Genomic DNA, 144,179 nt, shown 5'->3' on the forward strand with positions numbered 1-144,179 from the left:
AAAAGATCTTGTTCAGGATCTTATTGATAGAGGAGAAATTGAAATTGAGGGAAATGACCCAAAAACATCCAATGATGATCACTTAATGTTCAATAATCAACTTCCATCACATGATCAAAGGGGTCCTTCCACCTCAGGGAGAAACACAAATACCACAACCATTTACACACAAGCCGCATACAATTATATTGTGAATCACCTTTATGATGCGGATGAAAAAGTTGCAACTCTTACCATAAAAGATCAAAATCCTACATGCAACGTTGTTACGCATCATAGCAAGATTACTATTCGAGCAGCACCACAAGGAACGACACCCCTCCCCAAACACTATAATCTTGTAGAGCAATTGGATAAGACACCAGCCCTCATCTCCATATTAGATCTTTTACACTTATCCCCCTCACATAAAACAATCTTGGACCAAGCTCTCCAAGAAGCGTTCGTCCCCACCAACCTCAACACAAATCAGTTTCAAGCCATGGTTGGTAGCCTAAAGTCATCACCATGTCTCACTTTTACCGAAAGTGACAACACATCCTTCCAACAACCCCATAATGCCTCCCTCCATATTGAAGGATTCGTAAACCAACATAGAATCAAGTGGGTCTTGATTGACAATGGAGTCGGATTAAACATATGCACCTTGCAATTAGTCGCAACATTGGGTTATGCAGTAGAATCAGTGGATGTCAGCAAGAAAATAACCATCAAAGCATATGATGATGCAGAACATTCTTCCAGAGGAGCTATTATATTACCCATCGGGTTGGGCCAGTGGTGAAGCATTAGTTTGCCCAAGTTCTAGACCTTCCTTTGCCATACAAACTCTTATTAGGGAGACCTCGGATACATGCCATGCAAGTCGTTCCATCTACCTATCACCATTGTATCAAGTTTCCAAATAATGGGGTAGAAATTACAATCCTGGGTGATGCTAATCCATTTGCATATTGTAATAATATTCACCATCAACCAGAGATCACCGTACCTAACAAAAGGGAAGCTATCTCTTCCTTATCATATGTTAATCCAACCTCTCTTTCCAGCTTAACAACCCCTACACCAAAGCAAGAGAAATTGAAAATGGAAATGGCTGAGCAAGGTCTCGGTGAATATAATCTTAGCCAACTCTTTTGCATTGAGTAGTTACTCACATCCCCTAGAACTCATGGCAAACCCCAAGGTTTACCTCAAACACCATTGGCCAAAATAACTTGCACTTTGGAACAATTCACCCCTAGTAAAAGTCAAGAGGAGGAAACCATGGATGAAGACCTAGCAGAATGGATCTACACAGAGCCTCCCAATAAAGAAACCCCGAAGGCTAAGCTCCCCACTGACAAATATGGCAAAGGCTTCACTATAGTGCAAAGAATGGGCTATGATGGCCATAGTGCTTTGGGACATTGCAAGTAAGGATGACAAGAGCCCTTACAACCTGAGTTTAAACCAAGAGATAAAACTGGAGTAGGTTTTCAAAGATTAACTCTTCCTAAGCTTTGATTCAAAGGAAAACCCAGCAAACCCGTGTATCAGCCAATTACTCCAAGGATGCAATCCTTGACTATATCTGTAGCACCAGCAGCACCAACAACCCCACCACCAACATCATCTGCACCAACAACACCAGCAATACCAACAACCCCATCTCCAAAAGTACATAAGCCAATAACTAATGCATTATTCAATACAAAAGACATCCCATCTTGGTACAGTAATCGGATGCTAGAGAGTGATTATGAGACAGACTCACATGAGTGGGAGTGGGATTCAATGCATTTAAATACTCCAGACGAGGAAGAAACATCACCCCCTCCACCTCGTAAGGATATACCAGTTTATGGAGAAGCATGGATTAAAACTTTTTGGGTTCCTGAGCTAGAAGCAACTTCCACAAGCCCTACATCAAATCCTACGTTTGAATCTGACAAGGAGAGTACCATCAAGGAACTTCACACCTCCATATTAACCCTCACTGATGGCTCCCACAAACTCAACTTAATCGATGAAGTAATGCCTATTATTTATCCCGAACTCATTGAATGGAACCAGCCAAATCCCCCATGCCTTGACCATTTCCAAAACGATGAGGCACTCATAGGCTTTCCAGAATTACGGGATAACATACCAAGTGTGGATCATAAAGATGGGTTTTCCATTGAACTTAACAGCGCAACATACTTTGGGGCAGATGCCAAACCTTTCAACTGCAAAAATATTACAATAAAACATGGATCTTCTAGTGAAAACCACATAGTGACACTTTTTGATCCCAAAAGAGAAAAACAAAGAGCGTATCCAAAGGTGAAAACCTCTCCGAGGTGCCTGAGGATGAAAGGTTTGACATCCTCCCCTTTAGTATGAATCAGGAGAGATCGACCATCCTAATAGAAGAAACAAAATAATTCAATGTGGGAACTCCTAAGACTCCTCACAAGATACATTTGGCATCTCTATTAACTTCTGAAGAACAGCCAAATCAACTTTGCGTGGTCCTATGTAGACATGCCCAGCTTAGATCCAGATTTGGTCATGCATCACCTAACTATAGTAGAAGGAGCTAAACCTGTCAAACAAAATCTCAGAAAGATGCACCCACAAATTGTCATTCTTGTCAAGGCTGAACTTAAAAAGCTCTTGGATGTTGGTTTCATCAAACCAATTGATTATGCAGAGTGGATCTCTAATATTGTACCTGTTGGTAAACCTAATGGAGGCATCTGTATCTGTACTGACTTCAAAGATTTAAATAAGGCATGTCCTAAAGATGACTTTCCATTACCAAACATCGACATGATTGTTGATCTAACAGCAAGTCATGCAATGCTTCCCCTTATGGATGGCTTTTCAGAGGATACAACCTGATTAAAATTGCTCCAGAGGATCAACACAAAACTGCTTTCACATGTCTATGGGGAACATACTGTTGGAATGTAATGCCATTTGGTCTAAAGAATGTAGGGGCAACATACCAAAGAGCCATGACTACCATCTTCCACAACATGATGCACACAATAATGGAAGATTATGTGGATGATTTACTAGCTAAATCATTAACAAGAGAGAGTCATCTTGCAGTACTAGATAAAATCTTCAACATATTAAAATAATATCACGTCCGTCTCAATCCAAAGAAATTTGTCTTTGGAGTAACTTTCAGGAAGCTCTTAGGATACATTGTCTCAAGTAAAGGCATTGAGGTAGATCCTGCAAAAGTCAAGGCAATCAAGGACATGCCACCTCCAAAGAATATCAGTCAATTGAGGATATTATAAGGGCGGCTACAATCCATTCGGCGGTTCATTGCACAATTGGCTAATAAATGTCATCCCTTCACCCATCTGTTACACAAAAAATATCCGCTTTCAATGGGATGCAAAATGCTAGCAAACATTCCAAATGCTTAAAGACTACCTAATGAATACACCATTGTTGATTCCACAAGATCCAAGCAAACCTCTATTGTTATACATTTCAGCTACAACCACGGCATTAGGAGTACTGCTGGCACAACATAATGTGGAAGGAAAATAATGTGTTGTCTACTACATCTCTCAAACACCTGTAGGCTATGAACTCAATTACACACCTATTGAGCGAGCTTGCCTAGCAGTTATCTTGGCAGCCACCAAATTAAGGCACTACCTGCTAACGCACAAAGTACAACTTATTACCAAGATAGATCCACTCAAGTACCTACTCAACAAGGCAGCATTGACAGGCGGCTTGGCCAAATGGGTTATGATCTTGAGTGAATTTTATATCGAGTATGTGGACCACAAAGCTATCAAGGGCCAGGTTATTGCAGATTAGTTGGCCGATGCACCACTCAAAGGTGACCATCCCCTTATTTCTAACTTTCTGGATGAGGAAATCTTCATGATCACAGCTACACAACCCTGGAAGCTATATTTTGATGGCTCATACACCAGACATGGCTCGGGGGCAAGTATTCTTTTTATCACACCTCAAGGTGACAACATCCTGAAGTCATACATGCTCACTTTTCCATGCACAAATAATATAGCCGAATATGAGGCCTTGATCACAGGACTCAAATTGGCCATACAATGGAATTTGAAAGAGCTACAAGTATATGGAGATTCCGAGATGGTCATCCGACAAGTCACTGATGAATACCAAACAAAGGATGATAAGCTCATGTCGTACAAAAGGATGGTGGATAGTTTCAAAGAATAATTTACAACTATCACATTTGAGCAAGTACCAAGAGATCAGAATCAAGTTGCCAACGCAATGGCTACAATTGGATCTCTCCTAGATCTTCCAAAAAATTCAACACGCTATGAGTTCTTGGTAGAACAGCTTTGGATGCCCGCTTATGATATCCCTAAATCTGAAATGATATGTCGCCTTGTCGGTTCCGATTCCCCATGGTACGGTGAGTTTTTCACTTACCTACGTGATCACACACTTCCCCCTAACCAATCAAACAAACAACGAAAAACCTTTATCCACCAAACCGCTAGATACACCATCATTGTTGAAACCCTATACAGACAAAGTCTTGATGGTACTCTCCTTCGATGTTTGGAACAAGATGAGATAACGAAAGCCTTGGAAGAGGTACATGAAGGAATTTGTGGGGCTCACTCAAGCGGTCCTTCACTAGCAAAGAAAATCATGTGAGCCCGATACTATTGGTCCTCCATGGAAAAGACTCCTACTACTTTGTTAGAAAGTGCAAGAAGTGCCAATTTCATGGAGACCTGATACATGCCCCAACATAGGAATTACAACCTATCACAACACCTGGCCCTTTTGTCAATGGGGACTTGACCTTGTGGGTAAAATCCATCCATCTTCATCCAATGGTCATAAATTTATCAGTACCGCCACAGAATACTTCACAAAGTGGATCGAAATCATTCCACTCACCCAAGTCACTGACAAGCAGATTGCCTCATTCATCCTCAATTACATCATCTGCCGATATGGTGTACCCATGTCCATCATCACAGGTAATGGGCTCCCTTTCAAAAATCAAGATGTATGTGAACTCTGTGAGAAGTTTCATATCCAACACTGTTTTTCCAACCCATATTACCCACAAGGCAATGGTCAGGCCGAAGCATCCAATAAGAATATATTAAGGATCCTCAAAAAGACAGTCAATGATGTTGGTCGTGATTGGCACATTCGTTTGAATCTAGCACTATGGGCCTATAGAACTAGCATTTGAACCCCTACATGCACAACCCCCTACTCACTGGTTTATGGAGAAGAAGCCATCTTGCCTATTGAGGTTGAAATACCATCTCTATGGGTCTCCTTGCACAATCTAATAAATGATGAAGAATATCGAGTCTCGCATCTTCAGGACTTGGAACTGCTTGATGAAAAGTGACAAGCTGCCTACAGTCACCTAAAAGCCTATCAACAGTGCATGAGCATAAGCTACAATCATAGGGTCAAACCTCGCACATTTGAAGTAGGAGATATGGTTCTCAAGGAGAATCCTCGCAATCAACCGAACAGAGAACACCAAGGCAAATTTGAATCCAATTGGTTGGGTCCATATGTCATCACTGTCGTCTTCGCGTCTAGGGCATATCAATTAGCAACTTTAGAAGGAGAACCACTGGCAGATCAAATCAACAGCATGCATCTCAAAAGGTTTCATACATAAGCTGTGCAGAGCATCAAGCTCATTCAATATCAGAAAATACCAAAAACATTCAAAAAATAGTCCTGAACAAAATACAAAAATACAAAAAAGCCAAGAAAATAGTAAAGAAAAATCATTCATCCAAACGGTGAAAACCACTCCAGTGATGCCTTGGGTAAGTACGGTGGTGAAAACCTGGCAAACAGGCGCCATTCGTAAAGGTTATGGCTCCATTGTCTTTCAGACTTGTTGCGATCACATCCATTGCATCCATTCACCCATCATTTATACCATGTCTTGTTATTGATCTGTAATCAAGGTTGTTACTTCATGTGTCTCGCGTCACGCTTTCATAGTGACATCTAATTGGGGGCAAATGTGCTTAAACCTACTGATGGGAGTGGATTATCCATTGCTTGTGATTCATTGAGTTTCTCATTCAAAAATATCTTGAATTAATACCAAAAACATTCATAAGAACTCAGAAAATCCCCAAAAAAATTGCAAATGTCCTAAAGAAAATACCAAAAACATTTACAAACATTCACAAAATCCAAAAACATGACAAAAACATCAAAAATCAATCAAAAACATTACAACGTATATCATTCCTTGTACATACACATCGCAAAAAGACACAAAACAACATTTTTTACCTACTCAAATGATGCCCACCTATCAAATCAACCAACCAATCAAAACATCTACACACAAACCGTCTTCACAAGGATGCATCCTTCCCCACAAACAAGACATGGTAACATTTTCTTTGACAAGAAAATTTTGTTTGGCTGATAAGTACTTGGTCGATTTGTTATTTGTTTATTTATATCAGGTTCCTATGCTACTCCAGGATATCCATAAGTGATTAGGGTAGACAGGATGGTTCCTGATATCTTTTTTTTTGTTTGTTGTCTATGGATTGCTCCAATGAAGTCTTGGGGCATATACTAATAGAGTCTACATGGGAAGTTCACTAAGCTACGTGATCCTATGCAAAAATACAATCATGAATCACTATGGCTTACTGACTACAATGTAACCTCGATCATTTGTACATGAACCAGAATGGATGGGAAACTTTCCTTGTCTGCAATGTTTGTTTATAGGTGAAACATTCCACCTTGGTTTCTGCTACCTCGGCCAAGATCGATACTACCATGTTCAAGGATGAAAATTAAGCACTGTGAATAAGCTATGGATCGCCATTTCATCTCATCTATATATATTGCATTTCGTTGCATTCCATTCATCCATAAATTCATATCGTTGCATATCATTCATACATATTCATGACAATGGATACTCTATTTTGTTCCTCTTATATAGGAATGGGTCCTAGGTCCTTCATACCTTTTATCTAACATTGAATCCCCCCTCACCCTCCCCATCTCGGTCATCAGCATCACATACCCTACATTGTCCCATCAAACCAATCAAGCCACGTTCATCACCGTCCATCTCTAATAGGAGGGGTTGTGTTTCCCATCCTTAAGTCATTCTATAAGCAAAGCAAGTTACTCTGTCTACACAGGTATGTCGACTCACGCACACCTAGACTATCAACAAATACTTTTTGATCAAGTATCTACAGGTCTCATCAGGTAATCAATTATGGTAATCCTAGACTACAACATGCATTTACATCAATTGCCTAATCTCCATAGGTATGCAAACTCCACAAACAACCTACAATGCAAACATTATCAATTGATCAACCAATCAAACACAATCAAAACAAACAATTACATCAATTATCTAAGTCTCAACAAGTATTTTGCTTCAGATACCTTGACTTCATCAGACAATTACATCAATTGTCTAAGTCACAACAGGTCACTTTGACTCACTTACTCAGAATTTAGCATGTCCAAGCGAACAACTGACATCAATTGTCATGCTTTGACTCAACCGAGAAAATTCAACCAATTGCACCAGATTGTCCAACCAATTTTGATCAATTGTACATCATCAATCACAAGCACAAACACTACATGTGCACCGTGACCCCCGTGTACTTTCGAGGCTTGTCGTTTCTCCGTATCCACTCCGTCTTCTCTCATTATTTCACTATTATTTCTAATTTCTTTTATTCTACCTCCCCCCAACTTCTTTCTCTTTTTCGAGAGATCGCCCGATTTTTTGAAATTTTTCGGCTCATCTCTTGAGGGGGCATACCACCCACTAAATTAACATTTATGGGGCATATTTTTCATACCTATCTTTCTTTCTTTGAAATGACACGGTAAACCGCACCGTCTCAAAGAGGGGCAAATGTAGACACATAAATTTGTCCACTTAATTAAATGAATATTTAGTATTTATTTGATTATTTAAACCATTAATCAATAATTCATCTTGAACCTCTTCTCCTATTAAGTAAATTTATTATTCAATTTATTTAAATTAATTCATTAAACCATATTCCAACAATTAATTAAATGAATAAAGCATATTTGTTTAATTAACCCCTCTCCACATTGAAAATAAATAAATATTTATTTAAAATCTCTAAACTTACCCCCCCCCCCCCCCCCACTTGCATTCTCCTACAAATGCAAGTTGCGCCAATAAATAGATTTTATTTCTAAATAAAATCCTATTTTCTCTCGCCCACCAAACCCACTTGCCTCTTAAACCCCTTCTAGATTCTTCTAATCCATTCCAAATTAGCCTAATCCCCCTCCCTAATTATTGTCACATTCCTAAGAAAAGAGAAGTCACTTCTCAAAGCCTCCAAAGTCTTTGAAATGCATTAAAGGCTTTTTATCCTTCAACAAGTTAACCCCCAAAGTCTTACAAACCATTTATGGCTCTTACATAACCATTAATGGTTAACTCAACTCACCCACATGGTTAGAGGTTTTCCCTCTAACTCAACCCTCATTTAACTCATGGGTCTCTTCAAGCATTCATTGCTTTGACCATGGTTATCTCCATTAACTCTTGCACAAGAATTTATCCATTGGATAAAAGCACTATTCATTGAATAAAAGCTTTATTCACTAACTCAAGCCTAACCAAACCCTCCTAGGGTAACCTTCATGTCATCTCAAGCATTTAATGCTTCTTCCCTCTCCTCTCAAGCCATCTCATGTTGACATTTGTCATCATGGGATTGGGTTGAAAGCAATCACATGGATCACAAACCCCTCAATCCTAGCCCTTGCTAAGATTATTCAATCATGACCATCCATTGGCCTATTTCCCCTATAAATAGAGCTCTTATTCTTCATTTTCATAATCAAAAGTCTTTGTGCATCAAACTTATAGTCATTTTAAAGAGAGCATTTAGAAGCATTTGCATTGTTATTATATTAATATTTGCATAGAATAATTAGGTGCTTTCTCATAGTAACTTATTTACACTTGGATGAGCATTTGTTCTCATTTTCACAACCATCTTGAACCTTCATATGGCATCCATGAATAGTGCAAAAGGTTGAGAGTTACACTCATGTGGGACTTGGAGAGGAGAGAAACAAGGGAGGAGCATCTATGAACATTTTGGGGAGCATCTATGAGGGTTTTGTTTCCCTTTTTTGTTTATGTAAGCTTCTTGTTGTTTGCTTTATATCTCTCTTGATGTGCATGTTAAGGTTTTTATTCATTCGTATTTGGTTTTGGTTGTGACTAACATATTAACGCTTGAACTGTACCTTGTGCCCCTTTTAGCGTGCATCAGTAGTAATTATAGGTCAATTTCAATAATTTAATAGGTACTTTAGGTGTACATCTCGAGGTTTGTTAATCTTGCTATTAACTCTTTCTACTGGGAAATAACTCCTTGTCAAATAGAGTAACTTGAATTAAATGCATAAGTGATTCACAACCTTTTAATCGTACTTCATCTTACAATATAAATTTGATTTACATATCTAATCATCATCAATCAAAGATAGAAAAAATTTGATACTGCAAAATAAAACCTTAATGCTATAATCTATTATTTATTTATAAATTTTGAGTAGCCATAATTTTCTAGTCATCATACTATAACATAAGCAATAAATGCCCATTATTTGCTAATGAAGAGTCCTATCATGAATTCTTGACATTGAAAAATTAAACCCACTCAGCACAACCAAGTTTTAAGTAGCCATAATTTCCCGATCATTATAGTATAACATTAGCAGCAAATGCCCATCCACCACTAACAAATGGTATTTTCCTAAATTCTTAGGCATGTTGGATTAAATCTTTATATACACCAAAAGCTTGCCATGTGAACAATTTCTTTTTTCTGGGAGTTTGCATAATAGCACGTGTATGGATAAGTATCTTAAGCATGGATCAACATGGATCTATATTATATATGTCTATAATTTATATTAAAAAAATTCTAGGGGTGGTAGTGCCCAAGATTAGAAGAGGTCCTCCAAAAACAACCTCTACGACTTAGACCACACTAAAAAAATTGAGTCAACAAATAAATCAAAAAAATCCTTTAAATTCTGGTTAATATTTTTTTTGTGTTCATTTTACATTAATTTCATGAAATTATTACAATTTTTTACAACATCAAGTTCAATAATAAGTTTATTAAAATCTATACAACAATTTTAATAGTAATTATCAATTGTGCAAATAAATGTAATGTTTCAACTTGTATATAATCTAATTATTATTGATGATTTCCATAAGATAAAATATCATTTTTCATTACATCAACCATAAACATGGTGTCAAGAAATGAAGAGCATGCTCCTTAGAAAATGAAAGTATAATATGAGAGTTCATATACTCTCCAAATATAGTTATTGGTAAAATATCAAAAATAATTTATCAATACTATTGTCTTTAATTATAAGAATGGGGCCAACAATATGAGATAGTCACTCTCCAATGGTTGGTAGTCATGACACTCTCCCCTGTTACAACAAAATAAATTTCAAATAGCATACTTGGGTTTTGTTGCCTCTCTCTATTGTGGTCACAACTAAACTTGTGAAAGAATTGTTGCCCTTTAGTTTTGTCATCCTACCCTCTATTGTTGTCACAACTAAGCTTGCCAAAGAATTCCTATGTCTCACATGGCTCGCAATGCCTCTATTTAAGATGTATTTAGGGGGTAGCTCAATGACCATTTGCCCTGATGCCACTCTCACACAACCCTACTCGTCTTTGTCCTCTATTGACTTAGGTCATCCATTTGACCTCTTGGTACTAGCTAAGTGCTTGCATGTCACTAATTTAGGTGCCTTGCCCTTTGCTCATGTACTTGAAAATGAAGATTTCTATCTATGTAGGGGTCTAGTTTGCAAACTCAACAGTTTTTCACCTTCTCTTCCCAATCTTCAAAAGTATGTTTTGGATTACTAAAAGCCTATCATTAAGGCAAGATTGAGCTCTTTCTTTATGTCAAGGATTTCTTCATTGTGTCTTTTGATTCTCCAAAGGATAGGGTTTTGGTGTTGATTGTGGATGTGGGGTGAGCATTCTCTCTTGGTCAAGCCTTGGACTTCTTTTAATCCTCTTTTTAAACCTCTCAATGTCAAACCTATGTTTGTTTGCCTACTAACCTCTTCAATTGTGGGAAGATTATTGCTATGAGGATATTGACAACTCTACCAGTTGTTTCCTACGGGTGAACTCTACCACTTCCTACACAGGTGCTCTACTTTTACTTGTATTCTAGTAGACATTGATATCTCCAAGTGTCTTAATGGGCACATGTTTTAATGGTGAAGGATAGGCCTTGGACTCAAGAACTTGTCTATTGAAGTCAGCCCTTTAAATGTAGATGATGCTTTGGTATCGACTATCTAATTGTTGATTGTCTACTTTTTGTCGCAAGGGCACAATGATATGGTGCAAGAATGCCTACTAAAACCACTTGACTACTCATGTTGTTGACTCTCAAATTGATGGCTCCTCTCAAGATGTTGGGTCTCATGCAATTGGTGCACCTCTAGTAAGCCCTACCCTAGTGCCTCATAGGCTCTCATTGCTAAATCCCAACCACTTTTTGTTTCGATCACTGGTCTAATATCCCATCAACTTTAGATCCACTTCAACCTACTCATGTGTTGGTTCTTAGATATTTGATTGCTCCACCCTAAAATACTAGTGTTTCTAACGCACACATAAATAGGACCTCTAGGAAGGAACTCCCTCTAGGTACTCTATGTTCTAAGGACTTGAATGATAGCATTTCATGGATTGAGTGAAGGGTGTGAGATTGAATAGGATTAGGTGTGGCATTGTTTAAGTTGTACCAAAAGGTACCCTATAGTTTCTTGCTTTTTTATTGTTGTATATGGCAACTTTGTCATAATTGTATCTCTTTTTATTTGCTTTGATGGGTTGTTTGGTTTGCCCCATATCTCACAATACTTGTTTTAATTGTCAAATGGTTGATCTATTCCAGTTGAAGGTTTGGGCTCTTTCAAAACTTGCTTTTATCACTATCAAAAACAATATGAGAATGTCACTTAAGAGTACAACAAATCAAGATGTGAGCTCAAATACAATCCTATTATATTTGTTGACATTTTATAATGAGTGGTAACTTATCATTCTTATTGTAAATTATTATAAGGATTGGGCCAACAATGAAAAGAATGCTCACTTTAAGAAAACACAAATCAATTGAGCTCAAACTCGCTCCAAATTTATTTGTTGATATTTTACAAAGGTGATTTACTATTCTTATTGTATATTTTTTTAAATGACAACAATGAAGGCTATATAAACCTATGAAAAATGATATACAATTTCAATAATCAAGGACATGATGTTTCCCCAATCCATTATAATTGTAAAACAAGTTTCTCATAGAAAACTATGTTCAAGCTTTCTACCAGATGCTTGAAGACAGTTTTCTACCAAAAGCTCATTTTACAATGGCAATAATATATTTTAATGGTTTGTAAAGGTGAATAATCATTCAAGATTGCATTTAATGATAAAGATGGTGCCAAATATGAACAGAGTGCCAATCCAAGGAAAATGAAATGCAATGTAACAGTTTGTGCACAGATCTCAACAATATTTGTCGTTGACTTAGGTGGGAGAGGAGGGAGTAGTGCGGATGGCCAATTCATCATCTTATTAACTTCAATGATGAACATGGTGCCCAAAATTAACATAATTATAACCCAAGGAACTATATGATCTCCAGCTTCCGTAAGCCTCATAAAAAGGGGAGTTTGTTCCCAAAAAACCAAATCCAAACATTCACAACATAACAAGGTTAAGATTTGATCACTTGTCCATCTAAGCCAGCAGCCTTAACAAAACCATCTACTCCCTAAAGATCAATGCTCAATGGCAGTTTGATAAATTTATTTCTTAAATATAAAAAGAGAGAATTTCCAAGCATTGCCTCTCTCCAAAAAGGAAAAACATATAAAACCACAATCATGTCATGGATACTGTAAATGCGAAACCAAGAAAGAAAAACGAAAAACCCCTCAATTAAATCAACTGCACACCTTGTGAACTTTAAACATGTGATATACACACAAACATAGAAAAATTCAGGTCACCAACAAGTAAAATGGAATGCCATAGTTTTCTTCATATTTTCATACATAATGAACACTATATATTCTATTACATTATCCTCTGTACACTGAGCTGTGAAGGTAAATCATCGTGTATGTTTGTACTGCATATATTGCTGTATCCAGCCATATCCAGATAAGGTCTCAAAAAGAATCCGTACCCATATTGGATACTGTATCCATATCCATGTCCATGTAACTTCGATTTTTACACATTTATATATGCTTCTTTAAAGTTAAAAATACAGGGCAGAAAGATCAAGCAGGGTTAAAATCATTTAACCTATGAAGATTTTGACATCTTTATATATGATGTTTATATATAAGCAGGGTTAAAATCACTTGAGCTATGAAGGTTTTTGCATTTTGATTGCTTGAAATGCTCAAATTTTCAACTTGGTAATAAAAATAATGTAAAAGATCCATTAATTAGAAAATGAAAAACCATATTCGATTTCAGCCATGCATAGGAGTCTAAACTCAAGAATATAAAGGAACTGCATAATGCGAAATTAGCTACTTACAATCACTGCAATCTAACATCTTGAAGTAAAGGATCTCAAAAGCTAACTTTCAAACAATACTGATAGCCTATCCTCTCAACACCAAAATAAAACTTTATCCGAGAAAAAACTCAACAATGTTGCATGGCACAACTGCAATATATCTGCCGAACATAGTTACAATGGTTGAAAAAATAAGTTCATTTGGAAGGCCAAAAAATTTGGAAATGTTGAATTTTCCAATAAATTAGTCAAAATTTTATAGGAACTGAAAATTCCGGACCACATCAAACAAATCCTACCAGTCCAAACAAGCCGGATCTGGCTGGATTTGGTAATAATGCTGCCACTTACATTCTTCCCCCATAAGATCTCTTATAAATTCTTTAAGGTTCGAGTTGGGCGCTTTGGAGTTAGTTTTGCAAGCAAAGCCTTATTTGGGAATCGGTCAGCATCAATGAAGTAGTAATTTCCTTTTGCTTCGAATGTCACATATGGTCTATTTGTCTCTGCAGGTTTAACATCAGAAAATTGAATTGTCCTTGGTACGTATGTTGCTAACCATGATAACATTTCAACCTCAAAGCTGTCAGAGCCAGGTTGCCATTTGAGCTTGTGAACATAAGGACTAGCGAACCAGTGCAGGGTACCAGTGGTGGATGCACTGATAAAAATAACACTAGAAGCAATAGCCCCCTTTAAAATTACATTCATGTCAGGTGACGTAAGAAAAGTAACAGCAGGACCAAGTGACACAGACAAGCAGCACGTAGAAAGTGATAGAAGTTTAACCCTTCTAATTGTTTCAGAGATAGGACCATAATATACAACATGATTATCCCTCTCAGTCTCGGCAGATTTCTGTGGCCCTATAGTTATTTTATTTTCATCTGTGTCAACCACATTCACACCGGTTTTTGAAGAATAGCTTCTCTGAAAATTAGGGATCCAGACAGACATCAGGCTCCCATTTGGAAAAGGAAATTTCTGTGACAGGTGAGAACTGAAGCTTGAGCATTGATTTTGCACATCACAAACAGGAGAGACATAACCTGATCAAGAAGCATTCAAAACAACTATTAAAAACTCAAGAAATATACACCATATATGACTCGAGCATCTAAAGTAACAACCATATAAAACCACTGAGCATCTAATTTTTTAGTTACAATGCTTAAATTGTAGGTATGGAAACAGGAGAATTAAAAAAAATAGTCCAGCTAGTTCATGTTCTCCTAACGAACATATAGTCATTACTATATTAGATGATAAGTAGTTGCTAATCCGAGTGATAATGCAATTTTTTATAAGAAGCGAATGAATTACTATTTTCAGACACTGAACAGTTTAAGCTTGGTTTTAGACTTTTGTTGGTTTTCACTTCAGTTGCAATTGGACAGTTGTGACAATTAGCTCTTTAGTGCCCCTAGTAAGTTGAGTTTTTTCTTAAAATTTATCAATATTAAAAACTAAAGATTAAAAAATTAAAAGAAAACACAAAATTTTGGGATGGGGTTACTTCTTTCAAAAGTAAAGTTGAAACCGGAACTGTCAAATCCTGGGAAGTGCTATAACTACTGCCATTGACATGTATAAAATGGCTAACTTTTTATCGGCTGCTTTACATTCTGGAAACCACCACATACGAAGCAATTTTTTCAGCAGTACAAATTTTCTGAGCATGCTTACTTTTTGCAGTTTAGCTGCTAAAACATCCTCAATTGCTGCAATATTCATGAACTTTGTAAAATTTCTATTGCCAAAAAAGAAATATTTTGAATACTAGGGATGAAAAAAATTCCAGTTGTGGAAAAATATGTAATGTCCCCTTATTAGGATGTTGCTATATTTTAATTTTACCCTAGAACACCAAATGGGGTATGAATTATATAAAGGAAGTGTAACTTACCACTTTAAGTCTTTATTTAGACCCTGCAAACAGGTTAGTTATCATTATAAAAGATGAAAAAACATATAACCAGCAATATTATAAGAGATCCTAATCATCATTGTAAATTACATAATGGGCATGTGGGATTCAATAATACTTTCCCTAAGAATCTATCCTCGTTACGGAGTCCCCTAGAACATCATATAAGGCACCTCGAGCTTATTCTTTTCCATCAAGCACAAGAGCACGGAATGACACCCGCCATTCGACCTCCTGACCCCACCCAGGGTTGCTCTACTTGACTGGGACCTTGTGCTACTTGCATCCCTTAAATGTATTCTACTCTACCTTCCATAATGAGATAGTTGTTGGATGAAATGTTAAGGAATCTACTATATGTTAATATGCCCAATATCATAATAGCAATGACAGAAATATATAAAAATATATTAACAATAATATGTTAATTACATCCATTCCTACATGCAAGCAAATTGGTAAGATCATGGTCTATGCAATATGCATCATACCCAATACTTGTAAACATATGAATCTGCCGAATATTATTATTAAATCTGAAGCTACTTGCTTCCTCTTGATCAATTGCTCTTCTTCTTCTGTTCGATGCCCTTCCTCCAAATGAAATCCTACCTTATATAGCCCTCAAAGAGGACGTAAAGTCACAACCTTTGCATAAGAGTATCTCTTCCACAAAAGGGGTGTCCTTTCCAAAATAAATCACTGGCCCTTCACCAATTGTTCCTTAACCAAAGTTAATAACACACATGTATGTGTTTTATCCTATTGTATGGTGATCGCTTCAGGAATGCCCAGCGCTGAAGCACGACATGAACAACCAATAGTTCCCTGATTTAACATACAAGTTGGTGCTCAGAGAAAAGAAAACTGCAAACTGAAAGGTGAGTGCTTAGGAATGAAGACCAGTGTTAAAGATTGGAGGAGTCACCCAAGAATAGACCCACACCAAGAACAGTCCACACTATATTTGGAATGTGCATCCTAACTCAAAACTGCTTCCATAAAGGAATCTCCTCACCATAATTTAGAGAAATCGCATCATATGAGTCTTCAACAGATCGCACCATATGAATTATGACTTTAATCAATATTGTACTTTAGAATAATGTGACCTTTGACTAGCATATGATTTTGTTTGCATCTCTGATTATTATCTTCTGAACTGCTTCTATCATAATCTTCAGATTACCGATTTCTTTTTATCACTCTTGCAAACAATTGTGGCCTTATCTTAATCGCCATTTAAGTTATGTTAATCGCTGCTTACTACTAATTAACCTTTTAATGACACCATCACGAATGGAAGACGGCAGCCTACAGAAAATCATCTTAGACATAAAACTTTACAATTTTCTAATGAATTTGTGGATCGATGCATTCTCTAGCTTATTTATGTTCTTGTTTGAATGAATTCGATTAAGAAAATAGTGAATAAAATTTTAGGCAACCACATCAATATGAATGTCACGACTGGCAACAAAATTTCAATGGATTAAAAAGTTAACTGGCACTACAAAACATTTGCTGAAGCATGCACATAATTTTTCTGTAATTGTGCTAGAAGTGCCATATATAGTTTGCAGGTATAGCACTTCCAGAATAGCGCAGTTCTCACCTGTCACTGGCTCTATTTATATCATTATGTTGTTTTACATGAACACGAGCTCCAAAATTTGTGATTTGGTATAGTTTTAGTAAAGGCATTAGCAGGTAAACGTTTTAGGAGCCACATTCAAGACATTTTCAAGTAATTACATGAACTCTGCAGCATATCAAAGCATATATACAGAGAATTTTGTAGTCAAACATTCCATACATAGTGCAATCTTACAAGTAACTTACTTCACAACAGTTGAAATAAGAAAGTTTTATTAATATTAGAAAAAACAACCTTTACAGAAATCTCTGGTTATATGCAAACAATTAGAACTATATTGCTGGTTTGGGTTTGGATTTTTTATTCTTAGCGAGGTCAAAGCAACATCAAAAGACCCTGTAAGAACAAAATAATAAGTTACCATATTCTTTCCCCCTCTCATAGATGTGCATTTCTGTGTATCCAATAAATATCAAATCAGATAGTTCCCTGATGTATTTTATTTTTTAAATATGCATCTTACTGGTATCCATATCCAATTGCTTCCTAAAGTTGCAAACTGTATTGGCTATGGCCAGAACATCTTAGCTGTGTCAAAAGTTACAAAAGAAAAATTCAAAAACTAAAAAAAACATAGAAAATTCATAAGCATTATACTGTGAGTGAAAACATCTTCCCTTTCACACATAGCAGTCATCCTTGAGCTTATATATGGATGGTTTCCAGGGCTTTATAAAGATAAAGGATTCATTTTTGAGCTTATATCTAACAATGTAGCAGATTGATATGTAATATGAGTTGAATGGAATAATGAAACACTCATTTTGTGTAAGAGTCACCAATGGACTCAAGCCTCTAGGATCACCTGCAAAACCAAAAGATGCCTTCCATAAAGAGCAGAAAGAGAAAAATAATGCTTGATTATGGGCACAATGGATTAGATTGAATTGGATACTACACCACAAAATGTACATAAGATGCCATGCTTGTATAAGCAAGGTTAAGAGATAGGATTACACAAGAATTCGACAAGTGTATTAATCTTATGACATGAGACAACTAAAGATAAGAAAAGATTAGATGACAACTAAGACCTTCTAGAAAGATTCCAAGATCCCAAGTAAATTTAACATGTGAACATGTGTGAAAAGGGCTTATATTAGTCTAGTTAGTTAATGTACCTTGTTCATACTACAAAGGGGAAAACCAGTTAGGAAACACCCTTGTCCACACCAACACGAGTCAACCTAGGGAGAACGTAAACAAAAAATGATGCAAAACATGATTACAATTATGGGTCTTGGCTACTAGGCCATGTTAGGTACCCATTTATAGTGCAATCCCTCACATCCGGAGAAAAGTAGATAACCAATAGGACAAAGTCACAAAACTCCTCTAAAAAAGAGATAAAAGATACAAACAACATGAACAAGTGATGGATGGAGAACACAAGACCACCCCATGAATGAGATTCATCACAAGTATACAATCAATTATCCCTCCATAGAAAGGAAAGAGAGAGAATATGTAGCCCCATCACAATGTGTAAACATTAATGTCCTTCAAAAATGGTGAATGCTTGAAGACAAAACATAATCTAATGCCTACAAACAACATTTCTCCCTTTGGGAAGCAGATAGACCAAGTACAAGTGTTCCGAATAAGAATTAAGAGGGAGAATGATCCAAATGTATGAAAATTGTGTCTCTAAGATTTATCACGTATCACCAAGTCCTTGGTAGATGATGATACCACAATCAAATCAAGTACATGCCCAATCAATGTAGAAGTACAAACCAAGATCAAGTGCTAACTGATGTTGAACTAGATCCAAAGACAAAGATGATGTAACAACAATTGCACCATGACTTTCACCAAACAGAAGAGATAACCCCTCAAATTGACCTCCAAATCAGATAAGTGAGATTTTAAAAACAAGTCTGTAATATCTGTCAAGTAATCATCCCACAAAGATGAATCTGAAAGACTATGATTTATCTGCTGTAAAGAAACACTAGAAGCTCTCAATGAAGCATCTCTAGAATCTAATGAAGCAACAGAAGATGGATGTGATCTGAATTGAAGAAGTGGGAGCTATAGGAGAGGTCTCTTGATCATCAAGACGCTCAAATACTGCATCATATTCAAGATCCTCTAATGCATCATCATCAAAGGGTTGATTATCAACATTGTCAAGTTAAAGGAGGCAATTTGATGCAGGATCATCTAGGAATGAAGCATTATGTGGATCTTCATAGGTACCTCAAATCCTGGTGCAAGTTGTGTGTGGGCACCTAATTCTAGAGATATGATAATATGTCTCCCCAAAGATGCTTGTACTAATGGTTGTACCAATCAATCCTATGATGTGATCATTTTTATTACCCTAGACTAATTTCTTGTCTCTGGCTCATGGATGAGTCCATAAAGATGAGGCAAACGATTGAGCCACCTGCAATGTGTCAAGAAGCCTTTTTGCCAATACTCATAATTGTTCTTAGTAATAATGATTCATAAGGACAAGTTGCATAACCCATGATTACTACAATGATTACGATAATTGTTCTTAGTAATAATGATTCATAAGGACAAGTTGCATAACCCATGAAAAATGGCCCAATTTCAAGCTTTAGGGGGCAAAAAAAATAAGCCCTTGGGCACTAGCACACAATCGCTGAGATAAACAACGTTGTTGGTTTTAAAAACGGGTTGCTTGAGCGTTGCTGGTGGAGTGGAGATGTTGCACTAGTATGGTGGATTGGTGGCGGTTAGAGCCGCACTGCCTACTGGAAATTAGACCAACGTTAATCAATGTGACCAAGCACTCAAAACCAATCACTAATTGTTTAAATAAACCAATGAAAAATAAATAATATAAAAATCAAAATTTTAATTAAAATTTTGATCATCATACCTCTATCAACAGACACACCGAGTGAGGCAAAACTTGCACAATGACAATGAAAGCAATAGAATATGCCACAATTGATGCCAATAATAACCGTTGTTGATGCCAACTAATGCGTACGACCCGTGCAATATGGACAATTATACAATTGTATAGACAAAAAGACATCAAGAGGCCAAAAACCCTCTAGAGGCCAGGGGCAAAAGTGTCTGATTTTACGATTTGACAATTGATCTTAAGGTTTTTGGTCCATCTAGACACAATGGCAAGGTCTGTTGTGGCCATTGTTCCATGGGGATGCGTCACCCCTCCCCCCCCGCCTTGAAATCTGGGAATTTCGAGGAAGAGGGTGTCTCCAAGGCACAGGGACACAAGGGGCATCCCACCACCTCCGCCAAAACCATTGGGATGCCAACGAGACAGCAGGGATGCTTGGATGTCTTTGAGACATCTTGGGGACACCTAGAAGAACGTCGCATCCAATCATGCCAAAAATTAAAAAAATATATTAATTTTTTTCGGTAGCAAAGCCTAGGGCTGAACCATAATGGCCAATGAGCCCCACTAATGCCTCCTAAACCCTTTTTTAAAATCCACATCCCTCATTTTTACTCACAAATTCATTTCAACAGCTAGATTGAAGAGGAGCAAAAGAGTGAGTAAAGGAGTGAAAAAGTGTGATTAGATTGTTGCAAGTGTAAGAGGGATGAGAAGGAGCAAGAGGAAGAGGAAGGAGAGGGATTTGACAACAAGTTGGAACGATTTCCCAAGCATAAGGTAGGATTCTATGACTATTTTTTTGAATTGTTTTGTTTTCTTTATTAGTTTTATTTTCAAAATTTAAATTTATTCATAATTTCATAGATATGGATACAAGTGCTATTCAGTAATTCATTGCAATGTTCATTGTTCATATTGTCATCAAGATTCAACATTGAAATTTAATATTTATTTTCAAGTTCGTCAAACTAGGCTGAAACTTGTGTATCCTTTGCTTTTGCGCTTCATGTGACCTGAAGTAAGTAAAACAAAAAGAAAATCTTTATGTCTTAATCCTTTGCATTATGTTGCAACTTGCATGCATAGTTTGAATTTTAATTTTCAAATTATAAACTTATAAATTTTATATTCTTTATTGCAGTGTCACAATGAGTTCTCATGACATGAGTGAGGATGAGGTTGAGGTTCGCAGTGAAAGTACCGAATCCAATTATGCACCTAAGGCTGATACTGAGAGGGACGACCATGACAATGAAATCCAAACCACTAGTTCCATGGCAAGTGCAGTTGTAAGTACTATTGATTGCCCCTCCACATTATTGGCAAAGTATGCTGAGGGTCATGTTGATCATAAGTCTCCTTTGAAGCAATACGCAACATATGCAACAAAATTATCTAGCAAACTTGGGACATCTAAGGGCACAAGGTTGTGGAAGTGCCACTTATGTGCCCTTGAAATTTTTGGCAGCATGACCAAAGTTAATGCCCACCTCCTTCATATCCGAGGAAAAGGTGTGGAAGCATGTACATTTTTGGAGAGACTCGTAAACCTGAAATATAGAGCCAAGACATATAACCTATAGGGTGTCAATCAAGACAATGCAGCTGGACCTATATCTGCTTCTTTGTCGGATAGATCGTAGTGTCACCAAGGCCAGCTACATGGTTCTCCTTCTACTTTGTAGAGGCAAGTTGCACGTACGCCAAGTTCTTTAGGGGCCCATGCAATAGAAGCTAGGGGAAAACGCAAATTGACAAGTTCAATTGCTAACCCAATAGTTGAATTATTCAATGTGCAATTGAAGGATGATATAGATGATGTCGTTGGCAAATTCTTCTTTGCTAATGGCATTCCATTCTATTGTGACATTTTCACACATCGCCCCATTGCAAATGGGGACCCCCACTTTTTCACTTTAGGCTTAGGGTTTTAGTGTTGTTGTCTTAGCCTAGTGTCAATCCCTTAGTCGTTAACCTTTGCTTGTGAGGAGGTTAGTTCTATCGGATTAAGACTTGCATGATTAAGTTGTATGAGGTGATCAAGTCATCGAGATCTCATTTGCAAACATGAATAGGTCTTAGGGTTTTTGGATGTCAAAGGCTAGGTTTGATGGATGGTAATTAGAATTGCTTCCAATGATGAAAAATATCCAAAAGACGAAATGTGAAGGCATTGGGCTTATCTAAATTTTGGGGATGAAAATTTGACTAAGGCAAAATCTTGTTCAAGGCATGCTCTTGGCAGTGGCTTGCTCATCAAGCGGTATTTGTGGGAATGGACCCTAGAAATGCGCCCATGCTAGATAGGCAAGAACCATGAAACGATCAAAGGACAATGCTAGTAGGTGATCAAAATTGATGAATTTGGGTGGATATGAAAATTTTGACTAAGTTAAATTTTTGCCCAAGGCATGCCTCCTTTGAGCGCTTGCAATTTAACCTCAAAATTCCGCCAAGCTAGAGATTGTGCAAATGAATTCATGATATTTTCGCCCTGACTTTGTGCAATCAAACATGAAATCTTCGCCCTTGTGCAAATGAAGGTCAAAATACTGCCTTAGCATGTGTTTGTGCAAATGGAGCTCAAAATGCCGCCTAGCAAGGAAGATTTGTGCAATTGCATGATGAAATGCCAACCAAGGGAATTCAATTTGTGCAATTGAAAAGGAAAATGCCGACCAAACAAGATACATTTTGTGCAAATGGAAGGCAAAATGCCGCCAACCTTGTGCAATCCAATCACCAAAAGCCACCTAAGCAAGAATGTCTTATACAAATGACACCTAAAAAGCCGCTGAGCTCAATGCAAATGAACATCAAGAATGCATCCAGCATCAGGTTTGTGCAAATGAACACAAGATTTGCGCCAAGGTTGTGCAATCAAGAGGGCAAAATGCGCCCTATCTTGTGCAAATAAGAGTAGAAAATCTGATCAAGCAAGGCACTCCTAATTCACGTTGCAAGTAGTCAAGTCGGCCACACAGGAGAAGAAACATTTAAAGAAGATGAAACATTTTGTTTACTAAGTCAGCCTTCAAGATGAAGGATCACCACCTTTGATGATCAAACGCCTATATATGAATGGATTGAGCATTTCATTTGCTCAACCATTTAAGGCATTCTATCCAATTCAATCAAAATCAGATCTGAAAGCATGAAAATCAGACCTCTAGGACTTTAATCAGACCTGAAACATCACATAACCAAGTCTGCAAATCAAAATCAGAGCACATAGGGATGAAAGATAGGTGAAATTAGTATGTGTTATATGTGTATGATTCGCTTTGCAGGTGACTAAGGAAAAAATCAGGAGCACGTCTGATTGTGGGAGGATCAGAACAGCACTTCAAGGAAAGACTTCACCACAAGGAAGAGGGTTCAAGACATTGCAACATAAGAGGTACCTTTTAACATGAAAGATGTATTCCACATTTTTAGAAGATCAAGGAGAATCAAAAAGAGATGTAGCTGAAGAAATCCAAACATCATCACGACTTCACAAGAACAAGTTAACAGCAACATCAGAACATTCAAGGCAAAGGTGTAAAAGAGGCTAGTACAAGGAATCAGATCAGAACAAAGGTGAATACCAACTGAGATGAATGCAAATTCAGGACAGGGGAAATCATATTTCCAAGTCAAATGATAAATGAAAAGGATGAAGAGCTCTACAACAATGCTGGAGAAAGTCAATACTCAGCAAAGTCAAGGGAGGGCAAGCTCAAAGAGGGTACGTCAGAAAGGAACTTACAACCTCAATATTCAAGAACAACATGAGAAGCAGAAGGCATTCCAAGCTCTCATCACATCATGGCAACATGAGGAAATCAAGGCTTTATGGCATGAAGGAGAGAAAACATACAAGATGAGACGATGTTTTACAATCTTGAATTTCCTCCGAAAATCCAAGAATCATTGCTAGTACACCGAAGGGGGAACCTCAATGAGGGACGTCAAGATGAGAGAATCTAAGATCGAGGATAGAAATATCACGAAGAAGAAAATTCCCAAGTTAGGAGGCGAAATTGTGTTAGGGGATCAAGGAGATAGTTCCAGAAAAGTTGATCAAAGTTAGAAAAATTGACCCCATGGATGTTGCGATTTGGGAATATGATCATCATCACACCACGCCAAGCTTGAGATGTTGAATATCAAGAAATATTGCCCAAGGCATCAAACTTGCTTGTGATGAGGTATCATGTCTATAAGAGCAAGTTGAGGTGGCATCCTTGTCATCACTCACCCAATTGAGAAGTTCCACATCAACATGTCCAGATGCAATGTACCTGACTATATCAAAGTAGGCACAAAATTCAAGATACCTAACCTCATTTTCTATTGGTTCACATGCAATGTGGAACATATGTCAAATCAAATGCAATTTTCTCATTGGCCGAAAAGGAGTTTGTTGTAACAAACCCTAATTAGGGTTTTATCTTGTAATCTCGGCCATTGATTCTAAATCAATCTGAGCCACTCATTGTAAAAAGTTATCTATATAAGGCTTAGTTTTCTCATTTGTAAAGGGTTAATGGGAGAAGAATAGAAAACAGATATCAGCCAGACAATTAAAAATTAGAAGTTAAAATAGACGTTAGAATAGGAGAAGGCAAAGATTGTTGTTAGGATCTTGTTGCAAGAGATATGTTGTTTTCATTGAAGTTATGGTGAATTCTATATGTTAATTCAACATGTTGCATGGTCTCTACTTCTCATTTGCTTTAAAGTTGGTTATATGAATCGAAGATATCATTGTTGATGAATGGTGTACCTAATGTTCAACTTCATACTACTTGTAATTTGTTGATTTCAAATTGCACTGCGTAGTTGACTGAACTTGTGAGACAGCTTATCTTTTATTACTTCATGCTCATTGTTCATGTGGTTGATGTGCATTGGTGATATGAAAATCATTCATTTATCCTTAGGAGATTGCACTAGTTTTGTGTAATTGTTGCTTGATGGCGAAACAGAGCTTGGTTTGGTCACACCTAATCAACAATCAATTCCTACATTCTTAGAATTGGATTAGCTTTCACAACCTTTTAACTTTTTGCTCTTTTTTTTAATTAAGTGAATTTCCACGTTCAGCAACATTCAACATTCATGTTCAACGTAAGTCCCCTTGGATTACCAGCAATCACATCAACCATTGAACTATCTAAAAGTCAAGACCTGACAATAGAAACCTTGAAGTCATCTCGGTTGATCACATAGTTTAGCATCCAAGGAGATTTTGATTAAAAGAGGATAGAGTGCATTTGGCATTTTATTATGTGTTGAATAGTGCATAAAAACACATTAACTACATTAGAAGCTAGGGGGAAACGCAAATTGACAAGTTCAACTGCTAACCCAATAGTTGAATTACTCGATGTGCAATTGAAGAATGATATAGATGATGGCACTGGCAAATTCTTCTTTGCCAATGGCATTCCATTCCATGTGGCTCGATCTCCTTATTATAAAGAGATGACGATGATGGTAGCAAGGGGAGGACCAACATATGTGCCAGTAGGGGAGATAAAATTGAGGACCAAAATCTTGGATTAGAACTATTCCAAGATAAATGTGTTAATGGAGAAAATGAAAGAAAATTGGGTGCAAAGCGGATGTAGTATAGTCATGGATGGGTGGACGAACATTAGGCATCATGCACTAATCAATATCATGGTAACATGTACAAAGGGCCCATATTTTCTTAAGGTAATTGATTGTTCAAGGTATCGCAAAGATGCCGAATTTCAGTTTTAGATCCTTAAGGCTGCTAAAGGTTGGAACACAAAATATGGTCCTGTTGTGACCATTTCACACATCGCCCCATTAAAATGGGGACCCCCTCTTTTTTGCTCGGTTTCGCCTGTTTCTCTCTCTGCTTTTAGGGTTTTTGAGTCGTCTGGATTAGGGTCAAGCCTTAGGGTTTCCGTTTTGATGATTTTAAGCCAGAGTCCAGTCCAATTTTGAGAGATTGTTGAGCTTCCTCTCGTAGGATGCAATTTTGAAGTGGGGTAAATTCGTCAGAGGTCAAATGAGTTTGTCTAGGTTCAGTCAGATTTTGAATGTAAGTCCAAATTTTGCCTAAAAGTGTTAATGATGGAATTTTGAGATTTTGTTTGAGTGATTTGGACCAAATTTTGGAAATTTTGATAATTGATCCCAGGCATTGGAAAAGTCTTATTGTTGCCTTGTCAAGTGATTAAAACTCTAAAATCATGATATTTTGGCCTAGGGAAGCAAAATCGCTCCTATCCCTCAGTCAGGGACCAGGGCGAAAATGATATTTTAGGCATCCTGGTTATTAATTTGTTTCATTTGTCTTGTGCAGGGTCGCCAGGAGATGCAGTTGAACGCAAATTGGAGGCTTTGAAGATTTTGAGATTTGAAAATGGCGAATTTTTTGGAGTTTTAGGACAAATCGCTCCTGTCCCTCAGTCAGGGACCAGGGCGAAATGTCTTGTCTGGACCATTCTGACTTCATTTGGATCAAGCTAAAACGTCAAGGACGTGATGAAAGATGGAATAAACATGATGGAACGCCAGGACTTAGCCATTTGCAACAAAAGTTGAACGTTTGCCCTCAGGGACAAAAATCGCTCCTGTCCCTCACTGAAAGACCGGAGCTTGTTTCTCAAAATTTTACTGTCCTTGCAGGATCAAGATGAATTTTGGATTGGAAGAGATAAGGGGAGGCATGTTCTTTCCAGTGAATATAATTTGAGGAAATTTGCAAACATGGAAATGTGCCAGGAGCAAAAATCACTCCTGTCCCTCACTGAAGGACCGGAGCTTAAAATCCAAAATTGCCTTGCCCTTGCAACATTTGAACGATTTCGCGATTTGAGAGGAACAAAGGAGATACATCTTATCAGTTGAATATAACTTGAAAATGTCATCATGAGGAAAATGGACCGTAGAAGCAAAATCGCTCCTGTTCCCCAGCCAGGGACCAGGGCGAATTTTAGTGGTAGCTCCCGTCCCTCTCTCAGGGACCAGAGCGAATTTCCTTATAAGGCAAGATTTAGGCGAAGATCAAGTAATTTTTAACTTTGAGGCAAGCAAAGGAGGCATAACGAACCCGTTGAAGATAATTTGAAGATTGTAAAACGCCAAGTGAGGCCTATGTTGTCCTAGGCGCTCCTGTCCCCCAGCCAGGGACCAGAGCGATTTCTTACTAAGGAGGATTTCTCACCAAGTTGAAATGAATTCCATCCTAAAAATGAATGAAAGGGAGCATGACGAGTCCGTTGAAGATATTTTTAAACATTGGCAAAGTGTGATTGAGCTTACAAATGCAAATTCGCTCTTGTCCCTCAGCCAGGGACCAGGGCGAAATATTAGTTATGTTGCCTTCCTTACAAGTTTAAAATCACTCCAGACCAAGGTACGAGGAGGCAATGATGTTTTGAAGGTGCTTCAAGAGAAACGAAGTTGCAAAGATCGCCAAATATGATGGAATGCCTAAGTTCGCTCCTGTCCCTCTCCTAGGGACCAGAGCGAAATCTCTAGGTGTGCTTAAATTTTGAATATCAATCCCATTTCATACGTTCAAGAAGGATCAAGGGACCTCATTTTACACTATGAAGGCAATTGCGAGTTGATAGGAACAAGAATGAGCCCAAGACACCAAAGATCGCTCCTGTCCTTCAGGCAAGGACCAGGGTGATATCCACTAAGTTGGTCATTTCCTTCAAAAAACAATAGCAAGGCGAAGTTACACAAGGTTGAAATCGTCATTTGAAAGGTAACAAACAAGGAGTGAATATTTAAAAATCGCAAATTTGAGCTAGGAAATGAAGTTCGCTCCTGTCCCTCAGTCAGGGACCAGAGCGATATGGTTTGTACCCTTACCTCTCTCATGTTTTGGCGCCAATGAAGTTTGAATTATATTAAATGCTAAAAATCGATGAAGTTTGAAATATCCAATTAAAATTAGCATTTAAAAAATTGCGCAAAACATTTAATTAATTATTTTTGCCTTTAAAAGATCGAATTAATTAATTACGAAGGCATTTTTAATTAATTATTAATTTTAAATAAAAAATAAATTGGAGCGCTTGGGTTTTGTTTTCTATATTTTGTAAAAGTCGGCCTCCTCTTTTTATTTAAAATTTATTTATTTGCAAAAGTCGGCCTATGGGGATTGAGGAGGTAAGCGCCTATAAAAGGGGGTGTGATATCTCATTTTAAATCATCATTTTATCATCCTTTCATATGCGATTTGGAAGACAAGGAGAAGTGCGAAATTCCATCCAAGGAGAGTGCGCATTTGGTTTGAAGTGAAGCGAATTTGCCATCAAGACGTTGAAGATCCCTAAGGTTGGCGAAGTTACTAAGGAAGGTGTTTGCTTGAGGAAGATCACGTTGAAATCTTCAAAACTCCAATTTTTGTCTAGACAATCGCCTTATTTTGCATTTTTAGAGTTAGCTCGCAGAGAGGTACGGCGAAGGTCCCTTGTCTTAATTTTGAATGTTGATCGTCATAGTTTAAATTTTGAATTTTGAAATTCCATTAGCTTAATCGTTTTTAGGAAATGATAACTCAAAGACTTATCATGAAGTTTCCTAAATTTAATCTCTAATATATGTTTATACATTGCAAAATCTATTGCTTATTATGAAATGTTGTGTAGGTGTTACGATGGCAACCCCGAAGGCGGGAGCATCCACCAGTCGTCCAGCTCTTATGAAAGAAGATCAAAAGAACGAAGAACTGGAGACCAAGATCGTGTCTAAGTGGAGCAACATTGGAGATACCAACTTGGGCAACTTCAGTACGAAGAAGTTTCGAGAGGTCCCTTATATTGGCAAGCCATCACCTGTCGCCAGGAGGATAATTGAAAGTGGCATCATTAAGGCAGCCGGCTTCCCTCCAGCGGTCCAGTGCCATGAGTTGATGATCGAGTGTGCTCGCCATTATGATCATCAGTACCAGATGCAATCATGTTGAGGAGGTTATCCACCCGATCCAGGACAGAGTGTTTGAGGTACTACGTACTATCCTTGGCAGGAGGATCGAAGTTGAGACAGATGTGGATTTGCAGGAATTGGAAGATAGAGTCAAGGTCATCTTTTGCAAAGATGAAAATGTTATTACAAATGAGCAACGAGATCCGATGTTTGCCACCATGCTCTTGATTGAGAAGACCAAGGAACTTGAACCTGGTTGGGACGCTGCTCTTCTCAAGGCATTTGATCAGGTCATCCACTTAGAAGAACGAATGAAGAATCTTCCCGAGATTCCAATTGCTAAGATCGAAGGAATCGTGTCTAGATTCATTGCATATGCTAAAAAGGAGCATTGGAAAGGGAATAAGATTCTAGATGAGAGGTTGTTATAGATGATGTGGCACCTTAATTGTCATTGGTCTATGTCTCCTAGATTTTCGTGCCAAAATTAATATTTGGCTATGCATTTAATGTTGTGCAATAAAAGGGGAACTTTTGTAATAAAACCCTAATTAGGGTTTAGGTGTCATAATCTTGGCCATTGATCTTCTTTCGATCTGGACCGTTCATTGTAATTGAGGATGCTATATATACCCTCATTTCTTTTCATTTTTGTAACTAGAACTAGAAAAATTAGAGATTAAGGAGAAATTAGAAAGATTAGAAGCAAGTTGTTTTTGTAGCAAGATTGAGCTTTGAGGGAGGAATTTCAAACAATTGTTGTACATGATGGCTTTGAGATCAATAAAATATTGAAGTTATGGTGTTTTATTGCAATTCTCGTGGTTATCTTCATGGTTGTTCATTTTCTTGAATCATTCTCAATCAAAGTAGTGTGTTAATTCGAAGGACAAAGTGTTGGACTTGATCTTTGGTAGGATTCGCTTTCCAAACCACTAGCTTCTTGCTGATTGTAGGAACGCCTTGCGTGGTCGACTGGAGATATTTGAATCGCTTAAACCTTCAATCACTGTTGTATCTTGGATATGTACCTTCGTGGTAGTGTCCTTGATACTTGATGTATTGAAAAAATCATTTGTTACCTTAGAAGATCGCATCAATTTCAATTGAGTTGTTAATTTATGGCAATATTGAAGTTGGTAGAATCTTGCCAAGTCTCGTCTACATGGAGTCATTCTTAGGGTTAGACTAGATTAGATCTCTTGCAAACCCTGCCCTTTGATATTTTTGAGAGCTTGTTTAGTTTAGAAAATTCTTCGGAAACGTAAGGCCCCTTGATGACACAGCAATCACAACGACCACTGGTGCTTATCCACACGTAGAGACCCTACTTACAAGAACATTGGAGTCACCCTAACTGATCCTTCTTGCGATATCTTCAGCAGTTAGAGACTTTATTCAAGAGAGGATAAGGTACCCTTGGGTATTTTATTCTGTGTATGATTGTGTACAAAATACACGTCAACAGGTCCAAATAGTGATAGATGTGGCCCATGTATGCAAAGCTGCAAAGAAATTGATTGAGGCAATTTAAAGACATATTTGGTGGACTCCTTGTGTGCATGCCATGAATAATGCACTCAAGGACATGGTAAAGATTTATTGGATCAAAGTAGTGGTCAATGATACTAGAGATGTGCAGATGTTTATCTACAAGGACCACACTTCACATACACTCTTTAGGAGCTTCTTTAAGGAGTTCTTGAAACATGTCAAGACTAGATATGCATCCTACTTCATTCTCTTGGAGAGAATGCTTGAGTTGCAAAAGGCATTGCAACTAATGCTTATGACAATATAATGGAATTGGTAGCCTAAGTCTAGAACAAAGCAGGGCAAGAGGTGAAGGATGTAGTGAAGAGTGATGTTTTTTGAGGTGGTGCAAAATATAGTCTCCATCATTACTCCATTTTTCCAAGTCATTAGCTATCGGGATGTCAATGCACCTAACCTTGGAGATGTGTATGACTGCATTGACAGTATGCTTGACCAAATGAGGGTTATCATGCAAAAGGACCCCACATTAGCATTCTACAATGAGAACATTCAGCCAATCATTCATTGGAGATGGGAGAAGCTCAACACTCCCTTGCACATGGTTGCCTATGCATTGAACCCCAACTGGTACAAGCATTGGCCTAGGAGAGTTACACCCATACAAGATGCTGAGGTGAAGTCAAGGTTCTTTAGGGCAATTGAAAAAATGTATGATCCTACAGAGGCTAGCATCATTCATACTAAGTGGACAAAATTTGCCACTCTTAGGGGTTATTTTGAGGCAGCCAAGATGGATATGGCAACTATTGCATAAGAGGACCCAATTTTGTGGTGGAATTGTCATGGACCAATTTCTTTTACTACCACTCTAGCCATTTCATTGCTATCACAGGTTTCTATTTCTTTAACTTCTAAGAACTGGTCTACTTATAGCTTCATCCACTCTCTTAAGACAAACAACCTTACTTCTAGGAGAGCAGATAAGCTTGTGGATGTACATAGTGCTTTGCATCTCATTGATCGCAACACACTTGTGTACAAAGAGAGTCCAGTAGCACAATGGAATGTAGAGCCAAAGGAGCCAGCACAGATTGATGATGATGCTACAATTACATAGACATGACTGGTTAGTATTAGTTTGGCAAAGCTTGACCATGTGTCCACTTCTAGCAGTTTTAGTGATGAGGAGTTTGGAAGAGGCCTCACTTCACTCCATTTTGTTATTTCAACATCATTGTACTCAATAATCTCACAAATTCTGGATTAGATTGTGTATTAGTTTTTTGCACCAACATTTCAGATCACACTCCGTAATCCATCATCAAGATGATACTAGAGAGTTGAGAATATGAAAATGATTTGAAACGTTGATGCAAAACACTAATACACAATCTAATCCAGAAATTGTGAGCTGTATTAAGCAATGGATTGTGGAAAACTCATTTCATAATCATTGTAATCATTAATTGAATAGAAATTTTGAATTCAACATTTTCATTGTTCAAACTTCAATGTCAATTGCTAAGTAATATTTAAATTTGCTAGTAAGTAATATAATAGTATTTAAGTATTTTAGTTTTTACTAATTTGCCAAGGTTTCACTCGTAAATTCAACATTATAATTCTTATACATCTCTTTATAACTATTTTTTCGAGATCTGAGTTGAGATGTCAGATTTGGACAAAACAAAAGTTAAAACTGACTTTCTCAAATGCCCTGAATTCAATGCTAAGGTCTAACTGACACCAAAGTGCACCCAGCAATAAACTCAAGCTTGATTACCTCTCATAATTGAGAAGGGACTTGCAGATTTGAAGCTCTGATACCATCTTAAAGTCACCAATGGACTCAAACCTCCAAGATCACCTACAAAACCAAAAGACCCCTTCCACAAAAGAGCAGCAAGAGAAAAATTAAACTTGATTATGGGCACAATGGATTAGATTGAATTGGATACTACATCACTAAATGTGCATATGATGCCTTGTTTATATTGGAAAGGTCAACAGATGGGATTAGACAAGATTTGGACAAGCATCTTAATCCTATGACATGAGACAACTAAAGATAAGATTAGATGACAAGTAAGACTTTCTAGAAAGATACCTATGCCCCTAAGCAAAATTAACATGTGAACATGTGTGAAAAGAGCCTAACTAACGTCTAGTTAGATAATGTACCTTGTTCACACTACAAAGGGGAAATCCTATTAGGAAACAGCCTTGTTCACACCAACATTTTGTACATAGATTGATCATTGATGATGCATTTTCTATCTATCATCTATTTTTGATATCCGAATAGTAAATCAAATTCCCTCTTTTGAACTGTATCTCATAATTGATCAAATGAATTGTTAACAAATATGTTTTATGAGGTTTTCAAAATATATGCTGGAATCGTCAACAAAATATATTTTATGAGGTTTTCGATATATGCTGAATAGCCAGTGTTTCTCCAAGTTTTTGGAACCGGGGATGCAAGAACATGGGGGCAAGGTTTTAGGGATGTCAAAAAAAATTCCCAAGTTTTAGGGAGCATGGGAGAATGGCTATTAAAATAACATTAAAAAATTAAGGACAGCTGGAAATTTCTAAGGTGCAAGTTTATATATATATATATATATAAAGCCTAAAAATGAGAATTAAGTTCAAAATACCACACTGCATGCAACGAAACCACCATAAAAATTTAAAAAACTACTATGATGTGAATTTGTCAAACTCAAATGTCACAATAGATATTCGTTGTTCAATATTAAATAATAAAATCAATAATCAACATCATATGGATCTTCATAAACATAATCATCCTTATCATCATCATCATTGACATTAAATGATGTAGATAGATTAGAAGAACCACAAGGAGTGTTGCTAACACTTGAACCAAAAGCATGTTGGACCTCAGCTATTTGACTCATCAAAAATGAAGATTGTTGGACATTAAAAGCATCCAAGTCAATATGATCTACCTTTACATCCCACAACTTTGTTGCCCATTCCTTGTAGTCATTTTGTTTGCACAAAAGAAGGGGCGAGACAAAATGCACATAAACGAACTCATCTATCTTTTTTTATGCCAATTATGTGTGCTTTATTCAGTGAATGAAGCAATGTGTACTCCAATTTGTCTCAGATGATGACAAATTGGCATCCCATTGAAACAAAGTTAAGAGAGGTGAGAGTTACAAAATTATAAACCAAGATTCAAACTTGAAAATATTTCAAAAATGAAAAGAAATTCAAATTTATGCGAGTTTTAAATTTAAAAAACTAAAAAAGTTGTGATAGAACTTCTATAACAAGAGATTGTAGGTGTTGGAATGTTTGGCCATGGGAGTACTACCAATTGTGAGCATCCTTCTTATACATGTCACAGAGAAGAAATGCTTTGACCATTAGACTGTACCAAATCAAAAAACTCATTTGTGACTACATCCTTAAAATCAAGATCACAAAAGGGTCTAGCAAATGCTAGCTTGTATCGCAGCCCTACTCAACAAAGAAAGGATCAATGTTATAATTTTTAGAAGTCAATGAAAAGCGAAGAAGATGTAGTGAAGTGGTCATTTTGTTCCTTTGCTCAACATAAATTGTTTGCACTTGTTTGAAGCAAGTTTCTTCTAGATTTTCCTCTTTCTCATTCATGATGATCTTCATCTTCTCAATCATTGAGTTGATGCCATCATATACCTCTCCTAAGCAGGGCTTTATCATGCCAATATAATTGATCATACCCAATGATGGGCTCGATGAAACTAAAAAAATATTCCACAAGATCCCATCAAGTGTCATCTAGAACCATCTACTTAATATTATTTGCCCTCTCATGATTGGATTGCCTCCATATAAACCAAAGTTGGTCGATTACCCTGCTAGAAAGTGTCTTTCGCACTTTTAGAAGTCATCTCAATACAATTGTGTTCGAGGCAAATCGGGTTTCATCAACCTATTCAAAATAAAAAATAAAAAACAAATTAAAACGCACTTAAATTTTAAAAAGTAAATTACAAATTTGAAATGCAAAGATTTATTGTTTTGCTTACCTTCAACAAATTCAATTTTGAAAATTATTTAAATATGCCTTGAAACATGTGGTGGTTGGTGATGAATGTTTTAATCTCTTTGGTTTCAGCCTACATATTTTGATCCAATCAATTTTGTTGCAATTTTTTGTAGAATAAGATTGGGCAAGTGGATAGCACAAGTTGTCAAGAAAATGTGTGAATAATGTTCCTCAACCATCAAATTAGTTACTCTACAATTTTTTGTTGTTTAATATGACTTGGACAACATTACTATGCCCCACTTCCTTAAGGACTCCTATGAGGATGTTAAAAATATATTTTGCACCCTTTATCTGCCCCTCACAATCCATAGCTTCCAAAAGCAATGCTCCTTTAGAGGACACTACAATCACATTGATCAAAAATCTACTTTTGGTATCCTTTCATGTTTCATCCATTGGAAACAATGGACAAATCCTTAATAGGCTTCAATGAATCTTTACAAGTTTCATCTCCTTTGTCAATAAGGTACCGTGGACCTTCTTGAAATTGGTGCCCTTGTACCCTTTGGAGCACCATTAATTTTTCTTACCATTTCTTGCCAATATGATGAGTGAACGACATTGAAAGCCGAACCATTTGCATAATGCATCTTGCAATGTATTGGTAAGCAATCTCTTGGGATTCATTTTCACTTGACTTCTCCAATAGTCCCTTCATTCTCTTGTGTAGCAAGCTCCTCTTGACACATGGCAAGAAATGGATGGCTCTTTCCCACAAATTTAGAAATAGATGAGGAAGAAGGGGACTCGTTGCTTGAGTTTTTCTCCCTACCAAAGGATGATTTATTCTATGACCAATTGCTTCTTCCACTTGCTCCTACTCTCTCAAATTATTTCAACACTTTAAATCTATGTTACCAGTTTTTGTTGAGGTTCACCGATTCAGTTCGTGCATCTAGCAAAAAACACTTGAGGTTTGGGTTCATTTTGGCTGCTTCCATACCAAAAAAAAAATTGTGTGTGTTGGGGGAGCAGCCTAAAAGCATGAATTAAGTTTAGAATACCACGTATCATCATATAATCAACAAAACCACCATATTCAAAATATAAATGCTAAATATTATAAAATATTCATTGCTCAAACTTCAAGTTCACTATTCAAATCATAATATCAAGTTCAACAACAGGGTCATATGGATTTTCTAAATCATCAACATCATTATCATCGTCATTGGCATTGGATAATGTAGGAACATTTAATGAAATACAAGCAATACAACAAAAACTCACACTAAAAGTGTGCTCACTTTCGAACTTCTCAAGTGCAACATGCTGGGAGGTGGAAGCATACAAGTTAGTATGCTCTAGCTCCATATCCCACAACTTTGCAAGGACCTGGGAGTAGTGCTCCTGTAGGATCAGGGAGCAATGCCCCTCATGACGATCTGGAGCAGCAAACCTAGTGGGATCAAGAGGCAATACCCCTTGCAGAGTTCAAGAACAGCACCCTTGGCAAAGGGTAAAAGGGCAAAACCCCCACTATAAAGCCTAAATGAATAGCTTCAAAACCACACAAACATTCATGATGCACACCACTTTCATAATTTTTTAAAAGGCAAAGTCAAAGTTCCAAAAAACAATTTTAAATTTAAAAAACATAAGAAAATCAACAAGTTCACCCTAACTTGGGCTGGGTCCACCTAGATCCTCCTCGAGTTCACTCAACTTTGTCCTTGACAAACCCACTTCCTCAAACTTGCATCCTATCTCTGCAACATACCAGACCAATCATGGATCAAATTCAAATCAGACTTGGATCTAGCTGATTCCCTAGTAGATCCAATAATATAGCTTTAAATGATCACACAACTACATCCTTCTCACTTAGGCAAGCTTTAATACCCATTCGAGGGATACCAAACAATTGGTTTTTCACCCAACTATATGAACTTGTATATTTCTTATCACACCCAATGCAAACTCAAGCATATACTCCACCACCCGAAACCTACTATATAATGTAAACATACTTTGATAATGATGCCTTTGGTTTTGTCTTGAAGTAGGGTTGGCCCACTCAAAGATGGAATCAATTGTCATTGTAATCCCTAATGGCAACATATTTGAAAAACAACACATTCCAAACAAATGAAACAATATGTGTGTGTATGTATGTATGTGTGTATGTATGTATGTGTGTGCGTGTGAGTATGTATGTATGTATGTATGTGTGTATGTGTGTGTGTATGTCTGTATGTGTGTGTGTGTATGTATGTGTGTATGTATGTATGTATGTATCTATGTATGTGTGTGTGTATATATGTATGTGTGTGTGTGTGTGTGTGTGTGTGTGTGTACACACACACAGAGCTTAGGAAATTTTTTAAAGTAAACACAATGTGCTAAATTTGCAAATGACAATTCTCCCCCTTTAGGTTTTCAGCATTTTATACTTAAAAGTCAACTTTATTATTTTATGCACCAAATGGAGCACGTTGTCCAGTCCTAAAAGTCGGGACATTCCCTCCAAGTCCCAAGTCCTTGGGATGTTAAGATTGTCACGAGGACTCTAGGGACATATCTACATGGAACTCTATAAATAACATTCTTGTATCCTAAGTCACAGAATACGGCGAACTTCAAGGTTGAAGTTCGAATTTTTTCGAATTTCAAATTTTTTTCAAATATATGTTCAAATTGGGCCATAAATTTGTACGGCCACGACGTCATTTTTTTTATTAAAGCTAAAATTTAAAAAGCGTTTTTTTAGGGTTTTTGAAAAGCGTTTAGGTTTTTTCGTAGATTTTCGGCGGATTTTTTTATAAAACCTACTCTCCACCTCTGTAAACACACGACTCTTGTGAAGAGATGATCTTGTAGATTTTCAGCAGATTTTGAAGTTGGAGTGCGTGAAGAGGTGATCTTGTGTCTGTTGGGTCGCGGGTATCGACTGCCGGGTATTCACTCCCGTGGCTGCAAAGGCTGGAAATCGTGTAAGGGTCGTCGGATTTATAATAGACTGGAATTCATGGCTGCAAAGGCCTTCACAAGGGTCGTCGTTGTTAATACATAATAGCTTCGGTAAGATAAATGATTGAATGAGAGATAAATGAAGTCTCTCATTCAATCATTTATCATATCGTTAACTATGATAAAATCATCAAGCAATTAATTCATCCTTGATAGCGATTCTATATTTGCATATGAGCAATCTATGGATAATCACATATTCATCTATATAATGAAATTTGTATTTAGGTGAATAACAATAATGATCACACCGATTAATATATACCGAATTGAATATATATTATCGGATTGCATATATATTATATCGGATTGCATATATATTATATCGGGTTGCATATAGAGTATATCGCAATATATTGGGTGGCAATGAATTAACCACCGATAGTTATCGGTGTGTTAGTCTACACCGATAGTTATCGATTGTCAAGGCTAACACACCGATAACTATCGGCTGTTAGCATTGACAGCCACCAATATGCTATCGGTCAATTAGCATTGGGTTAAATACACCGATAACTACAGTTGTGATCACCAATTTGCATTTACCGTAACATGCCTTTGTTAGTATTAACAAAAAGGTACGATCAAGTAATGTCTTGATCGGTCATGACCGATCAAGGCATTGCTTGATCGTGCCTCCTTTGTCATATACTTATAGTAAGTGGCATTCTTGAGATAGGACATAGAAAATATAAAATGCTCCTCTCATCTGCCACAAGCAAGAAGATAGTTAGACATATACAATAAAGAACGTAATAATACATATCAGATAAATAGAAATATAACTTGTATATTGAATGTAAATTGAACATCTTTTACAGTCGTCACTGCCATCATAGATTGGAGTTGCCATCATTGTCATTGCATCGCTGCTTGTTCAGGTAGGCGCCCAATTTCAATTTTTTTCAGATTGCCTTTATTTCTTTTGTGTGCATTCGATATTCATATAGTCATGTTGATATAGTTTTATAATTTATTTTGTAGTGCAATAAAAAAAATTTAAGATATATTTTTGTGCTTTTGTATATATTTTATTATTACTAGATATATTACTGTATATTTTATTTACTGTATTCTATTTTACTTTATTTGCTGTATGATTTTATTTACTGTATATTTTTAATGTATTACTGTATTATTTTATTTGTTGTATTCTATTTCAATATTCTATTTACAAGTGTGAATGTCATCACTAGCTTTATTACAATGCTTTTATTATATATTTTGCTTTTTAGAGTTAAATATAACAAATATTATATTTAAATAAAGTTTTAAACTTATTGAATTAACATATTATATATTTTTTGTTTTAATGTTTTTAAATAAAATTTAGTCCATTTTATAAATATTAACAATCATTTTTCTTCTAAATTGTACAGATTGTAATGGCTCCCAACAAATCAACTTCAGAGGGATGGAAACATGTGACCCGCAAATGGTACTTATCTTCATTGTAACTTGTGCCTGAAAATTTATATCAGAACTTTAACAAGGATAAAGGACCACTTGCTTGGTATTTCAAGGGGTAAAGGTGGAGGTGTTACTACATGTCCAAATGTGTCCAAAGAAATTAGAGCTATTTTAGAGAAAGAGCAAGCCTCTTCGATTGCAGAAAAGATGCAGGTGGCACAAAAGAAACAGAGAATTGAAGAGGATGTGTCTAGATCCACATCTATTATGTCTTCCTCTTCAAGTCTACCCAAGGCCACAGGGGCATCCAAAGAGAGTGGAACTTTAAAGAGTCTTTGGAAACCAGTAGGGGCATCCAAAGAGAGTGGAACTTTGAAGAGTCTTTGGAAACCAGTAGAGAAACAACAGGTGGATGATGCACTAGCAGATTTGTTTTACACAAGTGCTATTCCATTCAATGTAGCTACAAATTCGCATTTTCGCAATGCAATTCAAAAAAGTTGCAGAGTTTGGCAAAGGGTACACACCTCCCACTTCTGAGGCTTTCAGGACAAGTCTTTTGGAGAGGTCAAAAGAAAAAGTGACTGAGAAACTAGTTGAGGTCAAAGCCTCTTGGAAGGCAACAGGTTGCACCATATTGAGTGATGGATGGTCAGATATATGTCAAAGGCCATTGATCAATGTTTTGGTGGCTTGTCCTAAAGGTGTTGCATTCTTGAAAGTGATTGACACCATAAACCACAAGAAAACTTTTGAATACATATTTCAAATATTAGAGGAAGCCATTCTTGAAGTAGGGGTGCAAAATGTGGTTCAAGTGGTAACTGATAGTGCAGCAAATTGTGTGGGAGCTAGAAAACTGATTGTTGAGAAATACCCACAAATATATTGGAGTTCATGTACAGCACATTGTTTGGATTTGTTGTTTCATGATTTGGCTAAGTTTCCATGGATACATGAAGCAATTCATATAGGAGGAGCAATTGCAAACTTCATAAGAAATCATCGTCTCACATTGAGTCTTTACAGGCAGTATGCATCTAGGGAGTTGTTGAGGCCTTGTGACACAAGATTTGTTTCTTTTATATCACTTCGAAAAGAGTTGTTGAAGAGAAAGCAGCTTTGAGATCTATTGTTTGTTCCAATGAGTGGGAAAATTCAGCTCTTTCTAAAAGTGCTAGGGGCAAGAACATAGAGCAAATTGTTTTAAATAGTAGCTTTTGGGAAAGTGGAACAAAGGTTTTGAGTATATGCGAGCCAATTGTTGATGTGCTTCGTATGGTTGATGGTGACAAACCTTGCCTTGGCATACTTTATGAAAGCATGGATCATTGTAAGGAAGCTATTCAGAGAGCACTAAATAATGTAGATGCAGAGTACATGGAAATATGGGCAGCAGTTGATTCCAGATGGAAAATGATGCACACATCTTTACATGCAGCAGCTTGCTATTTGGAGCCTAAGCTATTTCATATTGATAGACAAGCTGATTTTGAAATTATGGCAAGGTTTCATGCAGCCATCAACAAATTTCAACTAGATCCAGCAATTGCATCTCTAATCAGACAACAAAGTTGGCTATACAAGAGAGCAGAAGGGTTGTTTGGAGTAGCAAGGGCCAAATATGATATGACACGAGATGCGGTACTTGGTTATAGATGGTGGTGTTGGCAATTGACACACATCCGGGATCATGGTGTTGTCATTGATGGCAACACACATCATTTTGGGTTGGATACTTATCCGGTATTCAAGGATTAACATCCGGCATTCAAGGAAACCGGCAAGCGAGGGAAACCGGCAAACTAGGAACCGGTATTTGGAGGCCGACATAGAAGATTGATCCAGCAAAGGTTTTAGCGGCAACGGTCACGAAGATTGATGTTTATATTTTTGTCTAGGCTGACATGTATTTATCTTTTGTAATATGATTGTAAGCCGACATAAGGCATTCATGTTTATGTATGTAAAGGGTATATAAGTCAGTCCGGCTAGGTCTTTATAGTATATAGATGTGATAGGTTATGTGATATTATGCGACTGAGATATTGATCGACAAAATGTGAATGTAATGATCTGTTGTCGGTCTTGGTTATTTGTCAAGAGGATTGGGAAGCGAACAAGGTTACCGGTAAGGAAGGAGACAGTGATAACCGGTACAGTCAGTACTTAAACCGGAACTCATCCAGCATAACAGATGCACACTCAGAGTTCAAAATTTTGTTTGTAATTCAATACTTTATATCTGTAGTCAGTGAAGCTCCTTTGTGATGAGCAATGTGCTCTAGGCAGTGTGCCTTCCTGCATGTGCAACCCCCTTCTTATGTAATATTTATTCAACTGGCTAGTGGATAGATATTGTAGGTCACAAATCCCACCGTGGTTTTTCCTCTTTGAGGATTTCCACGTATAAATCTGTGGTGTTATGGTGTTGATCTTTGTGGTTGCTTTGTTCTTTATTATATCTTGTTTATATGCTTACCCGTTGTTAATTGGAAAAGTATGTAAAGGAATTAAATTCTTAATTCCGGCAGAACACTGATTAAACCCCCCCCTCCCCCCCTCTCAGTGTTCTTGAATTCCAAAAATTGGTATCAGAGCCTAGTGCCTCAAAATAAGTCTAACAACTTGAGCAAAATCCTGCATCTGGAACCAATGGAGATGAGTTTGAGGAAAGAACTTGAAGTGGCACTTGAAGACTATGATTCTGAAAGATTGAAGAACATGAAGCTGGAAGATGAGCTGAATTCTACTAAAGATGAGTTGAGATTTGCAAAAGAATTCATCCTTACTCTGCAAAAGAGGTTGTCATCTGCACAAGCGTAAAGGAAAGAACTATGTGATCAATTACAAAATCAGGATGATGAAGAGAAGAATGCTTTAAAGGAACTATGTCAAAAGCTGAGTCAGGATAATGGTGTCATGAAGAATGAGATGCAAGCCCTAACCATGAGGATGTCCAAAGAGATTGAAGACCGGAAGAAGAATGAAGAAAATCTTGCCAAATCTTTGAAAGATAGATCTGATGAATGCATTAGGTTGGCGCATGAGAATGATGTGTTGAGAACTGAATTGGTGCAATCACAAAACAATGAGCAGGAGTTGGAGAGAATGATAAAAGTCCTAAGAAGTGATCTGGATGCTGCAAAAGAATACAAAAAAAAGTTTAGGGTTAGTTATGCAAAGCTTGATGAATTATTGAAGAATCAAAGGGACTCTAAAGACACTAGAGGTCTTGGATTTGAGCATGGAGAAAGCCCCGGAAATGCAAATCAAGAGAATCCACCAGACAACCAGAATCAGAGATCATCGGTAAGGCAACCCAATGCACATAAATTTAATGGTCAATGTTTTGTTTGCAATAAGTTTGTTCATAGAGCAAGTCAATGCAGAAATAGAGCAAATTAGAATAATAATTCAATATGGTCATAGGACAGCAGATTGTAGAATGAATGTGAAATGTCATGCATGTGGAAAGTTTGGCCATATGGCTAATCAATGTAGGTCAAGAAATGATCAAGGTTATAACAAGGCGATTCAGAAGAACAATGTCACTTGTTATGCATGCAACAAAGTAGGACATATTGCTAAATTTTACAGAAGCAAGAACCCACCAGCAGGAGATGATGAGAAGGGAAAACAAAAGGTTGATGATATCTGGAAGGAGCATGAGAAAAAATGGATTAGAAAGTCTGAGGATCAATCGGCTGAAGCTAATACCTTGGTTACTCAACCGGCAAAGCAGAATGCTACTGCACTGGCAGGAGACTCATCCGGTAACTAAGGCATTAGCCTTAGGGGGAGGCAAATTGATGACAGATCTTGCATTACCCCCTGTAGTAGTTTGAAAGCTTGTTGCATTACCGGTGCAGATTTGATGGATCTTGGATCCAATATGATATGCCGGCAAGCATTTATATCAATGAGGAATTAGGGTTCCACAGGTTAAAAGGCAAAAGTGATTCATTTTTCATCACCAAACATTCAGAGCGAAGCTGAGCGAGTTGAAGGCAATTTAGAGTGATCTTGAGCATTTCCAAGCGAATTTTAGTACATTCAGAGCGAATTTTCCAAGGCTTTTCACCGGCGAAGATTCTAAGGTATTTCTCAGTTTTCAAGCTATCTTTTTTGAAATTGCAATGGCTTCTGGATCTGCCCCCGCTTCGGCAGAAGTTGCTACTCTTGTTGTGGTTGATATTAAGGATCGTCCACGCCCGGTATTCAAGAAACACCCTCAGATTGCGAAGGTTGATGATCCAGTTAGCGCATTTTCTAAGGTTCCCGATGGCATTCTTTATGTCGAGGATGTCAAAGCTTACATTCACTGCACTTTGGAGGATTTGGGCACATTAGAGATGAAAACCATGTATATGACAGCCTTGTTGGATAAGAATGGTGTGATCAAACCGGAATTCAGACATTTGAAGGATCTAGGGTTTACCGACATTTTGGAGATGCCTGAGTTTAATGATGAGATCATTTGGTATGTGCTGAGCCATGTTCATGGTGAGTTTATGTGGCTTGACCGGCCTCATAAAATCACTAAGGATGCCATTCGAGCAATTACCAGTTTGCCCCAGGTTGTAGTTAGAGACCGCATAAGAAGAAAATCTCGAACAGTGAAGCCAACAAGCTCACTGGTGCTACATTCGACAATCGATCTATGAGGATTAGTACAATCAGAGATAAGGACGTGCAATTTGCCAGCATGGTTATTGAGTATAAGGTAACTCAATCTAATCAGTTGAATTCTGTTTCTAGTTCTTGTATCTACTGTGCACATAAGATGATCAAAGAAAATGAAAAATATGATCTTTGCCAGTGGATGTGTGATGAGTTAATTTTGAATCTTGGGAATATTAAGGGTGAAAAGAAAGGTGCATTCCGGTATGGAAATCTTGTTGTGTGTCTGATGCTATTCTTTCTTAATGAGACCCCGGGATCCGGTAAAAGGCAATGGGCCTTTGACATTCCAATAGGGAAGTAAATCAAAGATGCCTTAAGAAGCATAGGTTAGGACAGAGACTCCACCTTATGGGTATATTTCAAGGCTTTTCAGAAGGCAATGAAACAAAGGGAAAGAGTGCCTAAGCACATTGTTGATAAATACTCTACTGAGATCTGCTTTATGGTTAAGAAAGATGAAACTTTAATGGAAACAGTGCAGCCAAGAAAGGTATGGATAACTGAGATGGGCTATGAAGTTGATGCAAAGATCTTGGATCTATATGCCAAGACACTTATAGTTGCCCCGGTAGATGAGTCAAAGAAGACTTTTGGGACAGCTAAACAGAAGGAATTGGAGGTGCAAATAGGGTTCAGTAAGAAGAAGAGGGAAGGTCAAATAAAGAAGGTAGGACCGGTTGTTGAGAAGATGTCTACTTAGATCAAACAAATTATTGGACTAGCATAGTCATCCTCTCCGGCAGCAGTTCAGGCCTCACCGGTAGCAGCAACCGGCAAAGGTGTGATGAAAAGGAAGAAACCAGAAACCTTTATTGCCCCTATTACTTCTGGATCTGAGACTAAAGATGAACCTCTTAAGATACCCAAAATTTACATGAGAATTCAAAGGAAGAAGCCTGAGGAAGGAAAGCAGCAAAAAACAAAGGTCACCCCTCCAACAGTTCATAAGCAACCTATGAAGGAAAGGAAGCCTACAGAGAAGAGGAAACCAATAAAAGAGACAGCTCCCACTCCCGGTAAGAAGAAGAAATCTGATTTAGATATGGCTCTTGAATCTAGTAAAAGTGTTAAAGTTATCCCTCCTTTATCTGTAGATGAATTGGTAGAACAAATTACTAAGGATGGAATTTTGAGTAATATACAATATTACTATAAAAATATGGATGATGTTGAGCAAAAGGAAATTGAGGAAGCAGTTTTGTTATATTTAGATATATATAAGAAGGCCTTACTTGAGATAGAAAAGAAAATTCTGACAAAGTTGTATAACAAATTAGATGCTAGGAGATTATCAGCTATTGAGGAAGATAGGCATATAAAGATTCAGGAACTGTTAACTGTATGTGGTGCTATAACTGAAGAAGAGATGCAGCAGTGTCTTGAATTTGCTAATAAAACAATTTTCCGGAGTAAACACAAGCATATTAGCTTAATGGTAGGAAGAGTGAATGAAATAGTTAAGGAGACACATGAGGCATGGGTAAAATTCTTTGTTGATAATCCAAGATTCTTTACATCACCGGAAGTTCCTCCTAAGTCTGTGTTAGGGGTAAATAACGTATGTTGGTAAGAACAATATTTATAAGTGTGTTGTGTTTGTCAACGAGAGGTTCCTGTCAGTAAGTTGGGAGTTGGTGACGGTTGGCAACTTGACCAGTCGTCGGGTCTATATATTGTTTGGTTGCAACCTCGGCAAGGGGGATTATGTATGGACAATTCTGCACACTGGAATAAAGATATAACTTTTCTGGTCTAAATATTATCATTGTCATTTATGTTATGATGTACAATTGTTCTGTTTCATGAATACTTGGTACTTGCGAGAAATACTATTTATCTTATTATTCACCAACTATACATTTAGGACTAAACATTTTGGCGTCGTTGCCTGAACAGACCTGGAGATAACTATGGCGGCTGGTGGAAGCAATTAATGGGCCAACCATTTAACCAGCAATTAATTGTCGTGGACAACGACACGCACGAAGAGAGTACCACGGAAGAGGAACGAGAGGATCAATTGACGACAGACTTGGTGGAGTTGTGGGACGTGTCGGCCATGCAATACGTGCAGCGAGAGGCTCAGGAGAGAGTCGTCTCGGAAGGCACGGTACGTGGTGAACTCACCATCAGCACCCCTGTCTTTGACCTACTCGGGAGTATTCCAAGGTTACTCGCCAGAAATTTGATTGCACTCCAAGACCAAAGGGAGGAAACAGCAAAGGAACTTCGGCAGCAACAAGTTCTCCGACGGTATGAGGAACGGAGTCGTAGGGAGGAAGAGGAGAGGGAGGCTAGTCGGCGCCGTACCTCTGGCACTTGATGCCCCTACGGCCAAACAAAGACAGACGTACCACTGGTACCGAAGGAGAAAACGAGGGAACTGTACAGAGATCTCTCCGCATAAAAGAACAGGCCGACAGGAGACGGCGACTAAGGGAGGTTGCCGGCTCGAGGAGTCCGGAGAAACACAACAGAAGTCGGAGTGTGAGTCGAAGTCATAGTTGGGAGAGGAAAAAACCATGTCCGTGTATGTGGAAGGAATTGGCCGAAGTCGGCAGGAACCTACCACTTCCAGACGTAGTGGAGGAAGATCTCGCCGACTAAGCCCCACACTCGACATCAAGTGAAGAAGACTCCAGAGCCGAACCACAAAGCACCCAATCGAAATTTTCCGAAAAAGGAGAGGAGGCGGTATGAGACCTGCACGAGGAAATCGCCACTATTTTTGAAGCAACGTTGTCTGGCATGAAAAATTTGTCCTTGTCAGAGGGCATCAAAATAGGAAGGTCAGATCTGGAAACCCCGGGAAGGAGGGACCATAGAAGTGAAGGTGACCAAAGCCCGATTGATAGGGGCCCGATCAGACCAGGAGCGTACGGTACCTCCCAGACACATAGTACCTTCCCGGCATATAGCCATTTCCAGGCACTGCATAAAACCGTACAAAAAAGAACAATGGCACACACTCCGGAGAAGCAGAAACTCCTGAAGTTCATGGGCGACGGGTCAGAGGACCCTGTACGGCATTGCAAGACATGCGTCACCATCTGGGAAGCAAATGGCCAGGACGACCGACTACTGGGTGAAGGCATTCTCGGCCACTCTGCGAGGAATAGCTATTGATTGGTACACAGACCTCGATGCTCAACATAAAACGTCTTGGAGCAATCTGAAGAAGGCCTTCGAGGAAGAATTCAAACTCTTACCGGATGACAACGAAATTGTGGTGGAAATTTACAACACCAAACAAGGAAAAAACGAAAGTGTGCGCGCATATAACAGAAGGCTGAGGGAACTACTTAACAAAATGGAGAACCAATCGGCGGATGGCCTCAAGAAGCAGTGGTTCGTGGAAGGATTGGTACCATCCCTGAGAAGGATGATGAAAGTGGTCCCTCCGCCATCGTACGATGAAGCATACAACCGCGCCATGGATATTGAAAGTGAAAACAAGACATCCCGAGGGAAGTGACGGGCGAGCAATGGTGACAGCACGGACGAAGATAGCGATAGGGGATCCAAAACCGTGCAAGCACTACGGAATGATATGATGAGGATGATGAAGGAGTTAAAAGGTGATAAGGAAAGTGGTAAGGAAGGAAAAGAACTATGGTGTACTGACTGCAAGACTGAAGGACACACTAAAGGAAGTTGTCCCCACAGTTTTTTGTGACATCTGCCAAGTAATGGGACATTCCACTAAGGAATGCATGTACAACTTGAAAGCACAGAGCACACAAGTGCTCTACGCCCAACCGGACCAAGCCACACCGTCGGCGACACCTTCGAAGCCAACAGCAAACTCTGACGCCTTCCCTGGAGGGTACAGAAACAATCGGCGGGGTAACAATAGATCCAATAATAACACACCAAGGAGCAGAATTCAATACGACGGGAAGGGGCGACCCATGATTCAATGCATGAAGTGCAACGAATGGGGTCACTTTGCCCGAGAATGCCAAAACGGAGGTGATGCAGGAAGTTTGTTGTGCAGATGGTGCGGTCTAGGAAATCACGAGGACATAGATTGTCCAAAGCAAAAAGGGGTGAACATGCTCGACGTGGAGGGATCAGGAGAAGACGTACTGGCAATCACAAGGTTGCAAAACAAGAAAGCCATGTACCTGGACCCTCGCACAAAAAAGGAAAGGCTCCAGGAGGCGAGGGCGGATATCGAGCAGGCGATGGCTGGAGAGCGGAGGGCCTCGCACCTGGCTGCCGATACACCAGTCCGATCGGAACCAGAGAAAACTATCATCAAGCAGATGTTACAAACCACAATACCCGTACAGGTGTCTAACCTTCTACAGACCATGCCATAGTTAAGGATGGCTCTGACAAATGTAACCGGGGACACTACCCTCGGTCAGGAACACCAAACGATGGCGAAATCTGGTACGGACCCGGTCAAGGAATCTGGTACGGATGCCATGAATCCTATGCTACTCGCAATGGGTGTTGGACGGAAACCCGCGATAGTAGAGATGGATATAATGGGACAAAAGCTTACGAACACCATTGTTGATGGTGGGTCCGGAGTCAACGTACTACCAGAGGAAACTTGGCGAAGCCTCGGTAAACCTACACTCTGGCCACCAACCTTCTACTTGGTCGGTGCGGATCAACACGGTATCAAACCCCTCGGTACCCTCATGGCACAAAAGGTGGTAATTGGGACGCAGCAATTCCTTCTGGATTTTGTAGTTATTCCACTGGAAAGGAAAGCGTACAACGCTCTTCTAGGAAGGGGGTGGCTGATCATGGCCAAAGCTAATCACAACTGGAAAAGGAATACGCTCTCAATTGAGAGTGACAGTCATAAGTATGTAATTGATCTAAGGAACCAGTCCGTTAGCGAAGAGCTTGCGTCATCGGACTTCGACTCAGAAGATTCAAATAGATGGAAGTGGGGTTCTGAAGGAGACAGAGGAGGGAAAGAACCCGACGAGGAAGGAGTGTTGGAACTGGATGGATATTCCGAGGATGGAACCAGTTCACTGGCGAGACTTTTTCATTGGCAAATGGAGGACTATGAGGTCTTCCACCTGGAGTGTCACATGCTTCAAATATGTGAGATAGGAGAATCAAGCGGCGGGATGGAAGAACAATCCTTTTCCCCAGAGTACGGTAGATACCAAGAGGGAATGGCACGAATGAACAACACGCCAACCCACCACTTTGAACGGGATAAACCCATCAAGTACGAGGAACGGGGTGTGGAGAAGGCTAATCTGGGCAATGAGGCAGAACCACAGGTGATACTGGTAGGAGATGACTGAAACCCTATGCTAAAGGCAGCAGCCTTCAAGATATTTCTGGTATATAAAGACATCTTTGCCTGGACCTACAAGGACTTGAAGGGGGTACCGTCGGAGCTATGCGTGCATCGCATAACCCTCGTACCAGGAGCCCAACCGATACGAAGGAGGCCGTACAGGATGAACAAAAATTACGCAGCCAAAGTAAATGAGGAGATCAATAAAATGTTAGAAGCAGGGATTGTATTCAAAGTGGAAACTAGTGACTGGGTTTCTCCAATAGTCATCTCTCTTCAAAAAGAGGGTAACCAGATAAGGATATGTGTGGATTTCAAGTATCTAAATGCAGTAACCATCAAGGACCCATTCCCGATTCCATTCACTGACAGCATTCTCGAAGAAGTCGTCGGGCATGAAATATACACATTTCTGGATGGATTCTCCGAGTACAATCAGATAAGTATTGCAGAAGAAGATAAGCTGAAGACCAAATTCGTGGTGGAGGAAGGAGTGTATGCCTATAATCGCATGCCCTTCGGGCTATGCAATGTGCCCGCGACCTTCCAGAGAATAATTTTGCACATTTTTTACAAGATGTCAGTAGGGAATTTCAGGGCATTCCTAGATGCTGGTCAATTTTTAGCAATCAAGACACCCATTTGAAGGCTTTGGGGGAATGCATGGAAAGATGTCGGAAGGCTAGGTTAGCCCTAAATCCAAAGAAATGCAGGTTTATGGTACCACAAGGGAAACTCTTGGGCCACATCGTCTGTAAGGAAGGATTGAAGACAGACCCAGACAAGATAGGAGTAATTGTCAACATGGAGAGCCCAACGAACGTAACAGGGGTGAAATCATTCCTCGGCCATGTCGACTACTACCGGAGATTCATCAAAGGCTTTGCACAGGTGTCCTGGCCCTTAGATAAGTTGACAAGGAAGGGAGAGTCGTTCGTGTGGGGTATGGAGCAAGAAGAAGCCTTCAAAGAATTGAAAGACCGACTAGCGAGTGCACCGATATTGATATACCCGGACTGGAACAAAGAATTTCACGTACACGTCGACGCCTCCAACTTTGCAATTGGTGCTACCCTTGCCCAGGTAGGGGCGCAAGGACTAGACCATTTTGTCTTCTTTGCAAGCCGACTCCTGTCAAAGGCCGAACATAACTATAGCACAACGGAACGAGAGGCACTAGGGATGGTGTACACAATACAGAAGTTCTGGCACTACTTGTTGGCTACACCGTTCACATTTTATGTGGACCATCAGGCACTAATGTACCTGGTGAATAAACCAATCATCCAAGTGAGGGTAAGTCGGTGGCTACTGCTCTTACAAGAATTCACCTTCACCATTGTCGTACAGCCAAGGAAGTCCCATGTAATAGCCGAGCAACTATCAAGGATCAGATCAAGGGAACCGGCCGAGGGAGTAAACGAAGACTTTCCATATGCACACTTGTTCCAAATTGCAATACTACCAACCTGGTATGAAAAGATAGGCCAGTACCTATCTACCTCCACATTTCCAAGCGAAATGCCTTCAGGGGAACGAAGGAAGTTGGCACTGAAGAGCAAAACCTTCCAACTAATTAATGGGCTTTTATATAAGACGGGTCCCGACCAAATCTTGAGGTGTGTCATGGAGGAGGAAATTCGCGGTGTATTAAAGGAGGCATACGACGGATTAGCAAGCGGACATATGGGACCAAATGCAACCGCCAGGAAAGTGCTTCTGGCAGGTCTATGGTGGCCAACTCTACACACCGACACTCGAGAGTGGGTGATCGGATGCGACACTTGCCAACGAGCGGGAAAACCTCTCAAGAGGGACTTCATGCCTCTCTTTCCTTCGCAGCCACAGGAGCTATTCGAACGATGGGGTTTGGACTTTGTGGGACCTTTGAAGCCAAGTAACCTACACCGGTGCAAATAAATTGTAGTTGCCATGGAATATCTCACCAAGTGGGGAGAAGCTAGGGCCTTGCCGGATAACACGACTCTGAGTACGGCACGGTTCTTGTACGAACAGATTGTCACCAGGTACGGGATACCACTCCGAATCACCAGTGACAGAGGAGTGCACTTTGTCAATCAAGTCATCCGTACCATGACCGTGGAATTTAAAATATTCCATAACCTATCTAGTTGGTACTATCCCCGCGCTAATGGACAGGCAGAAGCAACCAACAAGGTGTTGGTATCAATAATCTACAAATCATGTGGGGTGGAACAAGAAGACTGGGAGGAAAGACTACCAGCCGTGCTATGGGCCTACTGTACAACATACAAAGTCACTACCGGGCATACCCCGTTTCAGCTCATGTATGGGCAGGAGGCAATGGCACCAGCTGAGTACATCGTGACGAGCCTTCTGGTGGTCGTGGAAAATAGACTTGGGGACCAAGAAAGCTTGAATGCAAGGCTTGATGGTTTGATAAAGTTGGATGAACAAAGACTGATGGCACAATGGGCAACAGAGGTGGCACAACGCCGACGAAAGCATTGGCACGACCAGCATCTGCCGAAGGCCAACTTCCGGCCGGGGCAGTTAGTTTTGAAGTATAACGGTCGGAATGAACTTCGACCAGGGAAGTTCAAGGTCCGTTGGCTCGGACCCTATAAGATCAGAGAGGTCGGTAGGAACGGAGCAGTAAAGCCCTAGACTCTGGACAACAATCCAATCAGAGACCCGATGAATGGTTCCAAGTTGAAAATCTACAGGGAAAGGAATAGACCTGTGATTGGGATCAACAAGCTAGGATACGCCACGAGAGGGCATTGGACCATGGGTCGAAGCAAGGAGGTCGAAGAGGACTTGGTGGTAAAAGGAGAACCCTATCGGAGGGATGATGACTGGGCGAAGCCTTTGGCGGCCATGGAAGAACGACTTGTACCAAAAAGGGTGGAAGGTGTGGCGGTTCCCAGGATCCACAAACATCTCACGAATGCGTATTTCGGGGACCCAGCTGTGTGGGTGCGAGTTTTAGGATACTGGAAGAAGCGGGCCCCATACGAAGGATCTCAAGAGGGATACATAGCATATGACATTGATGAAGAAGTGGAAGCCCGGAGGAGAGCTGAGAACATAAATAAAGAGGAGCCGGTGGACCTGGAGGAAGAGCTCGACTTGGAAGTATATGGGGCAACCCTAGGCCCATGTTTAAAAATGGTGCTGAAAACAGAAGACCTATTCGTCATCGCTTCCAAAGCAGGCGAGGTAGAAGCCGGACCTAACTCATTGTACCGAGTGATTCCTAACCCGGCTGGGCCACCAGAGATTGACGAAGAGAGAGTAAAATGGTACCAACTGTACGAGGATCGCTACATTGACAGTCGCTACAAGGGTGTGGGACCCGCCCCATTGGTGGACAAGATATGGGATCTGGAGTACGTGGGGACGTGTTGTGCACAAGAATGCTACAAAAGACTACCACATGTATGTACATGGCTACACGACTTAGAAATAAGAATGAAGACGCCCAACAATGCCTTAGGGGTAAAAAGGAACAACAACGGGGATGAAGACTCCGAACAGGAACCAAGCAAGAAATGGAAGGAAGACAGGGCGAGGAACAAAGAAACACGAAAGAAATTGAAAAAGAAGCAAGGTAGGGGGCCAGCGAGAAGGAAACAGAGGAGACAGGGAAACTCTCCAGCTGCAAGAACAAACACAATAAACTGGCCAGTGGATTACAGAAGGCCAACTAGAAGGCACAATTAGGCAAAGGGATACCTAGGTAAATTAAAGGCAAGGAGACTAATATTGAAAAAGTCGTGTTAGATAAAGGAAGTAAGACGACTACAAAAAAAAGGGGTCTTAAAGGGTGAAGAGGAAAAATACAGGAAAAAAGCAAATAAGTCCAAGTCGGCAGGTATTAAAAAATTGAAAGATCAGGCAAGTACAAGCAAAAACAGTAGGGAAAAATTAAGACTGCTGAAAAGACAATTATTTTATGTTAAGTTAATAAAACATTTATACCTAACCCTAACCCTGGCCAAGAAAAGTGCTTATAAAAGCCTCCACAAGACCCCATTAGGCACAGCGCAAGGAAGACAGCAAGGTGAACCTAGCAGCCAGGCGGAATTGAGCAGACGGAAGCAAAGCAACACACCGTACAAACCAATTGTACGTGCCAATTGTACGGACGCAATACACCATATGGACCAATTGTACGGACACAAGGGCAAACCTGGAGGAGTTGATAAATCCGTACGGTGTACGGATTGCACAAGCAGGAAAGCACGAGTGCCAGGAAGCTTCACCGTACGGCATACAGATTGCAGAGAGGTGCCAAGAAGCTTCACCGTACGACATACGGATTGTAGAGAGGTGTCAGCAAGGTGTACCGTACGGCGTACGGTCTCCTTGTACAGACAAGCCAGAGAACAGAAGTCGACGTACTGAGCAAGACGGGTGGAAGCAATTTTCTACCATACGTGTACGGCGTACAGAGTTCGGGAGAGTGCCAACGAGGATAACCGTACAGCGTTCTGTCCACACCTACCGTACGTGTACGACATACGGAGTTCGGAGTTCAGAAGCACGAGGAGGGGAAGCACGTTTTTTGTTGTACGTGTACGGCATATGGAGTTCGGGAGAGTGCCAGCGAGGATCACCGTACGGCATACGGTATTGCCATACGAACGGATTCAGAAGAAGGAACATACTTTCACCGTACGGTGTACGGTCCACACCTATCAACACGTGCAGGGGAATTCACCTGAGGAAGAAACCGTACGGTGTATGGTATAAGGAGGGCAGACAGAGAAGCGTACGGCATACGGCGGCAGTACCTTGTCCGGACGGTGGGTACTCAACAATCCATTTAAGCAGGCAGCACGCAAGAATAAGAAGCAAGGGGGTTGTCTGGCAGAACACGATAAGGAAGTTGTACGGCAAGGAAACTGTGAGTGATACAATGGGCCGTACAAACTAGCGAGACAATCTTTCCAACAGTTATAATAACGACCAAGGAAGGAGTAAGGGAAGAAGAACGGAAAAAGGCAGTTGCAGTGCAGCCATGACTGCCACAGAGCCTGCCAGCAACAAGAAAACCAAGAGCAGACCAAAGACACCGAAGGACTCAGAGGGACTCACGGCGGCGAATGTAGCATTTGAGAGTGTGACCGGCAGTGAATGTCATACCTGGTGGGAAGAAAACCCTCCAGACCATGTGACGAAGGAATCTCTCAGGAGGGCACAGGTCGATCATGCCATCCAAATGCCCACATTCAACATTAAGGAGTTCGAGCCAGTCCTGCGAACCATGGTATCGGGCTATAATCCACAGGAAAGAGCTTCAGTCATTCAGTTCCAAGGGTGCACAGTGCGAGTTTCGTTCAAACCTGAGGATTTCAGGTGGGTATTTGGTATACTCGAGAAAGGAGCATCTAGGGCCAAACTAACCAAAAAACTCACCGGGGAAAAGAAGTGGTTGATGTATTTGGTGTGCAGAGACGACCTCACGGAGGAGCAGTGGAAAAGTGCCTGGGCCGACAGCAGAGGAATGAAGCGTGCGTTTATCCCACCTGGTGAATGGAGGATGTTAATGGACCTGGTCAAAAGCCGCCTTACGGGAGCCAGCAGTGCATCTAACATAGCTATATGGATGATAGGATTAATGAATGGGATCAGATGCGGGAAGGTGTACAATTGGGGGCAACTCCTAGCAGAACGAATCCACGACTTCCTGAGACTGGAACACAAAACATTCTACATGTGCCATCATGCTATCAGCTTGTTCCTGGATGTCGTACGCTTGCAGGTACCACCAGAAGTATGGGGGACATTTGAACCACGCGGAAGGGTAGAACCAAATAAACCCACCATGTACTACTATATCCACCTGGACACCCTAGGTGACACAGCGCAGCCGACAAGGAAAAGGAGGAAACTGGACACATCCATGGAGATTGAAGAGGTTAGCAGCACAGAGGATTCGAAGGAGGTGGAAGAGATGGAAGAGCAGGAAAGCGGTGATGAGGGGTTCCATCTATCAGGACACACAGCTGTGGAGGAGGAAGAGGAAACAGAGTCATGGCAACAAGAAGAAGAGGAAGAGGAGGAGCAACAGGGAGGATTGCGGGCTCAATGGAAAAGTACGAGGGTAAAATTCACACCCTCGAAACTATCCTCGGCACACCTGGTACCTCAGGAGGCACTTGCAGTAGCCAGCCCAGTGGGAGATGTACGACCAATTGGGGTGTTGTTCCAGAAAATTGGAGAAGGGGAGCCGCCAGTACAGCGACGGGTATCCCTGCCGCAAATCAGCTTGGCCGTACTTGCAGCAAGAACCGGTACAGTGCCAGCAGAAACTGGTACAGGTGACTTGGAGGCAGCGGTAGCTTTGGATACTCTGACAGGCGAAGATATAGACGCCTCGCTGGATGGATGGCTAGGGCAGTTCGCACTCACCCCACACCTTCCCCCTCCCCTGCACCGCATAACATGGCCATTGGGCCAGGCATGACCACAGATAGAGATATTACTATCCCAGACCTAGACAGAGAGAGATACGCTGATCAAGAACAACAGGGAAGGGACAAGCAGAGCAGTGGACAGGAGGGAGCTCTCGCAGGGCTCCACATCACACCACCCGATCCGAATGATCCAGCAGGCTCACTCAGACGATTCCTAGAGGAGCTACAGGGGCTCTCTGATGTTGCACGCAGCATGGCTCAGCGTACGGGACAGATGGAGGCAGGCAATTCAGCCGACGCTACACAATTGTGTCACTTCATGACCGAGGGGTGCAAGGAGGAGTTCACGCACCACTTTGAGCAGCAGGGGTGGCCGGACCACAGTACACCTGAGATGATTCAGAACTAGACCCACAAGCACCTAGTAGGGGGCACAGGCACCTTGGGCACCACCTTCCGCTGCATGGAGGTCTTCCGGGAGGTGTACTTACAGATGCAGAAGCACCAGGTGGAAAAAGCGGCTCAACGGATGTACATAACAACACTGGAAAAGGAAGGTGAGAAGCAGGCACAGTTGGCCACAGTTGAGAGGAGCTTGAGGAAGGAGATGGAAATGAAGATGACTACCTATGAGGCCCGTTGCAGCATGTAGGAGAAGGAGGCACAGGCATTAGCAGCCCAGGTGGCAGAGCTCACTTTATAGTTGGAACAGAAAGATAAAAAGCTATTGGAAGTTGCTCACATGGTAAAGAAAGCACGGGAACGACAGTTGATGGCAGAAAAGAACCTGAAACTTCAGGCTCGACAGCAACCTCCTACTGCGGCCACTACAGGGACGCCTCCTCCCTCTTCTCGGTCTTAGCTATGTTTTTATAATTTAGTTTCTCTTGTCTGAGTCGTCTGGAAGACGACTACGTTTTTGGGGGGGCTAATGTTAGCGGTAAATAACGTATGTTAGTAAGAATAATATTTATAAGTGCGTTATGTTGTGTTTGTCGTCGAGAGGTTCCCGTCGGGAAGTTGGGAGTTGGTGACGGTTGGCAACTTGACCAACCGTCTGGTCTATATATTGTTTGGTTGGAACCTCAGCAGGAAGGATTATGTATGGACAATTCTGGACACTAGAATAAAGATATAACTTTTCTGGTCTAAATATTATCATTGTCATTTATGTTATGATGTACAATTGTTTTGTTTCATGAAAACTTGGTACGTGCGGGAAATACTGTGTTATCTGATTATCCACCAACTATACATTTAGGACTAAACAGTCTGACATTCCAAACATCCTGGTTGATGCTAGAGGAAAAGGTATATTAGGTGAAGACCCACCGGTTTTGGATAAGAAAATAACAGAGGATATTCCTTTGGCAGTCACAGATGTACATGACATAGAGGAAAATAAACCGACAGATAATATTGAGGACAATTCTCCTCCGATTATTGATGTAGTGGCAGAACAAATATTTGCACCAAGTGGCGAAGCCACCGGTGCTATGGAGAAGGTACAGGATAAAGAGGATCAGAAGGTAGAGGAGAAGCAGAAAGGACAAGAACAGATTGAAATCAAGGTACTGGCACCCTCACCGGTTGTTGGTCCCTCATTGTTGGCACTTGACTCATCCAGTCAAGTAGATTTTAGTCATTTTGAGAAGAAGAATATTGAGCAGTTGAGCAGTTTCGAATTGATGATGGTTGCAGCTCAGAAGCTCATGAAGGAAGGATCAGAGGACAAGCAAGTGATTGAGCAAGCCATTCCTGTTTTGCAGCAGCTTGCACTGGAATATAAGATCGGTTAGGTAGCTAGCCCTTCCGGCAAGTTTAAGGGTTTGATAGAACATATTGCCAAGGAGTTTCAAACTCTACGGCAAGTATCAAACCAACAGTTGGTAGAAAGGTACAATGCAGCTAGGAAGGTCACTTGTGACAACATGATCACATTAGACAAGGCAAAGTTGACAGAAGAATTGACAAGTATTGATGAAGCCCTTCATCAATGCAGCAGTATATATCGTTCTTGCACTAACACAACCAAATTAACAACAAACCTGGATGTTAAAATAAAGGCGGCTAAGGTCTAGTTGGAGCATCTTGCAAATAATTTTGATGGTACTCAGTCATTGACCAGCTCTATTGATGGTCAAATTTTGCTTTTTGAATCGGAAATTTCTGTTTTGGAGAAGGATATGGATAGGTTAAACCGGCGAGCCAGAGAATTGAGAGGTTTGGTCAGTCCCCGGCTTAACACTTTGTTGCTTCACAAAAGGGAATGTATAGAACGGATGAGTAAGCCCACACCGGCAGCATTAACAGAAGAAGAATTACATGCATACATTCTTAATGGGTTTGTATCAATTTTGAGGACATTGAAATCCGGCTAGGACACTTATTTGGGATTTTTTAAGAGTGCTTACCCTAATATATTCAAGTACATCTAGATCCGGTAAACACATTTTTTATTCTTTCATTTATTTGCCTCGGCTTTGGCATTGTTGTCAAAGGGGGAGAGGTTGGATGTGAAAAATGTTAAGGGACATAAGAAGTAATGTATAGCTCGGGGGGAGTAGCTTTCTGAGATCAGTTTTTGGGAAGTTTTTGGATAGGAACCGGAACAGAACTCTAATGATCCATTTTTCACATGAGTGTTGCCATCAATGCCAAAGGGGGAGATTGTTGGCAATTGACACTCATCCGAGATCATGGTGTTGTCATTGATGGCAACACACATCATTTTGGGTTGGATACTTATCTGGTATCCTCCGGTATTCAAGGTTTAATATCCGACATTCAAGGAAACCAGCAAGCAAGGGAAACCAGCAAACTAGGAACCGGCATTTAGAGGCCGACATAGAAGATTGATCCGGCAAAGGTTTTAGCAGCAACGATCACGAAGATTGATGTTTATATTTTTGTCTAGGCCGACATGTATTTATCTTTTGTAATACAATTTTAAGCCGACATAAGGCATTCATGTTTATGCATGTAAAGGGTATATAAGTTAGTTCGGCTAGGTGTTTTTGGGATATAGATGTGATAGGTTATGTCATATTATGCGACCGAGATATTGATCGACAAAATGCGAATGTAATGATCTGTTGTCGGTCTAGGTTATTTGTCAAGAGGATTGGGAAGCGAAGAAGGTTACCAGTAAGGAATGAGACAGTGATAACTGGTACAGTCAGTACTTAAACCGGAACTCATCCAACATTACAGATGCACACTCAGAGTTCAAAATTTTGTTTGTAATTCAGTACTTTATATCTGTAGTCAGTGAGGCTCCTTTGTGATGAGCAGTGCGCTCTAGGCAGTGTGCCTTCCTGCATGTATAGGCCCCCTTCTTATGTAATATTTATTCAACTGGCCAGTGGATAGATATTGTGGATCACAAATCCCACCGTGGTTTTTCCTCTTTGAGGTTTTCCACGTATAAATTTGTGGTGTTATGGTGTTGATCCTTGTGGTTGCTTTGTTTTTTATTATATCTTGTTTATATGCTTACCAGTTGTTAATTGGAAAAGTATCTAAAGGAATTAAATTCTTAATTACCAGTAAAACACTGATTCACCCCCCCCCCTCTCAGTGTTCTTGGATTCCAACAGGTGGATGAGCTATGGAGCACAAACTCCTGAACTTCAGCGCTTTGCCATTAGAATACTGAGTAGGGAACAAGTTCATCAACTTGTGAGAGGAATTGAAGTTGCTTTGACCAAATCCATTCCAAGAAGAGGAACAAATTGTTGTCTGGAAAGTTGGGAGATCTTGTCTACATTCGCAGCAATTTGAAATTGTTCATGAACAAATCAGCAAGCGTCTCCACATCTTCACAACAATGCATTCCACAAGGCATAGAAGTGTCAGTTGCAAATGAGCCCGACTTTCTTGATGAGGAATTGTATAGTGATACAGATGATGATGCTACACCATCTGAGCCAAGTGCTCTTGATGACTTAGAGCTTTTTTGAAGTTCTAAAGTCTTAACTTTTTATTGTAACTTTTTTGAAAAGAAAACATCTTCACAATTGTGATTTCACATGTTTCTTATGGTTTATATTTTATAAATGTGCCATCTTTTTATAATGACTTTAAATCTATTTAGCAATGTTAAGCTATTTTGATAATTTATTAGAAGTATACATATATTTAAAAATATTATATAAGGTGAATTTTATACGAATTTTTTTTTTCAAAATTTTCCCTTGTCAAATTTCATCCGAATTTCATGGTTGTCGAATTCGAATTCTGACCTTGTGACTTAGCTTGTATCAATATTAAAGTTCTTCAAGTTAAAAATTAAGGTAGAAAAGAAATGATTGTTTCCGTTCACAAACAAGATTGTCATTGTAGCATCCAATAAAAGATTGAGAAGGTGATTGGAACTCATGAAAGTAGCACCAATTATAGGTTTGAACTCTATAGGAGAGGGATTGGGTGAGTTTGTTGATGGTGTTTTTATGCACTATACAACTCAGAATAAAATACCAAAGGTACTCTATCCTCTCTTGATAAAAAGACTCTCAAATGCTGAAGATTTGCAAAGGATCACTTGAGATGACTCCAAGGTTCTCTAATGTTAGGTCTTAACGTGTTGGATAGCTTCAATGGTATTGATGTGATTTGTTATACTTGCGAGGGGACTTATGTACTTTCTTGCTTCAATTTCAATGGCTATGACGTTCTTCAAATGATATTGCAATATTGCTCCTTTTCCTATCTCTACTGATTGTTGATTAAAAAAAGTGAAAAGGATCAAGGTTTAGGAATGCTATTCTAAACTAAAAAGTGCAGGACAATGGCAATCTTAAGTGAGCTCAACTAAGCTTTGCTTCAACATCTTTGAACATCTTCGCAAGGCTAGTGCAATCTTCTAAGGAGTTCTTAATGATTTTCAAATCACTAACTTCAAACATAAACACCTTCGAGATGAAGCATATTAATGATGAAATAGCAATTGAAGTTAAGTATAGGCTTAATGATTCCGGTTGACCACGTAAGGCAAGTATGCAATCAACACACTGCTAGTAGTATGGATAATGGAGTTTCACTTTTAATCACACATGCATCTTTCACTCATCTAAAACTTTGAAAACAAATTCTATTCTAATTTTTTTTGTTTTTTTATGAATAGTAAGCTCTCACAAAAGATATGAAGAAACAAGCAAATGCTTCAAAATCGAATAAATCACCAACACTTCAATGATTTCATTAATTTTGAAAAACATCAAACAACAATTCTTCAAAGTCTCTTGATCGATCTTCTAATGCTGAATTTCTGCTGCAAATCTAATCTCAAATCTCCTTCTAATTTCTAATCTCTAATAATGCAAATGAAATGAGCTTGGGCTTATATAGAGCTCCTTATTACAATGGATGGCCAAGATTAAAATAGAATCAAGGGCCAAGATCTTGCCACCTGAACCCTAATTAGGGTTTGTTATTACAAAGTACCTAATTTATTGCAAAGCATTAAATGCCTAACAAATGGGAATGTGACATCCATTTGGTACAAAATAAGAGGAAAATCCTCCAATAGGAAAATTAATGCCACATAGGATCATAACAAACTTTCTTCTAGAATCAAGTTGCCCTTATCCTTTTCGCTTCTTGCAAATTCAATGAATCTGGATGTTACTGAATCTATCTCTGTAATAGGTATTGCTGGTAGATTTTCCAATTGATGCTCCAAGTAATTGATCTCGTTGACATTGGTAGCAAAGATGGCATCCCATTCCTGTTTGTCATCTTTTGTCTTGTTAGCAAGTAACGCAAATGAAAGGATGGAATCTAGCTACTGCTCTGAAGGTGACCCAAAGAAGATAGCTCTTACTTTCTCAAGTACAATGTCAACTCCTTCATTCTTCTTTTCTTTAAGAATAATCTCTGCTACTTCTAGGATCTTGTCATGTATAGCGTTGATAGCTTGATCCACTTGTGTACATCCAACATTGATGTCTTCAAATATGAGTCTCCTCATGTGCAGCAAGTTATACCACATCTGAAAATTAGGTGATTGTGCCTCTTCGTGTACTCCTTCATCTATCAATGTCCACTTCAGTGTAGCCATCACTACTTGCAATATGGGCATGGTGAAATCTCGTGTAAATAAAATCATCATATGCTACCTTGAGTCGTTGCATCCTTTCAAGGATTTCCATCACATTGTCAAATGTTCTCACCAATTCTCTAATGAATGCCTTCACCTTCCTGTATGTCTTGGTGATCCATTCTTCCATCAATTGTGTTGATGCCTTTATCCTCTCAAAATCTTCAACTGTATCTGGAGGCGGTAGCAAAGGAGCTGTTGGATTGCATTCCCTCAATGGAACCCTAAGTTGCTTAAGGTGTTCTCTCAATATGCTATTCTCTTTCTCCAATTTATTGTTCTTCTCAACTTCCAGCTTGAGCATGTCATTAACTATTTTAAATGTATCATTCATGTCTTCTAATGCTTGATTAGTGGTGGGAGGACCTAGATTGATGGTCTGCACATCAAACTATTCCGCTGTGATTTCATCTTCCGATTTATCAACTCTTGGAATTGCAACCTGTATGATCTTGGATCCTTCTATATCCCGTGTCATCTTTGACATCCTAGTAGCATTCCTTACTTCATGTTCTTCACTCCTATCCAAGTAGCTTCCTAGATCGAATGGATCTTGCTCTTCTATGATCACCTTCTTTGATAATCTCTCTCAGCCAAACAGGTATAGTTGATCATTCTTCTTCAACCTGCATTTCTTCCATTTGTTGTTCCTCTCGCGGAGGAGATGTCACTTCTTGCTCATCATCATCTCCAATGTTCACATATGTGTCACTACCTGCTTTGTCATTGACTGGCTTGGGTGACGCTACATTGTCTTGTACAACTTGTTGCTTTCCTTTAGTTGAGGCTGCCTAATTTGTTTCCATCTGAAGCACGGATGAAGTACTAGAAGAAAGTCGTGGTGCTGAGCTTGGTTTGTGCTTCTTCTTCGGTTATTCTTTTGCATCAATCTTCTTTTGCCTAGATTCTCTGGCACGAGATGATTGAGCTGCATTTTCACTTTGACCTTCATCTTCTGTATCGTCATCAGTTGATTCCTTTTTTCCCATCATTTGAAATGTCGATTGTATGCCATCATTCTGCCACATACATATATGTCCTTCCACCCATCGCTTGGTATTGAGTAACACTGGCCTCATGAGTTCCCTTAAATATGTGACTTCAATTTCCTACCAATTGACCTTAATTTCCTTGTTTTTCTCCTTTTCATAAGATGGCAAGAGGCGTATTTCACTTCCTTGTGCTTGATCAGGAAGATCAAAGACCTTAGTGGCTCTAATAACTTCAACAGATAGTAGGGAATGCATCTTCACTCTTATTTCGGAATCATCCGGTGCATTCATAAAATGATCTTCTAGATGCAAGAGATGTGCGTGCTTCCTTCTAGTTGTCTTTCGGATATTACCTTAGGGATCAAAGTTGTTCCTCAAAATGTAGGGTTGAAGGTGGAACGTCATCAATTCTTCATCTATCTTCTCTGTCGCTTGCAAGGATGTACACACTTCTAGAGAGTTTCCCAATGTGAGAGGGAAAGTGATCTTTGCTTTCATCTTGTTCTTTTGCACTTTGTCGTATGTCATCAATTGTCTCACCAATTCAAGCAATACCAACTTATCTGTAGGATACCTCGGTAGCATGAGAGGTGGGCATGAGCAACCTTGAACTCTTATATAGGTGACTTTAGGGAACTATATGAACCATGCGCCCAACTTCTTAATCAATGCTTGCACATCTTCAGATAGCCTATGATGAACGTCACCCTGCAAAGTCCTTGTGATGTGCATAGTGAATGCATCATTTGGTCTCCTATGGTGTGTTTGACTGAGGTAATATGGCTGTGTATGAATCGCATGCTCTGAACTACCCTGGCTGGGTGCCAACTCGTCCTCTATACATGAGTCCTACATACTGATAAGCCCAAGTAAGTGAATATATGATGTATGGGCTCATATAGAATGTCTCTGTGTTCTCAAGTCTTCTGAGTTGCGAATCAATGTTGTTGCTAATGATCTTCGCCCAATCGATTCTTTCTTTTCCCAATGACAGGATGTCCATGAAGTAGAACATCCAAGGTTCGAATTGAAAAGCCTGTGGGATGCCAAAGACTTGACTAAGGAGTGTAAGCAAATCGCCAAATTCTTCCTTGAAGTCGATCCTATGAAGCTTTGGGAGCCTAGATACGCCTTGCCTGCTTTTTGATAACCAATACTTGTTGACTATCCCAAGACATTTATCTGGATTGTTGTCATAGACCGCTGTCGCGCTTTTATAGCTCTTGTATATCATGTTTGTGAATTGACGTCTATGAAATGCTTCACGAATCACTTCCTCAAAGAGATAAGCTATCTCTTTCCCATCTAGTGCAGTAATGACTCTTCTATCAGGATCATAATGTCTTGTGCACTCGACGATGAGTTCGTTGCACTACACTGCTAAAGGGAAGTCAGCTGCCTTGACGATACCACTTTCAATCATCCCTCCTGTAGGTCCTGTTGGCCTAGTGGTGTAAAGCGTGCCTTGAAATTTTTTCATGTCAATGCGTCCAAGATTGGTGTCACCTATATTGCCCCAATATGATGTGATCTTTGACTCTACGATGACACTCTTTGAGTCCTCCTTGATAAGCGCCTGTCGCGATCCAGCCATCCTACATCTATAAGAGTTGGCTAAGTTAGTATTTTAATATGGCAAATAGGTGATTAAAAACTGAAAAAAAAACCTTAATAATAACCCTGTCCTTAATAATATAGCCAACCGCAACAAAACCAAAGCAATGAAGACCTCCTTGCAAGTAACTAATATGAAATCTGATCCTTCACAAGACAAAAAAACTCGTCTCGGATCAGCCTTGTAACTTCAGGGAAAATGATAAATTTGCTGATCATATTCAAACCTTTAGAATGGACAAACCAACTCCTTCGAAATTCGTTACTCAGCTGAATGCATGGGACTATCTTAACCTCTGTCACTGTCAAAATATTTATAAAATCAGTCCCATCCTATAATCATTTAAGTATATTAACTCTGACAATGAAAATTAAATCGACAGATGAGATGGTTGCTTGACACTTTAACACTTTTCAATGCACAAAATTGTTACGAAAGAGATCACTCTGATCAAATTTGATAATCACTGAGACAATCAAGCCTCAGATCGGAACTCTATATTGCCAACTTGGAGGTCCACTCGTTGTATGACGACAAATTCACTGTCAACTTGATTCTTTCTTTGAGTTACTTCAAGGAAATCGCTATGTATGCTGATCACAATGTTCACAGAGAATATCCAATCAGATCGAACCCTTGCATCAAAGCATATTCGCTAGTGATGAAGACAATATAACTCAAGTTGCTGATGTTATTGATGAAGTCGCCCAGGTAATGTCGTCAAGTTCTGAAACAAACTTGCTGGTAGTCTGATATGCAATCACACAGTGTGCATCAAACCTCAATCACTTGACTTCAAAAGGTGAATTCGTTGATATTTAATCAGACTTTAATCGCTGATCTCCCAAGATGAATTTGCTGATATAGAAGACCATAATCGCTGCCACCAGATGATCAAAATTTGATCAAAATTCAAATCGCTGTTGTATGTACTAGCTGTATGTAATTCGATCATAGGCAGATAAGAACAAATCGCTCTCAAATTGATCAAATGGAGTGATCAATTTGAAATTAATGGCAATTGATAACTCGTCATATCTTTGTGCGATTGTATTAAATGAAGTTGAATCGGGATAATGAGCAGTTCGAGCACCTTCATTTAATATTCATTCACAAAATTTAAATGACATTCTTAGCTTTCAAAATCGTTGGGCATCTCTACTTAATGTCATTCGACCAAGTTGTAATGCTCTTAAAAAATCGATTAATTAAATTTCAATCTGCAATCATCAAATATTAAATGTGATTGAATTATAATTATATCGCCACCTTTCTTGTTGCATTCGTTGAATGTCACCCATCGTATCGATCAAGGCATCGCCACCTTCATTTAATAATTCAAACTTGAATCCTTGATTGCCCAGCTTGAAATTTGTAAACTTTAATGGTAATATGCTGGCCGCCTTGGACTTTGTGAGTCTTATCGAACTTAAACACTAAATGCCTCTTATTGAATGCACCCTCATCGACCTCTTAAATTGATTTTGATTTCCAAAATTCCACATTGAATGTGTTGTGGAAGATACGTCGTGCAATGCAAAGGTGAAGCTTGCTAAGTGTATGCAAGGCATTATCAATTCTTGATTCATCATGTTGACTCTATGACTCGCATTGTGTGCCACCTCATTGCGTGATGCTCATAACTCTTATGCTTCTTCATTCTACATTCGCTGTGCACCTTCTTATTCGTTGATTAATTAGGTCCCCAATGCGTGACGTGTGCGAGTAAGACGTGACAAGCGCAAAGCTATCACGTAGGCACAAAGGCTTCGCACAACGTATGTAAAAATCAATGATAAGCGTGAGAGCTCCGCACGACGAGTGCGAAAGCAATGCGCGAAGGCAATGTGCGATGAGCGCGTGAAAGCAATGCTCTTCCATGCCTTAGTCAAAATTTTGAATTTTTTTTGAATTTTTTTATTTTTTGGGGGTTTTGAAATTTTTCAAATTTTTCTGTATTTTTGAATTTTTATATTTTTTGGAATTTTTTATTTTAAAAGAAAAGACCCCTTTCTATACTATGCTAAACAATACTATGACACCTAAACTAACGATATTTACAAAGCAAAGAAGGGTCCCCAATTGCAACGGGGCGATGTGTGATTTGGTCCCAACAGAGTTCTACTTCAAACCACTTCTTGTATTGATGACAAAAAATTGTCAACAAAAGATTCTAAGTGCACCTAGAAGTCACAACAGCTTTTATCAATATTTGTTGTTTTCAATTGCAACATTTTGGTAACATGATTATTCCCTAACACTATTTTGTCCCAAATTACGAAGCAATTAAAAAGAATTTTGAGAAAAAGGAGATTAGACAGAAATTAGAGGTAAAAGAAAAAGGAAAAATATTGACATGAAGAGAAATAGAAAAAGAGATAAGATTCTGTCCAAACGCAGAAGCCTACTGTTTAGCAGAGTGCACGTTTTAATGGAATGATATAAATGAAAGGAACATATGTTTTTATTTGTACTTAACAAAGGGAGAACTGAGAAGCATCTCCCATCTCTTGGGACACAGTTTTAGGTCTAGCATCTCCAACACTAAAGACGACTACAAAGATGTCCTCCATTGATAGGAGACTTCACATCTGCATCTCCAGATATTTCTCAAAAAAAAACTCTAAATGTGGAAAAGATCCTAAAGAAAACGAAAAGTCCTTAAAATGAGAAAAAAGAAACACTAAATATTGTCAACAATTCACTTTGTCATTGACTAATTTATTCCCATTATGATAATGGAGTGGAAGAAATCTTTTGAGCACAATGAACAAGCAATGTCAAACACAATATTTAGCAAAGAGATCACATAAGTAAGTGACAACAAAAGAATGATTGAAATCGCAAATTTGAGATTCGTTTGTTTTTGTTCTTTTGTTTCTTTGTTATCTGTTAGTGACAGCTGCATGCAAATTTAGAAATTTGACGTTAAATTTAAGAAACTTAGAATGTTAAAAGTTTAGGATTAAAAGAAAACTTAGTCCAATAAAATTTTAATTTATAAGTTTCGGTTATAAACTCATTAGTTTTTAACTTTTAAAAATATAATTTTTAAGTTCTACAATGTAACTTAAAAATTTAATAATTTAAGTTTTAAACTTATAATTTTAACTTTATATTTTAAATTATTTAAAATATAAGTTTTATAGTTTGTTCTTACTTTTAATTTTTTATATTTTGTAAAATATATATACAGTTTTTTACATTTCTAAATACCTGTCTCCTAGTTTCTCCAAAAATGACATACCAGCACCTATACCTATCTCCTGTACCAGTACCAGTATCAGTCTCCTGGCAATCGCATACTTAACAATGTTCTCATTATTGTACTGCATATTCTGTTTAAAGATTCTATCTGAATTTCCATTTTATTAAGATGATTACTATATGTAGAAGAAATATTGCAACTCTAAAAACTGACTGTTAGATGTTATTAGAAGGCTGCAAGATCATTTTGAGTAAGATTGATTGTGTGGAGAGTAGGGTAGATGCAGTCATGCATGAACAACTTTAAGAGCTACTTCTCACCAAGTAGCCATCTTTTACCATCTTTCAGGAAGTACATTTTCCCACTGATAAATTTGCTTAAATAAATTTAACCATTCTTAAATAAAAAATTACTTATTGTGATTACATTTGCTAAAATTTTAAGTATATTAGATAATCCTAAAGCTAAACAGGAGGACTAGGATTGAACTCAGCAATACTAGCGAGAATAACTCCAAGTCAAAGAAAATGAGTCCTAGTGACTCGGAAGTGAGGAGTAGAAAGGACTAGGTGAACTTGAGGATGTTGACTTGGTGGTCAGCACCTCCTTTGGGGTTCGCAACATGGCTTAACCGCCTCCCGTGGATCTGGGTAAGTCTGGTGTTTGAGACGTTCGCTGACAGCTCGAGCTTTTGGCGCAACGGCAAACATACCAACAATTGGTATCAGAGCCTTGGGTCACAGGTTCGAATCCAGGAGGTTTCCTTCATTCCGTCAGTGCAGAACCATCAGTCGGTGCTGAGGGGGAGATTGATGACTTGGGGTCAGCACCTCCTTCGGGGTTCGCGACATGGCTTAACCGCCTCCCGTGGATCTGGGTAAGTCTGGTGTTTGTGATGTTCGTTGACAGCTCAAGCTTTTGGTACAACAGCAAACATACCGACAGAGGAGACTAGCCTCAACCCGCAATTAAAGTGAGGAGAAAATGTGAGAACTAAGAAAAGTTTCCTTTTTAATTTTTCTCCTAGCATGTCAATACAGTGCAGACAAAGGCTTCGGCTAAACAAAACTGATTTTTCATCATGAATGACAAATTTAGAAACAAATATTGTTGACATGAAAGAAAGACATTTTATTTTATTTTTTACATACAGAGATTTTTCATTGTTCAATTTGCTGTCTTTTGCACATACAACGCCAAACTCAAGACTAGATAGTCTGCTTCTGTGCTATTTCAGACACGTGAGCTAATGGCATTTATAGACTTTATAAAATTGAAAAGCGACTATAAAACACTAAATATGAATTTTTCTCTGTAAATTAATAGCATCCATGCTCTGTCATAATCAGCCTTTATGAAACTAAACAAATAGCAACCGATCAGCTGAAGACATAAGAACATTCCTGCTTTTATAATAAGATCTCTCTGTTTTTGCTCGATTCAAGAAAATGTGCATTTTCACAGAATCTATACAAAATTCACTGTCGATCCAGTCACAACCATACCCATTTACATTAAGATGCCCGTGAGATATTGAATTCAAACATCTGGGGTTTCTCCATTGAAAAATTACATTTTTGGCATTTAACAAAATGCTGTTGCAGTTTAAAGGGCAGGAATCACATTAGGGTTTAGGGTTTATCATATGCAAATGCCAGGTATGATATTATACTTACTAGAACGCCAGTTCTGTAAAGCTGTTGATGTTATGAAAGCCCTAGCTTGCGTACGGAACTTGGAAAGAATGGCGAATGTCCATTGCTGTGGCGCCATGAATTCTAAGCTGTGAAGAAGGAAAAATATTTGTGTCACGTCTTGTTTTGGAGTTGTGATTTTGGGAATGAAGTCATTAAACCTCTTTTAGCACTCCTTTGAAGGTCATATGAGCTAGCATTAAAATGAAGGAGAGCTTAAACTACTGGAATGTTGTTGTTCGCAATGGGAGAGGGCCATTTAAGTTTTAAATGTATAATATTATTGTAATATATAAAAGAAATTTGTTATATAATATAGAATTTCTAAGAAGGTTTAGGACATTGTATAAGATAATTTTTAAACAAGTTTATATTAATATTATGTAAAATATACTTATAAATTTATTGGAGTATTTTGAGTGATTTTTTATCATAGGCATCTCTTATATTGGTGGTTGAGTTAAAATTATGTTGTGTATGTTTATTTGAATCAAGGTAATAAAATGATCTATATTGAAGGCATTGTTGTCAATATCATGGTGTGGAGACTTAGTAGAGTCATAACACTATATCATGCAATTACATAATCAATAATTTTAAAATGATAAATGTACTTAAATTAACATTAATAGTATTATGTATAATGAAAATTTATTATTTCAAGCAGATGTTTAAATGGAACCACTAGACAAAGATATATCTATTACCAACAATGAATATGGCATTTTGAGAGATTGTGTTATCACCTACTTTTCAATCACTTTTACTCTTATTCTAAGTATATGTTCACATGGAGCCATCGTCAAAGCAACATCTCTTAATTGCCAAGAATGAAATGGTGTCTTTTTCATGGCATTATGCACATCGCTTGCCTCCTAATTATTAATTATTTTAGATATTAATAAGTTAACTTACATTTTGTTATATTCTTTAACTTCTAATTAATCACCAGTTCTTTTATGGGAAAGGCACAATCACCTTATGTTATATTAGAAACTATAAACTTACATGTCAATCTCAATTTCAAGAGCATAAGTAGTTATGTTTCTAAATTACAAAGTGAATTGGATGTAATAATCTCTTCAAAATTTTCTCCAATCAAATATGGTTTGGGGCAATCACATTTAAAGCATCTTAATCAAATGAATTAATTATATGTTATCTTAAACGAGTAATTAAAAACTCATTAGAAATCTAACATGTTAAGTAGTTGATGTTAATTCATATCAACTAAAGTACATGAGTATATATCATTGTGTTGTATTTCAGTGTAAACCTATTCATCCCTATATGATCAAAGCACTAGATGGGTTATCTTACTTAGATTCTTGATCGTGGTGTAAGAGTTTCATGAAATAGTATGAATGCACAAGTCAAGAGCTAGATTGAGAAATATTTAGATGAACATACATATAATGGGTTGAAGGCATATAATGTATTCTCATACCTTAGTCCATGCATGTTATTATAATAAACACTAAATGACTTTAAATTTAAAAAAAATATATAAAATTTGGAAGTATTACATATTTCCTTTTCAATTCCAATGGAATCCACTCTAAGATTAGGGTAGTAGAAAGGCAAGATGAGAAGGATAAAAATTATTTGAGTATTCTTCTTAGTATTATTCTAGTTAAAAAATATTTTTATGCAACTTTGTACAAGGTGTATATTTATTAAAAACCCTGAGGATAAATCATTTGAGGAAGTATAACAAACCCTCACTTAGTTTAGGCCTGAGTACAAAAGTTTGGAAAGTTATCCACCACTAATCAAGCTCATGTAGTTAATTTAAGGGATCATATTCTAGAAGTTGAGGCTCTAGTGGAGACCATTTCAAGAAACACTATAGGAAATTGAATCGAGATAGAAAGAAATTTGAAATGCATTCAAGATGTTAAGTAAAATTCTAAGTAAATAGGTGGAGAAAATCTTATTGCCAAAATCATAGATTGTCTTGCATGTCTCTCCTCATTCTACGACATCTATTGAATGGATAGTCATCATATGACTAGTCATAGGAGCATGCTCTCCAATTACTCCACACTACATTGAAGGAGAATAGGATGCAATTATAGATTATTTTTGTGCTTGTGTTGTTGTGACCAATGGTGTTTCCATCAATAATGTGAGTTTTAAACAAGTATTGCATGCACCAAACATGATTCCCAATCTTCTATTTGACTACCATATTACTCATACCAATGAATTAAGGTTTGGCCAATAAAATGATTTTTAAAATGCATGGATAATGGTTGCAAGATAGTTTCATCAAGATATTGAGGTGAGATAGATCATATTTAAAAGATTAGCAAACTTAATCCCTTGTATAGCATATCAAAGCATGTGACTACTATCACAAATGTGGTGATTCATTATCTCTTTAGCATCACAAATGTGGTGATTCATTATATCTTTAACATCACAAATTTGGCCGCTACCTAGATATGTGTTGATTTTATGTGACTAATCATGACACAGTTAGAGGACCTACTTTCATTCATCCCCAAAGAAGAGTCTTTAAAAGCTATATACTATGAAATCGCCATTGAGATGCATTTTTTATAAAGTCGCTTAACCTCTAGATCTCATTTACAATGGCACATACAAACCTATGTGAAAGGCAACACCTTTAGAATCTAGATACTTTCTCACATTCATTAATTATTCTTGATTAATGTGGACCTACAAGATCAAAAACAAACATGAAACATTCTTTGAATTTGAAGGCTTCAAATCTCTTGTGGGGAATTCAAGATAATTTAAACAAAATAAGATATATTGGGATGAGTATGTCAATAGCTATTTGTGTTGGTTGATTAGTGATACATGTCAAGACATCATTTGTTACACTAGAGAAAAATGGAATTTTTTAGTAGATCAAGAATAAATCGATTTCAGGAATGGATAGATACATGTTTCATGTTAAGTGCATATGGATCTTAAGCTTTAGAGGAAGACATGTGACGATTAACTTATCTATATGAGATGATTAGCTTGATTTTCTAATGACAATTGAGTTTACATCCATCCAAGTTGGTTGGGTAAAAATTCCTTTATCTTCCCCATCTTGTAGTCATCACCTAAATCCTACTAGAGAACAGAGAAAACTTTAGAAGCGAATATTTTGTCTCAAGCATTTAAAAAATGGTGAATAAGTTGCACAAGTCTTGGTTCGAATCACCCTGACTTTATAAATTTCAAGTCAAATGCATTTCAATTTGCCTTTATTTTTATTAATTTTTTGTAATGATTTAATTATTTTGTCAATAGAGTCTACGTTATCACAACGGTCTATTTAATATTTTCGCCTGAGTTTTCAGAAGTGTGCCTCAATGCACCGACATAATTCACCAATATCCATCAATAGTTCAATTTGCATGAGGACCCAATTCACCCGGCATTTTCCAGAAGAGTGTCTTAATTCTCCCCAATATTCGCCAATACCATTAATTGTTCAATGTTGGGGGAGGATTGATTTTGCCAATTTTATTATAAGTCCATCCCAATGGATGGTCCATAATCGCCTAGTAAATTACAACGTATATGTTTTGTCGATGTTTCATTTGCCTAGTGTTTCCATAAGACGTGTTAGAATTAAGTGGGATTCACCAAATTTCTAGTATACCATTAAAAATTCCTGCAATATTCACCAAATATGGATTGGTATAAGACTATATGAAAGATTAAATATTTATTACACAATTTGGTCGATTCAAAGCTCTTAATTCAGATCAATAACCAAGTTATAGACAGGAACAACCATTATTGCACTACCGTCTACTAGTTCTCTATGCTACTCTCTGAGAATCTAAAGGTAAGTGGTCGTTTCTTTGAAGTGTTATAATACTATTCATCTCGATATGTTAGCAACTTTTAGATAATTCTTATTGAGTAGGGAGATCTCAGACATCTAGATTCTAGGCTCTAGAGGCAATGAATCTTATAGTCTATTATTGCTTCTTAAACAAGTAAATAGTTTTTTGCACTTGCAGCCTTTATTTCGTCGGAGATGTCAAATAGGAAGAAGGGTAAGACTCCTAAATGTGGTGAAGTCCAAGAGAGGTCAGCAAAACATAGAACCTTAAATTTGTACTTTAGCAATGTTTGTGGTACAAAAGATGATTATGAAGGTACATCATCACAACTTACACTGAATATTGAAGAAGGTGGTGAATGCAATATCTCAGATAGCAAAGAAGAAGAAGATCTAGTAGATACCCAGGGTAGTGGGAATGTGATAATCGACCTAGTTGACAATGTCGTAGATGATGATGATGTAAGAAAGAGGAAAAGAAAATCCAAATCAAAAACGGGTTGGGAGTGGGATATGGCGAGGCATTTTCAAAATTGGGTGTCAAAGTATCCATTCATTGAACCAATGGAGAATCCAAACAAAAGTGACCCTTCGATAGAATGCATGTGTAATATTTGTAGTTGGAAATATAAAAAGGATAAGAGGTTGCATATGAAGCTTAACACCATTGAAAAGTATATCGACAAAGTTTATGAAAAGCAAATCATAGATGGAATTAAAAAACTAGTGATAAGATGGAAAACAAAGGAGTAATGCCAACATGTTAAGTGTGTCGAGGAATATGATGCGCATTTGAAAAGAAAGACACAACTCGTTGAGTCTAGAGGTTCTCTTGAAGTTGTTTTTGGAAAGGCAATGGCAGTTGCACAACTAGGAAAAATTATTCAGTTAAGTGTTGTTTTCATATTTTGACCAGAGGGCATCCTATGACAGACTACCCAGAAATTAGTACTTTATTATCCTTTTTGGGAGTTCCAAACTTTCCTAACAGTCACTGGTCAGTATACAGTGGTTGGGAATGGGCAAGTTGTCTTGCTGAGGTTGAAAAACAAGATATAAAGGAAAAAATTAGAGGGCCAAACTTTATTGCATTGTCTTTGGATGAATTTATGGCAATAAATAATGTGTCTTGGGTATGTATACATGTTTATACCGTAAAGAATCATGTCCACCAACCTCATCTACTATGTGTTTTTAAATTGAAGGAGAGTGTGATAGTGGAAACTTTGTTTCAACTAGTTAAGAATTCTTAAATTGAATATGGAGGTATGGATGACTTGACAATTGCAAAAATGTTGGTATGTGTAGGAGCAGATGGAGCTTTAGTAATGCAAGGTCATAAGAACGATCTTTGCATAAAACTACAAACTTCTTGTCCGCCCTACATGAATATCATTCATTGCATGACCCACATAATGAATCTAGCTTTAAAAATTGTGAGCAAGTATCCTGTAGTAACAAATGTTGAAGATTTAATCAGAGAGCTCTACTCATACTTCTATTGAAGTCCCAAACGGTTTTTGGAATTTCAAAATTTTGCCAATGGAATAACCAATGGGAAAAAGCTTTTGAAGAATGTCGATACCATATGGATCTCCTTGCATGGTCCAGTGCATCAAGTTTATTAAGAATATCGATCCTTGATTGGAGTAATGTACGAACATCGCCACATGATAGACAAAGCTCCTAACCTGCTTCATAGGTTATATGATATAGATGCAATCCTAACTTTAGTAGGTCTTCTCCCCATGCTAGAGGAATGAACCATCTTGCGAAAAAATCCCATGAAATAGCTATGCATATTGATGAATATACTAAGCTACATAAAATGACATGCTTGAGCCTCAATAATCTCTATCAATCAGAACAAACATTTGTACATTTAAAATTTGCTAACTCGCAGTCATTGACAGATTTGAACAATCCTAACATTTTTTTTCAGTTTAATGCAGATGGGGAGTTATGTGTCAGTATACGTGGATTTGAGATACCAATGCACCACCTTGCCACGATCACAGATCCAAGAAAGTGCTCTAAGAAGCAAGAAGCAAGTGTCGCAAGGGAATATTTTAGCAAGATTGTTGATTTTGTGACCGCTAGTCTAAAGAAAATCGCCTCTTTTGTTTCCTCTGAAATTAGAAAATGATTCCCTCATTATGATTTACTTGAAGCCATGTCTATTGTGTTTCCTTAATATTGGGAACTCAACAATCCAGTTGATTTTTGTCAAAGGATAATGACTTTGATAAACCATTTTTGCAAAACTATAGAAATCAATGGACAAACTATAGAAGGAATTTTAAATGAAACAATTCTTAGAGAGAAATGAACCTATTTTGCATTAACTGTGAGGTATCATTTTCATGAATCAAAAAAAGCGAAGAACCCCTTGGAAGAGAGATCAGTAAAAAAGGTTTGGATGAAGATAAGTTCGAGCATAAAATTGGTTGATTCATTATCAGAGTATCTTAAACTTGTTGATTTATCTAAAAACATGATATTGGGTTTGGTGGAGGATGAGAGATTTTTCAATGCTTTGGGGTTCTTAAAATCAAAGTTAAGGAACAAACTAGACAAGAATTTAGAAAATTGCTTGCGGCTGTATATATTGAGGTATAATGTCCTAAGTTTTTCTTATTAAAGGGCACTAGGAATCTGGAAGTACAAAACTAAAAGAAGAGGGTCGCGCAACATTTCAAACCAAGGTGGGACAACTAATAGTGACAAAATGAATGTCAGTGGCAGTGACACATGTACTACTAGTTTTGAGATGCGCTCAAGCGAAGGTATGCAAATTGAAGAAAACACAGACAATAATCAAGGAAGATCTTGATTTGATGATCAGGATGATGAGATGATTTGGCAAATTTAAGAGATTTAGCACTATCAGATACTAGGTATTTATTAAACTTTTGGTTGCATATTGCATAATGTATTTCATCTATCACATTATAAAATCCTAATTGTGCTTGATGATATTTTATGTTTCTATCATTGTCATTTAATTTTGATATACAATTGCATTTTTAAAATTTATATTTACAAGTTAATAAATTAACGTACTACTATTTTTTCAGTGTTGAAGAATAAGGTTGCATTAGTATTTATTTATTTGATAATTTTGATTCAACATTAAAGTATCAAAAAAGTGTAGTGATGCATTAGTAATTACATCATGATCACAGAGATAGTTAATTGTATTACTATAAAAAAAATATGATTAATATTTGATATTGACCATAGCACAAGATGAATTTTCCCAATTACAACTTACTACTTGTTCTCTACATAGAATATCTTTGAATAGAGTAAGGATTTTTAATCTTCTACTTCAAAAGAAGTTGAAACCCTTTCAAACTCAACAACACAGTGTAGACATATGAACCTCAACCAAAAAATCCTCAATTCCATTGATTCATAAAAGATTCTGGATAACAACCGTGGTCTTTTTCCTTATGAAAGGGAATGGGAAATCTGAAAGTCCAAAGCTGAAAGAAAAGAGTTGGGAAACACTTCAAACCAAGGTGGGACAACTAACAGTGACAGAATGAATGTTAGTGGCAGTGACACATGTACTACTAGTTTTGAGATCCGCTCCAACGAAGGTATGCAAATTGAAGAAAACACAGACAATAATCAAGGAAGCTCTCGATTTGATGATCAGGATGATGAGATGATTTGGCAAATTTAGGAGATTTAACGCTAGTTGTTACTAAGTATTTATTTAACTTTTGGATGCATATTGCATAATGTATTTCATTTGTCACATTATAAAATTCTAATTGTGCTTGATGACATTTTATGTTTCTATCAATGTCATTTAATTTTAATATGCAATTGCATTTTTTAAATTTTTATTTACACGTTAATAAATTAACGTACTACTATTTTTCAGTGTTGAAGAATACAGTTGCATTAGTATTTATTTATTTGATAATTTTGATTCAACATTCAAGTATCAAAAAAGTGTAGTGTTGCATTAGTAATTACATCATGATCATGGAGACAATTAATTGAAATAGTATCGAAAAATATGATTAATATTTGATATTGACCATAGCATGAGATGAATTTTCCCTATGACAACTTACTATGTGTTCTCTACATAGAATCTCTTTGAATATAGTAAGCAACTTTAATCTTCGTCTTTAGAAGAAGTCGAAACCCATTCAAACTCAACAACGCAATGTAGAAATATGAACCTCAACCAAAAAATCCTCAATTTCATTCATTCATATAAGATTCTGGATAACAACAGTGGTCGTTTTCCTTATGAAAGGGCACTGGGAATCTGGAAGTCCAAATCTGAAAGAAGAGGGTTGGGCAACACTTCAAACCAAAGTGGGACAACTAACAGTGACATAATGAATTTTAGTGGCAGTGACACATGTACTACTAGTTTTGAGATGCGCTCAAGCGAAGGTATGCAAATTGAAGAAAACACAGACAATAATCAAGGAAGATCTCGATTTGATGATCAGGATGATGAGATGAGTTGGCAAATTTAAGAGATTTAGCGCTATCAGTTACTAGGTATTTATTAAACTTTTGGTTGCATATTGCATAATGTATTTCATCTATCACATTACAAAATCCTAATTGTGCTTGATGATATTTTATGTTTCTATCAATGTCATTTAATTTTGATATGCAATTGCATTTTTTAAATTTCTATTTACAAGTTAATAAATTATCGTACTACTATTTTTCAGTGTTGAAGAATAAGGTTGCATTAGTATTTATTTATTTGATAATTTTGATTCAACATTAAAGTATCAAAAAAGTGTAGTGATGCATTAGTAATTACATCATGATCACAGAGACAGTTAATTGTATTACTATAAAAAAAATATGATTAATATTTGATATTGACCATAGCACGAGATGAATTTTCCCAATTACAACTTACTACTTGTTCTCTACATAGAATATCTTTGAATAGAGTAAGGATTTTTAATCTTCTACTTTAGAAGAAGTTGAAACCCTTTCAAACTCAACAACACAGTGTAGACATATGAACCTCAACCAAAAAATCCTCAATTCCATTGATTCATAAAAGATTCTCGATAACAACCGTGGTCTTTTTCCTTATGAAAGGGAATGGGAAATCTGAAAGTCCAAAGCTGAAAGAAAAGAGTTGGGAAACACTTCAAACCAAGGTGGGACAACTAACAGTGACAGAATGAATGCCAGTGGCAATGACACATTTACTACTAGTTTTGAGATGCGCTCAAGCGAAGGTATGCAGATTGAAGAAAACATAGACAATAATCGAGGAAGCTCTTGATTTGATGATCATGATGATGAGATGATTTGGCAAATTTAAGAGATTTAGCGTTAGCAGTTGCTAGGTATTTATTAAACTTTTGGATGCATATTGCATAATATATTTCATCTGTCACATTATGAAATCCTAATTGGCTTGATAACATTTTATGTTTCTATCAATGTCTTTTAATTTTGATATGCAATTGCATTTTTTAAATTTTTATTTCCAAGTTAATAAATTAACATACTACTATTTTTCAGTATTGAAGAATAAGGTTGCATTAGTATTTATTTATTTGATAATTTTGATTCAACATTCACGTATCAAAAAGGGTAGTGTTGCATTAGTAATTACATTATGATCATGGAGACAATTAATTGCATTAGTATCGAAAAATATGATTAATATTTGATATTAACCATAAAAAGAGATGAATTTTTCCAATTACAACTTACTATTTGTTCTCTACATAGAATCTCTTTGAATAGAGTAAGCAATTTTAATTTTCTACTTTAGAGGAAGTCAAAACCCATTCAAACTCAACAACACAGTGTAGACATATGAACCTCAACCAAAATATCCTCAATCTCATAAACAATAATCAAGGAAGCTCTCGATTTGATAATCAGGATGATGAGATGATTTGGCAAATTTAAGAGATTTAGCACTAACAGTTGCTAGGTATTTACTAAACTTTTGGTTGCATATTGCATAATGCATTTCATCTATCACATTACAAAATCCTAATTGTGCTTGATGACATTTTATGTTTCTATCAATGTCATTTAATTTTGATGTGCAATTGCATTTTTTAAATTTCTATTGACAAGTTAGTAAATTAACGTACTACTATTTTTCAGTGTTGAAGAATATAGTTGCATTAGTATTTATTTATTTGATAATTTTGATTCAACATTCAAGTATCAAAAAGTGTAGTGTTGCATTAGTAATTGCACCATGATCATGGAGACACTTAATTGCATTAGTATCGAAAAATATGACTAATATTTGATATTGACCATAGCATGAGATTAATTTTCCCAATTACAACTTACTACTTGTTCTCTATATATAATCTCTTTGAATAGAGTAAGCAATTTTAATCTTCTACTTTAGAAGAAGTCGAAACCCATTCAAACTCAACAACACAGTGTAGACATATGAACCTGAACCAAAAAATCCTCAATTTCATTGATTCATATAAGATTTTGGATAACAATCTTGGTTTTTTTTCTTATAAAAGGACACTGTGAATCTGGAAGTCCAAAACTGAAAGAAGAGGGTTGGGAAACACTTCAAACCAAGGTGGGACAACTAACAGTAACAAAATAAATGCCAGTGGCAGTGACACATGTACTACTAGTTTTGAGATGCGCTCAAGCAAAGGTATGTAGATCGAAGATAACACTGACAATAATCAAGGAAGCTCTCGATTTGATGATCAGGATGATGAGATGATTTGGCAAATTTAAGAGATTTAGCATACAGTTACTAGGTATTTATTCAAATTTTGGTTGCATATTGCATAATGTATTTCATCTGTCACATTACAAAATCCTAATTATGCTTGATGATATTTTACGTTCTTATCAATGTCATTTAATTTTGATATGCAATTGCATTTTTTAAATTTCTATTTACAAGTTAATAAATTAACGTACTACTATTTTTCAGTGTTGAACAATAAGGTTGCATTAGTATTTATTTATTTGATAATTTTGATTCAACATTCAAGTATCAAAAAAGTGTAGTGTTGCATTAGTAATTACATCATGATCATGGAGACAATTAATTGAATTAGTATCGAAAAATATGATTAATATTTGATATTGACCATAGTATGAGATGAATTTTCCCAATTACAACTTACTACTTGTTCTCTACATAGAATCTCTTTGAATAGAGTAAGTAATTTTAATCTTCTATTTTAGAAGAAGTCGAAACCCATTCAAACTCAAAAACACAGTGTAGACATATGAACCTCAACCAAAAAATCCTCAATTTCATTGATTCGTATAAGATTGTAGATAACAATCGTGGTCTTTTTCCTTATGAAAGGGCACTGGGAATATGGAAGTGCAAAACTGAAAGAAGAGGGTTGGGCAACACTTTAAACCAAGGTGGGACAACTAACAGTTACAAAATGAATGCCAGTGGCTAGTGGCAGTGACACATGTACTACTAGTTTTGAGATGTGCTCAAGTGAAGGTATGCAAATTGAAGAAAACACAGACTATAATCAAGGAAGCTCTCGATTTGATGATCAGGTTAATGAGATGATTTGGAAAATTGAAGAGATTTAGCGCTAGCAGTTGCTAGGTATTTATTAAACTTTTGATTGCATATTGCATAATGTATTTCATTTGTCACATTACAAAATCCTAATTGTGCTTGATGATATTTTATGTTTCTATCAATGTCATTTAATTTTGATATGCAATTGCATTTTTTAAATTTCTATTTACAAGTTAAAAAATTAACATACTACTATTTTTTCAGTGTTGAAGAATAAGGTTGCATTAGTATTTATTTATTTGATAATTTTGATTCAACATTCAAGCATAAAAAAAGTGTAGTGTTGCATTAGTAATTACATCATGATCATGGAGACAATTGATTGTATTAGTATCAAAAAATATGATTAATATTTGATATTGACCATAGCATGATATGAATTTTCCCTATTACAACTTACTATGTGTTCTCTACATAGAATCTCTTTGAATAGAGTAAGCAATTTTAATCTTCTACTTTAGAAGAAGTCGAAACCCATTCAAACTCAACAATACAGTGTAGAAATATGAACCTCAACCAAAAAATCCTCAATTTCATTCATTCATATAAGATTCTGGATAACAACAGTGGTCTTTTTCCTTATGAAAGGGCACTGGGAATCTGGAAGTCCACAACAGAAAGAAGAGGGTCGGGCAACACTTCAAACCAAGGTGGGACAACTAATAGTGACAAAATGAATGTTAGTGGCAGTGACAAATGTACTACTAGTTTTGAGATGCGCTCAAGCGAAGGTATGCAGATTGAAGAAAACACAGACAATAATCAAGGAAGCTCTTGATTTGATGATCAGGTTGATGAGATGATTTGGCAAATTTAAGAGATTTAGCATTGGTAGTTACTAGGTATATATTAAACTTTTGGTTGCATATTGCATAGTGTATTTCATCTATCACATTACAAAATCCTAATTGTTCTTGATGATGTTTTATGTTTCTATAAATGTCATTTAATTTTGATATGCAATTGCATTTTTTAAATTTCTATTTACAAGTTAATAAATTAACGTACTACTATTTTTCAGTGTTGAAGAATAAGGTTGCATTAGTATTTATTTATTTGATAATTTTGATTCAACATTCAAGTATCAAAAAAGTGTAGTGTTGCATTAGTAATTACATCATGATCATGGAGACAGTTAATTGCATTAGTATCGAAAAATATGATTAATATTTGATATTGACCATAGCATGAGATGAATTTTCCCAATTACAACGTACTACTTGTTCTCTACAGAGAATCTATTTGAATAGAGTAAGCAATATTAATCTTCTACTTTAGAAGAAGTCAAAACCCATTCAAAATCAACAACACAGTGTAGACATATGAACCTCAACCAAAAAATCCTCAATTTCATTGATTCATATAATATTCTGGATAACAACCGTGGTCTTTTTCCTTATGAAAGAGCACTGGGAATCTGGAAGTCCAAAACTGGAAGAAGAGGGTTGGGCAACACTTCAAACCAAGATGGGACAACTAACCGTGACATAATGAATGCTAGTGGCAGTGACACATGTACTACTAGTTTTGAGATGCGCTCAAGCGAAGGTATGCGAATTGAAGAAAACATAGAAAATAATCGAGGAAGCTCTCGATTTGATGATCAGGTTGATTAGATGATTTGGAAAATTTAAGAAATTTAGCACTAACAGTTACTAGGTATTTATTAAAATTTTGGTTGCATATTGCATAATGTATTTCATCTGTCGCATTACAAAATCCTAATTGTGCTTGATGATATTTTATGTTTCTATCAATGTCATTTAATTTTGATATGCAATTGCATTTTTTTAATTTCTATTTACAAGTTAATAAATTAGTGTACTACTATTTTTCAGTGTTGAAGAATAAGGTTGCATTAGTATTTATTTATTTGATAATTTTGATTCAACATTCAAGTATCAAATAAGTGTAATGTTGCATTAGTAATTACATCATGATCATAGAGAGAGTTAATTGCATTAATATCAAAAAAATGATAATATTTGATATTGATCATAGCATGAGACGAATTTTCCCAATTACAGCTTACTACTTGTTCTCTACATAGAATCTCTTTGAATAAAGTAAGCAATTTTAATCTTCTACTTTAGAATAAGTCGAAACCAATTGAAACTCAACAACACAGTGTAGACATATGAACCTCAACCAAAAAATCCTCAATTTCATTAATTCATATAAGATTATGGATAACAACCGTGGTCTTTTTGTATATTATTCACCCTTGGTGAATTAGTATATCTGCTTCTATTGGACTTTTGTAGTATATGTAGAAGTCGAAGAAGGAGAGCAAAAAACAAGGCCTTGATTATCATCTTATAGAAAATTGAGGATGCAACAAGCTTCGAGCCTTTTACAATATCAAAATTTGAAAACTAAGGAAAAGAGAGGAAAAAGGATCAGAAGTGACAAAATCAAAACTAGAAGAAACGTATAAAAGAGAGAATAAAGGTTTATAAGTCTTCAAATCCATATTGTTTGAGGTCATGAAGAGCCTTGAGATGTTGTTGATAGTTGTCATCTTCAATTTATGGCCTGATGACCTCTATGTTGTTGATAGTTGTCATCTTCAATTTATGGCCTGATGACCTCTATTCTAGTCATACCATTGTTGAACCTTGAGAGTGCATCCATGTAGGATTCTAACTTCTTAATGAACTGTGTATCATATGATGTTATATTTGGCAACATTTGATCTTGAATTTTTTTGATGTCAGCCTTCCAATCTGCTTTGGATCTCATGACCTTTTCTCCTTCTGTTTTGCTTCTTTCTCTGTCAAACAGGGTAGGCATGAGGTTGGTGACTAAACATTGAAAGCGTCTGAGTTCACCACTAATTTTTTGTGTATACATCCTGTGAATAATAAAGAGCTTCTTTAACATCTCAAACCTAGTTTTAAAACTTTTGATCATGTCATCTAAGAAACTTGGGAGAGGCTTAATCAATGAAATCTCCAACACTGCAATTGTCTTGCTCATATGAGATAATGAGCAGGCCATGAAATGTTGCCATCTCAAATGTTCTTGAGAAAACCTCAGCAACTCCTTGTGCTCATCCCATGCTGCATCAGCATGGTCCAAAATTTCATTGATCTTTGATTCCAACAGTGATTTTTCCATGACTATCTTTATTCTTCTCTCCATCTGCAAAACATCCATCTTTAGCACATCCCTTTCATTTCTCAAACTTACTACTCCAATCTAGCTTGAGCCAAATTATTCCTTAATCTCGTATCTTCATCAAATGTATTCTCAATCCTACCCAGAGGTGTGTATGTTGGTCCTGCTCTCAACTATTCTTCCAGACCAGTCACCTTCTCTCTCAAAATTGTGACATCTTTGTTTGTCTTCAAAGCCACCTTATGAGTAAATTTTGCCACATTTAGATTGAGTCTTGTTTCCTTTGTAATGGAAGTGTCAGCCACTCTTTTGACTAACAAAACCCGAAATAATTGATCAACTTCATAGCTCATACTAGGCCTTTTTGTGACTCTACGAAGACACCAAATAACTAGTTGATCAAGATGATCATCAAATAGTGCTCCTGAAAGTACTTCCTCTCTCTTCACTGGATCCATTGATTTTAGATCTATGTCATGTCTCCTTCTTAATTCACCAAAAACAATAGCAGAAGAGATGCCCCATCCTTCCAAAAGGAGTACCCCGCTCCTCTTTACAATTTGTCTTCCTATATCTAGGGTCATAGCAGCAAATTGTTCCTTTGCAACTCTTAGGACCTCATATTTCATTCTCAATCTTTCTTCATTCCCCAAATTATCAAATTTAATACCTCTACTCTTTTCAATTTCATGTGTCAAATTTCTTATAACAAAATGCTTGAATTCCCTGGTATTTATGAAATCATCATCGCGCGTGAATTGTTCACAAGCATTCAATCTCACATCATCACTGAGATCTCCCCCAAGTTTAAAAGCAACAAGGGCCCACCCCTTGGGAGGATTTGGAATGGTAACCCTTGTCCTTGTATCAAATTTGTGAGGAGGTAAGGGCTCATCCCCTTGGATTTCAAAACCTTGATATGACTGGAAAGGGATTTCTCTTCCTGGAGACAATATATGCAAGGGAGTGACAACCTTAGGGCTCTTTGGGACATGAAAAATAGAACCACTCAAAGATGGTACTATCATGGGCCTCTTCATGGCAGCTTTTGCAAGCAATCTTTGTGAGGGGTCTGAAGGATGTAATGATTCTAGATCAAGAGTAGATGTGGATGGAGGTTCTTGAGGGATCAGGGGAGGGTAATTAGGGCCAATGGGAGAGCTAATTGACTGAGGAGATTCTAGCCTTTCCTCCTCTACTACCTGCACTGGGGGTATAACATCCAAGAAGGGTCTCTCATGAGGCAGGGGCATTCTATCAACATCTATATAAGTAGCAAAAAAAGCTCTCATCCTTACTTTTGGGATTAGTTGCATCTCCCATGTTGGAGAGTAAGAATTGTCCTCCTTCTTTCTTCTATTTTCCTCATATTGGTTTTGTAGACACCTAAAATTGTCATGTCTAATTAAATAAATATTTTATTTATTTAATTATCTAAGCTTAATTCTTCTATTAATTAAATAAATCATTATTTATTTAATTAATTCATTTATCCTCTTCTAGCCTTATTTCTCATTTAAATAAATACATTTATTTATTTAAATTATCCTTTTCCGAAATTAAATAAATATTTTATTTATTTAATTGATCCCACTTCTTCTATTAATTAAATAAATCTTTATTTATTTAATTAATTCATTATCCTTTTCTACACATGACACATGTCATTCATCTCTTAATTCATACATTACCTACCCCTCTCATTATTTTATTATTTCTTTTACCTACCCTCTAATCATAGCCGACCTCCTTTTACACCTCTCAATCTTATCCCTCCATTTCATATAGTGTCTTCTATATAAGGAGATGCTTCCTTCATTATCAAACCCTAATCATTCTATGCATTCTAATCAAGCATTCTAATAACCCTAATGAACTATTTTTGATCACTTGACTACAATACGATCCTACTTGCAACCACATTCCGTTCTTTGTTGAGCTCTTGTGCACATAAAATCTGAGAGCAAATATATCAAGCAAGATCAATGGAGATAGGAAGAATGGAGATCAAAACCCTATTGGACATGTGATGGTATAATCTTTGTGATTTCATGTGACTTGCATTGTCTTAGGTAATCTTCATATATTATGGTGGATCTTTGTTGATTGTTAGGCTAGGGTTTGGTGGTTGAATTCATTTAGCCTTTCAATATTGTTATTATTGTTATCCATTTTCACCATATACATTTTGGCACGCCCGGTGGGACACTTGTCCCTTTGCATTTAACCTCCTTGTTGCAGATCTTGTGGTTTTTGAAGTTGCAGATCGGACATTTTCGGCAGCATTTTCGGTATTTTCGCGTCTGCGCACTTTTGGATCACGTTTTTTATTTTCAGGCGCGTCTGCGACAACTGGATCCGCTTCTGTGTTTTGTCAATATTTCATTTTGCAGGTTCCAGGGAGGCGCGTCTGTGTTACTGAAACGCGTCTGTGTCATTTTCACTCACATCTGCGTATAGAAAGCACGTCTATGGTTTTAATCGCGTCTGTGTCTCACAGAGCCACATTTCTGTTGCGGAGTCGCATCTGCGTAGGCGGTAATCGCGTCTGTGTATTGCCTATTTCAAAATTTTGAAAATTGTATTGATTCGGTTTTCGGATTTTGCATTTAGGGTTTCAGATCTGGTTTATTTTTGGACTAACATTTTCAGATCTAGCTAACACAATTGGTGCAGCTTGCCTTGGAGGCTAAATCGTTTGGTTGAAGGCCCCTATTTTCACAAAGTCTTTTGGGTTTTAAAATTTACCTAACTTGTGTGTTTGCAGGAAGGGGTGATTATTTCAAACAACCCAAAACTACTAATAAATCTTTGTTGCAGATCCTTGGCAAGGGTTTTTGGATTTTTATTGTGTGCCTTGTTTTCATAGACTAGCAAACACTTCCATTGGTGCACTAAAATTAAATCATTGTCTTTTGTGTCTTGAGCAATAGGCTCTTTTTGTTTAATCTTTAGAGGGCCTGTTTTCCCGTGTGGTCATTAGGACTACTAGTGAGAAGAGAATGACCCAAGTGGTAGCGAGGAAAACCGACCTCATCCGAACCACTATAATCAAATGTATTCATGGTGAAAACTATGAATAACGTGTGTTGATTAGTTCATACCGACACTATGTCTCCCCATAAACCCGTTTGATCAAATTTATTTGATCAGTTGTAGGGCGTAACCCCTACCGGCTGGGAGCCTTCTGTATTTACAGAGTTGAAAGTGCCGCATGTATGGCCACACGAGCGGATGCCCTTACTAGCACCATTTTGTTTTAGAGGCCCAAATCCTTCTAGTTGTTGGGGCAGGAGGTCGGACCTCTGGTAGCGGCCCACACACATACGGTTCTTAGTAGAGATACAAAGTTCGCCATGGGGAGTTTTCATGGGGACTGATGCTTGGCTGACCCAAGAAGTGAGTGCCGAGGGTGGAGCCAGTGAGGTCAAGCATCTAAGTATCCGCTCTGAATAGCGTAGCCTCGGGGGTAAAACCCCATGTGGGATCAACAACTATTGTCTTGGCCAGCCATAAGAATTGTGCTTGACTTATGTTAAACATTCAAAACATTCAAGACCAAACAGCAAAACATTGTGTCTTTTGTGTCTTCAAGTGTATGCAAAAACAATTTTACATCAAACAACACACTTTTCTTGGAGTCATTTTGGAGTCTAAACACTTGCAAACATTGAGTCCTCATCAACATTGTGTCCTCTTGTCACGAAAAATAGTCAAACAATCAGATTTGGTCACAACAAAACGACTTCACAGATTGGAAAAAATTGCACAAATTTTACAGAAACGCGTCTGTATCTGTTTTAACCGCGTCTGAGTCATATAAACGCGTCTGTGAAGGGCAGAATAGCATCTGTGTTTATAACAACGTCTGTGTTGGATAGAAACACGTCTGTGTCGGGTAACCGCGTCTGTGCAGTATACAGGTGCGTCCGTGTTCAAAATTGCAAAAAAAAAATTTACAGTCCAGCAAACATAAACAAGAAAATCTCAGAAGCGCGTCTGTGTTAAACAGAGTAGCGTCTGTGTCAGGGAACCGCGTCTGTGAAGTATACAGTCGCGTCTGTGTCCAGAATTGAAAAACTGTTACAGTCCAGCAAGCAAACACAGTCAGTTTCGGAAATCTTGAGCTTCCTAGGTCATCTCTCTAAGGTTTCATTTAGCATTTAACCTGTCTTTGGGTCTCACAAAATCCATCATTGCTTTACATCTTGCTTTACATTCACACTTGTCTAAACTTGGGTCAAAAGGTCACTTGCTTGTCCTCATCATACTTTGTCAACACACTACATACAACAACACTTTGCTAAGTGGTCCCTCATCAAGGTTTCTTACCTTTGGGTCTCATTTGGTCTTACTTAGAGTCAAGGTCAGCTTACTTCATCAAGAGAAACTATCCTCTCTTTGGAAGTCACACCTACTCTACTACATACATACTTGGTCTTACACTTTGGACAATTGCAAGTACACCTCAGATTCATTTACACTCCATACAACTCTTGGTCTTCCATACTTTTTACATTTTCATCTAGTCTCACACATCTTGGTCAATACCTAGTTCATGGTTGAAACCCGTCTTCAAAAATCTAGGAGAGAAACTACAGAGGCTCAAGAGTCCGCAAACATGAGTTCTTATGAGTATGACAATGATTTATTTTTCAATACTGATCACACTACATTGCCGAACTTGGATGTCTATAGAAACGTTCCAAATGTTGAAAACACAGGCACTACAAACAACAATGCTACACACAATGACAATCTGGACAGCTTATCAATACATTCAGCAGATGTGGAAGAATCCATTATGAATCCCCATTTCAATCGATTGGTTGAGGAAATAATGAGGAGAGATAGACAATACTTCTTACACATGATGGCACAAAGTGGAACCAAGATACCTCATGATTTTGACATGTCTCAAATAATGGAACATAGACCTTTGCAACAAACTCACTCCAACATGGATCAAAGGAGACCTAATAGTGGAGGAAATAGAGGACCATATATGGTACCTGAATCACCATCAGCTTTGCTTCAAAAACCAGAGGTCCCACATACACATGGTCAAGTATATGATACTCACCTTCGCAGACCATTATGGAGGTCTTACACAGACAGATATGCTCAATCACATACTCAAGCTAAGGATCAACCACCAAAGCAATGGGATATTCCAAGGCATGCTCAAAATTTGGACACAAGGAAACCTCATGTCAAATTTGGGGGCAACACAATGGAACATGACATGCCTGTAGAATATGGTATACATGCGCAAAATAGATATAGTGTTCCTCAATATGAATCTATACCAAATGCTCCATATATGCTGCATCACTATAGACCTCCTCCATATGAACATGTGTATGATCAATATCATCCATATATGCAACAAGCTCCTCCTCAAATTGGTGTCTCAAGCATGGGGTATGGTCCAAGAAGTCGATCTCCACCTAAGAGCAATTTGGAGCAACAAATCAGGGACTTACAAAAGAAAATGGAGGACATAAATACACCAAAGCCAACATACACAATGAGAGACATATGTCCTTATCCATTTGACAAGAGCATTCCAATGCCTCCATTTCCTACACATTTTGTGACGCCTAAATTTGACAAGTATAGAGGAAAAGGGGATCCTAAGGCACACATAAGACAATTTTTCACAGCTTGCATTGAGGTAGCAGCAGAAGAAACATATTTGATGAGATTATTCCCACAAAGCTTAGGTGATCAAGCTATGGAATGGTTCTCCCAACTCCCACCTGGTATTAAGTCATGGGGTGACTTAGCAGAGGCATTTATTCAACATTTCTCCTACAACATAGAGATAGACATATCAGTCACTACTTTGTGCAACACCAAGCAAAAAGAGGGAGAATCTTTTGCATCATTTTTACAAAGATGGAGAAATCTAGCCAGCAGATGCTCTTGTGAAATTCCACAAAAACAAATGGTAGAGATGTTCACACAAAATGTTAACAAAGACATTGGTTATGATCTAAGAAAAGCTTGTTTGTCCACCTTCAAGGATGTCATTGAAAAGGGCTTAGCAACAGAAAAGGTTCTAATTGAACAAGGAGTCATTAAGATATTCAAGGAAAACAAAGATGACTTTAAAGGAAAAGACAAGCCAAGATTTTGGAATAAAAACAAGAACACAGTCAATGATGGTGTTGTTGATGCCAACACGGTGCGACCCAAATTCATCTTTTCAGGATCAAGTTCTACAAACAATCAAGTGAATACTCAAACAACTTCTAGATCACGAAGGAAGTACACTCCATTGGGAGAACCACTTGAGTCAGTCTTCAAAAAGCTGGTGGCAAACAAGGTAATCACAGTTCCAGATTTTCCTCCATATGAACCAAAGGTTAAACCAAATTGGTGGAATGATGATGAGTATTGTGAATTTCATAAAAACAAGGGCCATAAAACAGGTAATTGTCATCGACTGAAGAATATTGTGCAAGATCTCATTGATAGAGGTGACATTGAGATTGACACTCATCCAATCAAGAACATGAGATGTTTAAGGAACCATTCCCAAAGCACGACAAGGGAAAAGCTAAAGTCACAGATGATCAAGCCAACTATACTAGAGCACCTTACAACTATGATTCAACTATCAATCATATCTCGATGGACAATCATATCTCTACTATTACCATCAAGAACAAAAACCCTGAGAATCCTCCTCAGCGACCCAAGATTGTCCTAAGAGGTGTTGGATCTTCTTCCGAACCTACTTCTGAATGTCATGTTACAACTCGTCGAGGTAAAATTACTTTGCCAGGTGCTTCAACTAAAAACACCGCTTCTTCATCTACCAAACCTGAGTATGACCTTGTAGAACAGTTAGGGAAGACACCCGCGCTCATCTCCATACTTGAACTCTTACGCATATCCCCCGCTCATAAAGCTATTCTTGACAAAATCTTGAGAGATACTGCTGTTCCTACTGATCTGAACGTGGACCAGTTTCAAGCCATGGTGGGATACCTTTCCATTCCACATTCCCTTACATTCACAGAAGCCGATGACGCCTCCGTAAGTCAGCCACATAATGCACCATTACATATTGAAGCCTTCATACACAAACATCGAATAAAGCGAGTCCTGATAGATGGAGGAGCTGGTCTAAACATTTGTACATTGAGCACCATTAAACAATTGGGATATTCCGATAAAGCTGTGAATTCAACGAATCAAATCACCATCAAGGCATATGATGATGAAGAGCGCTCATCCAAGGGCACAGTCACCTTACCTCTAAGAATTGGGCCAGTTACAAAGGATGTGGTTTGTCAAGTCCTAGATCTAGATCTCACTTATAATATATTGCTAGGACGTCCTTGGATTCATGAAATGAGGGCAGTCCCATCGACATATCACCAATGCATTAAGTTTCCTCACAACGGAGTCGAAGTAACAGTTAATGGTGATCCTAATCCATTCATATATTGCAATAACCTGAGATCACATACAGAAACCATCATTCCCAATAATCATGAAGCTGTCCCTTCTTCGGCATACATTGACCCTGAGTCATTGAAACCTTCGACATCAAAACAAGGTGAACTTAAAGGCAGATTCTAGGACAAAGGCATGGGAGAATACACTTTAAATCAGACCATGTATTTACGACAAGTCATGAGCTCTCCAAAAGAATATGGAAGACCACATCCTAACAAGCAAATATCCATCATAGTATTCAAATGAGATCCTACTACCTTTCAAAGATGGGGCGAACTGGAAGAGGAAGGTTTATACAAAATGCTCTACAAAGACATTGAAGATGACACACAAGATCAGATCAATATACCCTGTGAGAAATATGGCAAAGGCTTCAAGATTCTACAAAAATTCGGGTATGATGGAAAAAGCCCTCTTGGGTTACGAAAAGAAGGCGTTATGGAGCCCTTACAACCTAAATTGACTGTAAAAAGGGAACGCTCGAAGGGACTTGGTTTTCTGACTTCCAAGATCCACACTAAAAGGACAGAAGAGGCATCACGAATCAAAATTGCCAAAATTCAACAAGAGGATCGCTATTCCACAGACTCCAACGAATGGGAATGGGGTTCAGACAAATCCTCCAGTGACTATGAGCTCACCGAGACATTCAGAGAGCCAGATGAACCCACAAAAGAAGAGGAATTTTATAAAAAGTTCAGAATTGGTCAAGAAACAACCCATGAGGATTCCGCACAGTCTTCGTCTCAAGGTTCTAGGTCGAAATCACATAGGATGAGAACACCTATCCCAGAATGCGCTACTAGTGATGACAATTTGGATTCGCTTGCGATCGAGACTGATGCGAAGAGTGCCATCGATGACCTCGATAATTACCTTGACATACCCGAATATAACCACATCTTCACTCTTAACCCCGCAAACTCCGAAAACATTAAAGGCCTTCCCCTTGTTCACCACCAACTCATTGACTGGGATTATGAAGGACCAACACAGTTTGACACATTCCAAAATGATGAAGCTGTTATTGACTATCTTGGCATACGAGATGATCTTCCCCTTGGGGACCATAAAGCAGGATACACTATAGAACTCAACAACATGGCATATTTTGGTGAGGGTGTCGGACCTTCCAGTCGCAAAAATGTGAAAATAAAAACAAATGAAGGGCCTTATGGCGAAAACCACACTGTGGCGCTATCTGATCCCAAAAAAGTAAAAAGAAAGGACGTATCTGAGGGCGAAAACCTCTCTGAGGCACCCGAAAATGGAAGGCTCGACATTCTCCCAGCCTCGTATGAGGAAAAGTCATCCATGCTGGTAGAGGAGACTATCAAAACAAACATTGGTACGGAAGAGGTTCCACACAACATATTCCTGGCTAAATCATTGACAGAGTCCGAAAGGTCACAGTTCATAAGTTTCTTCAAGGAACGACAAATCAACTTTGCATGGTCATACGCTGATATGCCTGGACTGGATCCGGATTTGGTAATGCATCATTTGACAGTCAAACCGAGGGCAAAACCAGTAAAACAGAAATTAAGAAAAATGCATCCACAAGTGGCATTACTAGTCAAAGCAGAGCTGGAGAAGTTATTGGATGTCGGATTCATACGCCCAATTGATTATCCTGAATGGATCTCCAATTTAGTACCTGTCAGTAAACCAGATCGCAGTATCAGAATATGTACAGATTTCAGAGACATCAACAAAGCTTGTCCAAAAGATGACTTCCCATTACCAAATATTGACTTGATTGTTGATCTCACGGCAGGTCACGAGATGTTATCATTGATGGATGGATTTTCTGGTTATAATCAAATCAGAATTGCACCCGAGGATCAACATAAAACATCATTCACTTGTCCTTGGGGAACTTTCTACTGGAATGTCATGCCCTTTGGGCTAAAAAATGCAGGTGCTACATATCAAAGAGCAATGACCACTATCTTCCATGATCTCATGCACATAACTGTGGAAGATTATGTTGACGATCTCTTGGGTAAATCAGTAGACAGAAATACACATTTGGACATACTTTCAGTCGTCTTTGATCGGTTGGAAAAATACAAAGTAAGATTAAACCCCAAGAAATGTGTCTTTGGAGTAACCTCCAGGAAGCTCCTAGGATTCATTGTGTCCAAAAGAGGAATCGAAGCCGATCCAACAAAAGTCAAGGCTATCTTGGACATGCCGCCACCCAAAAATATCAGTCAACTTTGATCCTTACAAGGGAGACTCCAGTCTATACGAAGATTCATAGCACAACTTGCAGATAAGTGCAATCCTTTTCAACACTTGCTACATAAAAACATCAAATTTAAATGGGATGACAACTGTCAACAGGCTTTCCAGATGCTCAAAGATTATCTTCTAAATCCGCTAGTTCTGATGCCACCAGTTCCAGATCAACCACTGTTATTATACATTTTAGCTACTCCAACAGCATTGGGGGCACTCTTAGCACAACAAATTGCTGAAGGCAAGGAAAAAGCAGTATATTATATCAGTCGCACATTGGTGGGATACGAGCTAAACTACACACCAATTGAGCGCGCATGCCTCGCCGTGGTCTTTGCTTCACAGAAATTATGACATTACATGCTCACTCATAAGACTAAGTTAGTTGCAAGGATAGATCCATTGAAATACCTCCTCAATAAAGCAACACTTACTGGGCGACTGGCCAAATGGGTAATGATCCTTAGTGAATTCGACATCGAGTATGTGGATAGAAAAGCAATAAAATGACAAGCCATCGCGGATCAATTAGCAGATGCCCCCATGATTGACGATGTTCCTCTAAATTCAGAATTTCCAGACGAATCCATTTTAACAATCTCACATGCAAAGCCATGGCAACTATACTTTGACGGCTCATACACACAGCATGGGGCAAGAGCTGGTATTCTCTTTATAACTCCTCAAGGAGATTCTATACCAAAATCATACCGCTTATCATTTCCTTGCACTAACAATATAGCGGAATATGAGGCATTAACAACTGCATTACGAATTGCAATTCAGTGGAAGATCCAGGAACTTCATGTTTTTGGGGATTCCCAACTTGTCATCCGTCAAGCAACTGATAATTACCAAACAAAAGATGAAAAATTACTGCCTTACAAGCAAATGGTGGATGATTTGAAACACCACTTCACAAAGATAGATTTTGAGCAGATACCAAGAGAGCAGAATCGTGCTGCAGATGCCATGGCTACAATTGCTTCACTGATTGATCTACCTCACAATGAGACCTGCTATGAGTTCTTGGTGGACAACCTGTTGGTTCCATCATACGAGATCACTCCTACTGATATGATATGCGTTGTTGGTCCCGAATCCCAGTTATATGGTTCCATCTTCACATACCTTCGCGACAATACCCTACCTCCTAATCTATCAAATAACCAACGTCGCACCTTCATTCGTCAATCCTCTCGATATGTCATTTTAGCTGATACCCTATACTGGCGAGGTCTAGATGGCACTCTTCTTAGATGTCTAGAAAGCGACGAAGCTCAGATTGCGTTACGTGAAGTGCATGAAGGGATATGTGGTCCACATGCTAGTGGTCCTACCTTGGCCAAGAAACTCATTAGGAATGGATATTATTGGCCCAATATGGAAAAAGACTCATATCAGTTTGTCAAAAAATGTAAGCAATGTCAAATTCATGGAGACCTCATACATGCGCCAGCACAAGAACTACAACCACTTGCGTCTCCTTGGCCCTTTTGTCAGTGGGGACTCGATCTCATAGGTAAGATTCACCCTCCTTCCTCTAATGGTCATAAATTCATTATCACAGCCACAGAGTATTTCACAAAATGGATTGAAGCCATGCCTCTCACACAAGTCACTGGAAAACAGATTGCTACATTCATCCTTAACTATATCATTTGCCGATATGGTATTCCTGTTTCCATTATTACTGATAACGGACGTCCCTTCAAAAATCAGGATGTTCGTGAACTCTGTGATCGCTTCCATATTTCCCATCGTTTCTCCACACCGTATTACCCCCAAGGTAATGGCCAAGTTGAGGCGTCTAATAAAACAATCCTTAAAATCCTCAAGAAGACAGTCGACGACGCTGGCCATAATTGGCATATCCAACTCAATCCTGCACTTTGGGCCTACCGCACAAGTGTCCGCACACCTACAGGAGCTACACCCTATTCACTTGTTTATGGCGCTAAAGCCATCTTGCCTATTGAGGTCGAGTTACCCTCTTTACGGGTCTCTTTGCAAAACATCATCACTGATGAAGACTACAGGGTCTCTCGCTTACAAGAACTAGAACTGCTGGATGAACGGAGACAAACTGCTTTTAATCATCTCAAGGCTTACCAACAACGAATGAGTCGCAGCTACAATCACAAGGTCAAGCCTCGCACATTTGAGGTAGGTGACATGGTTCTCAGAGAAAACCCCAAGAATCAGCAAGACAGAGAGAAGAAGGGCAAGTTCGAACCAAATTGGCTTGGTCCTTACATCATCACAACAGCATATGGCTCTGGGGCATATCAGCTCTCAACTACAGAAGGTGAACCTTTGGAGGATCCTATCAACAACATGCACCTTCGCAGGTTCTACACATAGCTCTTCGGAATATCCTAATTCAAAAATACAAAAAAAATTATAAAACAAAAAAATCGTTACTTGGTGAAAACCTGGCAAACAGGCGCCTTGTGACACAAAAAACATTGAAAAATCGAAAAAAGTAAAGAGAAATAATTTCGTCCAACGGTGAAAACCACTTCGGTGGCGCCCTGGGCAAGTACCATGGTGAAAACTGGGTCACCAGCGCCATGCGTAGAGACATTGCTCCTCCCTCCTTCAGGATTCTCTTTCATCACTTCACTTTGCACACACTCACAACCTATTCATCCATAATAAACTTACCCATTCCCATCATGGCTTGTTATTGATCTACCCAAGATTGGTTAGCCATTCATAATAAACATTCCTTTTCATCCCTTTCCATCCATAATAAATCAGATCCTATCTGTGGCTAAGGCAAATCCTACGTCTAGTAATGGGTATGGAACTGAGAACATCACATGTTTCGAGGAGTACAGTTTCTTCCAGCTTCCTTCAGTCTATTCGCGCACAATCCGCAATAAAGCAACATTTGCATCGTAGATCCGCAATAAAGTTTCATCTTCTCTGCAATAAAGTATCAGTTTCATGGATTCAGTCAGTTTCAGATGAGACACAACAACAACAATGGGCTTCAACAAATCAAATCTTTCAACAGACTCAGACAACATATGGTTTAGTGCTATCTATCCTTTTTGTGAAAGTAAACATTATGATCACAATCAAATAAGACTTATACAAGTGACAAGAGACACTAAACTTGAGGACTACAGTGGATGTTGGTGTTGAGTCTTGGTTTTCTTTTGATTTTATCTTTTTTTTTGGTGACATGTCTTTTAGCTTTTCCGGGATGTCTTTGACTAGAGATTCTATCTCTAAGATGTCTTTGACTAGAAAGGCGAGGATGGAGTATCGTCACCCATTTTCTTTTGCTGTCTGTGGATTGTCTCTTAGTAATGCTATGACTTGTCCAAGGATATGAGGACACTGTGAGTCTAGTATGAACTAGGGCATTCCTTGTTTGCAACTGTCTTATCTCCATGCAAACAGGTACAATGACTTTCTGGGTCGAACATATGCCTCGATTGTCATAACCTACTTGCCATAATAAAGCTCAATGATGATAACGCACAAGAAACTCTTTCACTTTCATATCTTCTATCTTTCATCCCCCCTTTCTTGATTGACTTCCATCGTCCTTCTCGAGTCTGTGTAGCCTGCTATCACATGACTGAGTATAATGACACACCAAAAACATTTGCATTTCATGTAGTTGCACCTGCATTACCACATATAAGCATTTCATACATACATATAGATATCACAACTGCATCACATCCTGCACACAACACCTGTTAGCACAATTTACATTTGCATTTCATACATTCACATTTGCATCATGCATATGCATATAAAACATAAAAGAACACAATATATTGCATTGCATTATATACATATTTGCATCCATATTATAAGCATCACACAAAACATACATCATAAGAACATCTCATCACATAGGTACACATGCATATAGCTGCCGCAAAAATGAATCATCTCATATATATAATCATAAGTGTCATGATACAATGATGTCAAAAATACATATGGCTACAATCACCCGAAGGTGTCTACATCATCATACAAAAAATAAAATAAATGGTACAACACTGATACAATGGGAGCCCTCTATGGCTATGATGAACTACCTCCCTCGGAGCCGCTGGCCTCGATGGAATCTGAGCCCCTAAGGGACCCGCCCCAAGATCACCCTGCCTATCTCCTCTATCTGGTGGTGGTGGAGGACCCATGACCCCACCACTAGATGCCTGCCTCCTCCGACTCCCTCCCGTAGCTGTCGCTGTACGCGCCGGTCTATGGAAGCTCCTCGCCCGCTGATCTGCTGGCACTGCACCGTAGTAGAGGTCCCTCCAGTACCCTATCTCCTCTCCGGCCCGCAGGACATATGCATATCCTGCCCCTGTGTCCTCCGCTGCCTGTCTCCCTGCCCTCAGCGTTGTCTCAGCCTCTGTATAGCGCTGGATAGCCTGATCTCTCTCCCGCTCAGTATCTTTGAGCCTCGTCCTGAGCCGATCTCTCTCCCTCTCCAGCTCCTGTATCTCATCTGCCTGGCCCTGATAGATCTTCCTGAGCTCAATCAGCTCATCCTCCACTGGGTCAACCCCCTCTGCCTCTGCCTCTGCCTGTGGCTCCCCCTATCCCTGTACCTGTACCTATACTGGTACCTGTACTGGTCCCTGTCTCTGTCCCTGTCCCTGTGCCTGTACCTGTCTGGGACCCTGTGCTGCTGGTACCTGTAGGGGCAATCCGCCGCGACCCCTCACCACCCGAGCCTGCCTCTCCTCCCCACCCTCCCTCCGAGGTGCAACCCTCCTCTCTCCAACTACTCCTCTCCTCCTCCGTCGGCCTCTGCCCCCATCGCCTCCTCCATCATCATCCTCCTCACCACCACCATCTCCCTCCAGTGCCTCTCCTGGATCTGTCAACCGTGAGAATTGATGCTCTGCCCAATACGCTGTATACTCTGCATCCATCCCGACGTCCTCAATCTCAGGCCACATGTCCCAAGGAAGAGGTATCATCTCCACCAGTTGTGTCACTGCCTGATCATACGACAGCAATGGCCCAAACTGTGCTTGATCTCTGATGGTGCGGGCATACATGACTGATCCCCGGGGCATCCTTTGAATCCGGCCAAACTGTCGGCCAACCCTGTCCACCAGCTGCCTCTCCAGCACATAGGGCGTCCGCCCAATCAGGTACCTGCTCCGGAAGGTGTAGGGCAGCTCCACTACATCATCCTCCCACTCCTCGCAGCCTAGATATGGTCTCCATATGACCACATCGATGTCATCGATCACTCGCCGCCAATGCTCCAACCTGCCAATCCGTGGCTGCGAAGTGACATATCATACAGGTGCACAAAAATGCGTCCATGTCCTCTGCCTCTAAAGTGTATCAGCCTCGTCACTGGCAGATGCTTGTAAGCCCAAAACTGCAATAGTGTCACCCCGCAGCCCAATCCAACTGATCCATGATACACAAACTGATGTAGCTCATAGTACAAGTGTGCCAGCACACACGGTCCCCAGGCATATCGGGTATGCTGTGTCATCAGCGTCTCCAGTGCTCCCCCCCAGCCCACAGCCAATCCCCGTGTCGCCCTGTCTGGACACAGGAAACCACTGATAGCTCCTCTGATCACCGCCGGCAATGCTAAACTTGTGGCTGTCATGGTATCCCAGGCCACGTGTCCTGCCCTCATCTCCAATCCAGGGTCCTGAAACACCCGTCTCAATGCCTCTCTGTCACCATCTCGATCGTATGGGATCAGCTCCTCATCGATCGGCACCCGCAGAATCCTGTAAACATCCTCCAGGGTGACTATCATCTCACCCATCGGCAAATGGAATGTGCACGTCTCAGAGTGCCATCTCTCAACCAGCGCAGTCAGCAAACCCATGTTTGCCCGAAACTCAGGCACATACAATATATGTCTCAGACCCATCTCCTCGATGGCAGCTCTATCCCGAAACGACAACTCAGGTCGCAACCTCTGCGTCGACGGGAATCTCTCCCGTGACTCTAACATTGGCAAATACTCCTGCAGTCAAGCAAATCAATCATGTCAGTCACAGTGGCATTCACTGTTTATCACAAAATGCTACTCATTATCTAAATGCATATGGCTATCTACCCTAGTGACACTCACTGTTCATCACAAAGTGTTACTATCTATCTTAGTGGTACTCCCTGTTCATCACAAAGTACTACGTGTGTGACACTCCCTGTTCATCACAAAGTGTTACTCACATTTGCACTCCCTGTTCATCACAAAGTGCTGCTCATACTTTGGGTACTCCCTGTTTATCACAAAGTACTCTATCTTGGTACTCACTGTTCATCACAAAGTGCCTTGATCTATCCTAGTCTTCTCTAGAGGACCTGCTTGAGTGTATCCTCTCAGCAGCTTATCCAATCAACATCGTATGTTCATCACATAATTGTCGATTTGACCTAGAAGATGCAAATTCATACTTTTTAAACGCAAACGTGCTCAAAGACTGCACAGACGCGCCTGTCTGACACAGACGCGCGTGCCGGACACAGACGTGCCTATGCTTTGCATAGACGCGCCTATTTGACACAGACGTGCCTTATTGGCACAAACGCGTCTGAACAACACAGACGCGGCCGCATTTAACACAGATGCGGGTCCAGACACAAACGCGCCTGACACAAACACAGACGCGCCTAGTAGACATAGACGCGCCTGGCACCAACGCAGACGCGCCTGGACGTTTTTTGACACTTTTTGGACCCTAGTCTAAGCGCATTTATTACCCTATTCGACATGCATTAATGACAAAATTAAATGCGTCAAAGTACAAGGAGGTTTGGTGGTACTTACCGGCTCTCCTGCCTCTGCTGGCCTCTGAAATCGGCGAACACGGTCGAATCTATGCACGAAAGCCATTGCTGCTGACTACTCCTGCTCTATTTTCGCTCTGCAATATGCTCTTGTGGATGCGTGGATGACAATGAGGATGTAATTTCCCCCGTGGTCTATCTTATAGCCTACCCTAGCCCTCGCCTTCATTTCCCGAGTCAGTCTTCATTATCCCGTGACTCTGTCACTTTATCCAGTCAGTCCATTCTATCCCGTCTTTCTTATCGAGAGATTGTCTGCAATCTTTTCAGACATTTTCATCCAATCTCTCGAGGGGGCATATCATTCCCATTCTGGGGCAACTCTGTATCAGTTCATATTATCTTCTTTGAAACAACGCGACAAGCCGCATTGTCTCAAAGAGGGGCAAAATGTAAACACCTAAAATTGTCATGTCTAATTAAATAAATATTTTATTTATCTAAGCTTAATTCCTCTATTAATTAAATAAATCATTATTTATTTAATTAATTCATTTATCCTCTTCTAGCCTTATTTCTCATTTAAATAAATACATTTATTTATTTAAATTATCCTTTTCCTAAATTAAATAAATATTTTATTTATTTAATTGATCCCACTTCTTCTATTAATTAAATAAATCTTTATTTATTTAATTAATTCATTATCCTTTTCTACACATGACACATGTCATTCATCTCTTAATTCATACACTACCTACCCCTCTCATTATTTTATTATTTCTTTTACCTACCCTCTAATCATAGCCGACCTCCTTTTACACCTCTCAATCTTATCCCTCCATTTCATATAGTGTCTTCTATATAAGGAGATGCTTCCTTCATTATCAAACCCTAATCATTCTATGCATTCTAATCAAGCATTCTAATAACCCCAATGAACTATTTTTGATCACTTGACTACAATACGATCCTACTTGCAACCACATTTCGTTCTTTGTTGAGCTCTTGTGCACATAAAATCTGAGAGCAAATATATCAAGCAAGATCAATGGAGATAGGAAGAATGGAGATGATCAAAACCCTATTGGACATGTGATGGTATAATCTTTGTGATTTCATGTGATTTGCATTGTCTTAGGTAATCTTCATATGTTATGGTGGATCTTTGTTGATTGTCAGGCTAGGGTTTGGTGGTTGAATTCATTTAGCCTTTCAATATTGTTATTATTGTTATCCATTTTCACCATATGCAGGTTTTTAAACCACCTTTCCTTTCTTTTCAATACTTCCTCATAGTTTTATGCATTCCTTATGAGTTCTTCATCATCTTAATCATCTCATTGATGCTCTGGTGTTTTAGCCTTCCCAAGCTTTTTGACAAACCATTCAAAGTCATAAAACCTATATCTAGGTCAGGAAAGTCTATACTTGTTCAACATAAAATCCAAGATATCATATGCTTTTCTAATTAAAAAGTGATAAATCCCAATCACAACTTGTGATGGGATCATTGATCTTTTCTTGTGTGACCCTTCCATCAAAGAATTATTAGACTCATTTAATTTATGCATGATTTCTAAAAAGGCCACCCTATCCTGAACAGTAATAGGCAAAATCCTAGGAGTAATAGGATTACCAAAAACCCTTATGATTGTGTGGTCCTTAAAGTAAAACCAAGAATCTCAATTGCGGGTGATACCTAACCCAGGCTTAAGGGCTTTGGGTCTGAGAAATTCCTTAGCCTTTGGGCTTAGACCCCACCTAACTTCCTTCTGCAAAATACTCAAAAGATTTCACAAAGAAATTTTCAAAAACCAAATAGTTTGACTCATTCATATATGAGTCCCAGATATAGGTCCACTCTTGAACAAGAGGCAACTATCCTTTAGTCATGGTTACAATCTGCAAATTAAGATGCCATACCTTAAGACCTTTGAGCAAAAGTATATGCATTAGGAGAGAGTAATGCCTGAAAAAAATTTATTTGCCCATTTTGAAATCACACAAGGCATTATGCAAACCTTGAGCTACCACATAAGCATAATCGAAAGGCCTATTGATATCCTTGCTTTGGATATCCATACAAACCATCAGCATCCATTTTGGAATCAAGGCCCTTGCATATGCAACACAAACTTGACATAAAGCATAATAAGTATCCAAAAAAGTAATTGATAAATAGGTCTCTGTTATAAGGGGTGGTCTGCTTTGATGTCAACTTTCTATCATCTCCCTTTATGTGTAGAGGCTTGAATGCTGCCAATCTTGTTCTATACAAGAGCTCATTTTTCTTATACTCCATATCTAGATCTTAGGGATCAATAACCCAATCTATGTTAGGGTTGAGCATGAACACTTTGTTGATAACATCTCTGGTGATCTATGTTAACCTACCACCTTCACTGGACACAATCTCTCTAGTAACAAGCTTGTAATTTGCAACAATTGCAACAATCAATTTAGTATTCACATAGACATTTGGCACCACAAGTTTTGCCAGATTGCAATTCCATATGTTGGACACTGGAATTCTCTCCTTCTTCTTGTTGTAGCCTCTCATCTAGAGACTGAAACCTAATTGTGGAATTAACATATCCCTAATTCCAGTAGAATGATCAATAATAGATTCATCTGGTCGGAACCCAGACTTGGATCTCTTTTGTGTCTCTAATGATCCAGGGAGCTATGCAATTATTTCTTCAGAGAATTTTCTCTTCCTCAAATCATAAGACTCCGCCATTCCTAAGGTTAGGGTTCTACAGACTAACAAAAATGAGAAGCTTATATAATTCAACTCCAATTAAATCCTATGGCATTCAGACAGCAATGAGCATTGACAATTTGGAAATATGCAGAGAAGGTCAAAAGCTAGCAAGAATGTAATGAAAGTGTAGACAACAATCGCTTCTTAGAAACCTTGGTCCCTAATTATGATAGCAAAAAGCACAAAATAATTTTCATATGTAGAGCACTATAAATACAAATTAGCTGCAAGCCTCCTACATGGGAGGTCTTAAGTTCAAATCTCAAAAAACATTGTTCAATAAAAAAAATATGAATTAGCGAGAGATCGATGTTAATATAGCAGAGAAATTCAGATAATAACGGGCAAAATGGATTCATTAAATGCGGGCATGTATGTAGGTACGATGCTCAATTGACGTCGGAAGAGAGCACGTAGTAGATTTAATATTTTTTATTTCACCGTTACAATCTCGACATTGCAGAGTTAGCTTGGCCTGCATCTTTTCTCAATCGCATAATTGCGCGACGATCTCAGTCGTAGATTTCTTTTGAAAGTGTCTCTCTTTATTGCAATTAGAAAATGGGGGCATGGCTTTTCAAATGGAACTCCAAAGGTAGTGATAACAAAGAAGATGGAGAGGAATTTTTGGAGAGGACAAATTGCTTGATTCATCCCACAAGCTCTTACAAGAGGAAAGGTAAATTTCATTTTGAAATTCATATTTTGGATAAGCATAGTGTAGTTTTCAATAACATGCCTTTAGGAGTACCCCAAGATAGGGTATTTCAGCATGTGATTGAATTAGTGTAGGATTGATTTTTTTTTTCATATTCCATACAAGCATGCAAGAGGCTACAAGGAAGAGAGAGAATACAATCTAAAAACTAATGGATATGGGTTTCATTAGACCAATCTCTAGCCCATTTGTGTCATTTGTAGTTCTTGTGAAGAATGATGGCACATTGAGAATGAGCATAGATTACATATCAACAAATAAGAATACCATTAAGAATGGATACCCCATTCCAAGGATAGATGACCTCATTGATGAGTTACATGGGGCTATTTACTCCTCTACAATTGATTTGAGATCAGGATATCACCAGATTTGTATGAGAGAATAATTTTAAGAAGATAACTGTTGAATGCCACTATGGACATTTTAAGTTGTTGGCCACACCCTTTGGCCTCACTAGTGCTCTAGCAACATTCCAATCATGCATCGACAAGGTATTTAGTAGACGAATTTGTTGGCAATGTGTGCAACATGGTGTTGTCATTGATGTTGACTCAACATGTGATGTCATTGATGTCAATTTGTGATCATTAGTGAAGTTGAAGAGGCTAACAAATGTTTTGTGATGAGGAAAATTGAGAGAGATGGTTTGACTTGCAATCAACATGATAGAAGACAGTTTGAAAGTTCATCATATGTATCCATGGTAGAATATCACTCTGGATGATTAATAAGTATATGGTAACATATTGTTACATATGCTTGATTATTAGGTTATGAGATGCAATTGCATGTGTTTATGGCTACATGTTTAATGAGTTAGTGGTAAATATTTGAGTTAGGTTCATACTTTCTTGATTAAGGAAATTTGTCCAAGGCATGAACAACACATCTTTCTATGGAAGTTGGTATTTTGGTTTGCATCTTGCCGCATTATATTTTCTGGTTATGTGGCTATGGAGTTAAGCTTAGTAGTATGTAAGGAGTCTAATTCTTGGATTTCAAGTCATATCCACTTTTCAAGAAGAAGTTATAAGTTTCTACTCTTCGAATTATAGTTTAACAGTGCAATGTATCTAAGTTGACTCAATAAAATGCTCCACATTCTTCCATGGTGATTGGTATGCTTGTGCACATTTGGGAATATATTCAAGAAGGTATAAGAATTTTTCCTTTATAAGTTTCAAGAAAATTGGTGCTCCGCAGTGCAATATTCATTATGTTTAAGTGTCACAATCTATCTAGTTTGCCTTGATTTTGTCAGTTCAGTGGGTTTATTCTTTTACACTATTACTTGTTGATTGATTTCTTCAAGATATTATTGTAGAGAGGTTGTAGATGGTCTTTAGCTCTTTCTTCTTGGTTTGCATGATGATTATAGTTTCTCCTCGGTGGTCTAAAGGCTTACAATTAACATTTTTGACAGTGGTGTTGATATTTGGGCCAACATGTTGAGTTCCTTCAATTGCAGTTGATCCTTTCTAATTATGTGTTAATATGTGTTTGGGGTTTAGTGATGTCTTCGATTGATCTGCAACCTATTTTTGTTTGTGCTATATCTGTTTGAAATTGACCTATATTAGGTCACACGTTTTAGTTGACAGGTCCTATTGGTGCCAACCTAATTGATGTTTTGAGGTGTTGCAGAGGGTATATAAGGATGAATAGATCATTTACGAAAAGTGTAGATGAGATGCGATGCATGGGATGATTTGGTGATGTATCAATTGAGTATGAAGTATGTGAAATCAATGTGACAAAGTATTTGTGCTACAAAAGGGGCTGAACCATCAACATTTGTCAAATGATTCTTCTATAGCAGTTCATGTTTATGCTTTCATTGTAATCTTCATGTATCTTGCTCAGAGAAAGTGAATATCTTCAAAAAGTCCTTTGTATCTTTCCTTAAGGTAGTGAACCTCAACCCACAAGCCCATAAGGGAGTACTGAGCTTCCTTGTAAGTGTGCCTAAAACATTGTAATATATGTTTCATATAGTGTGAGTTGACTCTCACCATGGTTTTTCCATGTAAAAATCTTGGCGTTCTTGTGTGGTGCATGCTTTGTTTATGTTCCTTCTTTTGACAGATCTAATTTAATAGTTAAATGGTTAATGGATGCATAAGTTTTAATTAATGCTAATTCACCCCCCCCTCTCAACATCCTAGTGTGTTCAATAATTGGTATTACAACAGGATTCCTAAGATTACAATCTAATGATTGAGTAGATCTTGCATTTGAACACAGAGGTACTAGAATAATGTTGACAAGTAAAATTCTTTCGAAAGCAGATTTAGAAGCAATGGAACCTAATGGTAGTTGGATATTTATCTAAATAATTGTGAAGTAGATTTTGAAGAAGAACTTTGGTATGCTCTTGATGATTTGGATGCTACAAGAGAAGAGTGTGAAGAATACAAGACCATATTCAATAAGGCAGGAAAAATAATTGTCAAACTGAAAGCTTAAATTGAAGAAAGAAAGATATGCAAAGACAAACTCAAAATGATAGAAGATGAAATTGTCAAGATGAAAACTCAGAGTAAAGGAAGCATAGAATATGATGATAAGATCAAGAAGGCAGAGGATGACATAGTAAATCTAAATATTCAAGTAAATGAAGGTGAGAATATGGCTAATTGTGTGGAGACCAAGCTTCATGATAAATCTGTTGAATGTACCAAACTTTAGAAAGATATTGTTGCTTTGAGAAAGAAGTTGGAAGATGCAAAAGAACATATAGAGAAAGGTTTGAAACTCAAAGGTGGAAGTGACCTCCTTGACGAGGTGCTTAGTTATAAAAAACCATAAAAGTACAAGGGTGGCCTTGGTTTTGAGAAGGGAGAAAGTTCTAAGTCTGATGTCAAGAATGAGAAAGGAAAATAAAAGTCACAAGATGAATATAAGAAGACAAAAGGAGATAAGAACAATTTTACTCAAGTCTAGAACAAGAAGAAGAACTTCAGAAGGTCAGCTCCAAATCAAATTGCTCAAACTAGGTATTCTCAATCTTTCAATGGTAATTATTTTTCCTACAATAAAATTGCTCAAACTAGTTCTTCTTCTTTTTCGTCTTCACCATATAATTGAGTGCTAGCATTTTCAATAAACTGCCTTTATTGTTTGTCATTAATAATATCTTATTTTGACTTAAAGAGTTTGAAAAAAATAAATATTTGGTTTTAGTTTGTTGTTGTTTGATATCTTTGAAAGCTAAATATAACATTTTTACAATTGGGATATTGCATATTCTCTTGCAATTGTAGGTGTTGTTACTTATGACAGATTCTATGATAGTTGTAACATGTGTAAGAGCATTTGCCAATACCCATTTTAGGAAAAAATAAAGCACCCAAGTTTAGAGTTTTGCATGAGCAAATAAGAAATCTTGACAAGTTTTATTTGCATACTGAGAGGTGTTGGAAAAATGTTTCAAGTGAATTTGGATACCCATCTCTTATATCTTCATCTAGAAGCTTCCAACATTTTTGTATTCTTTATAAGTTGTATGCCTTTTGGAGTAGCTTGTAAGTTGTTCATTTGAAAGAATTGTTATATCGTTGAAGTGTTGTCCAAATTATTTCAAAAATCAACACTATATATTCTTGGAAGAAACTTGCTCTACAAGTGTTTGTAACCATTATTTAATTTGCAACACATTGAGCAAGCTTTTGGAGTGTGGGATTTTTCTCTTGAAAGGGTTTTCCCTTCATATATCTTGTGTTAGATGTGATATAATTCGATCTTCACAATATTGTGTATCTTCATCACTACAACTGTTAAAAGATAATGTAAACTCTCTCCATTAGATTGGTGTAGGAAGTGTTTTTCGCATACATTGCTTCCTTTTAGTTGGTATCAAATCTTGATCATCTTTGATTCTAGTCTTTGGGTAGAGGGTTTTACTAATGTTCATTTGAGTGGGAGCTTGCATGAAATAGTTTTAAATCTTTGTTGCACAAAGGATATGGCTTGAACATTGAAGAAGATAGAGATGGACAAGTTTTATTGAGGCAACTTTGAGTTGAGGAAACTCAAGATGGAGGATATATGCTAGTTGATAGAGACTTGTGATTGCTATATTTGAAACAAAACCATCAAACATGAAACAAGAAGATTGGGATTTGATAGAACAAAAATTTAAGGGTTTTATAAAACTCTATTTGGCTATTTGTGTTATTGAATGTCCACAAAGAAACTACAACAAAAATCTTTGGAGTAAACTTGATAAAATTTATTAGGCTAAATCATTGGTAAACAAGTTGTTATTGAGAAAGAAGTTGTACTCTCTAAATATAGAAGATGGAGTATCTATCATAGATCACTTGAATAGTTTAATATGATTGTTTCTCAATTGAGCTCCACTGGTGATAAAATTGAAGAGCGGGATTGGTGCATGGACTTTTTATACTTTTTCATATTTGTGGGACCACTTTGTCATGGATATTAGAAGTACCACTACCACCTTTAAGATAGATGATGTGGTTGCATCATTAGTATTTGAAGGGATACAAATATTGTTTTCAAAATGATTAAGGATTCTCTTGTGATTTGCAATAGATCAAAATAGAAAGGGAAGAAGAAGTACAAGAAGCAAAATAAGCCTATATCCAAATCCATGGTAGAACTAAGTCTCCTAAAATGTCCAAGGCACTATGTTAGTATTGTGACAAACTTAGTTAATTTCGCAAGGAGTGCAAAAGGAGAAGAAGAAAAATAAAAAGAACTTCTCAGATTCTGACTTAGATAAATCCTCTTAGGTCGATGGATAAGTATGTGTTCCTACCTTGGCAACACATGCATCAAAAGATGTGTGATTGACAGACTGTTGAATCTTTTCACATGACCTAACATCGAGGTTGGTTCACAAAGTATGAAGAGTTTTATGGTGGGAAAGCATAGTTGGGTGATAACTCTCATGTGAGAATTGCTAGCAATGGAAGAGTCTTAATTCAATTCCTTGATGGATGAGTGAAGGGGATGCATGTTGTTTGCATGTCTCTAGTCTTTCATAGAAATTTTTATCTATAAGTAAATTCAATGATTTGGGTGTGTAGATTATTTTCTCAAATGGAGGATGCAAGATGACTAGAGGTGCTATGGTGCTCACCACTCTATTTAACCTAGATGCATGCATATTTTGGTGTAATAATTCTTTTGTTTCAAAGAAGAGAACTTCAAAGTCTTCATTCTCACCATTGGAACCAACAACAAAGAGGAAAGTTGCATCTACTTTCAATGTTCGTGCTTTCTAGATACCCAAAGGTGCTCATTCTTTGGAAATGAATCTTCCTATAAAGAAGATAATGTTATGACACCAAAAAATTGATCATATTGGTGAGAAGGAACTTAGAGCCTTGAAAAATAAAAACCATCTCATTAAGGGGATAGATAATTGTAATACTAAGTTCGATTTTTGTGAACATTTCACATGGAAAGTCAAACTATGTTAAGTTTTACTCTAGTTCTCACAAATCTTTTGGCATGTTGGACTTGATACATTTCGATGTTGTTTATCTTGTGAATATTCCTTTGATTTCTAAATCTATTTATTTCATAACATTCATTGATTACTAGAATAAGAAATAGGTTTATTTTATTAGAAGAAAATATAAGCTCTTTAGTTGGTTCAAAGAGTTTAAAGCTTTTATAAAGAATTAGACTTGCAAAAATAGTAAGTGTTTGAGGATTGATAGAAGTGTTGAGTTTTACTCAACAAGTTTCGGTAAGTTATATAAAGAACACTAGATTGAGAGGCACGAGACAACTCCATTCACCTCTCAACAAAATGGAGTTGTAAACAAGATGAACATGACATTAATGGAGAGTGTTAAGAGTATTCTTAGTGGAGTCACCCTTGAATAAAACTTTTGGGTTGAAGTGGTTTTCACTAAATGTTATCTAGTTAACAAATTGCTTACATCAATGTGTGCTGATAAGACACCTATAGAGGTGTTGTTGGGCAAAAATCCCAGATTGAAACATCTTCAAGTATTTGGTTGCGAGGCATACACACATGTGCCAAGGGATACGAGGACAAAGTTGGAGAACAAATTGGTAAAGTGCATTTAATTGGTTATGGTATTTGTATGAAAGGGTACAAGCTTTGGGATCTAGTGGTTGAAATAGTCGTTCATAGCAGAAGTGTTATTTTTTAGAGTGTTAGCTCTTTCTTCAATTGTTTAGTAACCAAAAAGAAGAGAAGAAATCTAGGATGTGGTTCAACATCATCCTACCCTTAATAAATTTGAATCAAGAACACCTATTGGATCTAATGATATGAGGAAAGCTCTAGTAGCTCTAAAAGTTCAAAAGAAGGTAAAGAACCTCAACCCTATTAATAAAATAACACAAGATGATCAAATTCATTTTCTACATAATCATGAGATAAAAACATTCATGAAATCTTACATAATAACCATATGCAAAAATCAAATACATATCACAAGATAACACAATATATGCATTGGGAAAATACTAATAGAGGGAAAAATCCAACATCCAAAAGCATCCATACTCAATGTATTATTCAACAATGAAATATTGCAATACACTTACAATGTCTTCATGAATACTTCTAAAATATCAAGCTCTAACTATGCATCCATCATATGTCCAAGCATCTATTCGCATATCCCATCCCATGCTTCACATATGCACTTCTCAAAAGAAGACTCAATACAATGACAACCAAAACAAAACCCCAACTAGCCAACCTAAACCACTAAACATTTTCTTGTTTTTATTGAATCGATATCAAACAAATACAACTAAGCAATAAGTTAAAACCATATGGTGCAAAACCACGAGTTCATGAAAACGATATTTACTTTTGATACTAAGTTTCCCAAACAGTAAATATTTTAACATGTGTAACCCACACACAAAATATAACTTTAGAAGCCCCAAATAAATATTTAATGTGGATAAACACATCACTTAAGGATGCACCAAAACAAATATTTATTGTACACAATTAAATTAATCCAATTTTATGCAAGGTGTACAACACCTATTCCTAACAAACCTCGGTCCATGAGGAGGTACACTCAAATAAGGCAACAACTTGATAGGTTTGGATATTCCTAGCATAATTCTACTTGTCTTTTTTCTTTTATTTCTAACATTGATGAGGTCGAGACTGTAAGGAATGCTATGGGTACAAGTGATGCAACTTCTTAGAAAAATCCATGGAAGAAGACATGACTTCATTCAAGAAAAAACAATCCTTGGAATTTGATGCCCTTTCTTGATGGACATAAACCCATTGAATGCGAATGGGTGTTTAAGAAGAAATCTAGTTCAAATAGTAGTGTTGAGAAGTACAAGACAATGTTGGTTGTGAAGAGGTATTCTTAGGTTGAAGGCATAGATTATGGTGATTATCTTGTTGCCACAAGGGGCTTCACTGGCTAGGCAATATTATATCACATGCGTTCATATTGGAGGGTTTAATATCCAATAAATAGGGGACAATTTATTGCCTATCTGGTAAAAATAGGGGTTTTTTAAATTCAGGCTATGAAAAAATACAATATTTGGTGAAAATAGGGGGCTTTTAATTTGGGCTGTGTATTGGGAGGGGGTAACAAAAAAGGAGTTTAGGGCAATATTTTTTGAAAATAGGGGGATTCTTTAGTATGCCATGAACACACATGATACGATCCAGGTTCACTAAGTGAAGCCCACATGCTTGTTGCAAAGCTAGCATCCATTGGATGCTTATAATCATTTTCTATAGCATATGATCATGAAGTTGAGCATATGGATGTGAAGACAAATTTCCTTCACGGCTACTTGGACGGAGGAGGAGATTTTTATTTCACAACTTATGCACTACATTGAAAAAAGGTTAATTTAATTGGTTTGCAAGTTGAAAAACTCTTTGTATGGTTTAAAAAATCTCCTAATGTGGTACCAAAAGTTTTGATGTCTTTGTGTTTAGTTTGAGATTTCTAAGATCAAAATCACATCATTGTGTTTATTACAAGATGGATAATAATCATTCTCATTATTGCATTATATTTTGATGATGTGCTATTATTTGGGAATGGTAAAAGTTTGAGTTTTAATTTGAAGTATTCTTTATTAGCACAATTTGAAATGAAAGATTTAGTGGTAGTGAGGTACATCCCGATGATGAAAAAGTAAGAAGAGATGGGACAAATAGAAAACTTTGGGTGAACTAAAGTATGTGAATACTGCGTTGGAGAGATTTGAGATGAAAACTTGTGGACCATTTTATGTTCCTATTATGCAAGAGACAAATTTATCTATTGAGGATTGTCCAAAATATCCTAATGAGATGGAGGACATGACTAGAGTTCCTTATGCTAGTGTTGTTAGCAATTTGATGTATGTTATGCTTTGTACAAGACCAACTATTACCCAAGCAGTGGGAGTCCTTAGCGAGTTTATGGATAATTCTCTATTAATACATTGAAATGTAGTTAAGAGAGTGCTTAGATATTTGCGGGTTACTTTTAAGTATTCCATATGTTATCATGGTTATCCTACAAGATTTTCAACAATCAATTATTTGTGGATATGTGGATTTTGATTGGGCTGATGATATCGATAGTAATTTTTTTACTATGTTCAATGGTGATGCTATTAGTTTGGAAGAGTAAGCGACAAGTTGTAATCACTTTGTCCACTATAGAAGTAGAGTACATGGTAGCAACTCATGCTTGTAAGGAAGCCCTTTGGCTTAAAAGATTATGTTTAGATGTTGGTCTTGATGCAAGGATGATTGGTATTTGTTGTGATAAAAAAAAATGCTATTTGTTCAGCAAAGAACCCCACCTTCCATGCTAGAATGAAGCATTTTGATGTTCAATTCCATTTTGTCAATAACATGATGGAAGATAACAGAGAAAAACTTGAGAAATTGGCTGCTTTAAGGAATGTTATCAATTCATTGACAAAGCCTATGAGAATGGAGAAGTTTAGATGGTGCTTAGAGTTTATGGCCTCTCAACCCCTTGTAGTTAAATTCTTGTTCAAATTGGTTCTAACAAGATATTCAACAAGTGGGAGAGTGTTGGTAATTAGGGTTTATAAATCTTGTTATTTCCTAGCATTGTATTTATTTTATGTCTACGTTGTACTTATTTATGCATGTCCTATTTTGTCATTTTGTGGGAGTTGTCATTCTACATGGAAGGTGACTTGGATGCATTTGTACTCACGTGACGAAGTGGCATCCTATTTTGTGGTAGAGATTCACTACCATGTGTCGACATCTTGGAATGTGTTTTAAGTCAATATTCTATGATAGATTCTTATGACAAGTTATTACATGTAAGAACTAGATCTTATGATAGGTTGGACAAGTGTTGCAAAACATCTTGCATGAAAAATGTGAGCATTCAAATTGAGTTATGACATTAAGTAAGAGTATTAGCTATTATTAGTTAGTTATAGCAAATTGTAAGTTTTGTCAATTATGATAGATTCTATGATAGCTGTAGGATGTGTAAGAGCATCTATCACACCTATTTTAGAAACAAATGGAGTACCCAAGTTTGGAGTTTTGTATAAGGAGATAATGAATCTTTTACAAATTTCATTTGTATACTTAGATGTGTTGGAAAAATGTTCAAGTGGATTTAGATGATCATCTCTTATATCTTTCTCTAGAAGCTTACTTCATGCTTGTATTATCTATAATTTGTATTCCTTTGGAGTAGTTTGTAAGTTGATCATTTGCATGTATTGATATGTTGTTGAAATGTTGAATTACTCCAAAAACAAACATTGTAAACTCTTAAAAGATTGTTCTACAAGTATTTGTAACCATTATTTATTTGTAATACATTGAGTAGACCTTTTCAATGTGGAGTTTTTCTCCCAAAAGGGCTTTCCCCACATATCATGTTGTGTGATTTATATTTGCATGCAATAATATTTAATCTTCTCAATATTGTGAATCTTTGTCAACTATAATTACTAAAAGATAAAGAAATGTACAACTCTCCTCATCAGATTCGTGTAGGAAGTGTGTTCAATATATTTTGCTTCCTTTCAAAAAATTCTTAAAGGTAATGTACAACTCTCCTCATTAGATTGGTGTAGGAAGTGTGTTCTATATATTTTGCTTCCTTTCAAAAAATGCTTAAAGGTCAAGGCCTTTGAGTTACTTACAAACTTTTGGTGGGACTTGAAACTTTCTCTACATTAGTACCTTTTTCCTTGGGTTTCCTATTTCCTCAAACCCCCTTTTCGTGTCTTATATGATATAATTTCAAGGTTTAGCTTAATTACGTGTGTCTTCCTTCATTCCTCGTGCCTCCATTCCCCTCACTCCCACTATCCTTTTATATTTTTAGTCTAGGTTTTCAAAGACTCAATAAATTATGTACTATGTAATTATCATTTATATGGTCTAACTCTTGATGTCCTCTTACCTCATTTTACATTAGAATTTTGGAGCTTTTCTTCCCTCTTCACACTTGAACACCAACAAACTCGATCCCCTAAACTCTTAACCTTTTCCCTAACAAGATCCTATAATGTTATCCACCATCATATCTTAAGGGATGTCATATTGTGAAACTCCAATCCTCAAACTCTATTGCACTTTTAAGTTTTCATTTTCCTCAACATTGTGGTATCAAGTATGCTGAAGTCTCAATCCTAGTTCACCTTTGGTAAATTTCTCATGGGCTTCTATATTATTTCATCTCTCGCTTAAATAGTACAAAATATCCCAAATTCCTAAATCTCACCATCCCATAAAATTTTGTAACTCCCTTAGTTTCCAACGAAGACAAGTAATGAATGTCTTGAAGCCCTAACCTATCTCAATATAAGATCATAAGTAGGCTTTTAGACTTTCCTTTGTCTATCAAACTTGCATTTGATATACTATTTTCCCATCTATAGTTCTTTGTTCAAACTTTCTATCTAGACCTTCAATATTTTTAATATGGACATACCTTTAGTAAAAAAAAGTCCAAGATCTCAATCCTTGAGTCCTTGCTAGTTTGTCATTCTATTTCCTCACTACTATATCATTATGTTTCCTCGATCTCACAAACATATGCATCCCGATTTGTTGTGCATCCTAGTATCGCTACCCTAAATTGCCACTTTCACACACTTTCCCTTCTTCCATTCCTATGAGCTTGTAGATCTCACATGCACTTGAAAGGAAAAACAGTGTAGCAATATAAAAGATTTCCACATAAAACCAAAGAGAGAAAATAGGCAAACAAATATTCAAAATAGACTATGCAAAAACATAAACAAACATGTACTATAAGATGACACAAGGTATTTCTTAGAAAATCTTCAAAGGGAAAAATTCAACCTTCAAAAGCACCTACACTCAATTAATTATTTATAGCAATACGTTTACATAGTTTCCATGAATATTTCTAAAACATCAATCTTCTTCAATGTATCCTACATGTGTCGAAGTGTAATGGGTAACTATGCAACCACACATCCAATGTCATGCTTCACATATGCACTCTATAAGAGAGCTCAACACAAATGTCAACCAACTTTAAACCCTATGTGCTTCTTTTTATAGAATCGAGCTCACACAAAACCACTAAATGATATTGGTCAAACCATGTGTCTCAAAACCATTAGAGCACAAACCATTGACTCCAACATTTACTCTTTGTTACTAAGTTTTTCCAATATGCAACACACACATAAATATCTAACCAATACTACAACACATTTATTGGTGGACCCAAATAAATATTTAATGTGGTTAGACACATATTTAAAGATGCATAAATATTTATTTTCCCATGCAAGGTGTACAACCTTTTTCCTAACATTATCTCACTTATTGTAAACATTACACAAGAATCAATATGATGAAATGCATCACCATAGCCATCCATGAAACCACATCAATATCCAACATTGTTCTCCTGCTCCATCAAAGTAGTTTAGTCACAAGGATCATTGGTATATTGCAACGAATTCTATTTGATAATATTTTTGGATGATATTATGATACAATTTTTTCCCTTGTCAATGTCCAGCAAGGAGTCTGTGTATAACTCAAGTGATGCACAGAATCTTAAAAGACGTAGAAGTGAGCAACTCTTCTCCTCTTACCAAAAATATCTCTAGGGAGTTTTAAAATCATAAAAGTCGAATGCATATAGTGTTAAGTATCCCTGTTTAAGCAGGGATTTTCTAATTGTTTTTAATGATCTTATTTGATTGATACTGTTAGATTCATTAGTGACTAAACATGTTTACCGGTGTCATTAATGCATGTAATGTATATGTTTTTGTTAGCATCAGTAACAAAATTTATCAGATATGAAATATGTGGTAATAATTGTATGCAAAAATTGAAGAAAAAAATGCTGATTTCAGTAATGCTTTAGACCATGGGCTAAACATATTGACTTTTTTATTGGAGATTTCAGTTTTTGCTTTTGTCTATGGGCTATATATATTGACTTTTTTTTCTGCTCAGTGGTCTTATCAAAAAGGTATTGCATTTGAATTGATTCCAGATGTTGTTAATCCTCCATCCACGTTACACACTAGCCCAGAGTTTATCATCCTATCTACTATCAGTGCATAGATAGAAATATATTTATCTCCATGTAACAAAATCGAGTTTTAATGGGAACAATATACATTCAAGGTCCTGCCATTTGCATCATCTTGACAATTCCCAATTTCAGTGAATTTCCCTGAATCACCACATTCATTATTTTAGGTAAGCGTGATCATACATTTTTCAGCAGGTGGATATGGCAATTTTTTTCTTCTTGCTACTGAATTTTAAGCTTATGGAAGTTAAATTGATAGAAAATCATTATTAGATTTAAAAAGTTAATTAAAAAAAATGAATTTATGCACGAAACAACTTTTCAAGATGTTGAGCTTGAATCTACATTTTAGGGACCTGATTTACCTGGGGCTCCTAGCTTCCATCCTTTGACACCTAAAAAACCTGTTTTAATTCGTCAAGTGAAAAAAGAATGCCCAGCTTCATTGTCCAGTCCTAATGGACAGCCTGCAAGGGTAAGTCGTCAATTACTCAAATGAAGCAGCAAACATGCAAATCAAGTGTTGCAATCTTTTGAACGATATTCTTATAAAATTTTCCTTGATTGTTATTGTCCTAGCTTTCTTAATATGACAAATTACACCTGTGCCAAGAAGTTTTCCTAAGTTACTTTCTTTTTGTATGAGCAAACCTAATATATGTTTTCAGTTCTTTAAATATCTTTAGTACTTCTTTCGAATGTTGCTACCGAAGGTAAGCCAAATATTTTGGAACCTGCCAAGATATTTTATCTAAATATTGTATTTTGGCTAAGTACCTGCCTACCCAAAAACCATCATTTGGACACCAGTAATTATTTGAATTTCTCAATTTAGTTTGCATGTTACATATTTTCCCAGTGCTTATGATTTTTCAATCACAATATGTGCATTCTATAGCAAATTTTGTTGAAGGAATGTCTTCGGGATCACAGTAGATTGTTTACGACAACATGATCCGTTCTCAAAGACTTCCAGCATTATAGGAAAATAGGGTCTGAACCACTTCCAAGAACTCTTATGAATAAAAGCTTTGAAGTGTTTTGTAAAGTTTTCCGAATCTGACACAGTCTCCATAGTTGATGTCGTACAAAAACTGGAAATGTGTTTCTTATGTTTCTAGATGCAAGACAATATTATTTTCTTGGATGGAAGTATACTAAACTTTGATGATAGAAATGATTTAGCTTGCCCTTTTTCTAAATGAGTTTGATATTTTCTACACAGTAAAGTTATTTCCTTATCAAAAATTTGCTTGAAATGCGTTCTCTTTACAAGGTAGATAAATTAGTTTCTTAAGGAACTCAGATCTTAACATTTCATAAGCTACAAAGTTGGAAACGGCTAGATTTTTCTTTTGCCTATAACTGCCAAAGCTCATTGGGGAATGTATCTGATGTTTGTATGTCTAGGAGGAGAATTACACATTTACCGATTTCTAATTTCTTTCTCATTAAGGTTGAGGTGAGATAAGAGGACACGCTCTAAATATCCATATGTTTTGTGCTAGGCGACCTGGAGTACTGCTATCCACAATGAGGGCACAGGGTGGACTTGGCCTTGATGTAAAAAGAGCTATCATTAGCTGGGTGGACTTGGCCTTGATGTAAAACTAGCTATCATTAGCTGCTTCAGTAGGTTTACACTCGATGTATTTCAAGCAGAGGTAAGTAAATAGTTGAATTGAAGATAATGGAGATTAAATCATTTTCATTATATTTGTATTGTAGTATGGGGCTAACTCTCATCTCTTTCACTGAACAACAATCTAGAGGAGACATTGCACCTGAAGAGATCAGAGCTGTAATTCTGCAATAGGGTGTCCCCGCCTGCAGAATTTGTATACCATAGCCTAAGTTCTCACTTCATCCTGGCTCGGTCCTAGAAAGCATTATATTTAAGTTACGGTAGTCAAAACTGTCCGTGATGGTCAAACTAGGGATTCCATGTAGCGTTTTAGGTGTTGGTTCAACAGCATATTCAACCTTTCTCTCGTACCTTTCTCTCGTCAATCAACATAATGCTAGGAGGCTGCAATGCATGTTGCATAACACCTGGACTAGAATATCTGAAATGCTGTGATATTGACAGAAAGAGGTTCTATGAAACATCCACCTGTCAATCGTCGGGCACTTGCACTTTGCATACAAGACAAATGACACAATTATGATTTTCTATTCCATTCAGGAAAATGCACATAGATTATACAGATAACATGCCGCATCCCTTACTCTCCTTTTATGCCAACCTGTCATTCTTCCTCCATTAGTTCAGAGCAATCATAGCCATTTGTGGCACACAATGGATGCAGCAATTGCTATACTTGGACCTCACTACCATGGCCTTTGTGACATTCACATGGTTTATCCTTTTATTGTGCGAGAGAAATAAAGAAGGATGTGATCGTAGGATATATTCGAAGCAATATTCAATGTTAGACAAGTTTTAAACATATTTTGGAGCTTACATATTTTGAAGGACATCCCATACTGCTATAGTAGACAAGAATGTTTTTTTTAAAACCATTTAAGTTCGTGGCTTTAAAGATTTGCATCCATCCCATTTCCCATTTGTTCTTCTACTATAGTAAGTGTCACTGTTTTGGGAGTTATGTAATGTCCCATGTCACTTTTCTTCCCGTGTCTACTTTCCTTTATAGCCTCTGAGGCTCTATAGACTATCCTATCCTACTCTCTCCAAGTGGATTAGAATCTAGATAATAGTTATTAACTTATTCAGAATACGAAAATTCAAGAGATTCAGATTGATCATTTACTTCCAACTTCCCAATTATTAAAGCAAAGATATGTAACCACTGATTGAAAACTAAGAAGATGCCCAACTCAGAAATGCTACAGGAAATTACAAGTCTCAGGGAAGAAAGTACACACTGAAATGTACATGGAGCAAACTCCCACTGCAAGCTGTCCTTGTAGTCTTTGGCAGGGACTACAGCAGCACCACAGCCCTTGTTACACCTTTTCTATCTAAAGAAAGATTCTTTTTTATTAGGAAAATAACAGGAATTATGTGAAACTTTTTATCATTCTTCTTGGTGAAGAGATTGGATGGTATCTGATTACCTTACCTGTGAAGTTATATTTGCAACCTCGGAAGAATTCAGAAGCTGTAAGCAAATTTTCATTAGTAAATTTATTGTTGTCTAAAATATTGGCAGTTAAAACAAACATTAAACCAAAAGCAGAGCCCCCCCAAAAAGGTATTGTAACCTTACATGCAAAACACTAAGGAATATGGTAAAAGTTTTCAAAAGCTCTACAAGATTTACAGCCAAACACACATCAATGTTTGTTTCAAGAATAGTATCACCAGAGCAAAGAAACCAAATCAAATCACACGATTAGCATGCTCTGGACGCCAGCTTAGATTAGACTCCCTGACTCACAAATGATCATAAAAACTCTTACAACTATATATTGGGATATGGATTGCGAGGCCATTAAAGAATAGAGAAGAGTGATAAGAGAAAACTCACAAGAAGGAAATTTAATGAACTTGATCATAAAAACTCTTACAACTATATATTGGGATATGGATTGCGAGGCCATTAAAGAATAGAGAAGAGTGATAAGAGAAAACTCACAAGAAGGAAATTTAATGAACTTGTAAGCCAACACAACCAAAAGATCATAAAAATATGTAATGTCCATCCCATGAAAATAATAAAGTAGGCATCATTAAGAGCACAGTTAAAACCTCTCATTTCCATGATTGGAATCAAACGCATTGTGAGTGGAAGTAACAGGTAACTGATGCGTCTGGTTTATCAAGCGAATTCATTTTTTGTCTTTCACAGACAAGATCTCCCATGATGAGCAAAGGTTGCCATAAAGAGGCAACCTGAATTTAGTGAAGCACTGTAGCAAGTCACCTACAGAAATGACAATCTGATGAAAGAAACGCAATAGATGACACTAAGCAATTAACAAATAAATATCAGTTGTGTGATGAAATAAGATTCCAATTCTAGTATCTACCCATTACAAAGAAATGCAAAGAAGATAAATTGTAGCTCAGCTTCAGTGTAAGAAAGCAAGTAACGTCATCAAATTGTTTCCATTCTTACATTTCATTCTCATAACATGTAATAGAACATTACCTATCTTTATATGCTACCCTTTAAAGGAAATGCAAAGAAGATAAGTTGTACCTCAGCTTCCGTAGAACGATCATTAAATTGATTCCATACTTATGTCTCGTTCTTATAACATGATCATCTGCAGCTGCATGCCTTTGATGCTATAATGGAATTTGCTTGCGGCAAGAAAGAAGAAAACTGTGAAAATCTACATTGCTGTAATCTGTTTCTTCCATCACCAGGCTACTTTGAAACATAGCACCTAGAAAAAATCATACTGAAGCTGGTAATCATTTTCTACCATGCTCATCAGATATTCCTGCCTATCAGCAAACTCGGTATCGTTTTTCCCTTTGAACACATTTAGCAAATAAGATGATTTGGCATTTGAAATGACATACTTCTCCATGAAACGTTCCTCATTCAACATGACAATCTGAGGAAAACTCTTTGTTCTCTTTATCGCTCCCATAGACTTTAACGCTTCAAATACTCTCTGTCTGGGGATTATTCTTGCTTCCAAGCTGTATGCCAACAAATGGGGGTATTTCACAATCTCACTCAATGGAAGCCCTGCATAATTTACCAAAAACTCTACATTTCTCTTCATCTTTCCCCTCGAAAACTCCAGAATCTGAGGTTTCCGCCGACACAAAACCAGCACCTGTTCCTTCGAAAACCCTAAACGGTACAAAAAACAGAGTTTTTTCTCTAAATAATCATTACTAATTCCCATAAGGGAGCGCAAAGAAACCGCAAACATGGGCGACCCTTTCTTGTGGCCAAAAGCCTCTACTTGATTAAATAATCTCACAGCATTTGCCTCTGAAACTGTCAACAGCTTGGGCACTGTGGCCACCATGAAGGACAATTCCTCGCCCTCAAAACCGCATTTTTGCAAAAATGAAACTGCATTTTTAAGCCTAGGCTCAAGACTCAAGTTGAAAAGTCTTGGATTCAATGAAATTAGTTTGGGGATATCCTTTTCCTTGACAATAGTCTTAAGGAAGCTAAGCTTGGGCTTAATGTTTTTCTTGGGATTTAATTCAAACAATCTAGGATTGCAAACGACGACTCTTCGGATTTGAAGAGGGGTCAAACCGTAGCTCTCCAGTAATTCTAGTACTTGTTCCAAATTCTGCGTTGATGTTGAATGAAGCATTTTGGGGCAATGTCTCAGCGCCCTTCTTATGCTTCTCTCTGTAAACTCATATTTGTTAACCAGGAGTTGCGTCACAAGACTCTTATCTGGGGTTTCCAGTGGGCCGGCACAGAAAATGGCAAATTTTCTAGTATTGATTGCAGAACGAGAAGAAGGAAGGGTTTCCAAGTGCTGATGGGTTGTTAATGGAAGCTGAATCAATCTGGGTGGCTTCGATATCAATTGAATTGCCATTGTCTCAGGGAAAAAATAAAAGCCAGTCTAGATATGATTTATATGGCAAGATATCGCCTACAAAATGCACAATGCCATAGCAGCAGCTCTTTGAGTCATGAAGTTAAATCATTAAAAAGAAGTCTAAAAAACAGCGTCAATTGCTCAGATTAATTTGATTTAAGATGCGAATTGAGTAATTGTGAGGGACATGTCCACGGAAAGGTGAATGAAGGAAAGAAAGATTTTAACGAGATTTTGAGGTTCAAGTAGTCTATGGGATCTAGGAATAACATAAAAAATTTCATTAATAAGATATCTTATTTTTAAGTAATTGTAACAATTTTTTAAGATTCATTTTTTTACGGTAGATTTTGATTCAAATTTGCTGTTTTTCATAGTCTTGCATCTTCAAATAATGTGTTTAGATTGTTAGTTTTCAAGATGTCATCATAACTTATGTAGAAATTAGTATGGGTTGAGCATTCCATGATAAAATGTCATTCTGTCTCTACCATTTTGGCATTGTAGAATAGGCAATATTTTTTCCCCCTCCTCTTTAGGTATCATCCATCTACCTGTTTTGCATCTCAAGTGATGAGAACTTGTCCTTAGTTGGGCTATCAACGTTTTTGCTTTTCATTTAATATTGGCCTCTATGTAAGTTTTTTCATTATGATCTCCCGAGGGATTAAATTCCTTGACATTGTAATCTTTTTTTTGCCCATTTTATTTTATCCATATGACATTTCTAAACTTTTCCCTCACAAGCTTAAATCTATTTCCTCATTGGTGATTGGACATTCCTTCATATTAATATCCCATTTCTTCATCCATTTGTTATTTTGTTTCATCCAAGTGTTCTTCCTTCTAATTAACTCTTCCTCCATTATCTTCTTAGGTCAATGGTGTGTTTCCATATTTTGAATCTTCTTTAGGTAAATTACTAATGCTTCCAAAAGGAAGGTGCTTGTTTCCACCAATAATATCTCATATGGGACAACAGTTTTAATTTTGAGGTTGCTTATGATTAGATGTTTTTGAATTCTTTCTACTTTCCTCTGTTTTTTATTTGACATGCTACTGCCTCAAATTTCACACTTGTAGAGAATCACTGGGGTGACCAACAAACCAAAAAGCATTTATTTGATTCTCCAATCCCCTAGTTCTGCATTCCTACATCTATTTTGTAAAGAATATAATGCTTTCCATCCCCATTGGATTCTTTTTACTCTACATGTTTCCCAATTAAGCTACTTGTGAAAATTCTAAGTTATTTGTACTCATTCACAACCTCTATCAGATTGCCTTAAAAAAGAAATTGATTTTGCTTCATTTTATTTATTCGTAAAGAGAATATCATCACTTTGTTTTCTCTAGTGTTTACTTGCATCCCAACTTTTTGACAAAAGGTTTCAAGTTGCCTCAAGTGTTCCTTTAGACCATGAGCTATCTTAGCAATTAAAATGAAATCATCAACATATAGCAATAACTTAATTACATATTTAGACAATTGAATTCCTTCCCCACTAGTCTTATTTAACCAATCTTCTAACTTATCAATGTTAACCCAAACAAAACTAGGGAGAGCAGGTAGCCTTGTTTGATGCCAATATCGCTACCAAAATATTATGACATTCCAACTACAATTTTGATTTCAGCCTTGACCAACTCATATAGCCTATGTATTGCAACTCTAAGTGAGTTTGAGACTCCCAATTCTTCCATTCTATTTCATAGTTTGTCACGTTGTACCATGCCGAAGGCTTTTCTAAAGTCTACAAAACAACAAGAGGCCTTACCACCTTGGGTGTTCCATATTTTTTCAACCAAGAACCTAAGAGTAACACCATGGTCAATAGTGGATGTTTTGGTCTAAAATCAACCTACGTCATAGCTCTTTTTCCTTCTCTTTCTACCCAACTACTTATGGAACTCATCACCTTAAAGCCTCACACAAAGCTTGATGACATTGCTTGATAGTTGTTAATGCATGCATTCATCAGGAGGAAAATATACCTTGATCATGATTGTTGAACTTGAATGCTATAATGCTTGTATGCAAATTTCTCCTTAATTTCCTTGAAGATGCTTGATCGAATGCTCAATTGGAAGGAACTCTTGATAACAAATGATGTTCAAAATGGGGGAGGGAATTGTATTTATATAAAACTTACACCTTTTTTAGTTTACAATTTATTATCACTATCTCATTTCTTCATCATATGTCTTATCAATTTGTAGCATTGTAAATTATCACTGGGCCAATTCACACCTCATGTTTGTGCCCCTACTTCAGTGTGTCCTATCCTCATCAGCTTCATGGGTCCATTTGTGCCTATTCTCCAACTTTGAGGCCATGAGCAACCTTTTGCGGGTCCTACCATGGGATGACCACTCTATTTTTACATTGTTTTGGTCTTGATTGAGGTGGGACCAGGGTGTGGAATGCCCTGGTCTGGACCATGGTGCCTCAAAATGCCATGTTCCTGCTTAATCAAACCCCAATTTAAAATGGGGTTGGGGCTATATCTCAATAGTAAGTTTTGATCTTCATGGCTCCGCATGATCATTGGAGGTCGACCTAATTGGTAATTTACCTAGAACCCCCTATATAAAGATATTTTATCAACCTACTTTCATCTAACAATCTAAGCAATTAATTCCTACCATTTGTTCATTCGTGAAGCTTTCATCATCAATTATTTTCATAGATCTTCAAGGTTGCATATTCATCTTTCAATCATTGTGGAGAAATGTCATGTTAATTTTCATGCAAGCATGTGTGTGTGATTAGGGTTTTGTCATGTCCATGTCATTTCATACAACATATGTGATTACATTCAGAGAGCAAAGCATCATCGTCAACAAGTGTAGATTTGAGGTATAACTATCTAGCATTTATTTTAGTATTTGCATTATTTCATTCAAGGTTAATTCCTAAACCAAGTTTTGACTTAGGCAAACCCCTATTCCCCACAATTTCCCCTTTCTTTATGTGCATAGTAAATAGGTATAGAGTTGTGTTTGGGAGGATCGACATAATTCACAAAGACGAACAGGTTCACTTTTCAATGACACAAAATCCTAAGGACCATGGCGAATTGATACTACCTGGTCTTGAAAAATTAGGCCGAACTTCTAGGAACATATCCAAAACATCTTGTTTTGCTCAAATCCAAGTTGGTGTCTCTATACGATGAATGTAGCTCACTGTTTATGCCCGATCTATTTAATAATCACCCATTTTACCCTAATTTTAGCATTTCCACAATTTAAATTAGAAAGAGGGAACCAAACCCTAACAAGGTGAACCTAATCAGGATTTCAGACTTTTTCCTATTGGGATTAAGCCTAGATCTATTAGGTCCACCCCTCTTTCATTGTGGTCGTCTCTCAAGTAAAATTAGTGGTTTTTTTACCTTAATTGGTGAAACCCTTATTTTCACCATTACATTTTGGTGAACCTGACTCCTTACACCACTATTTTTGATCTGTGTTCTTAGATATGATTTGTGAGCATTTTCATTTTCAAGTTTGCACTCGTAGATTTTATTTTTAATCAAATTACATAAATTTAGATGTTAAAATTCATAAAAACCCTAATTTAATTTGGTTAATTTGATTTGTGAGTTGCATAATTTGTAACTTTTATTTTCAAATATGATCTAAAACATTCAAAAGGGCACTTAGTAGATTTAATTTATTTTCCATTTCACATATGATTACATTGTTTTTTACTTATATTTATCAAAATCATATGTTGGATAATGGTTTGTTTCACTTTACATTGCTTCTTTTCATTCATAGCACTTTGGCATTTGCATTTTTAGAATTTCCAAAATGTTTCCTATTACTCAATTAAATCTTAAAGCTTTTATCCATGATGCATGTTGTGATATTTTTAGGAAAATGTGTTACATATGTAGATCAAATAAAATATTTTGTAGATCATAATCCTAGAGATGCTAATGAAAAACCTAACACTTGTACCTAGATCCTAGGGTATCTCATGTGATTGAAGAAAGAGCTAATACTCCTATCATTTATCTTTGTAATGGAGAGAAAACATTGAAGAGAAAATCATCTTCTTCTCATACACTTACCCTAGCACAAGGGGGGCAAGATCAAAATATTGGTGTTTCAATCTCTCTAGATCCCCCTTATTCTCATAGAGCTTATCTTAATCATCAAAATATTTGTAGAGAAGATGATGCTATGCATTTCATTCATGATCTATCTCCCCACATAAAATTAAGTAAAGATGAGGCCTTAGATGATAAGGATCTTCCTTCCAAACCTATCAAAGAGGATATGCATGATGATAGAAAGGAGAATCTTCCTACAAAGGATATTCCTTCCACATCTACTTCTCCCTTTGTTCCTTCTAGATGTACTTACACTACAAAATTTAAATAAATCCATTATAATACTCCTTCCTCTCAATTAAAAATATCTTATAGGAGTGGCTATAACATAATATCAAAACAAGGTTATAGAGGACAAGGACTTGGAAAATTTGAACAAGGAATCAAAGTCCTTATAAACCCTCCTACACAAGCTAGTATTGAAGGTCTAGGACATCCTCAATATTCACCAATGGATGATCTCCTTAGAGTTCAAAAGCTTAAGGAGTACTTTGTAAGACACAAATTCTATCATCCATTTAAAGGTTTTTCTTCCTCAAACACTCTTTTTTTTTTCTCACATCATAAAACTAATGATCATGACACCAATGATTGTTAGGATTTTCAAAATAGAATGCAAGGACTCATTGATAATGGCATAGTTAAAATCATAAAAAAAAATCCATCTTCTTCTAGAAATTCTTGTCCTACATCTCAAGAGACAATACCTACTCCTATTGATGACCAAGAGAAATTAGCTACTAGAATCTTTTGGAGATTGACGTATGATAAGAATGTTGTCTTTCCTTTCATTAAAATTAATCACAATTATAAGTGTAAGGAAGGTGATGCACATTGTATTTTTCATTGTAGTTATTCTCATTCTCTTGGAAATTGTAAAGCATTTAAAACATGACCAATATTATAGAGCTCATATAGCTCTTACAATTGATATTGCACTCTATCTTGGTGAAGAGGTAGTGCCTTAGCACTCCATTCACCCTTCATGTTGCTCCCCACCCCACGACACTAGTAGTTAACTTAATTAGGGGCTCTTTGTTATAAGAGGTGATGCTTTTTCAATAGAAAATATCTTGGGGCAGCAAAATAATTCATTCTTTCCTCTATGGTTGCAGGGGCAAGAATATTATCCTATCTCTTTCCTCTTTCTAAGGTTTCACTACTTCCTTTATGGATTTCACTTTTCATAACATGATGTCCTTTCTTTCTTGAAACGATATCTCTTATGGATAATCTCTCCTTAAGGGAGTGTGTGATCCTTTATCTTAATTCTACATCTTTCCTTTTTGAAGATTACCTCTTCTTTAGAGTTGCATTTTGCATATCTTGATGTCTTTCTTGCATTGAATATTCCTTCATGTGAGTACATGCGTGTTCCTTGTTTACGACATTTCTTTTCTTGGAATAGTGCATTTTCTTATGTATAATCTCCCCTTAAAGGTTGTGTAATTATTCTCATTGTCCCTACACTTGGGGAGCATTGATTTTTCTTATCCTTTCTAAGGATCCACTTTTCCTATATTGAGTGGTGTTTGCTTATGATTTGATGTCATTTCTTGTGTAAAATTGTTTTTTGCTCAAGGATTCTCTCTTATGCAAGAGGTGTATATCCTTGACTACAAGGTCTCTTTTACACTTGGAAATGTATATCTATTATAAACAAACCCCCCTTCGCTTTGGCTTAAAAGTGTGTCATCTTTCATAAAGAATCCCTTTCACCTACCAATAGGAGGAAGGTAGGCATTCTTTATCTCCTTCCTTTCTTTTGGTAGAAGATGTTATTTTTGTTCAAATAATTCCTCTTGGATGTAGATGTCTTTTGAGAAAAGATCTCTTCCCTCCAAAGATCCTCTTTACACTTGTTGAAAGATATCTCTTTTTCAACTATCTTGCCCTCACTTGTAAGAGTCTTGCCTCTTTAGCTTGGATTTATGAATATTGTTGCCTAAAAGGATATCTCCTTGGTGTTGAAGGTGTGTATCCTTGTTTCTAGCTTCCTTAAGACATCAACATAGACCTATGTTGACATCTTAAGGGGGGCATACATATCATCCTCTTTGTACTATATTGTACTATAATTTTGCATGTCTTAAACATGGTGTTAATTCTCGAAACCAGAGCAAACAAACTCTTACACTTGTTGATGGTGATGCTTTGCTCTTTGAATGTAATCACAAATGTTTTATGAATGGAATGGACATGACAAAACCCTAATCAGACACACATGCTTTGCTCTTTGAATGTTTGCCCCATGGGGTGTGTTATTAATATTGCATATCAATAGTCAGATGATAACCATAGGATATAATAGTAACCAGAAACTCAGAGCAATGCTTTCATTAATGCCAAAATGTCTAGTACGATAATCATTCTTTGTGTTAGTGTATCCAACAATAGGTACAAGAACATATATAAAGACACGGTCGAGGGTTGCGATTACCACCCGTGGGGAACTGTCGTGCAACAGACAACTACCCTTGGCGATGCTAACATACTTAACCAGCGTAGCTTAACAAGTAATACAAAGCCCATTTTATGACCAACATCATCCCCCCCTAAGAAAAGTCATCTCTGAATGACAAGGACAAAAATCCAGGACTAACACAACAAAATGGGGATGAAGTACACTATATACAATAAGAAAATCACTAAGAAGAAGGGGCTGAGGGGGCGTCTTTGAAGGAGGTAGTTGCACTGCCGATGAAGAAGATGCAGGAACTACTGACGTCAGTTGAGCCCGAAATTCATACACATGTTGCGTCCTTGCCTAAAAAACCTTTTCTGCTACCATCTGATGCTCAAGTGCAGATTTCACCATTGTTGCTTCCACAAGGAGTTTTTTTTTTTCCTTGACATCACAGTCCTCCTGTGCCTAAACCAAACTTGTCTGCAAAACACGCTTTTCAGTCTTAGCCTCCACCAACTGCTACTCAAATGATACTGTCTCCCTAGCCAATTTGTCCTTGATAGCCACCCACGCTGCCCTCTTAGCATCCAACTCCTGGGTATATTGAACCAAGTCTCATGCTACTACTGCCTCCAACCTGGTGGTCAGCTCCTCTCGAGCCCTCTGTGCATCCACTGAGGAAACCTCACGTCTAGCCGAGACATACTCTAAGTTCCTCAAAGCGTACCATTCATGCCTGGAAGTGGCCACAACCCTCTGGCACAAAGGCTAGGAGACACCTCAAATCCTCCATCACACTCCCCAAAGGTTGATAAATGAACTGAATAACTCCCTGGTGTTGTATGACTTCACGTTCTTGCAATGCCTTCCCTCAAACTTTGTTTGTTCGCAACCTCCAAATCCGTCTCCCTCTACGACTTATGGCTTCCCTGCCAATGCTTAGCTTTAGGCTTCTTTCTCTAGTACGGAACAAACCCAACACTTACCGTTACTTCTCTGATGCCCTTCGCCCAACTCAAAAAGTGTATTGTAGCTCAAAAATAAACTGGGGATCTGGGGGTAGTGCCCCCAGTGGGCCCCTCGTGGGGTCCGGGGGCAGCACCCTAGGTGCGCTCCCAACACCAATTTACAACCTTTAGAACCACACGGAAGTCCATGGTGCACATCATTTTTGTGATATTTTAAGATGCCAAAAACCTTCTTCTCCACTCTAATTTTTTTAGCATCCTGGCTCCAAACTCCATCAAATGATTTTTCAATCTGGTCATCATTTTTTTTTAACCACTATAATGTACCCGATGGCATCCCTAGCCATACAACAACCTCCTTGTACAATCAACAACATAGAGCATTGAAATTGACCCTTGACACCCCCAATTGTACAACAACCTTCCCGTACAGTCAACACCCTCCTTACCGTATGACCACCCCTCCATCGTACGGACCACCCCGTACGGACAACACAACCAACCATCCACCGTATGGTTCTCCTTCTGTATGCCCAATGCAAGTGACAGTTCGTTGTTGCACAGAGAAAATGAAAATAATTATACTTTGCCCAACGAAAGTGATAGAAGGAGATTTTACTTGCCGAAGAATTAACCTGTGGATTCGCACTTGTAAAAAGAAATTATATTGATAATGAACGCACAATAGATTACACCAACTTCAACAAAAGCAGAATAGGGTGAGGAGCCGTCGGTGCATTTTTTCTTTTCACGTGCCATCACCACCGTTTATCCCTGTTGTGCCATGGTATTTTTCCTTTCACACTTTTTTTTTAAACCGTCGCCGCCATCGTTGTGCTCCTTCAAGCCTATGGTGGTATTCCACCATTGGTGACCTCTTTCAATGGTGGTTCCACCACACGGTGGTCTCACTGTACAGTGACCCCCCCACGGTGGTTCCACCACACAGTGGTCACCAGTGGTGGCCCCCCGATGGTGGTTCCATCATATGGGGAACCCCTGACAGTGGTCCCATCACATGATGATTCCACCATAGGGGGAACCCCCGACGGTGGTCCCACTATGGCCATCGATTTTTTTAATTTTTTATTTAATTTCCTAATCTAATTGTCCAGAGAGTCTTCGGCTCGGGTCCCGTGCCTTTGGGATCGCCCTTCATCCTTCTCAGTTTGCCTCGCCCGAGAGTCTCCCGTTTCGGTCCCATGCTTCTCGAGTTGCCTGCCTGGCCTCTTGGGTCCCCCTCCGGACTCTCGGGTGTCCTTCTGGCCTCTCAGGTCCCCTACACGCTTCTCGTGGTAGGGTTTCAATTTGGACCCATTGGTGGAAAGTCTATTTTCAATGGACATCCAAAGACCTAGAACCATAAATTCTTCAAGGACCACGGTCTCCTTCCCGTACATAAGAAGAAGAAGAATAATAAAGATTTTGAAGGTTGCGACCTTCCACACAGGGTTTCAATCATTGCCGACACAAATGATCTTGGGATTATCTACATCACTGAGGTTTGTCTCCTTCAATTTTACCTCTTGATACTTGATGGGTTCTTCCTTCAGGAACTGGTGTGCGGTGGTGTCACTCACACGAGCGTCTCCCTTCTAATATTCTATGTATTTCGGCAGGTACACCTCCTCTGTTACTTGCTCTGGTTCCTCTACTTCGAGCCTGCAGCTTTGGAACATTTCGTAATCCTCCATCTGCCAGTGGAAGAGACCATTCAATGACACCATCTCATCCTCAGAGTACTCTCCTAGTTTGAGAATCCCTTCATCGTTGGGTTCCATGCAACCCTGTCCTTCATTCCTCAGGTCGCCTTCTCCTTCACCCTCTGATTCCGAAGATGATGCCAGTTCCTCACTAACCAACTGCATCCCAAGGTCTATGATAAACTTCCTTCCTCCGTTCTCCATAGACACAGTGTTCTTCTTCTAGTTGTGGGTGGCCTTGGCTACTACCAACCACCCTCTCCCTAAGATCGCATCATACCCTTTTTTCTTTAGTGGGATTACCACGAAGTCCAGTATGAAGGGTTGCATCCTGATGGTAGCTTTCTGGCCCATCAGTCTCCCAATGGGTTTGATTCCATGCTGATCTATTCCCAGCAGATTGAATGTAGATGGCCACAACGTTGGCTTCCCCAGCTTCCGCCAGGTTTCTTCTGGAAGAACATTCACTCTTGATCCACCATCGATGATGATATCGGTTAGAATGGTGCCAAGGATACCCATCTCCACAATGGTCGGGTTCCTTCTAGTGTTAACTGCTAGCAGCCTAGGGTCTATTGCAGACCCCCTAGGAACATCTGTACGGTGGTTGGTATTGGTGTGTGGTTCAGAGAGATTATTCAGCAACGTCGTTCGTAATTGAGGCATCATCTGGAGGAGGTCGTGTACCTTCACAAACACCTCTTGTTTTAAAATTTAATTTAGTATAGCCTCCTCCACCTTTGGTCGGCTGGAAGTACCCGTCGTACCCTTCGCCTTCGCCCTCTTTCGTATATCTTTCTCAATTTCTTCCCATGCTTCCCGTACCTTTCGCTTCTCCGTCTTCGGGTCTGGGCACGTTGCTTGTCTGGCTTGGGCGCGGGTTACAACCAACACTTCCTCTTCTTTGGTTTCCTCGATATTGAGCAGGTTGACGCCGAACTTCGGGCAGGTGGCATCTTCATGGTCTCCCTGTCCACACCATTTGCACAAATATTGTATGGCCTCTCCCTTCGGGCAGTCTCGGGTGAAGTGCCCCCACTGGTTGCATGCTCTGCATTGTATCATCGGTTGGCCTTTGGAGTCATATTGGATCTGGCTCCTTGTATTGTTATTGTTGTTATTGTTGTTTCATCCTCCCCACCGGTTATCTTCGTAGCCTCCCGATGTTGTATTGTTATTCGCTTGGGAGCTGTTGGTACCGCCCGATGTAGTTCGTTGTTCTTGCGTAAGCAATACTTGTTGGTTTTGTGTTTTCATGTTGTAGGGGCATTCCCTGGTGAGATGCCCCATCAACTGGAATATATCACAATAGGCCTTCTTTGGGCAGGAGCCTTTCGTGTGGCCGTTCGTCTTACATTCCATGCACCAAAGCTCCTCTTCGTCGGTCTTGCTTGGACCTCCCTTCATAACCTTCAACTCTTTCATCATCCTCAGCATGTTCTTTTGCAGGGCTTGCACCTTTTTGTCGGACTTGCCATTGCTGCTGCTTCCCTCAGAAGAGTCATCATCCTCAGACGAGCTATCCTTCTTCCTTTTCTTCTTAGATGTCTTGTATTCACTTTTTAAGTCCATAACCCTATTGTATGCATCATAGTATGACAAAGGAGGGACTGTCTTCATTTTCTTCTTCAAAATGGGTTTTAGGCCTTCTATGAACCACCTCTTCTTGAGTCCGTCAGCTGACTAACTCTCCATTTTCCCAATAAGCTCCTTTAGGTGCCTTCCGTAGGCACGAACTGATTCCTTTTGTCCTTGTTTCATAATGTATATCTTTGCCACTATTTCATTATCATCCCGAAGTAGGCGGAACTCCTTCTCGAAGGCTTTTCGCAGCGTGTCCCATGTGGCCACTACAGTTTTATCAATGTTTGAGTACTAGTCGATGACAACTCCCCATAATGTCACTAGAAATTGCCTCGTCTATTCATCATGGTCTGTGACACCATTGGCCGTCCATATGGTTTCACAGGTTTTGCAGTGCCTTACGGGATCCTCCTTCCCGTTGTCGGTGAAATTCGACAGCTTCTGCCTGTTGGCCATTGATGGGGGTCGTGTCCCTAGAGGTGGCTATTTCTGTCGTGCACCCGCACCACTCCCCCTGCGCCAATGGTGTTTCCTTTTTGAGTGACTGGGGGTACGATTTTTTGTACCTGCGTGCTTGGTGTGATGGGTCCCAAGAGGGGGTCATGTCTGTTGTGTGCCTCCTCCGCACCTACGGTCGTACAGTTGCCCTGTCCTCCATTCTCACCCTTGTCCTCGTTCGCTCCCTTTGGTGGTCCTCTGTGCGCGCTGTAAGGGATAAATTCTTGAACTGATCCCGGGTCTCTTCGACCAAATTTCTTCGTAGCCTTGTTTCTTCCAAAAATTCTTCGTAGTTTCTCACCCTACGGTGTTCTGGTGACACGTAGAAATGTCCTTCGACTTCTTCTCCTGAACTCTCTGTGACACCTCCTTGGTTCCCTTCGGGCAACCCTTCCTTCGGCAAGTTGTCTCAGCCTTCGTCTATGTTCTACTTGTTGTTCCAGAATCAAGGCTCTCTATGCGGCCTCCCACTCCTCACTTTGGGCCTTCTTATTTCTATCCTTATTTAATAAGTTGGGCATTAATTCCCGTACATCTTCATAAATAGAAATAACACATAAAAAATAGAACACTTCTTTATTAATCTCACCAGCGGGTAGGCCCATCGTATTCGTACGCCATCCACTCCTTCCTTTCCCGAGTATGTCTAGGCAACGATGCCAAATGTTTACCCCGTGGGGTGTGTTATTAATATTGCATATCAACAGTCAGATGATAACCATATGATAGAATAGTAACCAGAAATTCAGAGCAATGATTTCATTAATGCCAAGATGTCTAGTACAATAATCATTCTCTGCATCAGTGTATCCAACAACAAGTATAAGAACATATATAAAGACATGCTCAAGGGTTGTGGTTACCACCCATGGAGAATCGCCGTGCAACAAACAACTACCCTCGACGACGCTAACATACTTAACCAACGTAGCTTAACAAGTAATACAAAGCCCATTTTACGACCAACAATGATGCTTTGCTCTTTGAATGTAATCACAAATTTTTTATGAAATGAAATGGACATGACAAAACCCTAATCAAACACACATGCTTGCATGAAAATTAACATGACTTTGCTCCACAATGATTGAAAGATGAATATACAACCTTGAAGATCTGTGAAAATGCTTGATGATGAATGCTTCACAAATGCACACCATGTTTAAGACATGCAAAATTATAGTACAAGCATTTTAATATAATGAATGATCTCTTCCCGAGAATGATCCAGAACAAGCTAGAGGTGATAAAATTGAAAAATACCGAAAATCTAATTTTTCAGAATTTTCTACATTTTAGTAAATTGCATTTTTGGAGGTCTTTGGAGCGGAATTTGGGGTCGAAAGTGTCGTCAGTCCATTAACTCAATAAGCTAAAGGCCATGGTGTTAAGGGACTGAAATTAGTTTTCTTCGAGACCTTTCCAACAGTGTAAGCCATTTCAAATTTCGAGTTGTAAGCTGAAAGTTATGGCCCTGCCAAGTTGGGATACCTAAATTCCTAGTTTTTTTTTTTAAATTGTAATTTGTTTGTTATTTTATTATGCATAGACTCTTCATTTTTGAGTCTGTTGGATTATAGAGACTATTGGAATTCCATGTGTTGTTTAAAACTTAGTTCATACTTACAAGTTTCCACTTACCTTGTATTGTTATGAATTCATCATTGAATTCAGATCAATTTCACAAATATATACTTGGTAGGTAGAATTCATTGCAATATAAATAGTGATTTAATAACAGGAAATAGATGTATTTATTAATAGTTGAAGGATGAATAATTTTTTTTGACAAATCTATACATGGTAGAAAAAAAATTGAAAATGATAATCTAATATCATGAAATAAATGTATTTATACCTATATTTTTAAAAATGCATTCTAATTGGTCAGTCAGTCAAAAGAAATTGAATGCAACCAATGCATGGTAACCTGTCTCTAGTAGGAACTAATAATAAAATTTTCATGCAAACATGCAACAAGTTTGGAGGACAATACACCTAGAAGATAAGATAAGGATATATGCATACATTAATTGGGGTACTTGAGGAAATAAGAGACACCATTCTTCACTAAAGCATGGTTGACGTAACTATAAATACTCCCCTATAAGCTCAATTTTCTACATTCACATGCTTTACATTCTTTAGGTGTACTTTAGGGAAGAGTCATTTATATTCCCCCAAAGGAAAATAAACAAATTCTTAACAATGACTCTGAGCATAGTTGCTTCACATTCTTTAGGTGTAGTTTGGGGAAGAGAAGAGTTCTTTATATTCCAACAAAAAAAAAGGAACATAAGAAAATTGTTAACCATGGCTCTGAGTAGAGCTGCTTTACATTCTCCAAGAGTAGTTTGGGTAAGAGCATAATTCTTTACAAACCATTAACCATGGTTCTAAGTAGAGCCACAACAAATTTTGATGCAACTATACCTATTTGAATCCAAATACATGCAACAATCTTTGCCCACGTATAATTTTTTAATAGCTTTACACCTATTACAATTTCCTTTCCATTTTAATAGTAAATGCAACCTAACCTAAAAGTCTCATCTATATTTGCATGTTGTGAATAATTGGCTTCTAGAAGACAAATAATTATCCTTTCTTCTCATGTTTATTACTCTTCTTGTTGGATTCATTCTAAGAAGGGTTATGAGGGTTAAACAAACTTGTTCACCAATTTTTATGGTCAAATTGGGAAGGTAAAATGAATTATATTTTTTCTTCTTTCCTGAATCGTATTCAACCTATAAATAAGGTGGCTTGGGCCTCTTGGACCCTAAAACACAAAGAATTGCTTTAATTTCCAAGTTGATAGTTAGAGTTGTTTCTAGAAGAGTCATGGAAAAAAATTGGTTTGTTGCCAATTTTTTCTATCTACTACTAAAGGGAAATCGTAGATTGTTGGATGGATGGATAAAACTCTTCTTTTCTTTTTTATAGATAAAAGCTTAATTCAGTTCAGATCATTTGAAAAGCTTGATAAGTTGTCAAAAAAAAATTAAGTTGGAAAGATGCATCTTTGTAGCATGGGATCAACTTCGAAAATTCTTCTATTTGTTTGAATAGATAAACGCAATATCATGGCTAGCCTCTAGTAGTTATTTTTCATAAGTATGCTTATTATTCATTTAAAAAAGGGGTTCATCAATTTGGCACTGTTTCAGATTTCTTCTCTTTTGAGTGGTCTCTTTGATAGTCTATTAAGTGTAAGTTTAAATTAAACAATATGTTTGAAAGATTTCTGATTTTTATAAAACCATTAGTGTTATGGACCTTGTTATGAAAATTTGTACCCCTCTACAATGTGAGTTTACTAAGGACTGGCTATGGTTGTCAAAATATCAGTTCTCTTGCTTATTTAAAAAATATCTATGCAAACCTCCTTGATTTGTCACTTAATCAGTTGAAAAAAAAATGGAGATGTAGGTTCCATGAAAAAAAGTGGAAGAGATTGAGTAGACAAATATGGAAATATAAAGTAGATGCTAATGCTCAAATTTTAACATGGAAAGTCTTGAATTATAAATTACCAGTTGGGGATAAACTAAAGTTTGCGATTTATAATGTCAAATGCCCCCTTTTTAGTAGAAAGTTAACTTGAAACACTTGTTTCAGACTGTTCTATGAAAAAAAAATGGAATGCTATTTTCTTTCATGTTCCTATCATTTTTATTACTCTTTGAGCTAGAAAAAAGTTGTTCTCGGTGTTGATCTTCATAATAATCTTATTGATGATTTTGTCAGACATTTGTTTTACTTAATATATGGAAGAGTAGGTGTTTATCATTGTTTTCAAATTAGCCAGTTCACCAAGAGATAGAAATTCAAAGGTTTTTATTGTGACATCTTGTATCAAATTATTACTCTTTGTTTTTAATTACAAGGGGACACCAAGGAACATATTGTTGAACACACCCTAAGACTAAGCGGGGGGATGAATCAATTTTGAACAAAAATTTAAACTTTATAGAACAATTCAATTTCAACTTTAAACCCTTAAGCTGATCGATAACAAAGAAAGATAAAGAAATGAACACACATGCACAAAAGAACACCAGATTTACATGGAAAACCCAAGAAGGGAAAAACCACAAGGAGAGCCAACTCACACAATATGAACAATATAACAATTTATTTTAAGGATCACTGCTTAAGAAAGCTCACTACTCTTGGAAGGACTTTTAGGCTGAGGTTCACTACCTTAAGGAAAGATACAAGGGACTTGCTAAGGAGAATCACTGTCTCCAAGAGAGATGAATGAAAAATATGAGTTACAATGAACATGCCTTTAGAATCACTACATCCATCAATCTCCTTGAAATTTAGTTTCTCTTGACTCATTTCCTCAAGAAACCTTTTGGAAATGAAGCTCCAATACTTTCACCACATACTCTCCCTGCTTCACTTTCGCATCTTCCACAATCTTAAAAATCCACACATATTGCAAATGAAATAATTTTTTAAATGTACCATTCACATCATCACAAAAATTCAATTAGGTTATCCAAAATAGGGAACACGAAACAACCCCAACAAGCTAGCCTAAAAACATAATTGTAGTGAAAACGGTCCACTATAAGTGAAAGCACAAGTAGGAGAACAAGCTCTATCAGCCAAATAACTACAAATCACCCTAAAAACCAACTCCAAACACAATGCGACACCAAAATGAATAATCACTATCATGTAGACCATATCAAGGTATTCCATGGACTATCAACAAAATCCCCATACACTTTTTTCACATTTTCAAGCAAAAACAAGTTGGCGAAACCAAATCGATATAGAGTTATTCATTACCAAAATGCCAAGAAACACAATTACGAGATAAGACATTGATAGACACACTTTGTCATTTGAAATCTAAATTGAGACACTACAAAAATATTATAATCATGTCCTTAAAGATGCAACAATAAAAACATCAATGCAAGAGCATTCTCTGAACCAGTCCTAACCAACCATCAAATTGCCAACATATTGCCTAAACCAAAAACACTAGCTGCAACACTAGGGACCTAAAAAGATAGGAGTGCAACATCCATAGAGCCTAGATATATTAAAATTTTAAAACCATAGCACCAAATGATTAGACCACCTTGTATCACCTTTTAATCATTCAGGAACACCAAGAGAGATACTACAACAACTTGTAGTATGCCTAAGACCATCATCAATACATCACTTCATCATCACAATTATAACCCTCATCTTAATATAAACATAAGCATTAGCACCATCATTGAATCATCACTAGTACCAATACAACATATTGAGTGTAGACATGGCATACAAACATAAACATTAGCGCCATCATTGAATCATCACTAGTACTGATACAACATATTGAGTGTAGACATCAAACACCATGAAGATGGACATCCACAACCAAGAACATCATCCAACTACATTCTACTTAAATGAATATCTCCCCACAATCTCCCACAATCTAACTTCACAATACAATATTGAGTATATCATCAATGACAACACACAAGCTGAGGGTTTACATAGCACCTAGTCATCAATGGCAACAAGTGCCAACAATCTCCCCCTTTTTCATTGATGACAACACTCACAAAACACAATACTTTCTTTCCCTCAAACATATAACTTACAGTTTTGATCATTTTGTACTTTCTGTCCCCTTTTGACATCAAGGACAAAGAGCAAAGGTTTTCACTAAACTCTACACTTTCTTTTTGTTGATAGACTAGTCTTATGCATTCTCTTCTTTCTACACTTGTCTCTCCCCATTTATTAACATTCATTTATACTCACTCATCTACACTCAATATTCCAAAACAGTCATGCCTTGTCCCTCTTAAAAACTAACCAACTACTTGCTCCCCTTGAGGGGTAGACCACATCAATCCAAGAGACAAAATACATACCTTGAATCTCCCCTTGGATAGATGAATCAAAATATGCATCTAGTTTGAAGGAGGAGAAATAACTCCTAGTCTCGACATGAGATACCCAAATGTATAATTTGAAAGATCCTTTTTTGAAAATATCTACAATCTAATCATTTGTAGGCACATACTTCAATCTGACTTCTTGCTCTGCAACCTTCTCTCTTAGGAAATGGTACCAGATATAGATATGCTTAGTCCTTGAATGCATCACTAAATTCTCTGAAATGTTATAGCACTTATATTATCACACATAATAAGAATAGGCTCACCATATACCACATTGACATCCTTCAAAGTCTGCTTCATCTACAATACTTGGATATAACAAGATGTTGCAACAATGTACTCATTCTTGGCTATTGATAAAGATATTATATCTTTCTTTCTACTAAACCAAGAGACCAATCTATCTTCTAAGAAAAATGCACTTACACTTGTACTTCTTCTATCATCCATACATTCAATCCAATCAACATTAGTATAAGCCTTCAAAGAGAAGTCATTATCCTTTCTATAACACACCATAATCTGGAGTTCCCTTCAAATATTTTAATATCCTTTTAACAACCTTCTTATGAGATTTCTTTGGATTAGCTTGATATCTTGCAACCATACATCTACATGCAGAGTTTTCTATATCCAATTGTGATCATTAGCTATGTAGCCTATAAACACAACAATAACCTATTGAACTGATCAATTTCTCCTGGATATTAGACACATTTAATTGTCAACCTAGGGTCACATACTTGAAATGGACCAACACAATATATGCATCATGCTATTACTTAGGTTGTCACCTATTTGGTTGAAAAAAAAAATTACAAGGAAAAAGCTACTCATTACTCCAACAGAGTTGTATTCAACAAATCAATGATGCCTACTATTATGAAAATGATCAACTAACTTCTAACCAAATGCAATAACAAATAACAACTAAAGGATATAAAAATGTTTATGCTAAGATTGCATTGACTTCACTATACTATTAACTCATTGAAACTGCTCAAGGTGAAAGAATAACATACAATCCACCAATGTTGTTTAGCCTCATTGAGTTATTAACAACAAATTAAAGTATCTACTTTACTAATATAAAACAAATGAAGTGTAACTCAAGTGGCCCCGCTGAGTACACTCTAGTAATGATCAACCAAAAATAGAAATCAAAATAATATTTCATATAATCATAGACGCATGCATGATTACAACAATTACAATAACTGATATATTTAGTTACCACATAGATATATTCACAAATAATTATTAGCCATTACAGGGATATGGAGTTTCACTATATAGAGCTCATGAAAGTTTGAATTATTCAACTACCTAGGCAACTAATTCCTTAGATTTAGGAAGGAGATTTAATAAACCATAAAGATTAACAACCGTGAGAGTCAGTCCTATTAGGACTATATAGCATCAATAGTTAAAACATAAATATCATCTCTTATACACGATGAAAGGAGAAATAAACAATTTGTTATAAAGGATCAAGAGGTCATGTGAGAATAGGCCACCCTTAAAAGGATGCTTGTGTGTCTAGACTTCCAGGATCTCATTGAAAGTTTTCTTGTCTAAATCAAGTGATAATCTTAATAATTAATTAAATGGTTTGGGTATTTAGGATTCATTTAATCAAGATAACAAACTGGTGTTGGGCTCCAACTCATGCCTAGAGTGCTAGTACAGGTTTAGGATAGGATCGGGAAGGCCATGAGGATGGAAAACTATACTCCCTTGATTCTTGCATAGGTTGAGTCAGTTCCACATGTCTATCAGGGGTGTGGAATTCCCTTCTTTATGAGGGTAGCATGTGGTGACACTCTTCCCTACATGTGTCCTTGTTCCTTATGCCATGATTGTTGATTAGTCTCTGGGAGTTTTATGCTTTTGATTTAGCCTTGTGGTGTGGTTTCTTTTTAGTTGTGATGGTTGTATTGTTGAGTTCCTCTGGTTGTCAAGTGTCATCCTAGGTCTAGAGTGTGTGTGGGACCTTGTGTCATTCTCTATAGCACGGGGGGTGGTTCCTTATGGTTCCACATGGTCGGGTGGTTTGATTCCTTCTTCCATTGGGATGTTCTCTTCGTTGGATATTCACATGCATAGATGTGGATTCTATATTTCTTGAGTTCATGGTTGGACTCTTGGAGCAGATTGTCATATATCAATGAGATTAACCAATCATATGGTATCATGTATAATGAGATATGTGTAAATGTGGATTGGAGACTATGCATTTTGATGTAAGGAATAATGTATCCATTTGTAATTGGGAATTGATTAGTAGGTTGTGATTAATCATTCTTGTAGTTGAAGATGCAGTTGTAATCCTTGTTGGACATATGATGTATCTTAGATATTTAATATTCATGTGATTGGAAGTTTAGTTCATAATGAAATAAATGATAGGATTAGTAACATATGTATCTTATGACTTGAAATGAGAATAATGGATTAGGTATGGATAAATTATGCATTAGAAATGTTATCTTATGGACATTGGATGGATCTTATTTGGTTTGTATTAGGTGTTAGGAACATTAAGATGAACCTAAAGATAGCAGTAAATGGGATTGTATTGTATATGCATAAAGGCAAATGTAAATGGATGTGTTTAGACATGTTCTTAGATGATATGATTGTAGGAATAAATGTTAGAGTTAATGTAGACATTGGAAAGTGATGGTATTCTATGATGTTATTTATGATCATGTGCTTAGAGTAATATTAAGTAATGGCGTTGAGATACCCTAGGGAAAGTTAGTTGATGAGATGTTACTTATTTCTGTTTGCGTAATATATTCTTAAGATCATGTTTTACGTAGATTATGTGCATGGCTAGTGGATGTTTAAGTAGATGCAAATGATTATTGAGTTATGTGTATTGAATTGGTTTAATATTAAAAAAAAAAGGTCTCTATTTGCATGTTAGATGGTTATATTTCTCTAGGGTATTTTGGTGGGCATTACATTGGGTATATCATCAATGACAATATTTAAGTTGAGGGTTGACATCAATGGCAACACCTAGTCATCAATGACAACAACGGCTAACACATATTAAGAGAAGATTTTATTTGGATAATATTAAATTACAACTTCTCCAACGCCATAGAAAAGAGTTTATGTGTGTCAGGTGACTTCATAGTTTGTTCAAGTTCAAATTATATTTGTTACTTTTAGCCTTTTAATTTATTGTTGGTTTTGTCCTTCTCATGGATTTTAGTCTGAATGTATTTGATGTAATGATGTTGAGAAAATTCCAGTCTTCCTCTAGTGTTTTGACTAGTTGTTTTGTAGTTAGATTAGCTCTTTAGAGTCTTGTTGTCCAGTTTAGCTTGTTGTTCTATGTCTTACTGGTAGTCTTTGGACTACCCTTCATCAATGCAATTTTTTATTTATTAACTCATTATTTAATTAAAAAAAATTATAGAAGTTATTTTTAATTTTGTGCAAGTTTAAGCTACTTGATAAATCAATTCCAAAGGAGGTTTTTTAAAAAAATTATCAATAATGAATTGATGTTGGATGGAAACCAAAGGCTATATTTGACCTCTTTTGTAACTACCTCTATAAAGCTCGGGTGTGTTAAGTTCATGGTTGCAATCAATAAGAATCTTACTGATATGAATGAATATTAAGTTACCATAAAGTTAGAGGTTATAATATTTAAAATAAACCCAAATATAAATTATTATTTGTACTTTTGAGATCTAACAAAAAATTCAAAGTCATGTTTCTAGCCCTACCATGCTAGAAAATAAAGTGGCAAAAAAAATTCTAGTGAGTTTGTAACTATTTGGAAAATAAAAATAGTATTGCCACTTGAGTAACCTACTAGAAAAAGGGGGAATGAGTTTGAAATGAGGAACTCTGAATGTTAATGCATTAGTAGCCTTTGCAAAGATAAGATTTTCCTAACCCATTAATCTCCTCCATTCTGTTAGATTATTTGATTTATGCTTTGAGAACTGAATATGTTTATCAGATTGTAACTTTGATCTTGATTATGATATTGATATTGGATAATGATGGATTAGATTGACGACCTACTTAACTATGTTAAGCGTCAATCTAATGCTATCGGGCTAGTAACCCAATAGCATATTAATGTCGATTCATATCTGAATCGACATTAATATACTATCGGGGTATTAACCCGATAACATATTAATGTCGATTCATATCTGAATCGGCATTAATATACTATTGGGGTATTAACCCGATAGCATATAATGCTAACAATTATTGTTATTGTTTACTTTAAACCGATTCATTATCGGTGTGTTTATATTAATCCATTATCATTTGCTTTGACACCGATTCATTATCGGGTGTGTTTATATTGATCCATTATCATTTGCTTTGACATCGATTCATTATCACGTGTGTTCATATCGATTCATTACCATTGTTTTGACACTGATTCATTATCAGGTGTGTTTATGCCGATCTGTTAACATGGCACCGATTAGTCATCATAAACACCAAAGCAAATATGTGGACAGTCATGACCAAGTGACATCTTGGTCGGACATGTCTAAAAGACATGCCTGATCAAGGTGCCACTTGATCGTGGCTACCTTGCTACATATACATCATTCTAAAGAAAAGGAATAACATTGAAATCGATAAATGTTCATCCTTCAGACCTGCAGAAGAGAAATACAATAATATTATTGTCATAGTAATAATATCAAAATTAAAAATACATAATCTAGCATATAACTTGTTCATTGAATTGGAAATTGCAATAACATTTACATGGTATCAGAGCCAAGTTGATCGAACTTGAGGCTATTCAATTTCGTGAACAATTTAAGGCACAAGGTTATATACTACATCACATTTCTCCAATGGCCAGCACTATCAGATTCGAAGACAGACTCGGAGGTGGCGATGATTTTTCAGCCTGGAAGTTCAGAATCCACATGATCTTAAAGGAGAACAAAGTGGATTCATTTATTCAAACTAAAAATGACCAACCTGAAAATGAACCTGACAAAATGACATGGATTGAAGGAAATGAAAAAGCCATAAAAATAATAGTTGATGGGGTGAGAAACAACATAACGCCCATCATAAGAAAACATCAGACAACTTATAAAATGTTCAAAGCACTTGAAAGCACATTTGAGATTTCGAATGCAAGTCAAACTCTGGCACTAAAACGAGAAATAAATCATATCACCATGAACAAGGGGGAGACAATCAATGCCTACTTTTTTGTGGATATCAACTCTAAGAGATGAACTAGCTACTATGGATTACGAGATCAAAAGCAAAGAGTTAACACTCATTGCTCTAGATAGGTTGCCTAGTGGATGGAGTACATTCGTCCAAGGCATCAGTACAAGGTCCAAATATCCTAAGTTTGAAAGATTAAGGGACAATTGTTTCCAAGAAGAATCAAGATTGAACAAAATAGGAATGAAACATAAGAATATAGATGAAGACCTACAACTCCTAAACACTAACTCCACCAAGCAAAACAAGAAAAGGCAGTTTAGAAAGAGAAAAGGTCGTCAAGGTAAGAATACTTCAAAGAAGGACTTATCTCACA

The 144,179-nt window shown here is 37.6% G+C and overlaps 2 protein-coding genes across 2 annotated transcripts; both read right to left on the minus strand.

Moving 5' to 3' along the window:
• Positions 1-13,757: 13,757 nt before the first annotated feature.
• On the minus strand, positions 13,758-69,157 carry LOC131035129 (uncharacterized). The gene is made up of 2 exons (XM_057966772.2): positions 68,897-69,157; positions 13,758-14,695 (listed from the first exon to the last, which is right to left on the minus strand). The coding sequence occupies exons 1-2, from the start codon at positions 68,991-68,993 to the stop codon at positions 14,019-14,021; spliced, it is 774 nt and encodes a 257-aa protein (XP_057822755.2). The 5' UTR covers positions 68,994-69,157; the 3' UTR covers positions 13,758-14,018.
• Positions 69,158-119,405: 50,248 nt separating this feature from the next.
• LOC131035134 (transcription termination factor MTERF8, chloroplastic) lies at positions 119,406-121,565 on the minus strand. The gene is made up of 2 exons (XM_057966776.2): positions 120,076-121,565; positions 119,406-119,796 (listed from the first exon to the last, which is right to left on the minus strand). The coding sequence occupies exon 1, from the start codon at positions 121,397-121,399 to the stop codon at positions 120,266-120,268; it is 1,134 nt and encodes a 377-aa protein (XP_057822759.2). The 5' UTR covers positions 121,400-121,565; the 3' UTR covers positions 119,406-119,796; positions 120,076-120,265.
• Positions 121,566-144,179: the final 22,614 nt, after the last annotated feature.

This window comes from Cryptomeria japonica, chromosome 6, assembly GCF_030272615.1.
Source record: "Cryptomeria japonica chromosome 6, Sugi_1.0, whole genome shotgun sequence".
Taxonomy (NCBI): Eukaryota; Viridiplantae; Streptophyta; class Pinopsida; order Cupressales; family Cupressaceae; genus Cryptomeria; species Cryptomeria japonica.

What these genes read in the sequence shown, in the direction of transcription:
- LOC131035134 (XM_057966776.2), bottom strand. Translation starts at nt 121,399, where the DNA reads ATGGCAATTCAATTGATATCGAAGCCACCCAGATTGATTCAGCTTCCA.
- LOC131035129 (XM_057966772.2), bottom strand. Translation starts at nt 68,993, where the DNA reads ATGGCGCCACAGCAATGGACATTCGCCATTCTTTCCAAGTTCCGTACG. An exon ending in TTTACAGAACTGGCGTTCTA is followed by an intron (nt 14,696 to 68,896) that starts GTAAGTATAATA and finishes CTTCTTGATCAG; the next exon opens with GTTATGTCTCTCCTGTTTGT.